General features: G+C 59.0%; 3 protein-coding genes and 2 long non-coding RNA genes across 12 annotated transcripts; 3 read left to right on the forward strand and 2 right to left on the reverse strand.

The window, feature by feature from the left end:
* The first annotated feature begins 1962 nt into the window (after nucleotides 1-1962).
* On the forward strand, nucleotides 1963-78859 carry RAB11FIP3 (RAB11 family interacting protein 3). 6 transcript variants are annotated; one of them, XM_047712949.1, is made up of 15 exons: nucleotides 1963-3107; nucleotides 39245-39338; nucleotides 47089-47180; nucleotides 54697-54908; nucleotides 58469-58618; nucleotides 60059-60193; nucleotides 64326-64361; nucleotides 68807-68900; nucleotides 69630-69733; nucleotides 73524-73664; nucleotides 75720-75801; nucleotides 76582-76719; nucleotides 76913-77068; nucleotides 77245-77385; nucleotides 77466-78859. In XM_047712949.1, the coding sequence occupies exons 1-15, from the start codon at nucleotides 2463-2465 to the stop codon at nucleotides 77577-77579; spliced, it is 2334 nt and encodes a 777-aa protein (XP_047568905.1). In that variant the 5' UTR covers nucleotides 1963-2462; the 3' UTR covers nucleotides 77580-78859. The 6 variants fall into 6 exon arrangements, with proteins under 6 accessions (XP_047568905.1, XP_047568906.1, XP_047568908.1 ...); XM_047712953.1 differs by lacking the exon at nucleotides 1963-3107 and adding an exon at nucleotides 25445-25460; XM_047712950.1 differs by lacking the exon at nucleotides 60059-60193 and having other exon boundaries at nucleotides 2017-3107.
* LOC125090357 (uncharacterized) lies at nucleotides 78323-81434 on the reverse strand. The gene is made up of 2 exons (XR_007124307.1): nucleotides 81286-81434; nucleotides 78323-79561 (listed from the first exon to the last, which is right to left on the reverse strand). It is a non-coding gene; the product is annotated as an uncharacterized LOC125090357 (long non-coding RNA).
* A 1662-nt stretch (nucleotides 81435-83096) lies between these two features.
* On the forward strand, nucleotides 83097-107857 carry CAPN15 (calpain 15). Of its 3 annotated transcripts, none has more exons than XM_047712946.1 (13): nucleotides 83097-83261; nucleotides 91695-91990; nucleotides 100499-101963; nucleotides 102834-103042; nucleotides 103114-103297; nucleotides 103376-103599; nucleotides 104352-104477; nucleotides 104549-104701; nucleotides 105102-105263; nucleotides 105546-105778; nucleotides 105876-106042; nucleotides 106125-106303; nucleotides 106385-106528. In XM_047712946.1, exons 2-13 carry the CDS (start codon nucleotides 91809-91811, stop codon nucleotides 106392-106394), a joined length of 3294 nt encoding a protein of 1097 aa, XP_047568902.1. In that variant the 5' UTR covers nucleotides 83097-83261; nucleotides 91695-91808; the 3' UTR covers nucleotides 106395-106528. The 3 variants fall into 3 exon arrangements, with proteins under 3 accessions (XP_047568902.1, XP_047568903.1, XP_047568901.1); XM_047712945.1 differs by having other exon boundaries at nucleotides 83106-83261; nucleotides 106381-107857; XM_047712947.1 differs by lacking the exon at nucleotides 91695-91990 and having other exon boundaries at nucleotides 83105-83261; nucleotides 106381-107857.
* LOC125090358 (uncharacterized) lies at nucleotides 87979-102387 on the reverse strand. The gene is made up of 3 exons (XR_007124308.1): nucleotides 102376-102387; nucleotides 99019-99020; nucleotides 87979-88102 (listed from the first exon to the last, which is right to left on the reverse strand). It is a non-coding gene; the product is annotated as an uncharacterized LOC125090358 (long non-coding RNA).
* A 4873-nt stretch (nucleotides 107858-112730) lies between the features above and the next one.
* PRR35 (proline rich 35) lies at nucleotides 112731-118807 on the forward strand. Its single transcript, XM_047712960.1, has 3 exons — nucleotides 112731-113636; nucleotides 116604-117737; nucleotides 117952-118807. Exons 2-3 carry the CDS (start codon nucleotides 116641-116643, stop codon nucleotides 118583-118585), a joined length of 1731 nt encoding a protein of 576 aa, XP_047568916.1. The 5' UTR covers nucleotides 112731-113636; nucleotides 116604-116640; the 3' UTR covers nucleotides 118586-118807.
* The last annotated feature ends 1591 nt before the right edge of the window (nucleotides 118808-120398 follow it).

Consider the following 120398-nt stretch of genomic DNA (forward strand, 5'->3'; position numbering starts at 1 on the left):
CTCTGCTGAGTCATCTCGCTCATCTTCACCTTCTATCTGTCTATCATCCGTCCGTCTATCTGTCTATCTATTGCTGGTCTTCATCTTCCCCCCTCTCCCTACAAGCCAAAGATCACCAGGAAGAGGGGTCAAGTAAATCCACCTGCTTGGCGAGTTCCTAAGATAAGCGGTTATCCAAGTACTTTTGAGAAGGAGAGTCACAGAGGTAGGAGTTCACAGACTTTCACCCAGACCCCAAACCCAACTGATGGGAGGTGAACCCCACCTTCCCTTCCTCTTCTGAGTAACAGTTACCAGGTTCAATTGGAACACGTATTGTGGGGCAGCTGGGTGGTACAGTTGGTTAAGCATCTCACTCTTGGTTTCGGCTCAGTTGAGATCACTCAGGGTCGTGGGATTGAGTCCACTGTTGGGCTCTGCAGTCAGTGTGGAGTCTGCTGTAAGATTCTCTCTCCCTCTGCCCCTCCCCCCTAAAATAAATAAATAAGTCCTCAAAAAATGTGCATAGGGTAGGTGTGGAGAAGCACATTGAAGCCGCAGCAAGGGCGGCTTCTACCCAGCTAATCCATTTCATCTGGAATTCTACCTACTGAACGCGTCCACAGGCCAAAGAGGGTATGCTGGGAGGGGATGCTGGGAGACGTTGGAGCGCCTGACCGGGAACTTGCAAGTTTTTTAGTAATGTCTGCACACAATGTGGGACTCCAGCGCCAGGCCCCAAGATCAAGAGTCAGACACTCTGCTGACCGAGCCGGCCAGGTGCACTAGTTTCACAACCGGCTTGTGCATGCCACGCATGCTGGGGTTCCACGGGGACCTGTCAGCCACCTAGGCCATGCAGATTCTTCCCGTGGTGGCACAGCAGCAGCAGCAGCAGCAGCAGCAGGAGTCCTGCTTCCTCAGGGCTCCTGTCCTCCTTCCTCCGCCCACATTGACACTCCTGTGGAGCGAGGCTGACACGTCACTGCACCTACCTCTGAAAGTCACGTCCGGCCAAGCGCATCGGCTAGATATCAGGCTGTCGCCAAAACTGGGGACGATTCTTTTTTTTTTTTTCCCTCTGGACTTAACATCTTCCTCAGGAGAGCACGCAGCGCCCAAAAGGAACTGATAAATTTGGGGAGGAGGATCCCTTGGCTCTGTGTTCCCAATGCCGACCTTACAAACTCTGGTCCTGCGAGCCCTGGGATTTTGTCGCGGGGGGTGACTCACGTAATTACCGCCTGTTCCACGGCACACTTGGAAACGGAGGTTCGGTTTCCTTCGGCTCTTGCCAGAGCTGCTTACGAAACGTATCTGGTGCCGGGGCCCACGGCCGGTAAAAATACCAGTTCACGCTTTCCCCCGACACACGTCGTTACAGGCTAAGTTTAGCCCCTCGCCCGCCTGCGGCTCGCGGCTCACCTGCTCCTAACCAGCAAGTCTCCTCTTTCGCGCCTCGGGCGCCCGGCGTCCCCGCGGGCAGCGGCGACCTCTAGAGAAGCGGACGTCAGCGGTCCGAGACCGTGTTGGGGAGGCCCGACGGCGGCCCGCGAGGACCCACGGAACGGAGCTTCGTGCTGGGTCCAAGACAGGCGCCGGCGCTTCGCGGGGCGCTCTTCGCGCTCGCAGGGCAGTAGCGCGCCGGCTGCGCCGCGGCCGCCGTCCACCCGACACCCGCCGGCGGTGCCCAGCGCCGCGCGCGCTTCCCCCGGGCCCAGCAGGGTCGCGCCCCGCGCTCCGGCGTCCGCGCAGGCGGGACCCGGCCATTGTCGGGACAGGTGCCCACCGGCGGTCCTCCCCGTGCCCGGCGCCGCGCGACCCACCGCGCCGCGCGCGCCCGGGCGGTGATACACACCCCCGGCCCCGGGTCCCGGGCCGGACCACACCCGACCCGCCCGCCGGAAGGACACCAACAACCGCGACCCCGCCACCAGCCGCGAGCCCCTGAGCCGCGCGGGACCCGCCTTTAAGGAAGGCCCGCGAGGGGCGGGGCCTGCGGGCGCCGCGACGCGCTGACGTCAGGCCCGACGGAAGGCGGGGCGCGTGCGGCGGCGGCGGCGGCGGCGGTGGCGGCGGCGTCCGCTCGGGTACCGCGGGCATCTCGGCCTCCTCTTCCGCGGCCTCCTCGCCGTCCTCCTCAGAGGCCTCCGCGGCGCCTGCCGGCTTGGCCCCCGCCGCCCCCGCCCCCGCCGCCGCCGCCGCCGCCTCAGCGCCCTCCCGCGCCCGCCGCGCCGCAGCCATGGGCCCGCGCCCGCCGCGCCGCCGGGCCGAGGGCAGCTGAGGCGCCGCGCGAAGATGGGCGAGGGCGGAGCAGGGCCCGAGCGCCAGCCCGAGCAGCCCGGGCGCCCCGCGCGCGCCCGCCCGCGCCGCCGCGGGGATGCCCGCGCCCGCCGCCGCGCCCTGAGCGCCTTTGTCTGCCGCCCGCGCCGCCCGCCGCACCACTGGCCTCGCGGGCCTGCGCCGCGGCCGGGGGCGCGCCCATGAAGATGGAGCCGGGCCGGCCGGCCTCCCCCGCGGGCGGCCCGTGCCCCGACGCCGAGCCTGGCGGGCCCGACCGGCCGGGGGCCGCCCCCGCCCCGCGCCCGGAGCCCGGCCCCCCGGAGGCCGCGGCCTGCGCCGATGCCCGGGCGGACCTGAGCGCCGGGCGAGCCCCGGGGCCGGACGCGCGCCCCGAGAGCGCCTGGGCGCCTGCCTCGGGCCCAGGCACCTCTTACCTGCTGCCGGCCCGGGCCGCCCGCGCGGACCCCGGCCGGCAGCTGCCGGAACTCGGCCCGCTTCTGTCCTGGACTGAGGAGCCAGCGGATCACGGAGCCCCGGTTCGCCCGGAGAGCCCCTCTCCCCGCGTGCAGGGTTCCAGGCACAGCCGGCACGTGAGGGGCGAGGCCGACTTCTTCCCCGGCTTCCCCTCGCCCGCGGTGGGCGAGCTGACGCTCGACGTGGGTCCCGGGCACCCGGACCGGCCCTCGGACTTGAGCCAGACCTGCCCGCTCCCGAGCGAGCCCGCGGCGTGTCCGGAGGACGGCCCCCGCCTTCGAGCCGTGTTCGACGCCCTGGACGGCGACGGGGACGGCTTCGTCCGCATCGAGGACTTCGTCCAGTTCGCCACGGTCTACGGGGCAGAGCAGGTAACCGGGCGGGCGCCCCCGGGCCCTGCGTCGGGCCGGGGCCTCCGCGGCCCGGCAGCGCGCGCTGTCTTCGCTTCTGTCGGCCGCTCGGCCCGGCTCGCTGACGTTCCGCTCGCGGGTTTGGGGAGACTCACTCTCTCTCCCTGCCCCTCCCCCCGCCCGGTCCTCCCGAGCCGCGCAGGCTGCGTGTTTGCCCGCGGGGGGAGCTCCCGGCCACGCGTAGAGGGGCCCGGGTCGAAGGGCCCCGCAGTGAAGCAGGGCCCAGCGAGTCCCCGAGCTGAGGGTCCTGGGCCGCTGGGTTGAAGGCACCGCAAAGGCCCGAGCGCGGCTGGCCGCTGGTTATCGTGCGAACCGACGCCTGCTGCTCTGAGCGCACTGGGCGGCGCGGCGGGCGCGCCTTTGGCCTCGGCTGCTCTTGAGCGAAGGCGGGAAGTTTCCGTGCTACCCCTGAGTGCGGGACGGAAGGAAACTGGCCGCGGAGGAAGGGGCGCGGGAGCAGGGCGCAGAGTACCAGGAGCCCAGCGCCGTCCGCGCGCCGCCTCCTGCGGGAGCCAGAGGTGCAGACAGGTGACGAGTGCACAGTGCGGTGTGTCATGGGTGGCGGGCGGCCGCTGAGGAGGGGTGTCAGGATCAGTCCTTGGCCTGGATCTAGCTCCTGGGGAAGTTTGCGTTGAGAGAAAGGTGCTCACGCAGGGTCGCGGGAGACACTGCAGGGCCCCTGGCACGCTGATTTGCTGGTGTTCGCGTTGCACTGACTGCAGACACTTGTAAGTGGGGGTTCGAGTGCACAGTGCCGTCCAGCCGCGAAGGCTTCAGGAGAGGAGGTGCAGTTCACCCCCTGGTATTGAGGGTGTGGTTTGTGACCTGCGGAAACCTCCGTGAGGGATCCTCGTACCAACGGGTATCCAGGGCGCCGAGCTGTCCGGGTGAAGATGTGGGCCCCCCCTCACGGCTCCTTGGGCTGAGTGGTCAGCCCGGGAGGATGGGCATGTCCCTGTCGGCCCGGCGGGGTCAGAGCTGCTTGTGTTTGGTCTGTGGGGAAGACATTGCTGCGACGGCCCCACCTCCCAGTCTGATGGGCACAGAGCTGTGTGCCTGACCGCGTGCCCTGTGGGCTGCACGGATTGCGACTGCTGGGCCAGTGTCTTTTCCTGCTTTTCCCTTGTGCCGCTGGCCTCCAGAGCACCGTGGGCATCCTCGTGCCTTCTCTCCAGACAGAGCCTTCCTCCGCACACCAGTCACAGCTGCTAGGGAGGTCGGCCACTTGTTCTTGTTTGCCCGGACCTGGCTCTGAGACCGCACTCTGTGGCTTACGTGAAGCTCAGGTGTGTTTTCTCCGGGTTGCCACTGTTTCTGGGGCGGTAGTAGGCAGGGTTTGTTTTTTGTTTTTTTTTTTTTTTAAAGATTTTGTTTATTTATTTGACAGACAGAGAGATCACAAGTAGGTGGAGAGGCAGGCGGAGAGAGAGAGAGGGGAGGAAGCAGGGTCCCTGCCAAGCAGAGAGCCCGATGCGGGGCTCGATCCCAGAACCCTGGGATCGTGACCTGAGCCGAAGGCAGAGGCTTAACCCACTGAGCCACCCAGACGCCCCAGGCAGGCGTTTTCCATCTCTCCCTGCAGGCAGGGACTGGAAGCCCGGGACGGATAAATAATTTCGCAAGCCCTCATGCATGGTCTGCGCTCGAGCAGGGATGAGCTCACAGCCTTGTGGTGGCTCCCAGGTTACTAGATTCGGTCTCTGAAAATACTTCCAGAGTTTCGTGTTACAGACTCCCATAAAGTCCTTTTCATTTGAGAAACACCTTTTGTAACTGTCCGTGTTCATCACAGTGGGAAAAAGCTTTCTTGTAATCACCAAGTAGAAATGAATCGGAATTCTTTGCTCTGATAGCTCCTGGTGGAATTTTGAGATTTTATTTATTTACTGTGGGAAGAGGGAGCGAGAGCGTGCACCGATGAGGGAAAGTAAGAGAGGGGGAGGGCAAGGGAGGGCACGGACCCTGGGATCATGACCTGAGCCGAAACCTGAGCCACCCAAGTACCCGTCTCCTGGTGGAATTTTATTTTATTTTATTTTATTTTTTTAAAGATTTTATTTATTTATTTGACAGAGATCACAAGTAGGCAGAGAGGCAGGCAGAGAGAGAGGAAAGGAAGTAGGCTCCCTGCTGGGCAGAGAGCCTGACATGGGCCCGATCCCAGGACCCCGGGATCATGACCCGAGCCGAAGTTAAAGGCTTTAACCCGCTGAGCCACCCAGGTGCCCCTCCTGGTGGAATTTTAAATTTGGGGGCAAAGCGCAGGTGACTTGGGGTTTGGGGGGATGGCTGTGTATGGGGAGATCTGTGGCATCCCCACCCTGCTGTCTGAGACTGCTCTGGAAGAGGCGGTCCTGGGCGTGATCGTCTCCGTACCTGGACTTGGACAAGCTTTCTGGGAAGGTGGAGGAGAGTTCTTGCTTTGGAACGGATATTTTACAGAGTGATGAGGGGTTGGTTTTTGGGCCCGTGTGTGAGCTTTGCTGGCCTTTATTATGACTCAGGATTGCTTTTTCCAAGTCTGATGTCAGAATGCATTATAGAGGAGCTAAGAGAAAAAATACTGTCCGATAGTGGAGTAGTTTGTTTATTTTTAAAGATTTTATTTATTAGAGAGAGCCCGTGTACATGTGCCGGAGCAGGGTGGAGGGCGAGGGAGAGGGAGAAGCAGACTCCCTGCGGAGCACAGAGCCCTTTACTGCCGCCTGAATCCTAGGAACCCCCCATCTTGACCTGATCCCAAGTCGAGGCTTAACCGACTGAGCCACCCAGGTGCCCCGATAGTGAAGTAGTTTTAAAGAAAACTGAGGAATTCTACCTCGTGATGAGTATTTTTAAACTTTTAAAACGAAAAGCCTTGAACACCCCAGAAGTAGAGGGAGCAGTTTAGTGACACGCCCATCCCAGGCCGCCGCACAGTCTCCGCTGTCTCCGTGCCTCTGCGCAGCCCCACCTGCGCGTGTGTGGGAAGCGTGAGCCTGACCGAGAACCTCGCGGTCTGCCCCAAAGTCCACGTCTGTAAGAGATAAGGGTTCTGCCTGAGACAGCCAGGGTTTTCAGAGGCCCTGGGAAGAGATAAGGTGGGTAACAGCAGCAACGACCCTAAGTCTCTGTACTCTCCGCTGTGAGATTTCAAAATACGGCATGCGTGAGGCTCCCAGGCTGGTCACGTTACCGTTCTTGATGACAGCAGCTAGATTGTTCTCGGTACGGTCAGGTACACAAAGGTAGCATGTTGAGTAACCTGTGTGTGAAGGAGGAATTTTAAATTATTGAGGCCGATTACCTGAATTTTTCATGGCAGCAGCTCCTACTTATAAAACAGACGGCTGCTGTGTCCGTCTTTCTTTAGCCGTGTCATGGTGTGTGGGGGTCCCCTTACATCATCTGGCGGTAGATCAGATGTGGGGTAATGGGACACGGGGCTGGCGGTAGTCAGCAGAGGGAAGGAGAGGAAGGACTGTGGGGCAGTTTTCTCGTTGCTCTTGCTGGGACAGGACTTTGTGGTCCTAGCCACCCAGGTGCTAGTTGCCAGGTTGGGATAGGTTATTTTTAAGACCTCAACCATTTCTGAAGAGTCTTCATCATATTACCCCTTCATACCGAGAGGGATGTAGGAAAGAATGTTAGGGTTCAAAGCCGATGGCCAAGAAAGAATTCTCGAGATGCCTTTGGCGCAAAAATGTGGTTTTGTTTATTAATTTATTTATTTTTAAAAAGATCTTATTTATTTATTTGACAGAGAGAGATATCACAAGTAGGCAGAGGCAGGCTGAGAGAGAGGAGGAAGCAGGCTCCCTGCTGAGCAGAGAGCCCAATGAGATGCGGGGCTCCATCCCAGGACCCTGAGATCATGACCTGAGCCGAAGGCAGAGACTTAACCCACTGAGCCACCCAGGCGCCCCCCCCAAAATGTGGTTTTGTTAAAGCAGGAGGCCAGGACCCGTGGGCAGAAAGCTGCACTGGGGTGGTGACGAGTGGCCCATTATATTACTTTCAAGTTGGGAGGGGGTTAAGAAAAGCTTAAGTCTCTGAGGAATTTTGGAAGCAAGGTTTCCAGGACCTTGAGGGGGCTAGCCTTGTTGGGTAAAGGTCATTTATTACCGTCTAATAAAACCTGAGTCATGAGACTCTTCAGGTGTGTGTCGCAGTGGGCCACGTGCTTGGGGGATGATTGCCAACATGTATCTCAGGGGTAGAGATAAAGGGAGTTTCCAAAGGAGTTTTTGTATGTTAGAGTAGACTTACAGGGTGGGTTGGGGGGTGGGGAGGAGGTAAGAGGGGTTGGGCTAGGATTGCCTTTGGCCCTCAGCAGTGTCAGCATCGAGGCCCTGGAGGAATGTCACTCTGCATGTTTCAAGGACTTGTCAGTGGGGTTCTAGGTAGTAAGGAAATTTTATAGTTTTTCTTCTGCCGTTGTTTCCCACGTCAAGAGGGCTGATGCTTTTGTAGCTGTGACCAGCTCATCCTAAAAGGATTTGTAAAGTCAAGTCGAGGAGCATTGTAGGAAAGGATTCGTTTCTTTTGGCTTTCTTTTTCTTTTTCTTTCTTTTTTTTTTTTTTTAAGATTTTTATTTATTTATTTATTTGACAGAGAGAGATCACAAGTAGACAGAGAGGCAGGCAGAGAGAGAGAGAGAGAGAGAGAGGGAAGTAGGCTCCCTGCTGAGCAGAGAGCCCGATGCGGGACTCGATCCCAGGACCCTGAGATCATGACCTGAGCCGAAGGCAGCGGCTTAACCCACTGAGCCACCCAGGCTCCCTGGCTTTATTTTTCAAAGGAATTAATAATCATAAAGATTATCTCCACATTTTGAGATTACGCACACATACATGTTTCCATCTTGATAGTCTCTGATCCTTTCCAGAGCACCTACACATTGAAATGCTGGACGCCCTCCAGTGACCTTGTAGGCATCGTCCCTTTCGGCGCTTGTGTAAGTAGGCTGCTGAGGGAAGTGTCGATGCTCAGGTCTCCCTGCTTCTGCATCCCGCACCCCTGCTGGTGAGCAGCTGGAAGTTCCTAGGGACAGGCAGTGTCCTTCCCGTTTCTCTCCTAGCCTTGAATTTGAGTGTGAGTGCATCTGCGTGAGAGAGGGAACGCACACAGGTGTGGGAGCCGGTGTGGGGTGTGTGCGCGGCTCTGGGTCTGCGTGTCGAAGGAACTGCTGAAAGGCACGTGACGTTCCTTTCCGTGCTTGGATCACACACAACTTTGTTAGTGTCTTAAAATGGCTTTTTTCATATTATAAAAGTAATACAGGCTTATTATTAAAAAATTGGAAAATGCAAAGTGATATAACATGTAAAACAAAAAAATAACCAATGAACCCACTGTTCTGAGAGAAACACTTTTAGCATTGTAGCGCGTCTCCTTCCAGACCTTTTTCTACACATCCCCACAGAGATTTGTACACAGCTGAGATCACTCTGGATAGAAGCGAAATTACATCACGGATGTTCATTGTTTACAAAGAGGAAACTGAATGATATCAGTAGCAAAGTGAGAGAAATCCTTTGTGATCTCACTTCCCAGAGATAGCTACAAAGTATTTAAATGTAAATTAATATATATGTCATAAATGCTTCATTGCACAAAAACGGTCCAAGTCCCATCTCTCCTGTTGGGAATCCACTTTTTGACCTGTCTTTTGAAATTGGAGATCTCTGATACCAGTTGCCTAAAGGAAACCTAAAGTTTAGTTTTTCCAGAAGGATTTAGAATTGCAAGGGGTTACTCCATCATAGGATCTGACATACAGGAGGAATTTAATTCCGTGTAGACCACCCAGATCAGGCTGTCAGTGGCACCAACCCGATGGATTGCTTACCTTACACTTACTTTAAGTTCTGGAAACAGGGTCTAAACATCTGTTAAAATTGAAATATTGGGGGCGCCTGGGTGGCTCAGTGCGTTAAGCGTCTGCCTTCGGCTCAGGTCATGATCTCAGGGTCCTGGGATTGAGTGCTGCATCAGGCTCTCTGCTTGGTGGGGAGCCTGGCCCCCACCACCTGCCTCTCTGCCTACTTGTGATCTCTCTCTCTCTCTGTCAAATAAATAAATAAAATCTTAAAAAAAAAATTGGCCAACTTGCTCTAGTAATGCAATAAAGACATTGCAATAAAAAAAAAATTGAAATATCGGGCAGAAGAATTAGGGATCCCCTGAACACTGTTATGTAGCCCTTAAAAGTGAGAATGACAGTCCCAGAAGTATTTCTGATTAGTGCTTCTGAGACGAGGAGAGTGGTATATGTACCACAGCTTTTTTTTTTTTTTTTAAAGATTTTATTTATTCACTTTGACGGAGAGAGATCACAAGTAGGCAGAGAGGCAGGCAGAGAGAGAAGCAGGCTCCTTGCTGAGCAGAGAGCCCAATACGGGCCTCAATCCTAGGACCTTGGGATCATGACCTGAGCTGAAGGCAGAGGCCCAACCCACTGAGCCACCCAGGCGCCCTGTATACCATGGTTTTAACTATGTAAAAATTACCCATGTGGAAGAGTCTTGAAGGAAACCCTAAAAATTAGTTCTAGTTGTTTGCATGTGTACATGTGTGTATTGGGAAGCTGTATTTGTGTGGCGCGAGAGGGTCTGTAGGAATGGGGTTGGTTTCATTTGAGGTACTGGCCAAATTTTGTTAATGTTAGTGATTTTTATTTTGTCTTGGAAAGTAGTGCCTATATATGTATTATAAATTTCAAACAGTATAAAAAGGAAATCTGGTAAAAAATTCCATTACAATCTTTAGAAATAAAAGTTACACTATTTTTTAAGAAAAAGATTTATTTGACATAGAGATCCCAAGTAGGCAGAGAGCCAGGCAGAGAGACAGGGGGATGCAGGCTCACCGCTGAGCAGAGACACCCCCCCCCCCAGTGCGGGGCTCGATCCCAACCTGAGCCAAAGGCAGACGCTTATTAACACTGAACCACCCAGGTGTCCCCCCGGCCTTTTTTGAAGATTTTATTTATTTTATCTGACAGAGAGCAAGAGAGGGAGCACAAGCAGGGGGAGTGGGAGAGGGAGAAGTAGGCTTCCCGATGAGCAGAGAACCCGGTGTGGGACTCAGTGCCAGGACTCTGGGATCGTGACCCAAGCCAAAGGCTGACGCTTCACCTACTGAGCCACCCAGGTGCCCCAAAAATTACACTCTAAAGATAAGATACTTGGGGTGCCTGGGTGGCTCAGTCATTAAGTGTATGCCTTCAGTTCAGGTCATGATCCCAGAGTCCTGGGATCAAGCTCTGCATCAGGCTCCCTGCTTCATGGGGAGCCTGCTTCTCCCTCTCCCTCTGTCGCTCCCCCTGTTTGTGTTCCCTCTCACTGTCTCCATTTCTCTCTCTGTCAAATCTTAAAAAAAAAAAAATAAAGATAAGATACTTATATGTTTTAGATCAATTTACAGAATACATCTAAAGAAACTCAGGTTTTCCAGTTAATTTTTTTAAAAGATTTATTTATTTATTTCAGAGAGAAAGGGAGCCAAGGGAAGGAGCAGAGAGAGAGACAAGCCGACTGACTCCCTGATAAGCAGGGAGCCCGACGTGGGGCTCATTCCCAGGACCACGAGATCATGACCTGAGCTGAAACCCAAGTTGGATGCTTAACCCACTGAGCCACCCAGGCGCTCCTTTAATGTACTGTCACAGAACATTGAATTGACATATTCAGATGCTTATCAAAGACAGACTGTCGATCCGTGTTGGTGTTTGGTGAAATGCATAGTCTAAGAGTGTGATTCTTGACGGCTGCCTACGAGGTGGGCGTTGTGCTTTCCTCAGTGTCTCCTAACACAAGTAACTCTGAGAACTTCTGGGGAAAAGCACGGCCCTGCAGTTGCAGGAGTGGAGACCAGTAGATAAATGATTCAGTGTCGTGGTTGGGGAGGAAAAGAAGTTTTTCCAGAAGGTACAGTTTTGTGTTTCTGTCGAAATATATATTTTTTAAGATTTTTATTTATTAATTTATTGGGCAGAGAGGGAGACAGTGAGAGAGGGAACACAAGCAGTGGGGAGTGGAAGAGGGAGAAGCAAGCTTCCTGCTGAGCAGAGAGCCTGATGTGGGGCTCGATCCCAGGACCCTGGGATTATGACCTGAGCCAAAGGTGGATGCCCAACCATCTGAACCACCCAGGTGCCCCTTCCATCCAAATATTTAGGCAATTTTAGGCAAGTTGGTATTACTCTGGTTGTGATTTTGTGGTGGTCTTGGGTTTGTCATAAGTTTCAAAACCAGAGCGAGTGTTGAGTTAACATCGAACGTTCTGTCTGTGCCGCTCGGACAGGTGTTCTGGCTCCTTGTCTCTAAGCCTCTCTTTGGGCAAGCTCAGTCTTGGGCTCACAGTGGCAGGATTTGAACGGGTGCCACCCCCTCCTCTGCAGGGACATATGTGGGCATCTGGTAGTGTGGATGACACTCAGTGTGAGACAGACTGAAGGGCCAAGTAACATTTTAGCATTATTGGCTTGAATAGAGCATGATGACCAGTGTCACAGTAGGGCAGAAGCCCCTTATGCACATAGTGTCTGTATGTTGATGACTTGAAACTCTAGATACTTCTAAAATTGTAAAATCTTAGCTGTTTCTAGTTTTTTTTTTAAATGCTAGCTAATTTTTAAGAAATATTTATTTGTCTATTTTAGAGAGGGAGGGAGAGAGAGCACGTGTGTGTTGGTGCGTGTGAGCATGAGTGGGGGGAGGGGCAGAGGCAGAGGGAATCTCAAGCAGGTTTGCCGCTGAGTGTGGAGCCCAGCGTGGGGCTCCATCCCAGAAGCCTGAGATCATGATCTGAGCCGAAATCAGGAGTCGGGTGCTGAGCCAAATGAGCCACCCAGGCACCCCCCCCTTTTCTTTTGAATGCTGAAATCTGAGAACAAAGCCTAAGTAATTTTGTTTTTCTTTTCTTTTTTAGATTTTATTTATTTGACAGAATGAGAGAGAGAGAGTACGCACAAGCAGGGGGAGTGGGAGAGGGAGAGGCAGGCCCCACTTTGACCAGGTGGGGAGCCTGATGCGGGACTCGTTCCCAGGACCCCAGGATCACGACCTGAGCTGAAGGCAGATGCTTCCCTGACTGAGCTCCCCAGGCTCCCCCTGCTAAGTAATTTTCTAAAGACCTGTGCCTTCGAAGGATTTAAGAATATACAGCTCTTGGGATTCTAGTTTGTTAAATAATCTATTTTACTTTTTCTTTTGTTGGATGATTAAAAAATTTTTTACCAAAGTTTTAGAGCCTTCTGTGCCCACAGCTAAATCTTCATGCTGTAGTCAGAAGTGAGCTCAGTGCCAATAGCCCTGTTTGCGCTGGGGCGACGCGGCATTGGGAGCTCGTCACTGATGTCAGTGTCAGAGGCTTCACGGAGTCATTGTTCTTTTTCATTTCACATCATTTGTTCTGGTTTCTCTTTAAGCAAGTTTAATCATTTTAGGCTGTGCATGATGGGTGGCACCTGTTTGGCAAGTCTGTTTATAGGTAGGTGGTTTATGTGTTTGGACAAGAGGAATTGTTCGGCACTGTAAAGACCGTTATTGCACTAAACCGTGGGGTAACAAAATAATGTGCTTGGCATTTTACTGCCATGAGCAAGCTAGGGGCGTTTGTAAACCTTTTGTTTTGATTAAGCTGCCTGCCAGCGAACTGATTAATCGTACACGCACACACACGTATACATACATACATATATGCACACACATATATTTTTGCTTAATGATTATATTGTAATATTAAATTTCTTATCTGTATTTATTTAGAAGACTGTTTTAGAGAGTGTGTATGTGTGAGTGTGCACGAGCAGGAGGGGCAGGGGAGGAAGAGAACCCCACATTGGGCTCCCTGCTCAGTGGGGAGTCTGCTTCTCCCTCTCTCTCTGCTGTATGCCCTGCTTGTGCTAGCTTTGTGTCAAATAAATGAATAAAGTCTTAAAATCAGAAGAAAAAAGACAAAAACCTGGTAGAAAAATGGATAAAAAATATGAAGACGTCCCACAGGAAGAGATACACAAGTGGCCAGTAAACATGTGAAAATACGCTCACGCTCATTCACGATGAGAAAGACGGATGCAAATTACATCACTTAGATGCACTTCTCCCTCATCATGTTGGCAACAGTGGAAACGCTTGAACACATTCTGTCGGTGAGGCTGTTGGGAAGCCGACGTGCCCTCATGTTGCTGGTGCGGGTGCAGAGTGGTACAGGCCTCATTATCAAGGGGGGTTTGCAGTATCTGCACACACACTGACCCTTTGGCTTGACTGTCCTACTTCCAGTGATTTACCCTGAGGATGTCCCTCCACAAGTAAAACGTACCAGATACACAGGTGTTCACTGCAGCATTGTCTGTGAATGAAATATGGAAACTGTCAGTGTCTGTCCAAGAAGAGCGAGGTCTGTTCACGGGATAGGGTGCAGCTGCAGAGCTAAAGGGGAAGGTTTGTGCACACTGGCAGGGAGGGAGGCCCAAGATGCAGTAAGTGGGAAGAGCAGACAAGTCCGTGTGCAGAATCGTGGTGAGAAAGAGTGGGTGTGTGACCCTCTGCTGGGGGGCTCCTAGAGGAGTCAGACCAGAGAGTGAGAAAGGGGAGGGGAGGTCAGGGGAAGGGCTGGAGGGGAGGTCACGCTTAGTGGGAAGTTGGAAAAGTCCCGGAGATGGAGGACGGTGACAGTCGTCCAACACTGTGGACGTACTTCATATCGCAGGCTGTAATCTTTAAAATGGTTGGTTTATCACAATTAAAAAAGAAAGAAAGAAAAAGAAAAGAGGGATCTGAGGTGCAGAGCCCTAAGTGTGGGACTTGGCTCAAATGAAGAGATTTGATAAGCATAATTAAGAAACCACACCTTATGGGTTGCCTGCGGGGCTCAGCCAGTTAAGCATCTGACTCCTGATGTCTGCTCAGGTCATGATGTCGGGGTTGCTCACTTGCTCTCTCAAAGAAATAAATCTTAAAAATAAAAAAAAAAACAAAACAAAACAGAAAGGAAAGAAACCACACCTCAGGGGACCTGATTGGCTCAGTCAGAAGAGTGTACAATTCTTGATCTCAGGGTCGTGAGTTCGAGCCCCATGCTGGGTGTAGAGATTACTAAAAATAAATAAACTGTAAAGAAGAAAAAAGAAGGAAAGAAACAAACCACACCTGATGGCCCCCAGACCGGGCTTTTCCTCCTCACCTGTCTTCCTGGTTCGGTGATCCTCAGCTCATCAAGGTTTAAGAGTCACTGGCTCCAGGACAGGGCTGGGCCGGCGGGAGCTGGCTGTAAGGAGGTGAGGTGGAGGGAGGAAAGGGAGAAAGCAAAATTACAAAGAAGAGGAAATGAATGCAGGAAGGATAGACAAGGAACTAATTTAAGTAATTTACCCAAGTGGGTGGGGACAGGGTTTATGGTATATGGGAGGGAGAAACTTGTCTGAGTCTGTGTATCTTTGCCTTTTTTTTTTTTTTTTTTTAAGATTTTATTCATTTGAGAGAGAGTGTGTGCGTGTGCATGGGACAGGGGGAGGGTCATAAGGAGAAGCAGACTCCCTGCTAAGCAGGGAGCCCGATGCAGGGCTGACCCTGGGATCCTGGGACTCCGGAATCTTGGCCTGACCTGAAGGCAGACGTTCAACCCACTGAGCTGCTCAGATGCCTCTGTGTCTTTGACCTTGGGTCATCCAGATACTCCATGTATTCAAAAACAAATTAAGATAACGATGATAGAAAGAAAACCAAATTGAATGAACCTGGAAGTATATCGAATTAATAACATAACCACATGGGAAGGATTAATTCAAGTCCCATGAACACAGTACTCTGTATACCTTTAGCGAGTTGTATTCAGAAGAAAAAAAGAGCTGCAAAGAAACTTATCATGAAGTAGGCTCGTTAATAGATCAACACTAGTTCTGAAGTCACTTTGGGTGTGTGTCGGATAGAACAAATGCGTGTGCAGGTGCTGGGAACCAGGCTTCTCCAGCAGAAAGGGTCTAAGTGGTATGGAGAAGGTGAAGGAGAACCCTGTTGTCTTGGGATTTAAACTGAGGGTATCAGTAGGAAGACATGATGTAAAATAATCAAATAATCTAGCTCTGTTCTCAGAGAGGGTCTAGGAGCAGTGACATTAGTAGCAGTGGGTACACCTAACCCCCAGATCATGGTTGCAGACACCATTCCCCACTAAAGGAACCAGGGATCCTCAGAGAAATGCCTTATTTCAGGTTTGAGGTGGGCAAAATTTAATGTGAGCCTGGATTATCTTGTACCAGAAAGCAAGGAAGTGTTCAGAAATTGATGGGGACATGTCAGAAATGGAGCAGCTTGAATGGGTTCCCAGTGGGCAAATCTGGGACATTGGGAGTACCAAAAGAGAGTAATGATGATAAGGGTACATTGAGTTTAAAGTCTGTGGCACACACAGTCCTGGTGACGGCCCAAAGGCGCGTGGCTCCTTACAGACCTTACTGACAAATGGGCTCCAGGGTAGGAGGCGAGAGACGTGGAGGTTCGTGTATTGTTTTCCTGCATCGGTGTTCTGTGAGACCAAGGTAATCATTGATTCGAGGGAGGATGGCCAGTGGTTGTCAGAAACCACGGTGTAAACATTTGAGGGAGGAGACAGAGGGAGCTGCGTTCCAGAGTGTCATTCCACAGATGACGGAGCCAAACGGAAAAGGAGAACTCGACAACAGACGGGTCTGCCCAAGTCCGCTTGACCGCGCGTGATCTGCGCTGACTTCCCAGTGATGGAGGGTAGGGGTGTGGTGGGGCGGGCGGCATTGTTTCTGACGTCGGGTAGTGAGAGAGAACGTGACAACCCGGACCGCCAGGCACTCGACAGTGCTCTGGACGCTTGAAAATGCGCGTTGTAGAAAGGGCTGGGGACTCTTCCAGACAGAGGAGGGGAATTGTGACAAGTAATACCTGGTTCTCAGTTAGAAACTGGATTAAAAGGAAGCAGAACTGCTGTGAAGGCCGCTATTGGGGTAATTGGGGAAATTTGAAGACAGATGATTACCTGAGGTCAGGGGTGTCATAATGGTTTTATGTAGGACGATGGTCCTCATTCCTTGGAAGTACATGCTGGGAGCGTTTAGGGAGGCACGGCGATGTCTGAAGCTTAGTTATGTTTGAAAAAGATCTCATTTTTAAGTGATCTCTGTATGCGTTGTGGGGCTCGAACTCACAACCCTGAGATCGAGAGTTGCACCATATACCGCTTGAGCGGGCCAGGCCCCCCACTGCAGCTTAGTTGTAACAGTTCTGCACAGAAGTGCAGGCGTGTAGAAGGCGATGGGAAGCAAACGTGGAAGGACATTAGTGATTGGTACGTGTAGAGGAGGGATAGCAAATGTCCTTCGAATTACTCATTTTTGAAAATTTTTTAAATTTTATTATTTTTTTTATTTTTAAAGATTCTATTTATTTATTTGGCAGACAGAGATCACAAGTAGGCAGAGAGGCAGGCAGAGAGAGAGGAGGAAGCATGCTCCCCGCTGAGCAGAGAGCCCGATGCAGGGGCTCGATCCCAGGACCCTGAGATCGTGACCCGAGTCGCAGGCAGAGGCTTAACCCACTGAGCCACCCAGGCACCCCTCAAATTATTCTTTAAATTTTACAGTGGATTTCACATATTTCAAAATAAAAAGAACTAACAATGTGGGAAGTGCATTGATGCTAACGTGTACTTTGTCTTGTAGTGTATGTTAGATCGTGCGGCTTTTATGGATCTTAAAAGTAACCAACAGAAAGCAAACACCCTCCGTTCCCACACAAGTGACAGGCGTGTTCCGCGTGGACACAGGCTCCCGGGTTAGTCACGCAGCACCCAGCGTGGTGCTTGCTGGTTCATGGATCGCACAGGGTCGAGAGTACCCTTCCCTTCGACACAGGGGTTGAGACGGGAAGTTAAGAACAGCTATAAGGTGAGACCATATTCTTATTTATCAAGGGATGTAAGTATCCTGTTCAGTGTACAGATTCTCTCAAAAGGAAGTTGATAAAGAGCTCTCTTTCCCTTCTCTATGGATAGGGTTCGAACCGATAAATAAATGTTTGAATAAATACATGATGGGAACTTAGAAAGACTTAGGGCGCCTAAAAATTAATTTCCTATTTGTGACTGGTCCTGTTATCACTGCCACTGAGGTAGGACGTGTTTTCCATACAGTCAAGTATGTGTTCTGACCTTCTAGTGATGGTCAGTCCTCGCTGACCTGTCGAAACCCTGGTGATGGTCAGTCCTCGCTGACCTGTCGAAACCTTGGGCTGCTGGTCCGTAAACTCTGAGACCCTACCCACCGTTCAGTGTTATCGGGACCCGAAAGCGCTTCTGTTTATGTGAGTTATATCTGTTGATCTGGACTCTCTTAGGAAGTGAAGCTGAAAAAATACACGAAATACGTTTTTATTAGTCGATTAAAGATAATAGCTTACAGGGCACCTGGGTGGCTCAGTGGGTTAAGCTTCCGCCTTCAGCTCAGGTCATGGTCTCAGGGTCCTGGGATCGAGCCCCACATCGGGCTCTCTGCTCAGCGGGGAGCCTGCTTCCTCCTCTCTCTCTGCCTGACTCTCTGCCTACTTGTGATCCGTGTCTGTCAAATAAATAAATAAATAAATAAATAAATAAATAAATAAAATCATTTAAAAAAATCCCTTACATGTTTATGTTGATGACATTTTAAATTTATTATTTATTTATTTTAAAAAGATTATTTATTTATTTATTTGACAGAGAGAGAGAGATCACAAGAGGGACCCTGGGATCATGACCTGAGCCGAAGGCAGTCCAACCAACTGAGCCACCCAGGCGTCCCCAGATGACATTTTTCAAAGAAAGATGCTAGTATCTGAAATAGTGAGAAGGGTGGCATTGTTTTACATTTTTGCAAGTGTCTTAAATATCTGACTGCATCGAAGTGAACGGGACTCCTGCATCTTCTGCAAGCAGTCTGTGGAGTCACACAGCCTGGGGAAGCCTCCGCTGTGCATTCATGAGGGGCGATCAAAGAAAGCAGAATGTCTGGGAATGTCCTAAGTCTCATCTGGTCTTGCAGAACACCTGGGACATGAGGGTCGCTGGGACCCTGAGCACTGGTTGAGAACAGCGGTCTTAACTGCTGAGGTGTCCAGCTTGTCGCCTGATGGCACGAGCTAGCACACATCAGAATCCCCTGGAAACCCTGTCAGAAGTGACTGCTGGGCACACCGCGCAGTGCCTGGTTTGTGTTGTCTGAGTGGGGTCTGGTGAGAGATGTGTCTCTAACCAGTTCCAGGCGATGCTGCTGCTCCTGGTCCTGGGGTCTCGGCCAGAGAGCTGCCGTTCTTGAGAGTTTAGAAAACGTTTGCATCTCTTTAAAGACCCAGTCACGTCTCCGTGTCACTATGTCCCTCACTCTGCTGTGTTTGTTCTGACAGTTTCACAAGTGCTTCCTTGGGGCCGCCCCTGCTGGCCCCTCGGGAGGCCGGCCTCAGGGCTGCCCTCTGTCCTCACTGCCGTCTGTCTGGTAGGAACACAGAGAAGATGCCGGGACCACATACCTTGGTCCATTCTTCCTTTTTTTTTTTAAAGATTTTATTTATTTATTTGAGAGAAAGAGAAAGAGTAGGCCCGAATAGTGGGGAGCGGGAGGGGGAGAGGCAGACTCCCCGCTGAGCAGGGAGCCCGATGTGGGGCTCAGTCCCAGGACCCCAGGACCACGGCCTGAGCGGAAGGCGGACGCCTCACTGACTGAGCCCCTAGGTGCCCTGGCCCGTTCTTCCTGACACAGCCCTGCTACTCGGTAGCCTCAGCTGGCTCCGCTGTCTTTTGGTACTTCAATTTTATCTTTCAGTTTAGTTTTACTGTTGCTGTGTGTAGAGCCTCAGCCGTCCGATGGTGTAGTGCCTGCCGCAGTCCCCTCACAGCCCTTTCTCCCCGTCCTGGCTCTTGCCTTCTCTGGCTGTTTTCTCCAGCTTTAGGGACTTCCTCTGGACTCTCTCCTGTGGAAGGTGCACCCACGTGCTTTCCTTCCGCCTCCTTCATTCTCCCACGTAGCTAGCTAGCCCCGGTCTGGCTGAGACAGGCCTTCTGCGTCGGTCCTGAGTGCAGACAGCCTGCCTAGCTGACGCTGGGAGCTGGGAGCGCGCTGCGGTTGCCTTTGCTCTCTAACGCAGCCTCGGGCTTTTCCTGGAGTCACTGGACCTTTTCACTGGTTTAGTCTTCTACGCACCTGCCAATAGTTCTCTCTGTCCACGAGCTCGGGGACTTCCCTGGTTGTGTCCTGGCTCCGGTTCTCGTGACGGGGCTCATCTCCCCACCGCTGGGCCGCTGTCCTGCTTCGGGAGCAGCTCTGCGGGTCTGCCCTGACTCGGCCTCCTGCCTCAGGTCCACGTCAGATCCTCACCCAGGCCTTTCGGTCCAGGTATGACACTGCTGCCCCTCTCACTTCCTGGGCCGGTCATCTGGCATTCCCTTGGCGGCCGTCACATCCTCTGTCCTTTACTCTGAGTGAGGGTCTAATGCGCCCCGTGCCTCTCCGGATTGTCAGGGCCTTGCCTCGAGCAGAGCAGTGTTCTTCCCGTGGACTTCCAGGACGGGGTGGAGAGCAGCTGGGTCCTCAGCGCACTGGGCTCTGTTGGAGCCCCTCCCTGTCCCCCACGTCCGGCACAGGCGTCTGTCAGAACAGACTTGGTGCTTCTCTCACTGGCCTCGCTGTTGTCCTGTGTGGTGAGTGGAGCAGGACTTGTTAGCATCACACAGTTGGGGGCCAGGTCTGGACACAGACTGCCACCCCCTTCCCTTCTCCCCCAAATACTGACTGTGGGAAATCTGTGCCAACACATGATTTGGTTTAGCTTGCCTTATCTTGCATTTTGTTGTGTAACTTTCCGTATTTTGACAACGTCCATGTAGATTAGGTTTTTGTAATCCTGGAATCTTCCGCCACATGGCCGTACGAGGCATCTGTTTTTCGTTTTTCTCTGCTAGGAGTAGTGCCATTATACCTCTGGCTCTACAGGTTACTTTCCACATACCTAACTTCCGGCCAGGCTTAATTTTTGTGCTGGGAAATGTGAGGTTATTGTCTTGGGCTTTGGAATTGTAGATATTTAGGAGTCGAGTCAGGGTTTCTTAGCATTTCAGAGCTTTTCCGTGGCACCCCAAGTAGGTAATAGAGGGACAAGGCAGAGTGTCCTTGGCTGGGCTTCTGGAAATCACTCACCTGTTGTGGCAGAAGCTTCCAGTTACTCCTCTAGAGGGCGGTCCCTGAAAGCTGAGAGGCGGCCGTGTGGCCTGCGTCTCCTGCCACTGTGCCTGCCAGTGTGGCCCCAGGTGGTCGCACTCATCACACTCAAGGTGCTGGGGAGCTGGGTGCCTGCGAGCCGCTCTGAGGAGTACGGTCTGCGGCCCGTGGTGTGCTGGCCATGTATTGCCGGCCGCGTGCTCTGCTGTGCTCGGCTTCGGACGGGTCGTTGTCCCTCCCTCGGCTGCATGTGGTCGGAGCCTTGGAGTGACACAGAACTGGGCTTCACTTCTGGCTCAGCCTCTCGCCACCTGGCCAGTGTGCATTTGAGTATCTTCCACGGGCCAGCCCTTGTCCTCGGTGCTGGGGACAGATGATAAGCAAGACTGGCACATTTTCTGCCCTTTCTTAAGGTATTAAACAGGTATTTGCCAGCACTGCCAGCCGATACAAATGCCGTGAACAAAAGCAGAGATTATTTGAGGTTGTGTAACAGGGAACCCGACCTAGTTAGGGAAGTTTCCCTCAGGGAAGGTTCTTCCCTCCTCTTTTCTCCTCTTCTGTAACTTCTCAGCCCACATTCTGAAGCGGAGTGGGCTTAGTGAAGCAAGGGCTGGGAGAGGAGGGAGGGTCCCAGGCGGAGGTGCCGTGGGGAGAGTCTTGAGTGGGAGGAGAGAGGGCACTGAACTGGAGGGGCAGGGGTCTGCAGTCCCAGAGTCTCTGGAAGGCCTTAAAGGGGTTAAGTCGAGGGGTAGGTGATACGGTCTCTTGTTTAGAAAGAGGGCCCCTGGGGAGAGGGCAGGAGTGGATGGGGAGAGCAGTCAGGAGGCAGGAGGCTAGCGCAGGGGTTGGCAGAGGCTGGAGGAGGTGGAGTACAGGCGCTAGAGACACAGGCCCTGAGGGGGCAGAGCTGGAGTGACCTCTAGGGCTGAATGTAGGTGTGGGAGAGGCAGGAGGGCCTGGGCCTTGGGACAGGAGGAAGCGGTGGGGAGGCAGGAGCCCTTTTTCTGAACACAGCATGGGATGCGCAGTGCCCTCTGGGGCTGGGGCTGGAGATACAGCCTGAGTTCAGCAGTGAGAGGGGAACGGTCTGTGGCTCCAGGAATAAAGGACATGTGTCATCTCACACAGACACGCCCTCGGTGGGTGCCTCCCGACAGCATGGTTCAGGTCTGGCTCCATCTATTCTGCTCTGCACGATGCCGTTCTCTTCATGGTCCTGGCTGTGGCAGCCAGTGTCCCCATGTCCCTGTTTAAGAAGAGCCCTTTGTTAGCGGTGTTTGTGTGGGGTGCCGGGCTTGGGCAAGCGGAGGCATCACAGGTGGCTTGAGTCGGCTGCATTGCGGGGGGCTGTTGGAGACACTGCACTCACCTTGAGTGTGAGGACATGCAGCCTTCCCTGTGGGGGTCTCAGTTCCCCTTGCCCCGTTTTACTCTTTTCCTTAGCACTTAGCCTAACAGCTTCCGTATTTTACTTATTCTCCTATTTGTCGTCTCTGTCTCCATTCCTACCCACGTGGGGAAGGTGCCCAGCAGGCCTGGCATGTAGTGGCGCGCCTAGATGCTTGCTGAATTAAAGGAGTAAAGGAAGGGTTGAGGTCTGTCTTCAAGGGAAAAGAGGGGAGTGGCGCTGGGAACCAGCCAGCAGTGACCAGTGGTGCAGACCTGGGGAGAACAGCAGTGTCAAGTCCAGTGGGAGGCATGGGGCGTGCAGTGGAGAATGAGGGGCGGAAGGCTGAAGGACAGAGGGTGGTGGTTATTTTAAGATAGGCCAGGGCCCCTTTGGGCCTCTCTCTAAATGAGGACCCTAGGGGAGCCTGCTTCACAGGTGGTTTTGAGCAGTAAACCCTTCCTGACATCTGAGGACTGCTGTTTATTTATTTACTTATTTACATACACGTACATGTACATGTATATTTAAGTTTACTGACCATTGTTTTTATTCTATTTTTATTTTTATATTTTAAAGATTTTATTTATTCATTTGGCAGACAGAGGTCACAAGCAGGCAGAGAGAGAGGAAGGGAAGCAGGCTCCCCACTGAGCAGAGCCGGATGCGGAGCTCGATCCCAGGACCCTGAGATCATGACCCGAGCCCAAGGCAGAGGCTTAACCCACTGAGCCACCCGGGCGCCCCGACCATTGTTTCTTTAGTCCTCTCTGCGGCCAACATGGGGCTCGGAGGTGTAACCTGAGATCAGGAGTTGCGTGCTCCCGGACTGAGCATATGTCCCTGGGAGAGTGCTCTTTGAAGACTAAGTCAGTGCGATTGAGGGCTCACTGTCTGCAGAGCCATGCTCCTTGGACTTTAACCCCCTTTCGGACACCCCAGGGGAACTTTAGAATGGACTGCACATGTGTCTGTGGCTCGTGACCCCAGGACTTGGCCCTAGGGTGATGTGGGGTTCCTGGAAGCCGTGGGCCCTGCAGGTTGCCCACTCTGTCCTCAGTTCTGTGCTGGCCTTGTGTGGAGTTGCCAGAAGAAATGAGGAAATACATTTCCTTGTTCCTAGGAGGCGATGGTTTGTGGGCTGTTGGAATTGGGGTAGGAGGAGTCAATACTTCTGTCTTTTAAAGGGGGCTCTGTTCCTTATCTGTGGTTTTGCATGTTCGTTTTTGCCATGTCTGGTTATCTAGGACCCTCTGAACAGATCAGACTCTATTTTCCTTTTGGTTGTTGTCTATGTGATTGTTACTGTGTGAAAGTCATTTATTCTACTTCGCAGGAATCTCGTGTTCCTGTTTCTGTAGGTGTGAGTAGCACGCTCACTGTTACCCTCTGATTCCCTAAAGAGAGGCACGTTGTGAAAACACGGTACGTTTCCTTGGTTGTGTGTTGCACGTCGTTCTCGTGTGTTGTTCCTGTGTATTATTACAGGACATGGTGAGCTCGTAGATGGTTTCCAAAATTGGAAAACATCTTTAGACCGTAAGTTTCTGTGTAGGTTTTCTGCTTACGGAAGACTGACTAAGTGCCTTAAAACCCTTGGGCCGGTTGCCACCTTGGGGGGTGAAGTGCCATCTGTGAGAATCAGAAGTACAGAGGCGGGCGCCTGGGGGGCTCAGGGGGTTGAGCCTCTGCCTTCGGCTCAGGTCATGACCTCAGGATCCTGGGATCGAGCCCCGCATCGGGCTCTCTGCTCAGCGGGAGCCTGCTTTCCCCCCTCTCTCTGCCTGCCTCTCGGCCTCCTTGTGATCTCTCTGTGTCAAATAAGTAAAATCTTAAAAAAAAAAAAAAAAAGAAGTACGGGGAGGTTGGGTCAGGGCAGCTTCCTCCCCCTCCTCCCCCTTCCCTCCCTCTTCCCTCCCCCTTCCCTCCTCCTTCCCTCCTCCTTTCCTCCCCCTTTCTTCCTCATCCTCCCCTTTTCTTCCTCCTTCCTCCCTTCTTCCTCCCTTTCTTCCTCCTCCTTCCTTTTTCTTCCTCTTACTTCCTTCTTTTTCTTCCTCTCCCTTCCTCCCTCCTTTTTCCTCCTTCCCCCTCCTTCCCTTCTTTGTCCCCCTTCCTTCCCCTTCCTCCTCTCTTTCTCCTTCCCCCCCTTCTTCCTCCCTCTTCCTCCTCCTCCTTCTTTTCTCTTCCTCTCCCTTCTTCACTTTCCTCCCTTCTTTCTTCTTCTTACCCCCTCCCTCCCTGCCTTCTTCTTCCTCCTTTCTCCCTCTTCCTCCCCTTCCTCTTCCTTCCTCCCCCTTCCTCCCTTCTTCCCCAGGACCACATAACGTTGCTGTTCTCTGTAGGCCTGGCTGGCATCATGATGGCTCTCTGCCCACAGAGAGCATCTTGCTTTGCCTCCAGGATCCTGCCCGTTGTCTGTCGGGTCAAAGATGTGCCTTCCTCACCAAGACTTTCAGAAGACCCTTCTCTTCTAATGGAAGAAAGACTGCCTTCTGCAAAGGAGATGTGCTGAATCTGGGGATGTCAGGGCCGGAGACCAGCCACCCAGGGGAAGCTATCTATTGATGGGGAAGGAGGCTCTCTTGTGTCCCTTGGTGGCACAGCTGGAGAGCTGCCAGGTGAGGCAGGGCCAGAGGAGGCAAGAGCGGGCACTCCGCCCATGCCCAGCCACTGTCTTCCTGGTCCAGGCTCCTTTAGAGCAGAGGAAGACCCTCTTGGGTCAGTGTTCCTCAGAGCTAAAGTCGTATTTGTTCGTCCATTATTAAAAAACAAATGTTCTAGAATGCCTGCCACAGGACATGAGATCTTCCCCAGTCTCAACAGGCGCTGGGAGTGTGTTCTCAGTTGGGATGAATCTAACTGTCCGCCTGTCCACCCCCCAGTAAGATGCTGCTGATTAAAGGCCCATGTGTAGGCAAGTGACAGAATAAATGACGTATGTGAAATGTCTGGTGGTAGTAATAAAACAGTCCCTACTCCCGACACTCTGCTTTCCGCTACTGATTGAGTTCAGGTACAGGAGCCCCAGTGTGAGCTGGGACTTGGTCGGTGCCCAGCCTGGAGCACTTGGCCCTGTGCGGCTCCGACGTCCTGCTGTTGGACAGACAGGCACCTACCTGCGCACACCCAGGCCCCATCCCCTCTTCCCGGTGGAGTAACACCGTCCTTGGTCAGCAGGCATGTGGTTCTGACGTGTGTGCTCGGAGAGGAAGGAATGCAGGCTCCAGTGCACGGTCTGGAAGAGCAGGCTCCCCGCGTGACCCTGCTGTGTGGAAATGGGTTCGTATTCCTGCTGCTCTGTCGGCGGGACAGTTCGGGGACGGCGGGGGGAGCTGCAGAGGTAAGCCAGGCTTCGGCTCCTTTAGCCCTATGCCCTGTCTCACCCGACGAAGCCCTCCCGGACTGGGCCTCCGCCCCTCTCTCAAGCTCCAGAGGCCCGGGCTGTCCGGAGTACTTGTTAAAAGGCAGGGCTAGGTCTCATCCGCAGGCTTGCGTCCCAGCAAGTCCTGGGTGGGCCAGGACCCCCGGTAGGGCTGCAGTGTCACTCCTGGAGTTTCCAACCTTGGCCAAACTCAGGATTGCCCAAGATGCTGTAGACTGAGGGGCCCAGCTGTGTGGCAGATGTGCTTTCTGGGGGGTGGGAATCAGAGGAGCGCTCGGAGCCTCCCCTCTGTGAGCTTGAGAACTTGGCTGTGAAGGAGCGTCTGTCCTCCCGAGCAGGTGGGAGCACCGGAACTCGGAGCAGGAGTGGGGGCCTCTCTTTGGCAGGTCTCGGGGAATGCTGTGTCGTGGGTGAGGACTGTAACCTCAGACCAGGAGGCTTGTTTGACCAACGGCTCGGTGGAGGCCAGAGACGGCTCGGGGGGAGGCTGAGTTTGGACCTGAAACGTCTCTGTAGAGGGCGCCTCACTGGGTCCTGTGCCCTGTCTAGCTTTTCTCAAGGAGAAACGGGGACAGGATGGGTGCGGGTACACATGCTTTGAATAAAGAAAGTGTTTTCTCTCTTCTCATTCTGGAGCCTTTGCTCGTGCTCCAGAAGGCTGGGCTCTGTGTAGGAGCTGGTGTCTTCTGCTCGGCTCTGCGCGCTCGGCTCTGCGCGCTCGGCTCTGCGCGCTCGGCTCTGCGCGCTCGGCTCTGCGCGCTCGGCTCTGCGCGCTCGGCTCTGCGCGCTCGGCTACGCGCGCTCGGCTACGCGCGCTCGGCTACGCGCGCTCGGCTACGCGCGCTCGGCTACGCGCGCTCGGCTACGCGCGCTCGGCTACGCGCGCTCGGCTACGCGCGCTCGGCTCTGCGCGCTCGGCTCTGCGCGCTCGACGTGTTTGGACGCCCCCCGGATTCCCGCTGCGGGAGCAGCCCTTTCTGCCGAGCTGCTGGAAGGCACACGCATGTGCTGGTGGAAGGCATTTTCATCTGTGCTTGGGTTCCCAGGGCAGCCCCCTCGGGCTACCCTCTGCTCTGCCTGGCTGCTTCGTCGGGTGGCTTTCTGGACCAGGGGACAGGGGCACAGTCTCTTGTGGGTGTGATTCTGAGATGAGCTGTGCAAGCGTCGGCCTCCCATTCTCGCCAGGCTCCCTCTGCTTGTTGCAGTGTCATTTCATTCCCGCACGCTGTGTTGGTTTATGCTGCTGGACCCCGGGAGAAACAAGGCTGGAGTTTTTTGCTGTAGGGAACAGAAAGCCCTTTTGTGAGAGTTCTTCCTTATCAACGTGGTTCACTCTGGCTGGTGAGGAGAAAAAGGCCACTTTCCTCTTGGTGATTTTATTTTTAAAAACCCCCTTGAAGGAGCCCACTTATGCATTTCACAAGACGACTACCATTTAGTGAGGCTTAATCAGCACTTAGAGAGTGTTTGACTTTCTCTTTTACCAAAGAACTTTCTAATAGGAGGAATCTTAGCATTTGTAATATGTGAATCAAGACCGTGTTCTCAACAAGGGCACCAAGATGGCTTGGTCAGAAGAGTGTGCAACTCCTGATCTGGAGGTTGTAAGGTGGAGCCCCATGCTGGGCGTCGAGATTACTTAAATAAATACAATCTTTTTTTTTTCTTTTAAGATTTTATTATTTTGTTGACACAGAGAGAATTGCATTTATTTATTTAGAGTTATTTATTTATTTGACACAGAGCATGAGAGGGGAGAAGGTCAGAGGGAGAAGCAGACTCCCTGTGGGGCTGGAAGCCCTATGTGGACTTGATCCAAGGACCCCGGGGTCATGGCATGAGCCGAAGTCAGTTGCTTAACCGACTGAGCCACCCAGGCACCCCTAAATAAATAAAATCTTAAAAAAGAAAAAAGAACCTGTTCTCATTGGTTGGTATTGCCCTTAAAGCAATAATAAGAAATTTGAAAAGAAAAAAATGGCAGATAACGTTCATTTAAATAAAAACATGCAAATGAGAAAACAAAAATCTCATTTAACACTGAACCTTCATACTTTTAGACTCTTAATTATTATTATTATTTATTTTATTTAATTTTATAATATTTGAGAGAGCAGGGAGCAAGGGGGTGCACAGGAGAGGTGGGGAGAGGCAGGGGGGGGTTGGGGAGAAGCAGGCTCCCCGCTGGGCAGGGATTCCCAACATGGGTCTCAATCCTAGGACCCTGAGATCATGACCTGAGCCCAAGGCAGATGCTTAACCTACTGAGCCACCTGAAGCACCCCCTTCAGTTATTGTTTATATGAGAGATGAACAAAACCAGAGCCCTAATTAACTTACAGTTCTAACCCAGTCCGAATCAGTATGCTCTCAGCAACCCTCAGTGGTCACGTATCTACTAGGTGATTTTAGCGGCTAGTCCCACCCTGCCAGGAACGTGGGCCGGGCCTCTTCCTCTCACCTTACATCTGATCCTCAGGAAACCCCGATGGCCCTCCATCAGGGCGCATCAGAATCTGAGCATTCCTCGGGCCTCCTCTGTTAACTGCCTGCTGTGGGCGTGCCCTTACGCTCCTGCTGCCACCAGCCCACCCTCCAGCCTTTCCTTAACAGGCAGCTAAGTAGCACTGTTCTGGTTAAGCCAGTAGCAGCTGTGCACAGGGCTTTCCCAGGACACTCTGACCTCACTTCCTCCTGCTGACTCCCTCACCTGTTCTGCCACAGCCCCCCGGGCCCCTCGAGGATCCCTGCATACCGTGGGCACACCAGTTCCTCGGCCCTTTCCGCTGGCTGTATGCTCTGCCTGGGACCCCGTCCCGTTTCTTCTGCTGGGGTCTCCGCCTCTGTCTACCTGAAGCTCAGGGTTCTCTACCACACTGGCCCAGGTGGTTGGCAGGGCTCCGTTTCTTGTGGTTATGGGGCTGAGATCCCTGGCTTCTCACGGCTTGTTGGCAGGCAACAGCCCTTGAGTCCTCGTGGCTCCTCTCAGGTCCAGCCACCTGTGCCTGGCCCTGTCCCACACCACAACAGCTCCACCCCTCCACAGCCAGCCGTCCACTCCAGCTAACATGTGCACAAACTGATGGGCCCACCACGCTGGCCATACACAGCTCTCCTGACACACTCAAAAGCCTTCCCAGGGTCATGCCGCCAAGGTAGGCGTCCAGGGCTGACCCAGCTGGCAACACAGCCACACTGCGGCCTGCAGCGCCTGCGGTACGGCCTCCGGTCCCCGAGCCCACCATGCGGATCAGGCTAAGGCTCCTGTCTGCTTTTCAGGGACCACTTTTAAGTACAATGGGACGGGCAGGGACCTCAGGTAGTTGAGGAAAGCTTCTAACAAGAAAGGGAGAGATCGTAACCAAAAATAAAGAAGAAAGAAAAGCAAAGCAGAAGGCACCTGAAGGGCACAGAGTCAGTGCAGAGCGCAGGAGAGAACTTGGAAAATAAAACTGGATTTATGTTGTCAGGTTAAAGAAGACATCACATTCAGAGAACTAAAGTGTACCCTGAAAAGTTAAAGATAAAATCATCCAGTTGAAAGGTTGAGAGATCAAGTCAAGAATATATCCCAGAGGGGCGCCTGGGTTTCTCAGTCATTAAGCCTCTGCCTTCAGCTCAGGTCGTGATCCCAGTGTCCTGGAATCGAGCCCCCCATCGGGCTCCCTACTCAGTGGGAAGCCTGCTACTTCCTCTCTCCTTCTGCCTGCTGCTCCCCCTGCTTATGCTCTCTCTCTCTGTCAAATAAATCAGTGGAATCCTTAAAAAAAAAAAAATACAGGGGCGCCTGGGTGGCTCAGTGGGTTAAGCCGCTGCCTTCGGCTCGGGTCATGATCTCAGGGTCCTGGGATCGAGCCCCGCATCGGGCTCTCTGCTCAGCGGGGAGCCTGCTTCCTCCTCTCTCTCTGCCTGCCTCTCTGCCTGCTTGTGATCTCTGTCTGTCAAATAAATAAATAAAATCTTTAAAAAAAAAACCACACATATATATCCCCAAAAGTTCCTTTTTTCCTGAAGTTTATTTATTTATTTCAGTAACCTCTACACCCAGTGTGTAGACCCCCTGAGATCAAGAGTCCAATGCTCTTTCCACTGAGTTAGCCAGGTGCCTCCCCACCCTGAAAGTTCTTTAAAAGTCAGAGAGACAGGGCGCCTGTGTGGCTCAGTGGGTTAAATCCTCTGCCTTCAGCTCAGGTCATGATCCCAGAGTCCTGGGCTTGAGCCCCGCATGGGGCTCTGCTCAGCAGGGAGCCTGCTTCTTCCTCTCTCTCTGCCTACTTGTGATCTCTGTCAAATAAATAAATAAAATCTAAAAAAAAAAAAAAAAAAGTCAGAGAGAAAAAGAGACAAAAGGAAAGTACAGGAGTAATGATGAATGAGGCCTAGCACCTGACAGATGTACCGGGGACGGGGACAGAGATGGTATCAAAGGCTCCTTCCTGAGGACGTCCAGAGCCTGGGGACCGTATCTCTCGTTGAGGGGCTCTTCCTGTGGTCAGGACAGTGAGGAGAGAGTACCCCCTGCACACAGGCCATTCCTGCACGAAGAAGTGCCCAGCAGGTCCCAGAGATGAGCACAGACCCTCCGCAGAGCCCTAGGACAGGTGCGGTTGGCTCTGCGGCCCGAGCGTCCCCTGCACGCAGGACCCGTTTCCCACCTCCAGCTGCACGTGTCTGGGAGAGGGAAGAGCACAGGCGTGAAGGCACTCGGTGCACACCCCACGCCCTTTCTCAGGAAGGTTCCGAGGTTGCTCTGAGCAAGGAAGATGAAGGGGAGGTAGTAGAGGCATGAGGTTCCTGGGTCCCTCGTGGGGACACAGCTAGGAGTTAGATCCTGGGGGGAATGCTGTGAAGGAGGTGCGCGGACCTGTGGAGGGTAGAGCAGTCGAATGCTGAAAACAAAGGCAACAAAAGCAAGGGAATTGCTAAGTCGAAGAAAGAATCCCGTAGGAGGTGTTCCTGTGGCTTCAGTGTGGGTCAGCAGCGAGGCATATTTATGCAGTTGGTGACGTGAGTACCGAAGACCTAGTCGGACCTGGCAGCGGGAGTGCTGAATTCTCCTGTTTCTCCACAGAAGCTAAAACACAGCAGGTGCATTTGAAGAGCCAAGAAGTAGCACCGGGAGCCCGTTCGTTAGACGCGGAGGCAGGGATCCCTCCCAGACCACTGGCAGATGAGGAGCGGACGGAGGGGCTTCTGTGCGGGGCACCTGGGTGACTGTTGGTTAAGCGTCTGCCTTCAGTTCAGGACATGATCCTGGGGTCCTGGGATTGGGTCCCACATTGGGCTTCCTGCCCGGCGGGCAGTCTGCTTCTCCCTCTCCTGCTGCCCCTTTCCCTGCTCGTTCTCTCTCTCTCTCAAATAAATAAAATCTTAAAAAAAAAAAAAAGAAGAAGAAGAAGAAGTAAATATGCCTAGCCTTTTAAGTTGCCCCAAATTAGACATTAGGTTTATTCAAATGACATCGTTTCTCCCCAGCAGGACCCAGTAATTCCAAAGTGGCTTAGGTGATAGGGAGACAGTGAGTCTTTACCTCATGTTCACACAGCTGGCCAGTTTTTTTTTTTTTTTTAAGTATTTCTACTCATAGGGAGGAATCTATGAACAGGGTCTTTAAGCATAAATTGCCGGGCGTTATCCCTGAAAAAGTTACTTGCCATGGTAGTTGGTGCAAAGCAGACCTACGAGGGGTAAAAAGTTCTCTCTGGTGCTCTGTGTCCAAGGTCCCAGAGCCGTGGTGTGACACTGTTCTGCAGGCTTAGGAATGTAACACCCAGGAAGCCCCTGGTCGGGTTTGTCTCCACTGGTACAGATACGGTACCATCGGTACCATTGCTGTTTCAGAGGACCCTCGAATCACCTGCCCTGTGTGTCTACAACAAAGTCACTGAGTTGTTATTTTTCTTGTTTTTCTTTTTGCTGTTACTTTTTTGTTTTTTGTTTGCAAATCCAAGAACTCAAACCAGTGCCCATTGCCGTGAGCACACAACTTTTCCAACTTCTATGTGTTCGGCGTATCCCTAAAATAGTTTCTCAAGCATCCTTTGTTTCTAAGAATCCCTCAGTATAGCTGTTGAAATCTTAGAACCAACTAGCAAAAGCCCCCGTCTCAAGTACATATCCGTATCTTTATAATTACTATTGTTATTTTAAGATTTTATTTGACAGAGAGAAACACAGGGAGAAAGGGAACACATGCTGGGGGAGTGGGAGAGGGAGAAGCAGGCTTCCCGCCGAGCAGGGAGCCAGACTCAGGACTCTCGATCCCAGGACCCCGGGATCATGACCTGAGCTGATGGGAGATGCTCACTGACTGAACCACCCAGGCGTCTATCTTTATAATTATTAATATCAAGGGTTCAGCTTCTTCAGAGTTTAACCTTTAATAATTGGCTTGTTGCTTCCTGCTGCTTATGGGATTTGCAACGTATTTTCAGGGGAATATCAGGGAAAGAATTTTTACTGGGAATTCAGCTTTGTGTGGAGTACCTGTGTCTGATAGTGTAGGTCGCTTTCCGTGATGGAGGGGGCAGCGCCCCTGCCTTGGGCACAGTTCGCACCAGGAAAGACGCACGCCTCTGTCGTCTGCTTGTCCCTCCTCCGTGCATCTGTGTTCGCACCTCTTGCTTCTGATGGGTCTGTCTTACTGCATCACATGAATTCTAAACCCACACTTGGATTTTTCTTTGACATTCCGGTAAGTACTGTGTGATCAGTAAGATTCCTGTAGGAAATACTACTTGATAAGGAAGATCAACATAGTGCTGAAATTTTGGATTATGGTCCCACTGCCTCCCCCAAACATGGGATTCTCACGGTCTTTCTTCTGTTCAGTGCGTAAGAGATGCAGTTCCTTTGACCTGTACCTATCCGGTCTGCTCCCGCAGGTGTGGAGACAGACGTGTGGTGAGGAGTGCCAGGGGTCCTGAGGAGCCCGGGACAGGCTTGGGAGTAAACCTTGGGGTGGCAGATTGTCTCTAGCTGGGCCCTTAGAATGGGAGTGATTCCTGGAAAAGGGATGCTGGGAAGCAGAAATGGCCCGTCCACTTCTCTTTCCTGCTGCTCGCCTGAATTGAATAAAAGGTTTCTCTGCCACATCAGAAGCGGTTTCCCTCCTTGGATGACGTTTTTCCTCTCCTGAAAAGCTGACTATTAATACGTTACACAATAGCAGGGAGACCTCAAAGTAACATGGACCTGGGATTTTAGGATAATCAAAAGGCTTTATTTATTTATTTTTTCAAGATGTATTTATTTACTTGAGTGAGAGAGTGCCCACGCACATGCGTGGTGGGAGGGGCAGAGGGAGAGGCTGTTCAGGCCCGCCCCCAGCAGAGCCTGGAGCTCCATGCAGGGCTGGATCCCAGGACCCTGAGAGCATGACCTGAGCCACCCAGGCGCCCAAAAGGGCTTTAGATTTATATACCTAAAGCTGTTTTCAAACCATTTAGTCCATTCAAATGTTCTGTCAGCCAGGAGCGCTTGTGTTTTGGAGCACTGGATCGGTCGTTGGTTGAGCGTCCAGCTCTTGATCTCAGCTCAGGCCTTGATCATGAGTTCAAGCCCCGAGTTAGGCCCCATGCAGGACCTGGAGCCTGCTTTAGACGAGATCACAGGCGTTCAGGATGGTGTGGCCGTAGACCGGAGCCTACTTTAAACACTGATTTGCAAGAAAGAGCTTATGTGACATGCACATTTCCATCATTTCAGTAATCTGATGGAAAAGGGCAGACGTGTGGCACATTGGAACTTGCACACCCGTTTTTTGCTTTTTTGTGCCCATATATTTTGCTTTATTAAGGCATATAATTCTACACTTAAAAAATCTTATCATTATGGAAAATTTCGAGCATATATGAAAATAGAGACAGGAAGGTAGTAAGCCTAAGGGTGCCCCTTGCTCTGCTAAAGTGTCAGCTCCCAGCAGCCTTGTTGCCTCGCCAGTGTTTCCAAGGAAATCCCAGACTTGGTATCTCTTTATTCATAAATATAAGTATTTCAGTACTGTTTTTTTTTTTTTTAAGATTAATCTATTTGAGAGGGAGAGAGTGAGTGAGAGAGAGCACAAACAGGGAGGGGGAGAGGGAGAAGCAGACTCCCCGCTGAGCAGGGAGCCCTCTCCTCCATCCGGGGATCCCAGGATCATGACGGGAGCCGAAGGCAGACACTCAAGGACTGAGCCCCTGGGCGCCCTTTGGCCAGTCTTTTTAACTTACGGCCGCTCGAAGAGGTAGGCCTCTCGTTGAAGGGTTAGTTGGCTCTTTCCTAATGACTGATGATGTTGACTTGAGTCCCCTCATACCTCTTGGGACTCGTTTCATGTTTCGGAATGTGGTCTCTTGGTAGATGCGCGTATGCACGGACGAGGATGGTGTCCTCTGCTTTCATTGGCTGGGGTGTCCTGTAAACGTGTTTGAGGGGCCTGATGGGGTCACCCTGACCTGTGACAAGACAAGCTTTGTTGAGAATGTCACAGTTCGTGTGTGGCGGTAACGTAAGATCCACAGACGGGCAGCTTCTCCTTGTGAAGGGCTGGGCTCGGTTTCTCTGAGAGCTGCCTCTTCAGTGGCCTGCACTGTGGTTAGCAGGCTTGCTCTGCTTTCCTCCCTTCCCCTTTATGTCTCCACATCTGTAGCAGAGACAGGGTAATGTGTTAGTAATTGTCTAATTATGAAGAATGCCATAGGTGCCCGCTCTGCCTGTGGCTGCCGGCAGTCCGGAGAGGGTGCTGGCTGGCTTGGACCATTCTGGTCTGTGTCCCTTAACTCGTTGCTCTTCTGGCTCTGCTGGATTGTGCAAGGAAGGGCAGGTCCTTATTTTTCACAGTCTCCTTGTTTTTTTGTTTTGTTTTGTTTTTTTTGAAATCCTCTGAATGGAGTCCTTTGAGCTTAGAGAATTAGAATCATCCCCAGTCATCAGCTATATGGAAGTCGGTGTACTCTCCAGACTACAAAGAAGGTATAGTTAGGGGTGCCTGGGTGGCTCAGTGGGTTAAGCCTCTGCATTTGGCTCAGGTCATGGTCTCAGGGTCCTGGGATCGAGCCCCGCATCGGGCTCTCTGCTCAGCAGGGAGCCTGCTTCCTCCTCTCTCTCTGCCTGCCTCTCTGCCTACTTGTGATCTGTCTGTCAAATAAATAAATCTTTTTTTTTAAAATAATTTTATTTTTTTAAGTTTATTTATTTTTTTTTAAATTTTATTTATCTATTTGACAGACAGAGATCACAAGTAGGCAGAGAGGCAGGCAGAGAGAGAGAAGGAAGCAGGCTCCCTGTCGAGCAGAAAGCCCGATGCGGGGCTCGATCCCAGGACCCTGGGATCACGACCTGAGCCGAAGGCAGAGGCTTTAACCCACTGAGCCACCCAGGCGCCCCAATAAATAAATCTTTTAAAAAAATTAAAAAAAAAAGAAGGTATAGTTAAAGTGCACTTTAAAAAAATGTATGTACTTTAATTCATCTTCTAACATGGTAACTTGCATAAAGGCCTACTAGTTAATGATTTGTTTAAAAAGCTTTGGGTTAATGTTTCAGAATGGACAACTTGGTACTTTGTGTTCAATCAGTAGCTTCATTGTTGAAATTCTTAGAAATCTTTCTTTCTTTTTTTTTTTTTTTTTTTTTTTTTTTTTGTGAAGTAAAACTTATGCCCACTGTAGGGCTTAAACTCGTGACTCTGAGATCAAGAGTCACATGCTCTGCTGTGGGAGCCAGACAGGTGCCCCAGAATTCTCAGGCATCTTCAGGACAGAGTGGCCCGTGGGGATTCCAGGTTGGGTGGCCGTTCAGGTTTCCAGTGAGCCTCTCACTAGAGATCGTGTGCTTTAGGAAGGAGAATTTTTGTGAGATATGGAAGGAGGCATTTTATCAATGATTCCAAGTCAGTTGTCTCAAGAAGTCAGCGGATGAATGGACGCCCAGGCCCTGTATCTCAGCAGCATGTAGGGCCCTGGGATGGAAGGACAGTGGCCACCATCTTCTCCACATAGTGGACGGAGAAGAGGGAGACGCAGTCTGTGGCTTGAGGGCCCTGGACTGTTAGGGTCAGTCAGCTTGAGCTGGTCCTATTCCAGTCTGGCTTTATGTTACCCAAATAGTGGTGTGAGGGCTGGACGTGGCAGCCTGCCCACTGCCCACTGCAGAGGACGCCCTGACAGACGCTGTGGGTGGTATGGATTAACGGATTTGGCCAGCTCGGCCAGGGGCTCATGCACACAGTAGCCTGAGCCCTGGTTCTCTGCCTTTAAAATACCTTATCTACACCTCATCCCCAAGTATTTGCATGGCCTCCCCCTCCTGTCCTCTGGCTTTCCTGGATGGTTCTGGCCTCCTTCTGTGGTCAGAGGTGAGCTGTCTTCGGGCCAAGTGCCTTACCCCTTTTCCTTGCCGCCCCTCCGGCATGGTCCTCTCTTGCTTGCTTGCTTTGCTCTTTTGTCTTCTCTCTCTTTAAGATTTTCGTTACGGAAAAGTCCAAGCCTATACGAAAGTAGCTAGAGTGGTGCAGTGTCTCCCCAGTACCCCGCCCCCGCCTCAGCGACGGCCAGTCATGGCCAGTCAGCCACATGTGTGTAGCTGTGGATGTCCTTTAGTCCCCAGCGTTCGAAGTATCTCCACATACTTCAGTGAGTATATGAAAAAATTACTAAAATACCATTATCACACCTGTAAAAGTTGTCTTAGTATCATATAGTATTCAGTATCTAGGATCAGTATTCACATTTCTAATTATTTTGTAAATAGGATTTAAAACAACAGCTTATTTGAATCAGGATCCTAAAACCCCTTACATGGTCCCAGATTGGTACGTCTTCCAAGTCTCGTAGTGAGGGCTTCCTCTCCATTTTTCTTCCCTTGGAAACAGCAGCTCGCTTCTCTGTCAGGGTCCTCACGGAGTGGGCTTGCTGGTTACAGCCACGTGATGCCGTCAAGCGTGTCGCTCTGATCGCCGTATTTCTGTACGTTGGTAGTTAGGTGCAGGCTGGATTTAGGCGGTGGTGCGTGCTTTCTTCAGGAGATGCGTGGCGTCGCGTGGTCTGTCCTCGTGGTTTTAGGCAGCGCGGAGTGTCCCTGGTTCTGCGCACTGCTGCGTTGAGCATTGCAGGGGTGGCTTTTTGGTCCTTTGTCCCTCCCCTGTTCGTTCGCAGAGATGCTCTGGTTTTCTTCTTTTAAGATGTTACTTTTAAGATGTATTTATTTGACAGAGACGCAGTGAGAGAGGGAACACAAGCAGGGGCAGAGGGCAGGGAGGCCGATGCGGGGTCGACCCAGGACCCTGGGACCACGACCCGAGCCGAAGGCAGACGCCCAACGACTGAGCCGCCCGAGGCGCCCCGCTGACGTGCTGTATAGAGAGAAACTGAGTTAAACAGTTTGTAGAGGAGAGACGGGCGAACCGTCTGATTCTTTCCCTTTGTTTCTACTTGCACTAGTGTCCTCCAGTGACGCCGCTTCCTTTGCTTTCCCCTAGTGCGCCTTCGCGGGTTACAGCGCATTTGGGGGGTCTCCGTCCCCTGAGTTGCCCTTCTCATCGTGCTCGTGCTTCCCTTCTGGCTGTGAAGGCTGAGGGCTGGCTCCTGAGTCACTGGCTGTGACTTAAGGGGACTTGGACAGCTTCTTTGTTTTCAGGTGTGACGGGGAGTCTGGGCTCCACGTGTCCGCTTCCTGGCCAGCCTCCAAGGCTCCCGGTTCCTCTTCGTGGGAAGTGGGGCTTAAATATCACAGCCTGGGTGCCAGGGTGCTTACTGTCGGTTGGTCAGAGTTAGAAGGTCTTTGTTTTCTTTAATACTCCACGAGCGATACTTCATCGTGACTCTTCTGGTCACATTTGGGATCACAGGTGTTCGCTTTGGGCCTTCAGTCTGTGTCTTTGTTCTCTCTTTCAGTGGCATAAAGGCGCCTGTCCTGAGCAACACCCAGATCATGGATTGGAACATTCCCTGTCACTGGGTATTGCTGCTCAACAGTTTAATGATGATCAGATTTTCTTTTGTAAAGTCAGTTGAAGTTTGCGTAGCTGTTCAGGTTTTTCCCTTTAATGTCCGGAAATTCACCAGAGTAAGTCCTGGAATAGGGTCTTCTGGGGTCCTGAGCTCTTGGTACCTGAGGTGGTAGTTCAGCACACGCTGAAGATTCTATCTTAGAGAAGTTTTCTTATATAGAGTTTTAATATTTGTTCTGGACCTTTGCTTTGATTTTTCTTCTCTGGGGCTTCTGTTACTCTTACATTAGATTGCCTTTGTTTCCAGTCCTTGTCGCTTTCTCTTCAGTCCTTTTTATCTCTTTATTCATTTATTTTTTTGTTAAATATTTTTTTAAAGATTTTATTTATTTGGGGCTCCTGGGTGGCTCAGTGGGTTAAAGCCTCTGCCTTCAGCTCAGGTCACGATCTCGGGTCCTGGGATGGAGCCCTGCATCGGGCTCTCTGCTCAGTGGGGAGCCTGCTTCCTCCTCTCTCTCTGCCTGCCTCTCTGCCTGCTTGTGATCTCTCTGTCAAATAAATAAATAAATAAATAAATAAAATCTTTTTTTTTTTTTTTTTTTTTTAAGATTTTACTTATTTATTTGACAGAGATCACAAGTACGCAGAGAGGCAGGCAGAGAGGCAGGCAGAGAGACAGGGAAGGAGGAGGTCCCTGCTGAGCAGAGAGCCTGACGTGGGGCTCGATCCCAGGACCCTGAGATCATGACCTGAGCTGAAGGCAGACTTAAACCACTGAGCCACCCAGGAGCCCCAAAGATTTTATTTATTTTTTGAGAGAAGTGAGAGAGAGAGCATGAGCCTGGGGGGAGGGCTGAGGGGGAAGCAGGCTCCCCGCTGAGCAGGGAGCGTGACATGGGGCCCATCCCAGGACCCCGGGATCGTGACCTGAGTGGGAGGCAGACCCCGACTGAGCCCCCCGGGTGCCCGAATTGTGGGTTGTTGTGAATACAGGTGTTCATAGTGCGTGATATCACTGTGGTTTTAATTTGCATTTCACTAATGACTCACGATCTTGAGCATCTTTTCATGTGCTTACCTGTGTCTGTCTTATTTGGTAGAATGTCTCTTTCCATGTCTTGCCCATTAAAGAAGAATGGTAGTTCATGTTACTGCACTGTAAGTGTTGTTTACACATTCTGGGTACAAGTCCTTTATCAGATATGTTATTTGCAAATATCTTTTTCCAGTCTGTGTCTTGACTTTCAGTTTTACTAATAGTGACTTTTTTTTTAAGATTTTATTTATTTATTAAAGAGTGAGAATAAGAGAGATCACAGAGAAAGAGGGAGAAGCAGACTCCCTGCTGAACAGGGGACCCTCCCCCGCATATGGGACTCGATCCCAGGACCCTAGGATCATGACCTGAGCTGAAGGCAGACGCTTCACTGACTGAGCCACGCAGGCGCCCTTGATTAATGGTGTCTTTTGAAACGCAAAAGTTTTAAATTTTGATGAAACCCACTTTATACTTGAAAATATAGGTGTGCCTGGGTGGCTCAGTGTTAAGCATCTGCCTTCGGCTCAGGTCATGATCCTGGGGTCCTGGGACCGAGCTCCGCATCGGGCTCCCCGCACGGCAGGATGCCTGCTTCCCCCCTCCCACTCCCGCTGCTTGTGTTCCCTCTCTCGCTGTGTCTCTGTCAAATAAATAAAATCTTTAAAAAAAAGGAAAGAAAAAATATAAATGTGTCTTCTTTCTGAAGAATTTCATTCTCTGTAAATTCCAAGTGTGACTCATCTTACTTTTATGATTTTTGGTATTTGGGGTCTCCTTGCCCATTTTTACTAAGGGTTCTGCACAACCTGCAAGGCCTCTGGGAGTGGATGGGAGGGTCTCTGCTACGTTAGTAACAGTCTCACAACGGCTCGACTGATACCTAAACCTTCAGCACTCCCGATCTTCTCCCTGGACAGCACGGCTGTCGACTCCGCAGGAGCTTATATCCATCACCGGCGGTCCTGGGTGCTGTTGGCCGGTCTACCCTGGGAGGCCTCCCGTCGTTGGCCGGAGCTTCTGGTCACTCTTGCATTCAGCACCGTACCTTGCAAGCAGGCTGCTCGTCTGGGCGTGGGGAGAGGGTCGAGGGCAGAGCGTACCGTCCTCTGATTTGTAAGGCTCGATAACGTCGTCTCTCTTGACAATTCCAGGTGAAGGACTTAACGAAATACCTGGACCCCGGTGGGCTTGGCGTGATCAGTTTTGAGGACTTCTGTCGAGGGATCACGGCGATCAGGAACGGAGGTCAGTCTCCCCCACCGTGTGTTCCCCTCTCCTTGCGTCCTCTGCTCCAGCCCTTGCCCTGGCTGTGCCCTCACCCACCCTCAGGAATGCCCTTTCGGCTGCATGTAACGTCTTCCTTTCCCCTCCAAGCCCCTATAAGACCCTGGGTTTCGGGCCCTCTCGTTGCCCTTCGCTCCTCACACACGCCGTCTTCCAGAGCGGGCTCAGCCTCCTGGCCACAGTGTCAGAAGGCGAGGGCCCTTCCCGCAGGCGCGCAGGAGGACCGCAAGGGCCCTGCGGCAGCACCGCGTGCGTGAGAGCTGCTGCGCCCCGCGGACCGCGTGCCGCTTCCCCTACGTGGTTGCGGGTCTGGCCGTGCTCCGCCTGGCCTCCCGCCCCATGGGCTGCGTGCCACCCCGACTGCCTCGGCCTGTGTGGCCGTGGCTACCTCGAGTTCGGTGTTTGTTTGCGGCCTTACTTTGAGTGAAAACTGCCTTACGGTAAGCGCACGGATGTTCAGTAAATCTTGTCACTCTGAATTTTGGCCGTTCTTCATGACTAGTAATGGAAACCCCGGCCGGTGTTACCGTCCCGTGGACCCGTCCCTCGGCCTGCAGTAGCCTCACTCCTCGCTCCACCCTGGGCTGGCGTTCGTCCCCTGGAGGCGCTTTTGCCCCTTGGGCTTGGCTCCCATGGAGGGAACTGTCTGGCGCGCTCTTCCGTGCGGCTGCTGCCTGCGTGTGGTGTCTCTGAGCTTCGTCCACGCTGCATGGACCAGGGTCTGCTTTTCGATGGCAGGACGGTGCCGCCGCAGCTGGTTTCCCACACGTAGCTCTGTAGCCCAGGGCGGACACTCGCGTTTGGGCCGTGTGTTTCCAGCTTAGGGCTGTGATGAGTACAGCCCCTCTGGACGTCTGTGTATGTCTCTGTGTGGGCACGTGTTTTCATGGCTTTGGGGCCTGTCCACAGGGGCGGTGGCTGGTTCTGCGGGTGTAAGCTTAGTTTCTTACACTCTCAAGTTGCCCATATGCCGCCCATTTTTGCTTCGAATTTCGGAGCCCTGGAGAGACCTCCTTTTCTTGTGGCCCGGCTTCAGCCTGGTGTGTTGGGGTGATGGTGGCAGAAAGGCTCTGGTGGCAGGCTCTTCCTTTCCTCCTGCACTTGTGAGAGGAGGAGGAGCAGACCTGAGCAGGACCGCTGTGGTCGGCTCAGAGGATGCCCTTGGACCTGAAGTCTGATCCGCAGTTGTTGATAGAGTTGCGTCTATGGTCGGTCCTCTGTCTGTCCACCGTATTGCCCAGTAGTGTCCCAAAGGGGCTGGGTTTCCTAAAACACTGAGGCCGGGTGGCTCCGAGATACCTCTGTGTATCGTGACCTGTATTTACCCTTTGCCCTTTTACCCAGTCAGTCCACGCACACGAGTGCCACCATTGCCTGGGAACCCTGTGGGCCTTTGGGTCCAGAGCACACCTAGTAATGAGAGGAGGGGTCCCAAGGGAGGGGGCTGTGGGTGTGGCGGGTGGGGGCCGCGGCACAGAGCCATGCAGGCTGGCTCCTGGCGGGAGCCCTCTGGGAGGAGAGCTGGAGAGCAGCCGGGGAAGGCCGGCTGGAGTGTGGTCTGGGCCAAGTGGTGGAGCTGCCCTGAGGCCTGTGAGATGAGCATGACTGAGCTTGTGCTTGGAGAGGCTGCGGGCCCTGGGCCTGAGGGTGAGGGTGGCAGATGGGGCCTGGTGGGGAGACATGGAGAGTGGGTGGGACAGGAAACCCTCTGGGCGGTGGTCCTGGCAGGGGATGGGCGGTGGGGGTGATGCTGTGTGGGCACGGGGATGAGGAAGAGAGTCCTTGGGGCTTAGCGTCACATGCCTGTGTCTGTAGCCATGTAGGCAGTATGTGGTAACCGTTGGGTGACCGTCTGAGGTCAGGTGTGCAGTTAGACATGACGTTGTTCAAGCCTTCATGCTTTTGCACAAAGATTTTAGTGGTGACTTCATGGAAACTTTGGCCTCTGCTCAAGCGCTGGTGTCCTTGGTGGCTTCCTAAATGGACCACATTCCCGTGCCCAGCCATGCGCCTCAGGACCTCCCTGGGCCACTGCAGCGGCCCCTGGGGCCCTTGGGATAGCTTTGTTTTTCTCCAAAAATTCCATCAGTTAACTTGTGGGAAACTCACTGTATATGCTTTTTTCTCTTAGTTTTAAAATCCACTGTGATTTCTGGCTAATCAATTATTTAAAAGTTCTTTCAACTTCTGAATGTCTTTTCAGATTTTGTCATTAATTTCACACCTACTTGTGTGTGATAGAGAGTGAGGTCTCTGTGTTCCCTGACATTGGTTGGGGGTGTGGTGTGCGAGCCTGACGGTGCACCCTCTGACGGAGGGGTCCCACCGCGGGTGTCTGTTTGAGCTCCATCCCCGGGGGCGGGGGGGGGTGGGCTCCCGCAGACATGGGGGCGGCCTCAGTGGCCGGCAGCTTTAATTCACCTTCGTGCCGACGTAACTGACTGGCCGAGTGTAGGCTTCTGGGTCGACGGGGACGGAAGCTGGAGGGCCCCAGAACTCAGGGGTCATCAGAGAAGCCTTTGCTGCTCGGCCTGATCGTTTAGGGCTAGGAAGGCAACGGGTGCGTAGAGGCCAGGCCCAAGACACCTGGCAGTCACCGTTGCCGGGAAAGCGAGCAGCTGAAGCACACGGAAAATGTGCTTCTAGAATCCCGGTCGGCTGGCAGTTGAGTGCCGTGTAGTCATGATAGTGAAAGCCGTTGATCGTTCCTGTTACCAGAGACTAGACGTAACCAGTCTGGAAGGTTGGCGCAGGCAGAGTGGGAAGGATATGCTACAATCCTCAGGTACTGTGCCAGGATGTCAGTAGAAAATTCTAGAATTCAGGAACTCAAGGGAACTATTTAGAAACACTATTTAATTTTTTTTTTTAAAGATTTCATTTATTTATTTGAGGCAGAGACAGTGAGAGAGAGCATGAGAGGCGAGAAGGTCAGAGGGAGAAGCAGACTCCCCATGGAGCTGGGACCCCGATGCGGGACTTGATCCCGGGATTCCAGGACCGTGACCTGAGCCGAAGGCAGTCGCTCAACCAACTGAGCCACCGAGGCGCCCTAATTTTTTTTTTTTAAGATTTTATTTATTTATTCGACAGAAAGAGAGATCACAAGGAGGCAGAGAGGCAGGCAGAGAGAGAGGGAAGCAGACTCCTGGCCAAGGAGAGAGCCCGATGCGGGGCTCGATCCCAGGACCCCGAGATCATGACCTGAGCTGAAGGCAGAGGCTCAACCCACTGAGCCACCCAGGAGAGCCCCTACAATTACATTTTATCTTTTCGTTGTGTTTAATCCTTTTTTTAAGATTTTGTTTATTTATTTGACAGGGAGAGAGACCGCGAGAAAGGGAACACAAGCAGGCGGAGTGGGAGAGGGAGAAGCAGGCTCCTGCTGAGCAGGGATCCCAATGCGGGGCACAGTCCCAGGACCCTGAGATCACAACCTGAGCTGAAGGCAGATGCCTAATGACTGAGCCACCCAGGCACCCCTCATTGTATTTAATTTTATATATATATATAAAGGTTTTTCTTTCTTTACAATTTAGTTTCTTATAACAAACCAAAATACACCCAGGATCTAGTGTGTCGCTCTGTTCTGTTCACCTGTCTGATTATATTCTCTCTCTCTCTCTCTCTCTTTTTTTTTTGGGCTTCTGGTCTCTTCTGATTTATTAACATATATTTCTCTGGGATCATTCTTGCCATTTTAGTGTTTGGTTCTCTCCTTCATGTATTTTCTGGGCAGAATACAAGATGAAAATGCTGTTTTATTCCTGTGGTGAGGACATTCTGGAATAGAAGCATCCCCTGAGGGTGAGGTTTGGTCTCAACATGATGCCATGTTGCAGGTGGTGTCCCCCCTCCCTGAAATTTAACCCGTGGGGGCAGACCCCTGCTCCTGAAGTGAGGTGGGAGGCCAGGGGCCCTGCGGGGTGGTCTGCTGCCGGGCTGCGCGACAGGGGTCCCTGTCCAGTGTCTGAGCAGAGGACGGCTGCTCTGACAGCTTGAAGCAGATGATGAGGGCCACAGCCCGGGGAGGGCATAGCTGACCCGTGAGGACTGTGGGCACAGACACCGTGCACCTGGACTGCTCCAGGCTCCAGGGACACAGCACCCCCCCGCCTTCAGGACAGCCCACAGATGATGAGGCAGGGCAGCTACAGGAGGGGACAGGAGTGTGGGAGGAGGGGGCGTCTGGGTGTGGCACCCTGGCATGTCTGGGCTGCAGGGAGGCCGATGGGTCCAGTTTGGACATAGGGTCTGACAGCAGAGGTGAGGGTGTGGGGGTACAACGCTGGCCGTGCTATGGGCAATGGGAGACTTGGATGTCTCCGCAGGGTGGGTAAATGAGTGGCCCCTGGCTCAGTGCCAGCGTGCCAGCACCAGATCCTGGCGCGGGCATGAAGGGCTGGGCCTCCAGGTGCCCACATTGGCTCGGGGGGCCGTGCTGGTGGGGGCACCCCAGCTGCACATCTGTCGGATGTCCTGCCGAGTGGGCTCAGGGAGTCAGATGTTTTCTTTTTTCTGTAGTTGGATTTCATCATTTAACTTTGGTTAGGACAAGAGGGTGAAAATAACACTATAATAAAAGGAAGTCAGAGCTGATTTTGCTGTTGTCGTTTGAGAGCATTTGGGAGAACGGAGTGTGTGCTTGCCAGAGCCGCCTTTCCCCCGGCGTGCCTCAGGTGCTCCTGTGGCCGTGGGCAGCCCGTCTGGGCTGGCGGGCTCGCTCCGCTCCCAGGAGCCACCCAGCGGGGGACTCAGTGTGTTGACCCAGTTGGCAGCCCCGTGCAGGCAGATCGTCACTGTCCTGCCACAGGCCCTATTGCAGGAATAGAACGAGCTGGGGGGGGGGGGGTTGCTGCAAATAGGCCATCGTGCCAGCTCACCCCCACGCTCTGGAAGAATAAGAACACACACATTAAAAATGGCCACTTAATGAGAATTGTTTTAGTTCACATAGAGAAGACTAACAGGAGAATCGTGTTTCGTTCCCGTCAGGAATATGACAGCACCAGCTTTGTTCACATCCCCTGGTCCACGATGTGCGACAAGACCCCCCGACCACTGTCCACCCCTCAGGGCCGAGCATACGTCCTCCGCGTCCAAAATGGTCAGCTGCATTTTGAGACCTTTGAATTCCGTGTTTCAGGTTTTTGAAGGACGAGGAAGACTGGGAACACCTGAGAGGAGAAAATAGGCCAAAGACAGTCTAGCTTTTTACAAAATCAACGTGCAGTCTCGAGCTGTACTGGGGTAATTGGCACCCCTGGACCCCCTTGCCTCCGAAACCAAAATCTTGTGTCCACAGCAACCCTGGCCCCTCACCTGCAGCAGAGACCCCGAGCTCTAGTGCAGGGCCCCCCTCAAGTGCTGGGGTCCTCTACCCGTGTGCCTGCAGGCTCCTTCTCACCGACTACAGTCTGTCCCACGCAGATACTTAGCCACAGTCCTGGGGAAACCGTGCAGCACAAGGACCTATGGTTTGTTTTTTGTTTTTGTTGTTGTTTAAATATTTTATTTATTTGAGAGAGAGCGAGAGCGCACAAGCAGAGGGGGGAGAAGAGGCAGAGGGAGAAACAGGCTCGCCACTGAGCCAGGGGCCGATGGGAGGCTCGATCCTGGGACCCTGGGATCATGACCCCAGCTGAAGGCAGAGGCTTTAACCCACTGAGCCACCCATGCGCCCCCCCGAAGGTACCCATGGTTCTTGAAAGCCACATGGCGGTTTTTGGTGTAAGAGCTTTAATCAGTATTGTGAAGTGGTTTTGAGTCGGCGTAGGTGTCTCAGAGTTCCTGACCATGGAGATGTTTGAGATCACTCAGTTGTTGAAGGAACGCGTTGTCATTCTGTTGAAGCTGAGAGGGTCCTTCAGAACCAGGACGGAATAGCCACGTGTCTTTCCGCTGCTTCATGGTGAAGGTCCTTCAGGACCCATTCTCCCTCCCCTAGCCAGCCGGCTTTCGTGGTGGCTTCAGAACCTGGCTGCGCACAGGAGATGAACAGCAGCATGTGCCCCAGGTGGCCAGCTGCCAAAGAAGGTCACGTGCCAGCTCAGAGGGGCGCGAGGCTCTCGATCTCGGCGTCACGAGTTTGAGCCCCACGCTGGGTGTAGAGCCCACTTCGAGAAAAGGAAAACAAGGAACTGATGTTAAAATGTTAGATTATTTGAGTAACTAATGTATTTTACATAAGTAATTCCTATTAATCGGTTTTTACTCGCAACATTGACACCCAGTGTGTGGGTTTTCATCACCAAGTGGTTCTCCGGTTCTCTGGGGACACCAACTGAGTGTCCTACAGTTTAATTTGCTCTGCCGCCAGCTGTCCGGAGTGCACAGAGACCCCACTTCAGGCGTCCAGGCCACCCACACTTCTATCTGACCTGACAGGGACTCCGGGGTCCCCGGGATCCCTCCTCCAGTTTGATAGTTTGCCACGGTCTCTGATAGAACCCAGGAAGAACTTCACTCACCAGTGAGCAGTTTATTTAAAAGGCTACAAGGGAACAGGCAGATGAAGAGGTGTACGGGGCGAGGTCTGCAAGTGTCTGGAGTGCAGGCCTTCCGCGCCCGTGGGGTTTGGGACACACCCCCTTCCTGCCGTGTTGCTGTTCACTAACCTGGAAGCTCTCACAGCCTCTTCGTTTTGGGTGTTTGGGGAGGACCCATTGGTCGTGGGTGACGGGCTCGGTCTCCAGCCTTCTAATCACACATCGGGGCCCTTGGCCACCAGCCCTCAAGCTGCACGAGTCCCCTGGGTGCTGTGAAGCCAGGAGAGGCCGACCGGGGCTGGTCAGGGGGCCCACAGCTGCTCCTCTCGGCCCTGCCGCTCAGCGAACTCCCAGGGGCAGGGACAAGGAGCGCAGAAACGGTTCTTCTTAGCCGGCGATATCACAGAGAAGCAGCAGGAAACTCAGGCGCCTTCCGTCGCTCACCTGCTCTCTGGAACGTGCTGGGCCCGGACCGCGTGCGAGAGACCCTGGAAGCAGTGCCCGTCCGGCCGGAGAAGGACCGCTGCCCTGGAGCACTGACTGTCGGAGGAGCGACAGTCAGCCCGTCGCGATGGGATAGCTTTTTCTCTAAAGTCTTCCTTATTACAAAATAAAACGTGCATTGCAGAAGATAAAGTTGAGCAAAAACAAGGGAAACAAGAAGTGCCAGTGAGCCCAGCACCAGGGTGACGCGCGGTTCTGGTCTGTCTCGTCATGGCCGCACCTCCCCAAACACACCCAAAGTCGGAGAAAACCGGGTGCTTCTGAAAGCCTGCGGACACGGTCACAGCCTTGAGAGCCCGCTCCTCCTCTTTACGATGCTGTTGGGTGTAATTAATGAAACGATTATATTTATCTTAGAGAAAGTGGGGGGTGATGGAGGGAGCAGAGAATCTCCAGCAGACCCCCCACTGAGCGGGGAGCCCGACATGGGACTCGATCCCAGGACCCTGAGGTCATGACCTGAGGCTGAAACCAAGAGTCGGACGCTTAACCAACCGACGGTGTCCCCCAGGTGCCCCAATGCTATCCGAGTTTTTAAGGAAGCAAACATTTTACCATTCAGCCTCCACACCACCCCTGGAGGGGAGACCTGCTTTCCTGTCCGAGCCACGCCGCTTCTCCTGGGCCGCCCGGGCCCCGGCTTTACCGCGGCGGGGCCTTCTCCCTCGGCCTCCGGGGGTGCCCTGAGTTCCCTGCTGAGTCTGTCTTCTCTCCCGCAGAGTCCGATAGCCAGCTGTGCACGGTCACACCCGCCCAGGACGAGGAGCCGCCCGCCTGCCCCGATGAGTTCGACGACTTCGTTACTTTCGAGGCAAGTGGTGCTCGCTGCGGGGCTGAGAGGGCTTCGACCTGACACGTCTTGCTTTTTGCCTTCTGAGTCCTGCTCTGCTTCGTGGTGCCCGGGCGGTTCTCTGGGAGGTGCCATGGAAGGCAGGACGGGGCTCACCTTGCAGCCCTGGGCCCATGCTGGGGACTCTGGGGGGCTCATGGTTGTGGCGGGAGGTCAGCAGCTGTCTGCCCCACAGCTGCTCACCCGAGGCCGTTGGCGGAGACCGTCTTAGGGCCTCTTGTCAGCAGAGGGACAGGCTGCACTGTTCAGGCTCTGCAGTGGTGTTGCTGTCACCTTTTCCCAGGCTGCCAAAGCCAGAGCAGGCAACATGCTGTGAAGTTCTGGTTTTATCAAATTTCAGATCATTTTCTGGGTTTAGGGACTTCCAACACCTTATGCCCCTTTGCCACCTGCCCCCACGGTTGCTATGGTTACATGGTGTCACCTGTAACTGTGGGTGTTTTGTTCTCTGCACGGCAGGGAGGTCTCTGAGCAGCCACAGAAGACAGACCACATGGTTGTGTCACACCAGTGGAGGGTGGTCAGATGCCAGGATAGCCCGTGTGGCTGGATGTGGCATTTTGTCTTAGGATGTACGTTAGAAACTCGGGAGCCCCTGGGGAGCTGTTGCCCAACAAAGGTGCAGGGAACAGCGCTGGGCTGTGGCGCGGTGGCTGTGAGCCTCGGTGGCTGTGAGCCTCGGTGGCTGGCTAAAGTGAGGTGGTGGCATGAGGCAGCTCCCCGGAGTCCACAGTTCACTGCTTTCCTCTGGAGTCTTGGGTCCTGGCTCTGAGGGGGCTGCTCCAGGCATGGGCCAGCCCACAGACAGCGTGGGTTCACTTTGGCTGTCACTTTTGATGCCGCAGACCTCTGGGCCCCTGGGGAGTATTCAGCACTCACAGCTTCGTCCTGAAGTACCAGCCGGGTCTGGGCCCCACAAGGGCAGGGACCACGCGGCATGGCACCCTGTTCGGTGTGGTTGGTGTGTTCATTCTGTGTGTGTGTGACCTGGGGTTCCCAGGTTGTGTCCGGCCATTGGCAGCTGCGAGCCTGTGTGGCTGGGTGGGGGCTGTAGGTGTGCGGGACTCTGACGCGTCACGTGTCCGTTGCATGGCCCGCCAGACCGTGTGATGGAGAGAGGCGCTTACCTCACCGGGGTGGGGCGGCTGGCTTGACAGCAGGGCGGCTCTGTGCACCTTGACTTACCTTGGGTTTCCCAGCAGTGCAGCTTAGGTCAGGGGAGTCCTTCTTGCCTTGTTTGGAGCAGCTGCGGGGGTTGCAACCCTTAGGCCAAGACGCTTGTGCAGGTCGCATCGGACCTTTATCCCCGTCCCAGCAGAGCCAGGCCCGAGCGTCGGTATCTTCCAGTCCATCCCTCTTCAGGGTTCTGCTAGGGCGTTCTGTCATTTTGCACGCTTTCTGTGGAGGTGGGTGTAGTGGGTTGAGTGGTAGTTTCCCAAAAGATAGGATCACTCGGGACTTGTGAACGTGACCTTATAATTTCGAGAAAGGATCCTTGTACATGTAATCAAGTTGAGGGTTTTGAGATGAGATCGTGCTGGGTAGTAAGTAGGCTGGACCCTGAGTCTAGTGACAGGTGTCCTTAGATGGGGAGACACACAGGAGCCCTGCGACGGAGCCGTGGGGGCTGGAGGGATGGAACCACGTGCCCAGGGCTGTCCGGGCCCACCAGGAACCCCCCCTGGGAGCCTTGCTGACGCCCCCAGAACCAAGAGGACACACTTCTGTTGTTTGAGACGCCCAGTTTGTGGTCACTCGTTGCGGCAGCCCAGGACACTGACACGGAGTCTGTGAGTCGGTGGTGAAAGGCGTCAATGCATTTTGTGCTTGAAGAGCCCGTGTGGCCCAAAAACTGTGGCAGCCTCTGCGGCTGGGACTGCCTCCTGAGCCCTGGACAGTGGGCAGGGGTCCTGTCCGACTCTGGCCCCCTCCTAGCCTCTGTGCTGGTGGACCGAGAGTGTGGTCCTTCCGCCTCTGTGTGCCCTCTGGGGACCAGCTCCCACCTCGCACGTGTCACCTTCGGAAGGTGTGGTAGGAATCTGATGTTTCAGAGAATGCAAAAGGGATGCTTCTGACTTTTTCTTTTCCAGAAAGGAGGAAACATTTATTTTTAAGGCTTTTGTTGTTGTTGTTACTTTTGCAAAACAGTTAATACTTTATATTTGAAAAGTTATAGCCTTTCAGAAAAGGGAGCAGATAGTGCAGAGTGCCCGTTCTTCCCACCGCACGCCGGTTCCCTGACACAGATGGTCACGAACACTGTGCTTCGATAGGTGTGCTACGTTTGTTAGACTTGATGACCCAGTATTGATGTCTTGTGGGTAACGGAAGCCCATAGTTGACATGAGGGGTCCCTCTTGGTATTAATGCATTCTGTGGGGGGAGTTATTATAATTTTTTTAAAGATTTTATTTATTTCTTTGAGAGAGAAAGACCACGAGCAGGGTGGGGTGGGGCGGAGAGGGGCAGAGGCAGAGGGAGATGCAGACTCGGCGCTGAGCAGGGAACCTGACGAGGTTCTTGACCCCAGGACCCGAGCCGAAGGCAGGCGCCCACCGACGGAGCCCCCTAGGCACCCTATGTGTTCTGTGGGTTTGAGCAAGTGTCCAAGGTCATGTGCTCACTGGGCGGCACCATACAGAGGAGTTTCGCTGCCTCCAACACCCTCTGCTCCCGGGATTCATCCCTCTTTCCCCACCGGAACCTGACAGCTGCTGATCTTCTGCTGTCTGCACAGTTGTGCCTTTTCCAGAGTGTCACAGAGTTGGAATCCAGTGTGTGGCTTTTGCTTACTGGGTTCTGTCACTTAGTTATATGCGTTGAAGGCTTTTCCATGTCTTCTTAATGCTTTTTTGGAACTTTAGATGTAACTTTCAGGGGATTGGAACCAAGTATTATGAAACTTACAGAAAGATGTTCTTTCTTTTCTTTTTTTAAAGATTTTATTTATTTACTTGACAGACACAGATCACAAGTAGGCAGAGGGGGGGTGTAAGCAGGCTCCCGCTGAGCAGAGAGCCCGATGCGGGGCTCGATCCCAGGACCCTGAGATCATGACCTGAGCTGAAGGCAGAGGTTTAACCCACTGAGCCACCCAGGCGCCCCAAAAGATGTTCTTTTTAGAAAATCTTGCACATCCTGTAATCCTTTTTTTTTTTTTTAAAGATTTTATTTATTTATTTGACAGAGAGAGAAATCACAAGTAGGCAGAGAGGCAGGCAGAGAGGGAAGCAGGCTCTCTGCTGAGGAGAGAGCCGGATGTGGGGCTCGATCCTAAGACCCTGAGATCATGACCTGAGCTGAAGGCAGAGGCTTAACCCACTGAGCCACCCAGGTGCCCCCACATCCTGTAATCTTAAAGTTCAGTAAAAATGTGGGTGGAGGTTATGTGCGTTAACACCCAGATATCCCATTTGGAGACCTTCTACTGGCGATCTCCAGCGCTAAGTCAGCCTTGTGCTAGCTTCCTGATGGAGCACACAGCAGTGTGGGTCAGGGGCGCCTGGGCAGTTCCCCGCTGGGCTGCTGCTGGACTCTCCTCTGCTTCTTGTTTGCCCCTTGCTTGAGATGCCTCCTAGGAGAGTGACTGATGTGGGCTTTCTGAGGAGAGGGGGATGGGGTGACGACTAAGTAAGATTTGTCACATTCACGGGAATGCAGAGGGGAGGGTGGCATGCCCAAGGCCCCTGCAGCCTTCCTGGGTGAGCTCATCACTCGGGGCAGTGGGGAGGGTCACAGAGAACAGACACAAACAGGGATGATAAGAGTTGTCCCTGCTGTGCCTCCCCTGTTCCTCCCTCCTTCTCCCACCGAGGCCTCTAGAGGAAAGAGCCATCTTGATAAAATGATGGAGACTGTGTCTTTTGTGCAAACTGTTACAACAAAGGTTTGAAAGTCAACAAAAGCCACTGTTCTGTAGTCTGTTAAAAACCCAACAGGGACACTTCCTGAACTTTGCCTCCCTTCCCTGGTCAGCACAGCAGGACGATTAATGGAGCATGTCTGGGAGCAGGTTAAACTTTGCCCACGGCTGCGGTGTCCCTTCAGGTGAGCACACAGGTTTTGCCGGACCTCAGCAGACTAGCAAATAGGAGGCCTCGAGGTTAGTCGCGAGAAGCTAGAGACAGGCGTCCCCAGTGTTTTCGAGCACGCCTTCCCAGAGCTGGTGTATGGAGCCAGGTGAGGCCTGTTGAGCTGCAGGGGCTGGCGCCTGAGGGTGCGAGGAGCAGTCGGTGTCCCTCAGAGGGACCATGACCTGGGCAGTGAGGATACCGGGCAGCGTTGGGCACGTGTGAGCTCCTCACCGCTGGCTCCGAACCCCGCGTCCATGTTCATCAGCAGACCCTTTGTCAACCAGGGAAGGTAGTAGTAGCATGCGGCAGAGTTTTCCAAATGCACTTGGATTTTCCAATGAGTTCATCTTAACATCTGTAATTTGTAAATATTTTAAAAGAAGATAGCATAGATTTGCCTACATTTGTGGGCTTCTGGGCAAAGTTGGGTCCTTTGTGGTGGCAGATACGAGCTGACAGGTGGGGTATGTGAGCTGGTCCTGCGTCTCATGTGCACTACGGGGAGGCAGGTGTAGCCAGCTGCTCCGGACCGCGGCCTGGTGGCTGACATGTATTTGGGGCAGGTGCTGGGGGTGAGCAGGGGAGGCAGCTCCCGCGGGCCGAGTGGGTCCTGACCCCCTCCGGCTGCGGGTGGGGAGGGGCCTCCAGGACGTGTTTACCATTTGGGCAGATAAGGTGTAAGCACAAGCTTGAAGCCTTCAGTAAAGCGGAAGCCGTGCTCTCTTGTTTGGTTCTCCTTCACGGTGGGAGGAATGGATCTGTGCTTCCATTCTGGGGGGGTTAGTATAATTTTTTAAAAGATTTTATTTATTTCTTTGAGAGAGAAGACCACGAGCAGGGTGGGGTGGGGTGGGGAGGGGCAGAGGCAGAGGGAGATGCAGACTCGGCGCTGAGCAGGGAACCTGACGAGGTTCTTGACCCCAGGACCCGAGCCGAAGGCAGGCGCCCACCGACGGAGCCCCCTGCTCCGTCAGTGGGTGCCTTCCTTCGGAGCCTCCGACTGCTCCTAGGAAGGAGCAATTGGAGGTTGAGGGGCGCTCGCCCCGCTCTGCCTGTTGGAGAGGAGGGCGAGTCGCCCGGAGCGGAGCGTGTGCCCGGCCTGCGGCAGTCAGGCTCGTCGTGCAGAGTCCGTCTCGCGCTTTCTGTGGCAGAGGAGACGGGCTTCCACCCTGAGCTGTCCTGTCCAAGCGCTGGGGGGCTTCGGGCTGCAGCCCTGGCCTCAGCGGCACAATTCCGGTGAGCTCCTTGCAGGCGAGATAACGAGGACCAAGAGCCTGCACCTCCGCCCCTTCCGGGGAAGAAAGGCTCCGCGCCGCGCTGAGCTGGCCCGCCCTGGCGCACACGAAGTGGCCTGTGGACGCCTGGGGCCCGTGCCGGCCGGGGTAAGCGCTGTGCTACTTCAGTGGTGCTGGTGGGTGGACTTTTTATGAAGCTGACCTCAAGAGTTAAGTGCTTTTCCCTATAGGACATCATCTCCGGGTCCACAGTCTATGACTTCGGGGCCCTCGCTGGGCCTGTCGACTGAGGACCGCCGTGTGCAGTCCTGCCTGCTTCCGGGGTCTGAGGACGGAGTGGGTGAGGAAGGGTGGGCTGCAGTGCACTGTCTTGCAGACAAAGAGCAGAGGGTTCGGGGGGTCTTCCTCCTGTTCTTGGGTGGTTCTCAGGCATCACCCCTCTGTGAGTGTGCAGTGCTGTCTGGGCAGCAAACCAGCAGCCAGCCCGCAGCAGACGTCGGGAACCGGCTGTGGACTTCGCGCCTGCTCTGTTGCGCTTCTTTGGCAGCTCAACCGCCGACGTGCGGGTGCCTGCCCAGCTCAGACGGCCTGTCCCTGCCCATGCTGCCCGAGTGCAGAGCCAGCCCTGAGCCCGGCCGGAGGCGATACCTGCTCGGTGACAACGACCCGCTGAGAGCGATTTCCCGGGTTCAGAATTGGAAGGAAGGGTTTTAGGGGCTCCTCGGTAGCCTTCGATTCCGAGGAAGATGGGTTCTTCCCTTGGAAACATGGGTGGCGCCCTCCCTCTCCTGTCATTCCATTGTACTCTGGCCGCACACACAGCTGGGACTCTGAGCCCACAGGGATGGTGAACCCTGCAGTCTCCCAGGTTTCTTTCCATACCGGCCTCTGTGGTCACTTAATCCCAGTCCTGTCTTGCAGATGAGGCAGCAGGGCTTGGAGTGGTTGGGACCCTTGTGTGGGGTCACTGGGCTGGCGGACGGTGGATGGAGGATGGACCCTGGCCTGTTATCGGTGCACTAGGGCACCACCAGCTCGGCCTGGGCCCTTGATGCCTCTTCAGTGGGGCGAGGAGCCGTGGGGTGCAGCCTTGAGAGGCCCTCAGAGTTAGTTGGGGACCGGTCTCTTCTTGTTAGCACAGCACCTCCGAGCACACTGTCCTCTGGTGACATCAGAATGACAGGACAGAGTGCACCTTTTCCAGTTCTCAAGGGTTTTTTTGTTTGTTTTTCCTTAGAGAGATCACAAGTAGGCAGAGAGGCAGAGAGAGAGGGAAGGGGGAAGCAGGCTCCCTGCGGAGCTGAGAGCCCGATGCGGGACTCGATCCCAGGACCCTGAGATAATGACCTGAGCCGAAAGCAGAGGCTTAACCCACTGAGCCACCCCGGCACCCCTGTTCTCAAGTTGTTAACCTCAGATTGTTTTGAGTATGAAGTGTTGGCTACTTTCCCTAACCAGTGCAGTTGCGTCGTAATTAAAGCTGAGATGATGAATTGAAAATGGCTCATGAAATGATTCTTTGAGTTGAAATCATTTACACTGTGCTAGACACTGGGCACTGGGTCCAGAAGAGAAAGCAAAGATAGCTTTTGTGGAAAGTAGACCTTTAACCAGTGAATGTAATGGGTTGGTTAATAATCGATGGGTTAGTATTTGAGGTTAGACCCCAGAGTTGAATTTCAAAGCAGCAGCCACATCGTACAGAACGGGCACTGACGGTGACTTTTTGATTAGCGTGTTCTTGCACGAGTCTTCGGATAGAAATCATCCCAGTGCTGCTAGGCACACGTGAGGGGCTGCACTGGGATTTGTCCCATGGTGTTGGGACCCTCCTGTCTGTTTTAGGTATGCTTACCCAGCTAACTTCCAGAATTGCTCTAGTGGGTTTTCTGCTGTGGAACATGGGTCTGTGTTTCAGTTTTGAAAACTGTTGGATACTCGCTCCCGGGTTTTGGCACCAAAAAAAAAAAAAAAAAAAAAAAAAAAAATCCCAAACCAAAAGAACCCGTTGGATTGTTTCGTTAAGCCGACATTTCTGCTGGGACCCTGCCTGAGGCTGTCTCTCCACGTGGTGTCTCGATGCCTGCAGTAGGGAACTGTGGGGCATTGAGGTTCACGGACACGGGGTCATTTCAGCGTATGGGACTGACTGCTGGCACTCTCTCCTAGGCCAACGAAGTGACAGACAGCGCATACATGGGGTCTGAGAGTACCTACAGCGAGTGTGAGACCTTCACCGACGAGGACACGAGCACCCTGGTGCACCCGGAGCTACAGGCCGAAGGGGACGCGGACAGTGCTGGGGGCTCAGCTGTGCCCTCCGAGTGCCTGGACGCCATGGAGGATCCTGGCCACGGTGCTCTGCTGCTGCTCCCAGGCAGGTCTGTACCCTGGCTGTTGCTTCTAGGACACCGAGGGGACGTGTCCTGTGGGCGCAGTGGGTTTGTGGAGGGGTTGGTGTCAGAGAGTGCTGCGGAGTCCCTGTGGGACCTGGGGAGAAAGTGGACCCTCCAGCGTGGCCTGGAGTCCCGCTGAGAGCCCTTGCCCACTGCCCAGCGTGTCCGCCGGCGACAGCCAACCGCCTAGGAAGGAGGCATTCCTGCCGACAGCAGACAACCCTGGTTGTACACGCTGCACGATGTTGAGAGAGACTTGACCCTGGGTTTCTCACTGAAGTTCTTAGGAACTAGGCAGGGCACCATGCTTAGGCCACATCTCCCAGCAGGCCGTTAGAACCTGCTTGTCTTCCCGCACCCCTCCCCAGATCTTCTGTTCCTATCCCCCCTTCTCCAGGCGTCCCCATGTGTTTGAAGACCAGCGAAGGGAGGGGGCAGTGTCCAGCATGTGCGGACCGGGAAGAGAACTTGCACCGGCCCTGTGCCGTGTGGGAAGCCATCATGCTTCCCAGCTTTGGAAGTGGTTAGGTTTTATCTTGTGTTGCTTGTGTTGATTTCGTTGCTCGTGCGGCCTCCCGGAGTTGTTGGTTTTTCCTCTTTAACGGAAGGACTGCGTAGTGGCGTGTGAGTGCAGGCAAGCCGGCAGCTCGCAGGTATCAGCTGCTGATGACGGCCGTGCTCGCCCCGGGCTTGCGCCTTCGTCACAGTGACCACACAGAACTGGAGCCTCTGTACACCCGGCTGCTTCCGCCTGATGCCGTGGCTGTTGACCTGCACCCCGGGTTCCGCGCTGGTGGTCCGTCGTCTTCAGTACTGTCACTCTGCGGTGGGAGCGTGCCGTAGCTTTGATTCACTGCTGGTGGCCGTCTGGGCCGTTCGCGGCTTTGGCTCTGCGAACGAAGCTGCTGGAAACCCCGCGTGTCTGGGTGGCCTGTTTGTCCCTAGGAGTGGGATGGCGCTGCATCCACAGTGTGCTTGTGGGTCTGTGGGACGGGCACGGACCGGACTTCTCGTAGGTGCTTGCCAGCCCGCCGCCTCTGGGCTTCTGGAGGCAGCCCGCTCCTTTTCTGGAGGGGTGCAATGTGGGTGCAGGGTTGTTCTGACTTGCATTTTCAGATGAGGGCCTTGTTTTGCGTCGATTGCCCCTTTGATCTTTTTTGCAAAGTGCCTGTTCCAGTCTCTTATACCCTGTTGATTGCAGGGTCTACAGACATTTTCTGCAAAAGGCCAGATAATAAATACTTTTGGCTTGCAGGTCATACGGTCTCAGTGACGACTCCTCAGGCTTCGCTGGCCAGGTGCGTTGTGGTTATGGTTCACTGCCGTGCCCCAGTCCGACCTTACAAACACAGGCCATGAGTGTGATTTGGTGTCTCCCATCTGTTGGGTTGTCTTCTTCTTTTGATTTGTAGGAGTTTGGGTTCTTCTTTAAGATGCTGTTTATTTGAGAGAGTGAACGAATGAGAGGGCGCACGAGCTGGGGGAGGACCTGGAGGGGGAAGAGGGAAAGGGGGAAGCTGACCCCCCACGGAGCAGGGAGCCCGGCACGGGGCTCGATCGCAGGACCCCCAGATCGTGGCCTGAGCAGACAGAACCAGCTGAGACACCCAGGCACCACCTCTGTACTGTTCTAGGAATTTGGCTTGCTTCATAGGACTCTGATGTTTACTTCCATTTTCTTTCAAAAGCTGTATTTTTGCACATCTCTATTCAGATCTGTCATCTCTCCATAACTCATTTTTGTATGGGGTGTGAGATTGGGGTCGTTTCCCAAATGAGTCTCCAGTCGACTCAGCCTCAGCTCTGAGTGGGTTCCTCCTTCCTTCACTGTCTGGTGTCCCCGTGGGCCTGGGAGGCCGCTGAGTGTGTGTGGGCCTGGGGCTGGGCTGCGCGGCCTCATCTGTCTGCCCATCCTCGGGTCAGTGCTACACAGGCTCTGACTCCAGCGCGTTGTAGGTTGGACTGCATGTACGTAACCCTCTAGTCCTCTTCTTCAAGGCTGTGTTGGTGCCTTTGGCCCTTTGCCTTTCCCTGGGGGCTTTAGAATGCACGTGTTGGTTTCTGGACAAAGAAGTCTGCAGGGACTCTGGTTAGGGTTGTCCCGATACAGTTCAGTGCGGGGGGAATCGGCGTCTTCTCCGTGCATCGGTCTTACAGTCTTGGAGCAGAGTATCTCCCTCCATTTATGTGTATTTTTTGTTTATTTTCATTTAATTTTTTTTTAGAGACAGAACGGGGAGGGGAGGGACAGAGGGAGAGAGAATCATGAGCAGGCTGTACACGCAGTGGGGAGCCTGATGTGGGGTCGATCTCCTGACCCCGAGATCAAGACCCGAGCTGAAGTTGGACGCTCAGCCACCTGAGCCACCAGACGCCCTCATTTATGTGTGTGTGAATGTATTTACGGGTGTGCTTTTAAGGATGGTAAGAAGAAAGGGCGCATCCCTACTTCAGCTCGCTCAGACTCCATTGCTTCTGAAAGCGGGTACGTGTAGGACTGTGGAAGTTGTCCTTGGTGGCTTCAGGACCGCTCCCTGGATGCGCGCATTTGTGGGTAGGAAATTGGAACTTGGTCCGTCAGCCGCGTTGGTCTGCAGTACACACACGGATCCAGTTCCCATCCCTCACTGCCTGCGTGACAGTCACTGGGCTCTCTGAGGCCCCCTTTCCCCTTCTGAGAGGGGCAGCTCTCAGATTCTCAGCACCGGCGGAGTTGCTGATGGTAGCATGGCTGTTTTCTGTTGCCCCTGGTGGAGCCCTGAGCCCCCGCCTTTGGCTCAGCCTCTGCCAGTTCCAGGCGTGCCCAGGCATCTCCCTGGCCCCGTGACCCTGTGCCCCGGAAGCTGGGTGTAGAGGAGTGCGTGATCTCCCTCTCAGAAGGAGGACAGGTGCTAGCAAGCCCTTGACGTTCCCTGGTTGGAGTCTGCTCTTCTGAATTTTACATCCTAGCGGAAGTCTCACACCCACACTGGCCGGCAGCTCCAGGAAGAAGCATGGGGTGCACTCGCAGGAGACAGGGGCCTGTGTCTGCTGTGAATGCCTGATGTGTGGAGTTGCTGAGCAAATTGGGATGTGCTGGAAGTGTACAATGAACCCCAGATTTCAAAGACTTGTTATGAAATAAAGAATATCGAATATGTGCCTGGGTGGCTCAGTCCGGGAGGCGTCTGCCTTCAGCTCAGGTCATAATCCCAGGATCCTAGGATTGAGCCTCACATTGGGCTCCTGGCTCAGTGGGGAGCCTGCTTCTCCCTCTGCCCCTCCCCCATGCTCATGCTCTCTGTCAAATAAATAAATAAAAATCTTTAAAAAACAAAATAGGGAATATAAAATTGTGCCTCTGAAGTGATATTTTGGATACACTGGAGTAAGTTAAAATACATTATTAAAATCCATTTCACCTATTCATTTACTGCTTTCAAACATGGCTGCTAGAACATTTGAACTCGGACATGTGGCCAGTGGCGCATTCTGCCAGAAGGTACCGTCACACCCTCGGTTCTGCGGCCACAAGTCACCGTGTCACTTGTGTTTTGCCTTTGCAGATCGCAGCTGCACAGCCAGTCTGTCGTCACGGTGATAGGTGGTGAGGAGCATTTTGAGGATTATGGCGAGGGCAGCGAGGCGGAGCTGTCCCTGGAGACCCTCTGCAACGGGGAGCATGGCTGCAGAGACCCCGCTTTCCCTACCCCCAGGTAATGCAGCCCTGCACCGCTGGGGGTATGTGCATGTATGGACACGTGTGTGTGTGTGTGTGTGTGTGTGTGTGTGTGTGTGGGAGGGAGAGAACACAGCATGGTTGCCACGTTTTACATTCAGTCTCTTGTAGATGCAAGTGTGTGCCCTCTGGTCAGCCTCTGCGGGCGGCGTTAGCATCAGAAATGATATCTTTCAATTCATTTCCTTCTAATGGTCTGGGGAGTTCTGGCTGCCTGAGCTGAAGGGTGAGGCCTTCACTCATGGGGCTGGGTCCTCCCAGCTCGCCTTCCTCGTAGGGCTTCGCTCGTGTCCACACGAGGGGCCGTGCACCTGGCCACCTGTCGCTGGTGACTGGCCCGTCTGAGGCCGTTCCCGCCCCTACAGGCGAAACTCCTGCCCGTCTCAGCAGCCGGTGCGGGTCAGTCACCTCTCCCCTCGGTGGCCTGCTCTTGAAACCCTCCCCCTTGCTGACAGCAGAAGCTGAGTATCTCTGAACCCGCATCTGCGAGACCCTTCCTTTGCCCAGACGGTTGCCTGCCCCAGAGGACCCACCGGCCTGGGAGAGGGCCTCTGTGGCATGTCTCTGGGAGTTGGCGTGAGTGACACGCGTGAGTGCTTTTAGCAGCTCTCCTTCTTGGTGGCGTCGACACGGAGGCGAGGCCTGGGAGCTGCTGCACGGTGTCTGTCCAGCTTGGTGGTCTTTCTTGTCTGCTTAGTCTGTGCCTCTCACGCGGTCTCTCACGTTTTCTGTCTCAGGTGGGACTTCCACACCACCAGTGACATTTCCCCTCAGCCTGTCCTTCCGTGGAACCTCCACACGGGCTTGCAAAAGCCACCAGGCCCTAACGCCCCAGGGACACGGCTGCCTCTCTGCCTTCATCTTCCTGTAGGCGCCCACCAGTGCCCTGAAAGTCCACTGAGACTAGGTCACAGGGAGGCAAATAGAACCCCGAGTTTCTAACGAAGGTCTGAGCGACGACAGAGTTAACGCTGACGCCTCACGCGCGCACCGTGTCTGAGGCTGCCGGGCTTCGGAGCGGATACGGAAGTAGCTCCAGTCCCGGAACCGAGACCCCCCTCGTGCTTTGCCCTCCCGTTGATGTGTTTTGGACAAAGGAGAAAGTAGTGTGTCCGGCCATTTACTTGTTAGAGAAGCTTTTTTGTTTTACGATGAAGCCCAGGGGCCCCACCTGTTTCCTCTAAGCACCTGACCAGGAAGGAGCAGGTGTGTGGCCAGGTCCCCTGCTGCTCGAGCTGGTGCGTGTCACCGGGCCTGGAGGTGATGTTGAGGGAGGTGGGCTCCCGGCAGTCGAAGGAAAGAGCCAAATCCCGCACAGCCGGGCAGCTGACAGCATGCTTCTCTCCGGCCCCTCCGTGGAGTGGCCGACAGCCTGGGGGTGCGCACGTGTCCTGAGCGGACACTTCTGTCTCTCTAGCACCGACCCGCTGGCCGCGAAGCTGCACTGCATCCTCACTGACGAGGCTTTTGAGTTTTACTGTAGCCAGTGCCACAAGCAGATCAACCGCCTCGAGGACCTTTCTGCTCGCCTCAGTGATCTCGAACAGAATAGGTAACGGTCTGGTGCCTGGCCGTGCTCTTCGTGCACGCGGAGGGAGAGTCTGGGTCGCCGCACTCCGGCCGGTGGCTCTGGCCACAGGTGCCACTGCCACCGAAAGACGAGTGTGCCGATGGCAGGACTCTTCCTCCGCTCTGCTCCCCGGCCCCGCATGAGCTGAGCCTGTGTCCAGTGCACTCTGCCCTCCTCGCCCTGTGTGCATGCCTCTGTCCGAGCCTCCGCTTCTGGTCCCACGGGAGCAAACTGGCTTCACGCACTGTGTGTCCCTCGTGAGGAAATCGAGGGTGTGAAAGTGTCTGCACCTGGAAGGAGGTACTCTCCTCGTTTTACTGCAAGATTTCCTTAACTGAGAGTCACATGAAAGGGCTTTGTGAAATTTAAAGTAACATTTGGTCCTTAGAAGCTAATTTGTTGAGGTCCCTGGGTGGCTTCGTTTGTTCAGCATCTGACTCCTGAATTTGGAGAGGGTCATGATCTCAGGATTGGGAGATCAAGCCCCATGTCAGGCTCCACACTCTGCATGGGGTCTGCTTGGGATTCTCTCTCTCCCTCTCTCTGCCCCTTCCACAGCTCATGCCCTCTGGCTCTCCAAAAAACAGATTTGTAAACAGCTTTCAGGAGTGTATGTTTAAATCACGTGAGCCTTTCCATGAGCCTTTTGGTTTTTCTTTTTTAAGATTTTTTATTTTTACGGCCTCTCTACAGCCAACTTGGGGCTCAAACTCCTAACCCCAAGATCAAGAGTCACATGCTCTGCTGACTGAGCCAGCCACGTGTCCCCTGGACCCTTTTCTGTAAGGCTGCCTCAGACTCTGTTACCAGAATACCCAGCTTTGCTACCCTGTTCTTCGATGGGTACCCAGGAGCCAGCATGTGCCTGCTGCCCCCGGCCTTGGTCGGTCCCCATTCTGTCCCTCTTCCCCGTCTACCAGTTCTGGGTTGTGTCTGAGTGTTTGCCTGCCTCTCCATCCTCCATCCCCAACCCTACTCAGGTCAGCGCTCCAGAAGGAGACGGTTCCTTTTGCTGGCTCCCCACAGCTTGACACACTCCAGTTAAAGAGACTGGGTCCGAGGGGTGTGTCCGTGTTCATGTGTCTGAGCTTGTCGGTGATGTAGCTTCCTGTGTGGCAGGCCCTGTGCCTCGCAGCGCCAGCCCAGCAGAGGGGGTGCAGGGCCCACGGAGAGCTCGCACGCTGGCCAGGCCAGGATGCTAGGTGTCGATCAGGGCTGTGTGCTCCTGGGTGGCAGTCTGGAGTGGCTTCCTGGAAGAGGGGCCCAGTGCTGCTGCAGATTACAGAACGTGTGGCAGAAAGGCCAGCCATCCTGACGGTTGCAGTGTGTTTGGAGGAGTTGTCTTCCGCAGACTGTCCCCTGTCTTGAGGAGCCTACGGCCAAGACCAGCTCAGTCTTCCTGGCGGGTCGCTGAGGCCGGCAGTCCAGCTGTACCCGTGGACCTGCCTGTTGTCCGGTGGAGCCCCTTTGGTGTCTTCAGCCCCTTTCTCAGGTTCTGGGCGACACCCGCAGCACAGGCTGCAGCCCAGCACACGCCCAGTCGGGGGGCGAAGATTCTGTGTGGCCAGTCGGCAGCTTCCTGAGGGGGTGTGGGGGGTCCCAGTGGCACTGGCAGCACCTAGCCTTCTGGGGGGCGTCAGAGACCTGCCGGCCTCTGTCGTAGGGAAAACCATTCTTTCATTCACTCCGCGCGCATTTAGCCGGACGCGCTCCGAGACGGCCCCTCCACCTGGCCTCCCACACGGAGACCTGCTGTCCTGCTGTTCGGGGTTCGAGTACAGGAATGCCTTGTCTCTGTTTGAGAGTAAGCACAAAGACGTGGGGCTGATCTCTCATTTCTGGAGTGGACTTTACTGTGCTGAGAACCTGCCTCAGCACGGCCACGGTCGCCTCTGTCGGGCCTTTTGAGGGGGAGCCTGAGCTGCGGCCCCGTGTAGCTGGCAAGTTCTGTGGGGCCTTGTGCCCAGTCTCAGCCATTCCCTGAGGAAGACCCAGTCAAGGTGGGTTCATGTGCCATTAAAGTCGTCACTGGAACCACAACACAGCTGTGGGGAAATTTATCCAAACACTGAAGCGAAGAAGACCTAAATCTTGCTTGTTGGTTTCCTTGGGATTGTCATGAAATAAATGTATTTGGTTTTGGTTTGTGGCTGGTAAAAGGTGATTCAGTCCCAACTGTGTCTGGAAGCTCTGAAGTCAAACGTATTTTTCTTTCTTTCTTTCCTTCCTTCCTTTCTTTTTAAGATTTTATTTATTTGAGAGAGAATGAGAGTAAGCACAAGCAAGGGGAACAGCAGAGGGAGAAGCAGGCTCCCCGCTGAGCAGAGAGCCCGATGTGAGGCTGGATCCCAGGACCCTGAGATCGTGACCTGAGCTGAAGGCAGAGGCCTAACCACCGAGCTGCCCAGGCATCCCTGTCAAATAGATTTTCTACCCAGTGAACCTCAGAACATGCCTATAGTGGTGATTCTGTTTTCCAGATACCTGGGAGCCTCTATAAAAAGATTTGCTTCGTAAAAATTAGTAAGAATATTAAGAAATCAAGAGTATAAAGCCTATTTTCAAATTACAAACCTCAAAACCGACTGGCGGTGCAGTCTGTGCGAGGTCGCTATGTACCCTGACTCCCGTGACACTCGGAGGAAGTCGGCCAGGAGAGGGGAGCACACAGTGGTTCACATGAGGAGGTTTAACGAAGAGCAACCGCACGTGGGGACTGTGACGAGATGCCGGCCGCTGAGAGTGAAGGGGGCTCGCCCCAACAGCGGTTCTGAGGGGCAGTCGCCGCTGGCGGGGGGCTCGCCTGCTCCCCACACTGGGGGACTTGGTGGGAGCCTACCTTCTAGAACACGGTGGAAGTCTGCCCTCTGGCTGCCAGAAAGCCTCACTAGGAAGGGCCTCAGTAGAGGCGCTCTGAGAGAGAACTCCCGGTGGAGCTGTGAGGACGCCGCCGCACGGGATCTGGGCCCCGATGGACCAGATGTCCCCAGGACAAGAGGACAGGTAGACACGTGGACACGTGGGAGCCCTCCAGCACCCTCTACTGGTAGAAACTGCAGAGGAGGAATTGGAAAGGGGCCCGGATCCATTTCTACGGAACAAGTAGGAAGGAGTCGAGGTGGGAGGCGGCGTAACTGACTCCGCTGCTCCTACCCTGGCCTGAGCCTCGAGGGAGTCGCAGTGTGTCGGAGAGGTCCGGCTGAAGGGAGGCGCGCCGCGGCCGGTTCCGGTGCTGGAGACGGGGCTGCTGCTCGTGGGCGGGGCCCGTGGCTTAGCCGTCGCATTGGAAAATAAAACTAGGGGACGCCTGGCTGGCTCAGTCGGCGAGGTGTCTGCCTTCGGCTCAGGTCACCATCTCAGGTCCTGGATGAGCCCCGCTCGGGGCTCCCTGCTCAGCAGAGTCTGGTTCTCCCTCTCCCTCTGCCCTGTGCTGTCTCACCCACGCTCGCCATCTGTCTCTCCTGCAAATAAGTAAATAAAATCTTAAAACAACAACAACTCTGGACTTCAGAAGTGAGCGATAAGGTAAGTTCGGCCCTTTTGGCCACGGCAGATGTTCTGTTAGCCAGACGACATGTGGTTGACCGTACTTACTGCCCGGAAGTGGCCGCAGAAAGGGCCTCCAGGTCGCCGCCGGGGCAGGACTTTGGACCCTGTGGTTTCAGTGCCCAAGTCAAAGCTTGATGACAGAACTTTCCTGTCACCAACAGGCCTGTGTCCCATTTTGTGTGGAGGCCGCTGATGGCCAAGTGGGAGGGGGTGCGTTTGGGGCGTGGCAGCTGCCGGCAGCTCAGACCCTGCGCGGCGGACTGGTGGGTGCGGTGCTGGACTCGGCCTCTGAGCTGAGGTCTGGTAGTGGCTCCGTCCGGGATTTCTGTGGGAGTAGAGTAATGTGACTTGCCTTGACCTTGGCAAGTCCCCGAGATTGCTCCCGTGCCCCCGAGTGCTTTGCTGAGCAGGCCTTTCTGTGCATGGTGCTGGCCTTGGGGGCAGGCGCTGCCTGCCTGTGAACGTGCCCCCCACCCCGTATCGCTTCAGCCTGTTTCCTGTTTCCTCCCATTCCTCCCTGTCTGTTCTCTGACATGATTTTCCTGTTTATTTTGATTTTGCACAGTCCAGCGAAGCGGCTCTCCAGCAGGAAGGTGGCAAGGTAGGAGACCTTCGTTACTCACTGAGCTGTCCTTCAGGGCGTGTCACTGACCACAGCTCTTTACAAACGTGTTTGAAAATACCATTCTCCAAAGTACTTTCTGACCCCTTTGGAAGTCACTTGTCTCAGTCGGGACTGAAAATAATTCTTAGGGGTGAGTTCGGGAAGTAATCGGTGCTGCTGTGGGCAGGCCCGGGCCTGCGGTGGGGAGGTCTGTGCTGAAGGCTTCCGGCGCGGCTCCCTTCTTACTGCGCCTGCGCCGTGAGGTCCGGGCCGGGCTGGCGGCGTCCCCGGGCGTCTGCTGTCCGGTAGCCCACGGTAGCATCTGAAGGGTCATGGCGGAGCCCGGGTCTGGGTTCTGGGTCGGCCTCCAGCGGCTCTGCTCCTCCCCGGCTCTCCAAGTTGAGGAGGAGGGGAGGACGCATGCCTAACGCTGCGTTTCTGAAGAACATGCTTTTGTGGCCATTTCTGCACTTTCCAGCTCGGGGTCCACCTGTTGGTTTCCTGCAGGGAGAGACGGTGGCACGCGGGTACCCGCCCCGCCAGGCTGGCTCTGGGCACGGTTTCCGCAGGGCTTGTCCGGTGAGCGCGTCCTTGACAGGATGCCGCGCGACGCTCATTCATGTCCTTTCTCAGACACGTCTTCTTCCGGAGGCAGTGACGGCCGCGGTAGCGCTGCTGCCTCGCCTTCTCACCGCGCCCCTGCACACAGCACCCCGGCCCTGCGGCCCCCGCGTGCGCCAGGACTTGTGTCCCCGCTTGCCGCTTTGCTCCCGGATCCTTAGCGTTTCTCGTCTATGGTTCTTGTCCGCTCGCCTTCTTACTCCTCCTCAAGAAAAGAGGTGCCCCTGAGATAATGTTTTTTAAATTTTTATTTTTTAAAGATTTTATTTGAGAGAGAGAGAGAGAGAGAGAACATGAGCAGGGTGAGGGACAGAGAGAAGCAGGCTCTCCACCGAGCAGGGAGCCCAACACGGGGCTCGACCCCGGCACTCCAGGATTGTGATGGAGCCAAAGGCAGACGCCTAACCGACCGAGCCGCCCGGGCGCCCTGGAGATACATTTCTTGTTTTTTTTTGTTCTTTTGGTTTTTGTTTTTAATATTTATTTGACAGGGAGAGAGAGAGAGAGATCACAAGCAGGCAGAGAGGCAGGCAGAGAGGGGGAAGCAGGCTCCTCCTGAGCAGGGAACCCGATGTGGGGCTCCATCCCAGGACCCCGAGATCATGTCCTGAGCCGAAGGCAGAGGCTTAAGCCACTGAGCCACCAGGCGCCCTGGATATACATTTCTGAGACCTTGCTGGGTGCTTTCCTCCCATCTTTTGGCTTGGTGTGGAATTCTAGCTTGGGAACCCCTCCCGTTCCCAAGCTTTGCAGGAGCCACTCAGCACCTTCCAGCACTAGGGCTGCTGCCTGGACCCTGAGGTTTGCTGGTTGTCTTTGTGACCTTTTCTCCAGAAGCTTTCACATGTCTTCTCTGCCCCTGAAGTTCACACTCTCCACGATGAGTCTGGTGAGTCCTTCTTCCCATTAATTATGGTGGACAGAGTGACAGATTGTTTCCACCCTTTGTCCCAGGGACCTTTCTCGGGCTGTTGACAGGGTTGTCTGTCCCCCATCCTCCCTCTGGAACTCCTGGCTGTGGCCTTGACCACCTCATCCTTGCTGCCCCCACACCGGTCCACTCTGGCCCCTCCTTTGACGAGCCACAAGCTTGTTCTCCCCATCTCTTCCCTGTGTCCTTGTCTGTCTTGTTCAAGTTCTCCCTCACAGCCAGGCTGCCGCCGCCGCTCACAGCTAAGTGGTTGCTCGCGGCTGCTGGTGGGTGTGTGGTGTAGACAGCCTCGCTGCCTTCTGGTTTCCCAGAGAGGAATCGGGCCTGGCTGTCGGCCTTCAGGGATCCGTGCTGGGCTGTGGGTGGGTGTGCGTGCTGTGTGGGCCCCCCTCTGTGAGCTGTGGTCTCGAACCCTCCTGCGCAGTCTCAGGTGGCGGCTGCAGCCCTCCTGCCCCTTCCCTACACCTCCTCTCTTGTGTGTGGCATGTGAGCCTCCTGCTGTTCTCTGTAGTCCTAGGGGCGTAGGACCCGGCAGAAGTGAGGGTCGCCCACCCTCCTCTGCACTCATTCTCACCGTCCCCCTTGTAGAGGGCATCGGAGTCCAGGGAACATGATGTTTGTTCCCGACCCCACGGGGATTGCACGTTTGGCATTGTTGCCTCCTCCCCCCACCCGTGTTCCACCCCACAGACGCTCCAGGGGCTGAGATGAGGGAAAGTAAGAACCTCTGCCCATCCCCCCACTCGAGGATGTGGCCGGGCTCTGTGGCCCCGGGGCCGTGCTGCCTCCGCCGTTGCCCGCTCCTTGGAAACAGCCTCTGAGAATGTGAGCTCCCCTTCGCAGATACACTTGGGCGTGAAAAAGCCCGGTCCGTAGGTGTCTGTAGTCACGGTTCACACACAGCCTGTTTTCCAGACTGTACGCGCACACGCGCGCGCACACGCACACACGGTTGTGATCTGCTGCCGTGTTGCACTTAAAACCAGCACTAGAATTCTAAGGAAACTCCAAATCCGTGGTCCTTTACTCTTCACGGTGACTCAGGCCTTTGCACATGGCCCTGTCCTGACCGTGGGGTTCGCAACCACCAGCTCTGGCCTCTGTGACCTGGCTGTGTGCTTCCTGCACGTGGGCGTGGCTGTGGGGTCAGCCTGCGTGTGAGGATCTGGAGGCCGCGCACAGAGCTGGCCTCAGGCTGGGCGGGGTAAGGGCAGTGCCAGCGGGACTGCCACAGGGCAGAGGGCATTCTTGGTGCATCAGACGTCTCCCATGGCACCTTCTCCTGCTGGGTCTCCTGAGGGAGGATGGGTTGACATGAAAGAGGCACTCCCCCCCAGCATGTGCCTGAAGTGGCCACACGCTAGCTGCCCCCTTCCTGTCCCGTGTCCAGCCCTTGGGAGGCCATGAGCTTCTGGAAGGAGCTCAGGGTGGGGTGACGGGTCAGACTGTGGCTCCTCTGCAGGGTGGTCTTTGGTGCCCCAGCACTGACGTCAGGAGCTCTTGGTGGGGCCTAGGTCATGGGTGTTTGAAACAGCAACTTGACAGAAAGAGGATGACCTTTTGGGTTCAGTCCACCCAGGATACATTCAGGGGTAAAGACGGCCGCCTTTTTTTCCCCCTTCGAACATTTCTGGAAGAAATTTGAGGAATGCACAAGCTCAGTCAATACTAAAAAGAAGGGGCGCCTGGGTGGCTCAGTGGGTTAAGCCGCTGCCTTCGGCTCAGGTCATGATCCCAGGTCCTGGGTTCAAGCCCCACATCGGGCTCTCTGCTCAGCAGGGAGCCTGCTTCCTCCTCTCTCTTTCTCTGCCTGCCTCTCTGCCTACTTGTGATCTCTGTCTGTCAAATAAATAAATAAAATCTTTAAAAAAAAATACTAAAAAGAAAACAGAACTTCATACGTTTAATAACAGATTTTCATGTGATGGACATCTTCTGTGTAATTTTAATAGTGTTTTACTGAATTCTTACCCTGCATTACGTCTTTCACAGGAGCTGTTTCTGTGTATAATCTCGTCGACTCCTCCTCCTAGCTTGTGACCCCCGTCTTGTGGGGCTCAGGAGGGGGCTCAGGAGGAGGAGCGGCTGTGTCAGGGACACACAGCTCTGAACAGAGGCTGCTCAGTTTGGAGCCTTGGTCGGCACAGGGGACACGCTGCTGGCGCTCCCGGCCAGTGCTCTGAGAGCTTTAGGTGCAGCTGGTGAGAGCTGCTGGAGTGTCCGCCAATAAGACTCTCTAGGGGGACGGCACACATGTGTTTGCTGAGCACCTGCTAGGGGGCCTGGGGCTGAGGAGCCAAGGCAGGAGTTCTGAGGGCGTCGAGGGGGCTTTCACAGGCCCGTGGGAGCTCCCAATGTGGCTCAGGGGGATAGGGGCCCTGTGGCCCGTGGGGCTGGGCCTTTGGAGCTGTTGCCTCAGAGGACGCTTGGGTCTGTGCACCTTCCCAGGCTTGACCCCTGAGAAGCTCTGGGTGAGACCCTGGTCTCCCTGTCCCTGCCACGAGGAGTAGGTTTGCACATGTGGGTGGCCCTGCATCTGGAAGTCAGGATCCTGAAGTAATGTTGCATGGGCCTGTGGCAGAAGAGGAGATGATTTCCTATCACAGGGGAACGAAGTCGTGTTTCATTACTGAGGACAAAGTACCTTCACCCATTTGCTGCCAGGGAGGGAGGCCGAGAGGTCGGGTTCCAGAGAGCAGCAGGGACTTGTTCTGCCCCTTGGGCAGCAGTGTCCTGCCGGGACCCTGCTGGCAGAGACCTGGGCCCGCGCTGTGGGTTCTGGTTCTCAGATGGGCTTGGAAACCCCCATGTTCCCAGAACTCGTGATCGCGCCTCTCGCCGCTCTGCTGGAGGTCATTCTCTGGACCGGCCTCTTGTTTCTTCTCTTCAGGAACCTGCACCAGTCAGCGGCCCTGACCATGGACACCCTGCAGGACCCAGCCCCGGACCCAGTGGAGTGCATGGAGGAAGACATTGCGGACAAGGTGGGCCCCGGGGTGCAGGCTGGAGGGAGGCCCCTACTGAGAACAGCCAGGTCTCGAGGCGCTTGGGCTGCCGCATCAGGGTGCAGGCCACATGGGGTGCGGGCTTGGCTGAGGGGCAGTGGTGGTGCCATCAGGGGTGATTAGATCCTCCGCCAGTCCTGGCATTGTCCAGTGGCCAGGGGTGGAAGGGAACATTTCCTGCTGTGTGTGGAGAGGGAGCGGAGAGGTCAGATGTTGCCTGTATTTGCCTGTGGGCCCATCTGGGCGCACTGACGCTCAGAGATGCCCTTTACCTGGCCCGTGGAGGCAGGCTCTTAGGGTTTCGGGGTGGTGATCACAGAGCCAGACTACTGTGGCAGTTTCCAGAGAGGCCGTGTGGGCTGGGTTCCTAGGGGCAGGGCGACTTCACTGTGGAAGCAATCCCAAGCTTCCCGAGGGTCTGCTCAGCAGGAGATGAGAAGGGGTGGGAGTACACCCCTACCTCCTCCCATCCCCCCCATGCTCACCCCCTCCCATTCCCCACCCCGTGCTCACCTTCTCCCATCCCCCCTGTGCTCACCCCCTCCCATCCCCCCCATGCTCACCTTCTATTCCCACCCCACCCCCGTGCCCACCTCCTCCATGAACAAGGTGGACCCAGCTCTAGCCTAGTGGACACTGCCTTCTAAACAGTGGGCTGGGAATGCAGGACTTGCCTCTGGCCTCTGAGGCCACTGTGTCACTCCCAAGGTTGTCTTCCTGGAGAAGCGGGTGTCGGAGCTGGAGAAGGACACTGCTGCCAACGGGGAGCAGCACAGCCGGCTGAGGCAGGAGAACCTCCAGCTTGTGCACAGGTGAGGCAGGGGGGTCTCTATGGTCATGGTCACCTGTCTGTATGAGAGCCTGGCCCTCACGGCCCTCTGCACCTCCCACAGCAGGGTCTCCACTGCCACAGGTGTGGCTCCCAGCTGGAGCTGTCCCTCCACTGGCTGCTGGGAGCCAGCACGGGACACCTCCAAGTCAGCACGTTCCCCTGCATCTCGTCAGGCCGCAGAGGAAAGAGCAAGGGGAGGCGCCTCCTCAGCTCTCGGGCCAGTGAGGCCGGCAGCCACACCACCCGCACCGAGCACGTGGCAGAGGCCGCCTGGGGGGGGGCTGGGACCCTCTGATGGGGGCTCAGCTCTTGTCCCCGATCCTGAGAACCCGTCGTGCCTCCGACACGCCTGGAGACGGGCTTGTTGCTCCGTGCCGATGGCTGCGTTTGAGGCATGGCATCCTCCCCTTTCCCTCTACTGTGTCCTGCGGGCCACCACGCCCGCTGTTGGAGCCAGCAGGTGGGGACTGTGAGGGCGGGGCCTCCAGAGCCCCCTGCCCCTGGGCGTGGGCCCAGCCCTGGAAGCACACGGGTCCTTGCAAGCCCTTGAGGCAGAGGTGGAAGTAGAGTGGCAGCTGCTGGGCGACGGGACGCACAGCCTGGCCCAGTCGGGCCGCCGTGCTGCGGGGGGCAGTGCGTCACTGAGGGAGCGGCATGACCTGCCCCCCGCCCCCCTCCCGGCCATCTGTGTCCCGGACGGCTTGTGCCGCATATGCCCAGTTGAAGGCAGCACGTTTCCGGACGGTGTAGGGGCTTGGCTCGGGAGCTGTAGCTCTCTGGGCTGTGTGCGCAGGCAGCTGGGTGTGCGGGGACGCGGACCGAGGGTGGGGAGGCCCCAGGGGCGTGAAGGAGGATCAGTGCTGCGCTCGCTCGGTGACTTCAGGCAAGGGCCCTTCCCCTCGCAGCCTCCGCAGGCTTGCCCCTGACCTGGGCAGCAGGGCTGGTCACAGGTCCCATGCACTCACTTGACTCCTGCCGTGATGCTCCGTCCTGGATGGCACGCACTCCCTGACCCTGCTCTGGTGTTGAGCAGGCAGTCTGCTCTTCGGAGGCTGGGAGTTAGAGTGGGTCGTTCCTGCAGACGCCCCCCACATGCCACTAGCACGGTTGCATCAGGTCCTCTGTGCAGCCAAGAGCCTGGGCTGGACCCTGCACCGGGCCCAGGCTCCTCCAGTGGGGCTGGCCCGCGTGGTCCTGCTGCCCAGCTGAGGGCGGGCCCAGCGTGCTCACGGAGGGGCTCCGGGGATGTTTGTCCCCCTGCCTGTCCATGTCCAGGGAAACCTGGCTGGGCCAGCACTCATATTTCTCCAGCTGCCTGGTGAGGCTCCGTCTGATCTGACGGCCCTACCAGTTACCCACATATGGAGTGGAAAGTCCACGGCCTTTGCCCAACAGCCTGCCGTGTCCAAGCCTGTGGGTGTTTCTTGGGCTGTTTCCTGAGTTCTCCTAAAAACAACATGTTTCTGCTGCTTCTTGAGGGTTCCTCAGGTTCACGGTGTCTCTAGCCTGCTGCGTGGCTGCTGCCCCTCTACCGGCGTCCCAGCAGCCCCACACGGGTTCTCATGCTTGCGGTTTGTTCATCTGATTGTTTTAAGATGACTGATTTTAGAGGGAGGGAGAGAGCCCGAGTGTGCCTGAGCAGGGGTGCGGCCGAGGGAGAATCGTCAAGGCGGCTCCTCACCTACTGCAGAGCCCGACGTGGGGCTCCATCCCAGGACCCTGAGCTCACAACGGAGCCACAACCCAGAGTCCGACGCCTAACCAGCTGGGCCCCCAGGCGCCCCCCGTGCTTGGCTTCTTGCTTTCTGGATCCCGTGTTTTCCTCTTTTCTTGCTCGTTCGTCATCTGCGGAGGGCGTCCCCGGACGGTTGCCTGGGGTGGGTGCAGAGGAGCAGGCCCGGCGAGGCCGCGTGTGTCTGGAGTGTGTCTGCCCAGGGAGAGTGGGGCTGCGTCTGCAACCACAGCGGGAAATTGGCAGGTGGGCGCCAGTGCCCTCTGTGGGGTCTGGGCTCTCACCTGGGACACTGAGAAGGCCCCCCGTTTCCTGTGACGGCACAGGATTCCAACCTTTAAATCTCCGAGATGCCCCTCAGCTTCAGGAGGGTCTTTAGAATTATTTCTCTGTGCGTTTTGTTCTATCTCCTTATCTGTCTGAACGTCTGTTCATCAAATGTGTTAGACCTTATGGACGTTTCTTCTCGTTTTCTTTACTTTCCTGTTCTCTAATTCCACCATTTCCCTCTTTTTAAGCAGGTTCCACACCCAGTGTGGAGCCCAACATAGGGCTTGATCTCACAACCTGGGCTTAGCTCAAGGGTTGGATGCTGAACTGACTGAGCTGCCCAGGCACTGATTTTCCTCTTTTTATTTTTATTTTTTTTTAAGATTTTATTTGGGGCGCCTGGGTGGCTCAGTGGGTTAAAGCCTCTGCCTTAGGCTCAGGTCATGATCTCAGGGTCCTGGGATGGAGCCCCGCATCGGGCTCTCTCCTTGGCCGGGAGCCTGCTTCCCTCTCTCTCTGCCTGCCTCCCTGCCTACTTGTAATCTCTCTGTCTGTCGAATAAATAAATAAAATCTTAAAAAAAAAAAAGATTTTATTTATTTATTTGACAGACAGAGATCACAAGCAGGCAGAGAGGCAGGCAGAGAGAGAGGGAGAAGCAGGCTCCCCGCTGAGCAAGGAGCCCGATGCGGGACTCCATCCCAAGAGCCTGGGATCAGGACCTGAGCTGAAGGCAGACGCTTAACTGACTGAGCCCACCAGGTGTCCCCATTTTCCTCTTTGGAAAAATGTAATATCCTTGGTCTTCTCTTTCAACACTCTGAATTTCCTTATTTATTTATTGAAATGTGTGTTTGCTTCTCTCTTTCTCCACTTTGCAGATTTTTTTTCTCCCAAAGATTTCACTCACTGATCTGACACAGAGAGAGACAGCGAGAGAGGGAACACAAGCAGGGGGGAGCGGGAGAGGGAGAAGCAGACTCTCCAATGAGCAGGGAGCCCGATGCGGGGCTCCATCCCAGGACCCTGGGGTCATGACCTGACTTAAAGGCAAACGCCCGACAACTGAGCCCCCCAGGCACCCCTCTCTTACTGAATTTTTTTTTACTTCAGATGTTCTGCTCCTGTTCCCTGTGGGGCAGGTCACACACTCTGAGTGTGAATTATAGGGCTTTCTCCTGCGTGAGGTGTGTTCTCTCTGATGGTTTCAGCCGCTTTTGTGTCGACACCTTTCCCATGGAGTCTGTTCACTCTTGGTGTGAGGCACCAGAAAGAGGTGGAGAAGCCCTGTGTGCATGGACAGTTTGAAGGCGTGGGCGCTGTGCGCAGGGCCTGGAGCCCTTCTCTTTGGGGTGGTCAGTCCCTGTGTCCTGCAGCTGCCTGTGGGGGTCTGGTAGGCACCAGGGTCAGGGCCCCCACAAGAACATTCCCTTTGTCCTCATGTTCTCGCTGACACATCCCCTTGCCTCTGCCATGGGTGACCTGGGCGTGCGGCCCGCAGGGTCATTGCGGGGTCCTCCCGGGACCTGGTAGCACCTGGTGGGCTTGCGCCACTGGGATGGGGGATGCGCTGCCCAAAAGCGACGGAGACTCTGGTTCTGAGGCCCTGGGTGCAGGTGTGGGAAGCAGAGGCTGTCTCGGCAGGCACGTCCTCTGCTTCAGAACCGCCCTTGGCCAGACCTGCGGGGGAGTCTCAGCGGCCCTCCTGCAGGGAGGCCCTGGTGCAGGGAGCAGAAGGCCTCTTACCTTCGTCCCTTCGCCTTCGCAGAGCCAATGCCCTCGAGGAGCAGCTGAAGGAGCAGGAGCTGCGAGCCTGCGAGGTGGCGCTGGAGGAGGCACGGCGGCACCGGGAGCTCCTGTGCAAGATGGAGCGGGAGCGGAGCATCGAGGTGGAGAGCCTGCAGGCCAGGTGGGCCGCCGCCCGGGGAGGGAGCGGACTGCGGAGGCCGGGGAGGAGCCACGCGAGGAACGCTGTGAACCGCGCTCAGGCTCAGAATTCGCGGACAGACCCCACCCAGTGTCCCGTGGAGTCTGTCCCCCATCCTTTTTGAGGCTGGCGGGGTCCCCTTCTGCTTATCTGGAGGTGGGAGCCTTCAAGAGTCCAGAGAAATGGGGGGAGCACGCCCCGCGGGGAGCACGCAGGGAGAGCGCGAGATCGCCAGCTGCCCCCACGCAGGTCGGACCCCCCATGCAGGGCTTCCTCCTGTCGTGGGACGGTCCTTCACGGGCTCCCAGCCAGGAGTGGTTGAAGAGGCTGCCCGAGGGCTTCCGGAGCGCCTCCGAGGGCCTGAGGGGTTTTGGTCGCTGAGCCAGAGCCAGAACTCAAAGGACCCCAGGGCTTGTGGCCTGCGGTCCTCTCCAGCGCCTCGGCTGGGGGTGCGGCCGACTGAGTGGAAGAGGAGCTCCTGTGAGGGCTTTCCAAGAGCGGGCCTCCCGGCGGGCTGCGGGAAAGGCTGCACCCCGAGCGGCACCAGCCATCCGGACGCGAGGCCTCCTTGCTGGCAGACACAGCCAGGCCCGGGCAGCTGGGGGACCTTCTTTCCTGGGCCTCGGCACAGCGTGGCTGTGTGTTCCTCGTCTGTGTGTGCGGGTAGCCTCTCCCCTGGGGTTCTGAGCAGGGCAGCAGCTCGTGGGGAGTGAGGTATACCAGGTATCGCAAAGCCCTCAGGGACTGGGCGGGACTCCATGTCACTGCTTCTGAGCAGACCTGCTGCCTGCTCTGTGTGGCTGGATCCCGTCAGCCTCCTGCAGTTACCTGGGGGTGGGGGCGGTGGGAGGGGTCAGCACCCCGAGGTCAGCCCAGCACAAGGGCCTCTCTGGTGTGGCCCCAGTCTAGTGTGGTGCCCAAGAAGAACGTCCGCAGTGCAGACGGCCATGGAAGGCGACACGATGGACAGGACTGTGGAGCAGAGAAGAGGCTCCTTGGAGAAGGGACTAAGTCTGTGGCTGGGATGGCAGTGAGGCCAGCACGGCTTCTCATCGTGTCAGAAAGTAGGGAGGTGCTCAGAGAAGCATGGATCTGCACATGGTGATGGGGCAGCTGATGAGGGCTCCCAGAGGTCAAAGCTGGACCACTTTGAGTAACACACTAATACTACTACCGGACCATAATCTGGAGCCCCACTCGACGTGAGCCCTGGTGAAGACGTGGGGAGCAGATATGAACCTTCCTCACAGAGGGATTCCCAGTGATGCGAGGAGATGCCCCCTGGGGCTGGAGCAGAGTCCTCCCTCCCCTGGGGAATGGGCAGGGCCCAGTGACCGGCTTCCAGGGGACAGGGAACCGGCGGGAAGAGACACCTGGAAACACACCTTCACCAGGTGATCCAGGCCCGCGGCGAGTCATGTGGACTCCGGCACCTGATCGGTGACAAGGGTACCTCGCCTCTGTGACCCGTCTCGTCCCAGAAACACCAGACAAACCCAGTGTGGGGGCATCGGAGCAATATGGGACGAGAACTGCCCAGAATGACCAAGCTCACGAAGAGCCAAGGAGGTCCTACAGACTGCCACAGACCAGAGGGGCCCAAGGAGACGCGGCGACAGAGTGCAGTGTGGCCCCGGGATGGGCCCCAGGGCAGGAAGGGGCACCGGTGGGAAATCAAGTGAAGTGGGTGGTTTGGGGACTAGTGTATCCCAGTGTGGCTGTGTGGGCGGCAGAGCCACCACATCAATGAGCACATGGCCTGCAGGAAGGGGGCCTGAGCCCACAGGGACCCTGCACTGTGTCTGCAGCTTTTGTGTAAACCCACAAGTGTTCCTAGACCCAAAGTATATTTAATGACCATCCTAGCTTAACGAAAAGTTGGGGCCTAGAGTACTTGAGTGAGGTCTGGGGCCTCTTGGGGAGCCTCTGTGGGTCCCTGGGTGACTCGCGGGGTGGCTGTCAGGATAGGGGGCCTCCCTTGCCTCAGGGAGGCACATTTCCTGGGCACGAGGTCCCAGCCTTGTTCTCGTGTCTCAGGCTGCAGCAGCTGGACGAGGAGAATGGGGAGCTGAGGTCCTGCACGCCCTGTCTGAAGGCCAACATTGAGCGCCTGGAGGAGGTGAGCGGTCAGCTGGGAGCGTTGAGCGTGTGGGGCCCGGCCCCGTGACAGGTGGGCACGCCATCGGCCCGGCTAGCGTCAGGGCGCTCCTCCGCCCTCTGCCACTGACAGGTTCTTAGAGTGGGACGGCCACACAGCCAGCGCAGGGTGGAACCACTCCAGAGAGCATGCCGATGGCCCTGGGCCCACGGGCCCCGGGGATGGGGACAAGGACAGCTTGGGTCTGGCCATCACTTTGTTGGAGGTTGTTGGTCCCTGCCTTACGTCCCAGCATCCCCACAGACATGGGTCCTTGGGTTCAGAGGTTCAGCTGAGATGGACGTGTGGTTGAATTCAGGGCGGACTTCAGCTAGACCCCCCCATGCCTGGTCCTGCGGGTGTTCCCTCGAGAGGCCTCTGCCCCCTTCCTCCCCTCCTTGCCAAGGTCCCCTGGGAAGCTGTGAACCCTGAGGACGTCCAAGACCACATGGGCTCTGGCTCCTGTGAGCACTTCCTGCAGAGCCGCTGTGGTCCTGCTCTTGCCTCGGTCCTTCCTGCCCCGCCTCCCTTGGAAACCGTCCCTGTGGCCCTTGCAGCCACGCGCACCAGGTGCTCTCCGGGCCCACCTGTGCGCATGGTGCTCAGGGTCAGCGTGCCCCCAGAGGTGTGTGCACCTTGGTCATGATGGGGTGGCTCAGGGGCCGCCTTTATGATGGAGCCCAAGGGGCTGAGCGCGCTCAGGAGAGCTATGTGATCGGGGCAGCCGGCGGGCACGCCGCAACGGACATCCTCCCGCCGCAGGAGAGGCAGAAGTTGCTGGATGAGATCGAAGAGCTGTCCCTGCGGCTCAGTGATGAGCAGGAGAACAGGAGGAAGCTGGGGGACAGGCTGAGTCACGAGAGGCACCAGTTCCAGAGGGACAAGGAGGCAACCCAGGAGGTGAGCCTGGCACCCTCTGTGTCCGGAGACCGGAGGCCGGTAACCGGGTCGTGCCGGGCGGGAGGGGTTTGGGAAGCGTGGCATCGTCCTCCTGCTTGGAGATGGCGCTGGATGCAGCCAGAGGTCAGGACGCGGAGGGCTGGCACTTGCTGCCTCGGTGCCTGGAACCTGGCTCACCCGCGCTTGCCTGCAGCTGATCGAGGACCTGCGGAAGCAGCTGGAGCACCTGCAGCTCTTCAAGCTGGAGGCCGAGCAGCGGAGGGGCCGCGGCAGCAGTGTGGGCCTGCAGGAGTACAACAGCCGCACCCGCGAGAGCGAGCTGGAGCAGGAGGTCCGCAGGCTGAAGCAGGTGCGGCAGACACGCCCCTGGAGCGCCTCGGAAACTTCCGGGCCCAGCACGGGGCAGGGTCACGCGGGGGGCTGGGACGCTGAGTGGGAAGCCCCTCTGGCCGGTCCCTGTGCCGGTTCAGCCACCAGTGGGGTCCCGGCCGCAGGGGTGAGGCTCCCGCGCGCTCCCCCACCCAGGATAACCGTAACCTGAAGGAGCAGAATGACGAGCTCAATGGGCAGATCATCAATCTGAGCATCCAGGGCGCCAAGAACCTCTTCTCCACGTCCTTCTCGGAGTCCCTGGCTGCGGAGATCAGCTCCGTCTCCCGAGATGAGGTAAGGCCTGGCCAGGCCCGGCCACCCATGTGTGCCACGGTCTGTGCACCAGGCCGGTGCTGACACCGCTCTTCCCGCAGCTCATGGACGCGATTCAGAAGCAGGAGGAGATCAACTTCCGGCTGCAGGATTACATTGACCGGATCATCGTGGCCATCATGGAGACCAACCCATCCATCCTGGAGGTCAAATAGAGGCAGGAAGGCCCAGCCTGGTGGGCCCAGGACCCCACGCACACTCGGGAGATGGCCACGGCACGCGCGCGCCTGAGACCAGTGGCTGGGGGTGCAGTGACGGGTCTGCAGAAGGAGAAGGAACAGGAGCCCAGGGCTGGGGCCCACACAGGAGAGGGTGGGGCCAGGCTGCTCTCGGCAGAGATGCGGAGACTATGTCTCCAGCTCAGGTGAGCCCTTCTGGGAGCTCCCTCCCATGTGGCAGACCCCGCTGCTGCCTACCCATCAGGGAAGGAAGGATGTGTCCCCACTAGGGTGCTTCTGCATGATCTGCTCCGAGGCCGTCATGCGACGGCACGGCAGCCCCAGGACCCTCTCGCTAGACGCGGTGGCATGGGGACTACAGGCAGCCGAGGCGTGCACGTCAGGGTTTGGCTGGGAGCTGCGGGGGTCCCAGCTTTCCCGGGGCCGGCTCCCGTCCAGAGGATCACTTCGGTCCAGCGCCAGACCCTCCCGTGGAGGCTGGGGCAGGAGCCTCCCTTTTGAAATCAGGACTTGAGAGTCTCACCATGCGGAGCATGCTCTCCGGACAGGGTGGGTGTCACTGGCCTTTGTGACCCCAGGTGCAGGCAGCGTCCTGGTGAGAAACTGCCTCCCGGTTGGGGTGGCCTCCCTGGCTTCCTGGAGCAGCCCCTCCCCCGGCAGGTCTCAGCTGCCCCAGGGGAGTCCCGGTTTCCTAAGCAGAGTGCACGTTTCCCCTGGGATTTGGAAGTCGAAGTGGCCGTCCTTCCCCAAGCTGGGTTTTGCAGGCGGCCAAGCTCTGCTGGTTCTCCCAGTACATGATCAAGAACGGAGAATAGGGCCCTCCCAGCAGCCTGGGGGCTCCGTTAAGGAAATCATTGCCTGGCTCTGTGCCCCCACTGCCAGGCACCGCATCACCATGGGGGCCGCTGGGCCTGCACACAGACGGGCCACTGCTGTGTGCACGTGTGCGTGAGAGGGCATGTGTGTGTGTGCGTGCGTCTGCGTGCGCGTGTGTGTGTGTTGCCCTGCGTCCCCCCGTCCTCCATGTGGCCCACCTTCTACACTAAGATTTAAGACGTTGCCTCGTATTGTACATTTTGGGGAAAGCCTTGGGTGTAAATCAGTGTAAACTTGGAGGAGAGATTTTTCTATCATGTAGAGTAGGTATTTTTTATAGATTGAAGGTTGATCAATTTTTTAATACTTCCAAGAGAGAAAAACTATCTGTGTATACACATAAAATATATATATGTATGATAATAAATACTGGAACTCTGCTTTCCGTGCCCAGCCCTGCCCCGGTGACACAGATGTGGGTCTGTCTCTGTCCATCACTCAGCGGTCCCGTAACTGTAAACGGGGACTGCTGGGAGAGGCTTCACACAGACACCCAGACGTCGACATGCACAGTGACCCTGTTGCCTTCCCCTTGAGAAAGACTCTTCAGGCAGTGCCGTGGTGGCCTGGATGCTGAAGGGCAAGGCCAGGACAGTCTCGCTGAAGATTAAAGCTGTCTATACACGCAGAGACCGGCTTCTTCCTCCATGGGGTCTGCGGGCTGGGTGGGGTTCCCTGGGCCTGGCCTGGCCCTCCAAGGTATCCGGGGGGCTCTGTACCATGTGAGCTCTGTAGGAGAGCTTCTGTTCAAGCTGACGCCTCCCACAGGTCCCAGGCTTGTACCTCCAGTCTGGACCCCCAGCAGAGCTCAGCCAGGGGGCCCTCCTGGGGTGAAGCCGTGTGATGGGGCCTTTGGGGCCGTCGGTGTTCGTGGCAGACACAGCGAGTGCAGGCTGGGTTGAGGGGCTGCATCCCAGATCTGGGGCTTGGTGATGTCCCCAGGACGTCATGCACGGTACCCAAACTGAAGGCATAGGCTCAACACAGGGATTGGCTCAAAGATGAGGATGGTCAGTCTGGGTGGTCAGGCTCGGGGGAGAGCGCAGGTACCACCGTCGTCAAGGGCATGCAGTGAGAAGATTCTGTGGGTAAGTGAGCAAATGTAATTTGAAGTGGAAGTTAGCCAAAGCTCCCAAACTCAGTTCCCCAGCCCAGGCGTCCACAAAGCAGCAAACCGTGCGTCTAACACCTCCCTCGCACGGAGCTAGCTGCCTGCATGTCAGAGACAAATGGACCACCTGAGGTTCAGGGAAGGCCAAGGACCCCAACCTCAGCCATCCGGCAGGGCACTGAAGGGGCGTGAGCCCAGGTATGCTGGCCCATGGGGCCGACAACCTGACGCCAATGGTGAGTGGACACAGCGTGACTTGTGAGCAGGGGCCGCCAAGGTCAGGCCTGGGAGTCCTGGATGCTGTGTGGGATTGCAGTGAGGAGTGAACCTGGGGGGCTGTTGGTGTGTGGACATGCCCAAGGCCAACTTCCTGCCCACAGCCACCTCCCCGTTAGTTTCCCAGGGTCTGGAGAGTGTGTGAAGCTCCAGGCTCTGTCCTGTGCTCCTGGCGCTCAGAGCAGGTAGTTCCCTAGACAGGCCAGTGCGCTCTCATTAGCAAGTCCATTAGCGGGACTTGGGCCCCGGTGCCCACAGGTGGGACCAACAGAACTTATGGCCCGGGAGGGATGGCATTGTGCTGTGGCCTGGGGTGCAGGCTTCAACCACACACTCCCGCTGGAGCTCTGCACAGAGGGCCTGCTCAGCATTGGGGTGCCCAAGTGCTGCGGTGGCAAGTTCGGGTCAGGGAGGGTCCAGGACACACTTGTCCCCAGCCTGGGCGCACTGGGTGATACCTGCCCTCCCCCTACCCGTCTGTCTGGAGCCTGCCGGGCCCACCCCTGCCTAGGAGAAGCTGCAGGTGGGGAGGGGGTCTAGCTCCATCAGGTGTTTCATTTATGCTCTTAAACATCTGGGGGCCCATCCATGGTCTGGCCCCCCCAGCAGCCAGTTCTGAGATCCCTGCCCTGGCCCTCCCAGGGTCCCCAGCCCGATGGGGAGACTGTTATCCACTGGAACAGGGTCGGGCTGGAGAACACTTGGAAATCCACCATAAATGGAAACAGCAGTGCCCACTGCCAGCCAGGAAGGGCCCCCCCAGACCCAAGTGCGCCCCTTCCATGTGGGGACCCTCCACCCTAAGCCTGAAGTGACCTGGCCACAAGCCCCCCAGGCTGACCCTGTCTGAAGTCAGCTCATGTCTGTTGAGGACTGCTTGAACCCTCCAAGTCGGTCAGTCCTGCATGATAGAGGAGCACAAAGCAAGGAAGACGACATCTGGTGGGTGGGGGGCATGGCTGTCTGGTCCCTCCAGCTGTCCCTTGAGCACTGCCCACGCCCTGCCTTGGCCCTGCCCCAACCCAGCCATGCTGAAGGATGCCCCAGCACCTGCCCTTCCACCTGCTGGCAGTTCAGAGACCTGGAGGTGGTGGCCCTGGGAAGGGCCCTTACTTTTTTTCTTATATGGGGTCTGTTCTCCTATTTAAGCCAGGCACAGGGGGCAAGGGGCAGTTCACAAAGCAGGCAATGATGAGTCATTCCTTAAAACTGGCCAGAACACGGGTTGCGTGTCTCAGCACAGAGTGTCCTGCATTTGGCCCACCTTGCCTCCAGCATGTACGTCCCACCCCTGAGGGTCCCTGAGCCCCAGTCCCACTAGAATCTCCAGTCTATGATTGGGCCATTTGGGTCCCAAAGCAGAGAACTCCATAGGCACAGGGATGCTTGAACCATTGCCTCCCACCAACGCCAATAGACACTGTTCCCAACCCTTGTTCAGGAGGCTCCTCTCCAACACGGAGCAACTCCAGTCCCGAAGACTGTTCCTGACCCCTGTTGGGATGACTGGGCTTTCTCCCCGCCCCTCCAACAAGAGGCCTTGGCCCCTCCCCGGGGAAGGCAATGCTCCTACATCCACCCACCGCCCCTAGACCATGACTCTGAAACCTGCAGTGAGTGGGCAGGGATCTCCCTTCAGTTTCAGCTGTTCTCCTTAGGAGGTTAGGGGCTGAGGACCACCAGTCCAACAGCCACCCCAGCCAGTGTCCATGGTGGGTGGGGGGGGGAGCTGTGGTTACTGAGGCCCCCCCACCAGGTGATTGCCCTTGACTTTGTCCACTCGTGTGATTCCACAGCCACACAAGGTCAGAGGCTACCTTTCACCATTCAGGTGAGGAAGCTGGGGCAGGCCAAGACACTGTACAGCTCTGTCCCCAGAAGCTTGCTGCTTAGAGGGCTCAGGAAGCAACTCCGCTCCTGTGCAGCTACTGGAGAGTGAGAGGGGGTTGCCTGGGAGCACTGAGCCCTGTCCCTGTAGGTCCTACTGAGGTCAGCTGACTTTCTGGGTACTTAGAACAAACGTGACCCAATTTTCCACTTGGGAAATTCGGCCTAATCTGGAGGCACTACCACTCTCCCTGAATCCCTCTTAGCAGACATGCCTTGCTTCCGTGTCTCTCTCACGACCAGGGCCCCCGAGCGCCCAAATCCTCCGGGCTCTGCCCTCAGCGTCCCGTCTTCCCGCCCTACAGCCTCCCCGCGCTGCGCTGGCATCCGACGAGCCGTCTCGCTGCAGGTCTGGCTGTCTCCCAAACACACAGGCTGCGCGGGGCCTCCGGTTCCGTGAGTGCCGGTTGTGAGCGACCTCAAGCTGCCCAGGGGGACCTCGAGGCGAGGGTTTGCCCTAGGAGGCTCTTGTCAACGCGGCGTTGGGCGGGTGGGTCCGGTTCAGAGGCCCCCGCAGAGCGACACCGGCCTCCCAGGGTTAGGGGTCTTCCCGCCAGGCACCGGGCCGAGCGCTCCGCGGATGCCGGCACGTTCCGCCGTCTTTTACCGAGGAGGAAACCGAGGCCCACGGAAGTAATGTGACCGGGTCACGCTGGAAGCGCCAAGGCCGCGTCTCCACCCAGGTAGGTCCCACCAAACGGGCGCGGTGGACCCCGGAGCCTGGAGGGGAACGGAGCAGGGGGTCTGGGGCAGCTAGAGGGCGGAGGGGTAGGGGGTGTCGGGAGACCCCGGGAGGGCGCTACGCAGCTGTGCGGACCCCGTGGACACGTGGGGGCCAGGGCAGAGCTTGCTGCTCGCCCAGGCGGCCGGAAGAAGCGGCCAGAGACCCGCGTCTCGGCCTGCGAGTCGCAGCCGGAAGCGAAGGGACTGGGGCTGGGTGGAGGCCCCGCCCCTTCCTCCCGCGCAGGACGTTCTGGGAGTAGTAGTCGCAGTTCTGTCCTCGAAGCATCCCTTCCGCCGCTCCGAGCCAGACCCGACAGGCAGCGCCGCCCGGAGCCCTGGGCTCGGCCGTCTCCAGCGGGACCGGTGGGCGGAGCGGCCCGGGAAGTCGGCGGGCCTGGGGAGGGAGCCGATCGTCGCGTCTGTTGGCGGACATCCGAGGACTACAACTCCCGATCCGCATCGCGTCGAGCCCCGCCCCGAGCTTCCGGCCTGGCGGCGTCGCGCGGCCCTGTGGGAGCGGTAGTCCGCGCGCGCGATTCACAGCGCGGTGTGCGCCTCAGGCGCGCCGTAGCCGCGGGGCCCCGGCCGGGCGCTACGCTACGGAGGCGGCGTAGAGCGGGCGCCGGACGCGGGCCGGATCGGGGCCGGGCCGGGCGCGCGGCTGCTCCGCCACTCTGCGCGGGAGGCCGGCGGCAGAAGTTGTGGAGCGGCCGGCGCAGGCGAGCAGGCCCGGGGCCGCGCCGCCCGGGCCGCGGGGACTGAGGAGGCGCCGCCTGGTTGCGGAGGTGAGTCCGGCCGGCAGTGCCAGGCTGGGCCGGGAGTGCGGCCTGGACCCGCGCCGGAGCCTCGCCACCGGGGGGCTGCCCCCACCGCACCCCAGCGGCGCGCCCCGAGCTCGGGCCGGAGCCCGGGCCGGGCTGGGGGCGCAGCCCGAGAGGGGAGCGGGCGCGGACCCGGGTCGTCTGGGTCGCCGGGAGGCCAGCCCCGGGGTGCCGCGGACGCGGGAGGCGGCCCCGGCCCCGGCCTGTCCTTGAGTGCCCTTACGGTCCAGGCGCGTTCTGCCCCCGCCGGCGTTGCGGGGAGTGTCCCCCCCCCCCCGTGCCCCCGCGGAGGGACCGCGGGCACTTCCCGGGGGCGGCGCCCGTCGGCCGCCCCACACTTCCCTGTTCCCTGTTTCTCTGGGGGCGGCGCTCCGGCCGCGGCGGAGTTCGAGGGGCCGGGGGTTCCGGGGAAGGTTGGCCGGGCGGCTGGGCGGCCCCTGCCTCTCCCTGCGGGCCTCCCTTCGCTCCTGACCAGGGGACCCTTGTGAGCCCCAGTGGCCCTGACCGCGAGGCTGTAGGGGCGGCCCCCTGACTGCGCGCGCGAGCTGGTGAGCAGGACCCCTGCGAGCCCAGGCCCGGAGTTTGGGGTCCTGCGGAGGAGCGCGGTGCCGCTGGGTGGGGGGTGGGCTGCGCTGGGGCCAGCGGGGAGGGCTGTGAGGGTCGTCTGGGTCATGTCCCGGCTCCCCCGGGTCAGCAGAGACAGGCCGGGGCAGGAGGCAGGGGTCACCCATCCCTCCGCAGACCTGGCGACAGAGAGAACTGAAAGATGGGGCCTGTGGCAGGCCGGGGAGCTGCGGGGCAGTGCCGGGCAGTGCCGGGCGCGGACTCGTCCTGCAGGAAGCCGGCTCTGCCTGGCCTTGGGCTGGGCACCTCTGACGTCCTCTCAGGTCATCCTGCTCCCACAAGGGCACTTCTGTCCCTTCCTTCTGCCTCTGACCTCTCTGGAGCTGCTCCCCAGCGGACTGGTTGGCGACCTCGTGACCTCCTGAGAGCCCAGTTTGAGCCCTGCTGGGCGGAGGCTCAGGGACAGCACCGCGAGGCAGGCTCCCACAGGCCATGGGCGCTGAGGGCCGCGGCGGCGGGTCCCGAGTCCGCCGCCCTCCGCCAGAGGGGCCCGCTCGGCCGGCTGGATGGTGGTGCCCTTGGCGGACGCGCCCCGTGCTCCGGCCTGTGCGCGGCTCTCCCGGCCCCTGTCGCGGCTAGCGCGGGGCTCAGCCGGGCTTTCGGACAAGCGGGCGGAGGCCAGGGGCGGCGGGGGCTGCACCTGCCCGCATCTGACCCGCGGGGCTGCCTCCGGACCGCCCTCGGCTCCCTCGGCCTCCCGGGTGGGTCCTGCACGGGGTACGGGAAGGACGCGCCCCTGCACTAAAATCCCTGTCCCTCGGGGACCGCGGAGCGACAGGGTGTGACGGCCCACGGCGGGCAGAGCCCGAGGGGCAGGCCCGCAGTCTTGCAGTCTGGGCGCAGAGCCGGCCGCCCTCCCTGCGTGCTGCCTCCGGCACAGAAGGTGCTGGGAGCACGGGGGCCTGGTCTCGGAACCGCTTGGACGCTGGCAGGCACCTGGCCCCAGGTGACCGGTCACACGCACCCGCGGAGCGCAGCCCCGAGCCGCGTGGGGACGCGCGGGCTGGCTTGGCTGGCTGCTTCATCACACTTCCAGAGCCGCGGCCCAGTCGCCGAGCAAGGGCTCTCGGGCCCTGGGGTGCGGGACGAGCTCTGGGGTCAGGCCTGCTCCCACTCTCCCTCCCACCAGCGCTGCTCCTGACGCCTGCTGGCCGCATGTCCCTTGGGTCCCGCCCCGCCCCCGCTTCCTCAGCACCAGTGCCCCAGAAGTGCCCCAGAGCAGGACTGTGATTGTGTCTGTGCCTTGATCTCTCCGGCCAAGCTGCTCGGCGTGGACCCAGGCTCCCCCACCTTGCTGCCTTCCTGCTCTGCTGAGGAGGGCCAGGCGGCCTGTGCCGAGCTTGGACCCCGTCTTGGGCCGCGGTGCACACAGACCCTCGGTGCTCAGCATCGTCCCGTCCACAGGGAGTGGGTGGGCAGGGAACGGCCTCGGCCGGCCTCGTGCGGCCGGCGGCTCCAGTCATCGCGGGGCCGTCTGGAATGGCGCCCCACAGCCCTTCTGGGTTGAGGAGTGGACTTACTGGCTTCTGCCCTCGGAATGAGCTGGAGGGAGGCTGTGGGGTGAGGCTGGGCTGCCTCCGCTGCTTGAGCTTGGAGACCTGCCCAGCCGTACCCTGTCACTCGGTGGGTCCTGGCAGCGGCCCAGGGAAGGGTCCGAGCAGGGCTCAGCAGACAGCCATGTCGGTGCCACCAGCACGAGAAGGGCCAGGTGCGGGGGCCGGGAGCTGTGGGAGGACCGAGGGGTGTCCCGGCCCAGTGTGCACCGCCCAGGAGGGGCCGGTGGGGAGGGCCGCGACTCGCTCCCTCCTGCAGGGACTTGTCTGGGCACCAGGCGAGGATCCGCAGGAGGCCGAGCGGAGCACAAGCGCGTCTCGGCCTCTCTGCCCCCGTGCGGGTGCCCCGCATCACGCTTCGGCCGCCGTTCCACGCCCTGCTCGCACTTTTCCCCACGACGGAGGGGAGCTCCGTGGCCGCCTGCCCCGTGGCCAGGCGGGGGGATGGGCCCAGACAGTGCGCAGGAGCACAGTAGGAGAGCAGGTGGGTGGCTGCAGCTCAGCAGTGTCACGTGTGCCTGTGTCCGGAGGAGGCCTGGGCTGTGGCTGCTGCTCCTCCCCTGCCGTCACAGCCCAGCCCGAAGCAGAGCGAGTCCCTCCCTGCACTCCGTCCCCTCCACATCCGCCCGTGCCCTGTGGAACTCAGCGCACCTCGAACCCCAGGACCTTCCAGCCCCACCTGATACTCCCCTCCAGTCAGCAGGAGCGGCGGTATGTTCTAGAGCCCCGCCGATCTGGAAGGGTGGCTGCAGAGAGCCCCGAGCTCATGGGGCCCGGTCCCCTCGGCTCCCCGGCTCCCCGTCGTCCTCCCTTGGGGTGAGCTGATGACCCCGGGAGCCCGTGCTGCCCGTGAGGCTGAGGTCGCCAGGCCGCCCGGGCCGAGGCTGCTTCCGCTGCCGGCTGGCGAGCAGAGGCACCGGAGCGCCCAGAGTGAGGGAGCGTGTCTGGAGCCCGTGTCTGGAGCCGGTCCCCTCTGCGCAGAAGACGGTCCGGTGTCGCGCGGTGTCAGACTCGCAAACTAGGGAATCCCGAGGCCGTGCCTGTTCCTCCGAAAACGCTGTTGTGGGACACGTAGTTCGTTTCCTTGCTTGTGCGCGGCAGGTGCTGTAGGACACCGACACAGAAGGGTGTGCGGCCACCCTGTCCCCTCTGTGTGGGCAGCCCTGGCCCCCGGGCCTGCGTGTGCGTCTGCTTTGAGAGACCCATCCCCTCCCCCCCACCTTGGTGCCCCGATGTGCCCAGGACGCCGGCGGGGGATGGGGGTTAGCTGCATGGCAAGGAGCCCCGACGGCGGCCAGAACCTGTGGGCGCTGCAGGGCCTGAGACACGGGGGAGTCCAGAAGTGCCAAGAGTGACCGCCGTCCTGTAGCGTGCTTGGAGGGCAAGGGTTTGGGACAGAGCCCCGTCCATCCCTCTCGGGTTTGCTCACAGGAAGGGCTGGGTACCCTCCCAGAGCCCACGGCCTTAACCCGGACACCTGGCTCTCTGAGGTCAGCAGGCTGGTGACGTCACCGATGGGGCACAGGCTCTGGGGCCAGCAGGAGGGGGTGGCTGGCCTCGGTGTTCGCCAGAGGGCCACGGTGAGCCTGTGGCGGAGGCCACAGTGAGGTGGAACCTGGGCCCTTGTTCGGCCTGAAGGACATGCCCCTCCCCACCAGGGTCCTCGAATGCGAAGGAGAGCAGAGCTGCTGGGCTTGGGGCGGGGTTGCCTCACTGGTGGGCAGAGTAGCCACTGATGCGGGGAGCTGAGCCTCCAGAATCTCAGCTGCCTGGCTGCTCCCCGGAGCCCTGTCCCCTTGGGTAACTTTCCCTGGCAACCCCCACCGCAGGCAGGCCCAGGCTGAAGGAGGCCCCATCCCCGTGCCCCAGGATCCCGAACAGCCCCGTCTGCCACTCTGGCTGGCCCACGGCGGTCAGGGGTTTTGCACTAGGCAGCGAGGAGCTGGCTGAGCAACGCGGCTGCTCCAGAGCCTCCAGCCTCCTCCGGGTAAGGGACAGATGCAGCTTCTAAAGGGACACAGCCCTCGGGCCACCAGCCATGGGAGCGCGCTCAGGGTGACTGAGGTTCGCTCCTTGTTCAGGCCCACGTGTCCGGAGGTGGAGACAGAGCCTGGACCAAGTTGGCACTCACTCCGGTGACCTCTGGCTCAGTGCTGATAAACCTGGGAGTGGGACTGCGCCGGGCCAGAGTCCAGAACCTTCCAGGAAAGGGAGTGGTATCCAGGTGCCTGTGCCTGGGGAGGGTCTGGCGTCTGCCGCACCAGGAGAGCTCCTTCCCCAGGGCTGTGTGTGCATCTGGGCTGTAGGTCGCTCACGGAGTGGCGGGGCGTGAGCCGTGCGGGCAGCCCCTCTCCCTGTGGCAGTTCCCTGGCCTCCGTCTAGAACCTCCCAGACCCGCTTCCTGGACCCCTGCCCTGACGGCATCTGGGGCATGAGACTGTGGTCCTGTCTTTGCAGGGCGAGCTGCAAAGCACACGTGTCTCGCCGGGCCACGTCTGCGACGCCTTTGGTGTTTCCTCCACAGAGGACCCTCCACACGCCTGGTCCTGTGCCTGAGGGAGGGTGTTGTCCTACCAGTCCAGGGCCGCAGGGAGGTTGAGGTCTGGACCTCCCTGGGTGGGTCGCGCCCTCGGGCTACAGGGCGAGCACCAGGCCACTCGCACTCGGCCTCGTGTCTGGTGGGTGCGATTCTGGGCTTTGGCGGGGTGGCCCTTCAGGCACACGGTGCCCTCCCCGCAGACTGCTGTCCCCTGTCCCTCCCTGTGCCCATCCTGCGGCTGGGCTCAGGCTGCCCAGCAGGGTTGCTGCAGTGTGTGCAGGCCGCTTATCTCAGACGGGAGATGCATGCCCATGAGACCTCAGGGTGTTGTGTTGTGGAATTGGGACACGGCGTGGGGAGCGCGCAGAGCGCGGACGTGTCTGGGGGGGTTGGGCGGGGCGTGTGCGCACAGGAAGAGGCATCACCAAGCGCCGTGTGCCCGCCCAGAGCCCAGACCATTGTCACACAGGACTCAGGGGCCCCAGCACCATGGGACGGACTGTGCCCCCCCCAGGCGTGGGACAGAGTGGGACCTGGGGTGAGGCCCACACTGTGTTCCCCTCTCTGGCCTTCACTTGCCCGGTGAGTTCTCACTTGGCGGAAACAACGTGCCTGTGTCCTTGCGGCTCAGCGCCCGACCCTCCCGGGGCCCGCAGGGGCAGGGACGCGCAGGTGGGCTAGGGTGAGGGCTGGGGGTGCTTGCCGTGACCAGCATAGGTGCTCCCCACGTGGGGCTTAAGGAGGGGTCGTCCCCATTGGGCCCTTGTGCTCCTCACTCTGCAGGATCGTCCCCGGCTATCCCCTTGGAGGGCCGTGCCAGGCATCTGCTCTCCCCAGGCGGGGGGACCCGCCAGTCCTCCCAGTGGGGAACACCTTCGGGAGCTGGGACTGCAGCCCCACCCCGCGGTTCCCTGAGGCCGATCTAGGCCACCGCCCCCATTTAAATCTAGGGCAGCGGCTCCCAAATGAGGGCATGGAGGACTGGGGTGGCCGGTCGGGCCGCAGACAGGAGCATTGCCCGTGGCGCCGTGTTGCCCGGCACCCTGCTCTGTTCCCCGACAGGAGGCTGGCGTCCGCTCCGGCTTCTGCCCAGAGACCTGTGAAGGCACAGCAGCAAGAAAGCGCACCCTAAGTACGCAGGGTTCAGGCGTTGCTGGGGGCCTGGCACCCCACGAGGCCGGACGGGTGTTCGTGAGATGAACAGAGACACACAGAGCGACAGATGGCGAGTCCCCAGTGTCCATGGGGCTGGCCTACGGCCCGTGCGCCCACCTCGGGGGGCTTTGTCCGCCCAGCAGGCCCTGCAGGGGAAGAGGGCTGCATGACATTGGTCCCCGGAGATCGGGTTTGCTCTGCCCTGCAGGAAGCCCTCACCTAGCTTTGTCTCAAATTGCAAGGCCCGGGGAGCAGGGTGTGCAAGTGTCTCCGTGCCGGGTCGTTCTGACACGGAGCCAGGATGTGAGCCAGGGCGGGCTGCCCTGCCTGGCAAGAGCTCCTCACACACTGCCCTGTGCAGGTGGGCCTCTCGGGGTAGCACGAGGGTTGGCCCCTGGGGAGCCCTGCTCAGCCAGGGCACACTGTCATGGGGTTTACTCCCAGGTCCTCTCACCACCTCCAGATGAAAGATCCCCAGATGGGCCCTCCTGAGCCGGCTGCTCCCTAGGGAGCATTTGCCCTTCCAGCCCGCAGGAACAGGGACCTGTGTTGCCTCTGCCCTCTCTAAAGGGACTGGGCTGCCACCATATGGCCCACCCCTGGACGGGCCTCCCACCTGCCCCAGACAGGGCCTGTAAGGTCGGGAAGCTGGGGCACAGGGTGCAGCTGCTGCAGGGCTTGGGGGTTCCGGGCGGGGATGGGGGGCCGGCATTCTCCCCAAGTCCTCACTGCCCCAGGTTAGGGCATTCGGGAGGAATAGGGGAGTCCTTGGTGTGCTGCAGGCGGCCTGGTAGCAGCCCTGGGAAGCCTGGGGCCACGTCCTCACTAAGCCTCAGGGCCGATTTGCCCTCGGCTCTGCCTGCGTGGGACGGATGTGGTGCCGGCACCATTTACCTCCCACCTCACCCTCCCGGGGACACGGGCAGAGCTTTGTCAGGACTGTGATGGCCCTGGAGCCAAGTGCCAGCTGTTGTGTCCCACGACACCTCCTGTGGGCCTGGCGCCCCCTCCGGCCTCCTCTGCCCTCACGTACCCTCCATCTGCCCAGGGTTTGGCTGTGAAAGGAGCATCGGAAATGCTCAGGCTCTTCCCACGAGGGGCTCCCACGTGGGCGAGCTCAGGCATCCGAGGGGCTGTTGGGGTGTGACCTGGAACCCCAGGAGAGGCCGGTGTCTGCAGTGACCCTGGCTGAGGAGGAACCGACCACTGGTGAGCGTGCCCTGCGCGCTGCCCGGTGTGGAAGGTGCTGCCGGCACGCGTGGCTGCTGGCTCGAGCGTGGCTCCCCCACGAGGAGAGGAGCGTGACCACAGCGGAGTCCAAACATCTCACTGAGCGCAGTGCCACGTAGCTCACACGTGGTTTCACCTAAATCTCAGGCCGGCACGGAGGTATTTTGGATGTGCTGGGTTACGTAAGATGCGTCTTGTAGATTCCTTTTATCTGTCTGACCTTCCTCACGTGGCTGCTAGACGGCTGGGAAAGGCACCCGTGGCTCCCGTGACGCTCCCGTGCGTCGGCGCCGACAGACGTTCCTTCAGGTGCTGTGGGGACGGTGTCAGCTTCACAGGCCACGGGGCCTCTGCCTCCTCTGTTCGGCCCTGCTGGGGCCCCCCTGGGGAGGCCTGAGGGGCAGGGGACCAACGAGGCCACCGGGCTGGTTAGGGTGGGCGCCACCCTGTCGCACACACGTCCCCATTCCTCAGAGTAAAGGCCGTCTGAGCGAATTCTGTCGCTGCACAGGGGACTTGGCTGATCCGGCCAGAGCTCCTCTGGGTCAGGGGCCCAGGCTTCTCCGACCCCGGCCCCCTCCTCCTGTGTCACTGGCCCCCCAGCCCCCAGAGCCGCGCGGGCTGCCGGTTCTGCTTGGCCCTGAGCCTGACTGGGACTTGCCTTGTCTGGATCGAGCGGAGGGGCCTCCTGCTCAACCCATGGGCGTCAGATGGTCTCCCCTGAACACAGGCCATCCCCGGGTCCTTCCTGAGTCTCCCATCTCTCCCCAGGGCTGGGGAGGCTTTCCCTCTGGAAGGGATGTGGTAGCCACTCTCTGCCGGCCTCGGAGCCCTGGGGGTCTCCTCTGGGCTACGTGGACACTCGGCACCCCCCACCGGCCGTCCCAGCTCTGCTGCACGCGCTTCCTTGTTTCTCCGTTAGGTTTGGCCAAATGCTCCCGGGTCCTTTTTTCTGCAGTAAAGCATGACCGTGTGGTGTTTTCTCAGTAGGGGTGTGACTCCCTTTGAAGCCCGGCAAGTGGACACATGGCCGGCCCTTCTGGGCGGTTGAGGGGTTGGGGTCGGACCTCAGGAGCGGAGCAGGGGCGCTGGTGGCGGGGCGGGCCTTGGGCTAGCCGCTGCAGCCCTGCACCTCCGCTCTGCCGGGACCCCGGCTGTGGGGCCTGGGTCCCCGAGGCCGCTAGCGCACTGGGGAGCCCCCCCAGGCTCTGGGGCCTTCTTTCCTGTGAGTCATGCTGTTTCTCCTGTTTCTCTTTATTCTCTCTCTGTGTTTATCTCTGTCGTGTGATGGAGCAGCCCGGCCGCCCTGTCTCCGGCGTGGGCGCCGTCCTCCCTCCATGCTCCAGCTCGCCCACTGTGGGCCGCGTGTGACCAGGCCCGGGTCTCCGCGCGGCCGCCACCGCGGGGGCCATGGGGAGCTCCGCCTCCTCGCTGGCCACGGAGACCGAGTCGGACCACGGCTTCCCCGGGGGACCGCCTTACCCCGGCCCCCCTGCAGCAGCTGGCTGGTGTAGGAGCGGCCCTGGGGGGCCTGTCTGGGGTGGTGCCCTGGTCACCCGGCAGCACCAGCCCCCACGTCCCCGGGCCCGAAGGTAAGAAAGGGGTCGGGGGTCCGGGGGGCAGGGGTGCTGTTCTGTCAGGGCGGCCCCTTCCCGGCCGGAGGAGAGGGGCTTGCAGAGATGGGGTCCCGTTTCCGAGAATCCTTTGGCAAGTTGCTTTCCCGGAAAGGCCCACAGCTCGAGAGGCTCTGGGGTTGCAGCAGCTGTCCCCGGGAAGCCATGTGAGCCTTGGCCTGGCTGGCGGCTGCTGCTGGGACAGGGACAGGGTGGCCTTCCTGCGGGGCGTGTGGCTCGCTCAGGAAGCTGCGCCTGCTGACACTGCTTCTGGACCTTTGTGCTTGGAGTGGGGATGCAGGGGAGGCCACCAGCCCCCTGCCCCTCACTGGTGCGGGGTGCCGCTGCGCCAGCGGACCCTCCTGTGCCGGCTTCAACCGCGGCCGTGGCCAGGCTCCGCACGGGTCTCTCAGCCTACGCTGCTCTACGGATCAGCTGGCGAGCCTCCCCTCGGCAGTTCTGGGATGACTGGTGTGGGGCAGCCCCAGCACCGAGCCCACTGCTCAGGCCTGGGGGTGCTGGGCCCTGACATTCCACCCCTGCCTTGAGCCCCTCCCATGGCCTTGCTGCAGAGGGGCCCCCGCCACGCAGCACATACTCAGGGTTCCTCTGGCCCCAGGGAGAGGCAGTGGCGACGGGCTCGCCTCCCTCGAAGGCACCTGCTGTGGTGTGCTTGGCCGCCACTTCCCGTAGACCAAGCGTCCTCATGTAGCACAGTTTCCCTGGTGTCTGGACAGCAGGCGGGGTCCTAATGGGGGTCTCTTCTGGGATGGCATGGGCCCCAAGGCCTGAGCCCCAGCAGGTAAGACGCCTGGGAGGCGCCAGAGGAGTCAGCAGGAGGCACCGGGGGCATCATGGCCGGTGAGTGGCTGGAGCCGGCAACGCGGGTTGTTGGGCGTTTGCTCTGGTGCCTCGTGCCGGCGTCGGCACACTCGTGGACGTCTGTGTCTTTCTGAAACAGCTGGCGTGAGGTGGGACTTGGGTGCTCTCGTCCCCTGCCCCTGAGCGCGCGGCTCTGCGGCTTGGTTGTGGCCACTTCTAGAGTTGCTCACCCACGTCTCCTCGGGCCCTGCTGTTTGCCTCCCTTCCCCAGGCAGCCACCCTGCCTCTTGCCTGTAGATGTGCCTTTTCTGGAAACGTCCTACAAGGGGAACCCTAGAATACCTTGAGTGCTTGGCCTCTCACCAGGCGTAATACCGTCAGGCCCCAGCCCCGGGGGCGGGCGCCTGAGCCTCGTTCCTTCCGTGGCCAAATCGTAAATGCCTGTTGTATGGACAGACCCCGGCCTGTCGCAGCCGTCCCCCAGTTCACGGGCATTTGGTTGTTTCCACTGGACTTGATGACCTGTGCTGCTGTGAGAGCGCTCACGTGTAGGATTTTGTGCGGACGCGTTTCCCCTGGGGCGGGGACCCGGCATGCGGCTGCTGCAGCAGAAGCCTTCGAACTTTGTAAGACCCTGCCAGGCTGTGTCTGCCGCGGTGCACCCCTTCCCGTCCCCACCAGTGCTATAGGGGAGAGCTCTCGTTCCTCCCCATCCTGGCCAGCACTCAGGACCATCTGCCTGTTTGATTCTAGACACCCTGGCGGGTGGGGGCCAGCGTCCCCACGTGGTCTGACTTGCAGCTTCCCATGCCTTCCTCTGTCCACATGCTTTTTATAAATTCTCATCATCTCCTTAGGATGAATCGCTAGGAGTAGAATTCCTGGGTCCCGGGAGGGGCTCCTCTGCCCCGGGGAGCAGCAGGCAGGGTGTAGACCCTGTGGGGTTGGCCAGGCAGCTCCTTCTGCCCCGCGCCCGAGGATGCCGAGGGGCACACGTGCGTGTCACTTTGGATCCTGGGATCCTGGCACACACTGCGGAACCCAGTCGAACTTTCTCATTCTCCTGGCCTCCTGCCACGCTCCTACCCCCCGGGCTGGCGGACGAGCGGCCCCTTCCCATCACCCTCTGCAGCCGGCCAGACCCAGGGTCGGTCCACGTCAGCCACTGGGAGCAGCAGGCGAAGCCGGAGGAGACACCGCGAACGACCTTGAGAAAGTCACACATGTCCAGACTGGGGCTGAGAAGACGGCCGGCCGGTGCAGGGAGCTGGGGGGGCTGGGCAAGGCAGATGGCAGGATGGGGGGCAGAAAGGCCAGGGCCCCACACAGCCACTGCGACAGGACCCCTCCCCACACGCACACCGGGGCACGTGGTCACAGGCGTACATGTGTGTGGTGCTCTGCCCGGCACAGGGGGCCAGGAGGCCCTGTGAAGAAGCCAGCAGCACCGCGTCTCCTGCCCCACGTCTGGGCTTGCTGCCTCCTTGGCTGGAACCACGCCACTGCTCCGAGGAAGCTGGGAGAGCCACGTGTGGGCGTGTCCCTGTAACCCACCGCCAGGCCCGGGGAGCTGCTCACCCTGATCCCTAAGCAATGGACGTGGCCGGCGTCGCTGCAACCCGTGGGGACACAGCAGTGGGGAGCATGACGCAAGGCTGGCTGAGGGGCCCCAGAGGGAGACGCCCCTCACAGCTGCAGGGGTCAGAGGTCAGGCGGCCCCAGCCATCAGGGCAGCTGGACCTTCGGGCGTGGCAGCTTCACTGAGGTCCTTGTGTTCAGACGCTGCTCACTGCTCGCCGCTGTCTCCGGGGAGGAGAGGCATCGCCCTGGGACTGGGCTGCCCCAACCGTGGTGACCGGGAGCTTCTGTGTTCCTGCAGGCCTGTGTCCCGGGTGCTAGGGAGGCCTGACGTTGCCCCGGGAGGGACTCCAGAGCAGTCCCCAGATGATGGAGGGCACGGCGGGAATTTGGTGTCGGGGTTTTCTGGACGGCTGCCTCAGTTTCCCGTAGACGTGGCCTCTCTTTCCCTGGGCAGCTGGTTTCTCCCAGCCGTGACTCAGTCTGTGTCTTGGAGTAGGTGGTGTCACAGGGTTTGGACTTGCTTTTCATTGGAGTTGGCCTTGGCTCAGGGTTCCCCACGCTGCTCTTTCCTCCCAGGCTGGTGGGGTGCTCTGGCCTCTCTGCGCGTCTCCCGAGCCCTCAGCTCCTGCCCCGCATCCTGTTGGCTGGACCCCGGGGTTGTGGAGTCAGAGAAGGGATGCCAAGGGAGGTGAAGGTCAGGCTCCTCTGGTCATCCATTCACTGACCCTGGAGCCACGTCGCCGTGGGCTGCAGGGTCGGAAAGGGAGCGTAGCGCCACCGCCGCCGCCTGTCCTGGGAACCCCTGCGCCCCTGCGGCCAGCGCTGGAAGCCTTACCCTAACCAGGGGTCCCTCTCCTTGCCCTCTGTGTCCCCTTGGCGAAATTTGAGTTGTAGGCACTGTTCCTGTGAAAGCCTTTCTGAACCCCAGGCAGAATCTTCCTGATGTGCTTTTATCCACTGTGATGGTTGTGACACCGGCCCTGTCCCACCAGTGTCCCCTGGCCAGCACCCGGGGACATGTGCCTCCTGTGCAGCTGCACCCAGGCCATGGACCGGGCAGCTGGTGGGTTAGGAGGGTAGACGGGCGTTGGGCCCCCTCCCTCCCCAGCCTGGCCTTGCTCAGTGCGTCCGGGGCCCCTAGAGCCCTGGAGCCAAGGGCAGGTGTGTCCTAGGAGGGCTCTCCTCCCGCCTCTCCTGCGTGGAGGACGGGCCCTGAGTCTGTTCTCTGGACGCCCCTCCCATGGGCAGATGGCCTGCAGAGTGTCAGACTCTCTCTGCTGGGCCCTGCGACCAGGCCGGGCGGGGGGTGGAAGCCGTGTGCAGGGTGAGTGAGCATGCCCCGGGCCTGGAACTGGGGTGGAAGCCACTTGTGGGCGCCTGCTGTGACCCACACCTTGACTCTGGGCCCTTCCCTGAGTGGGGAGCGCCCTGGTCTCCAGGAAGATTTCTTAGGCTTTTCACAGTACAGAAGCGAAGGCCAAAGCTGGCCTGCCCCCCCAGCTGGTGCCACGCGCCCCTGTGGCACAGCCTGGCACAGCCCCACCCACTTACCATGGCCCATCTGTGGGCAAGGCTGTGGGATCTCATGACCCTCAGCCACACAGGCTGGGAAGGGCCCTGGGAAGTAATCTTGTTGGTCAGGGAGGTTTTTGAAAAAAAAAATTTTTTTTTTAATAAACATATATTTTTATCCCCAGGGGTACAGGTCTGCGAATCGCCAGGTTTACACACTTCACAGCACTCACCATAGCACATACCCTCCCCAATATCCATAACCCCACCCCCCCCTCCCAACCCCCCTCCCCCCAGCAACCCTCAGTTTGTTTTGTGAGATTAAGAGTCACTTATGGTTTGTCTCCCTCCCAATCCCATCTTGTTTCATTTACTCTTCTCCTACCCCCTTAACCCCCCACGTTGCATCTCCTCTCCCTCGTATCAGGGGGATCATATGATAGTTGTCTTTCTCCGATTGACTTATTTCGCTAAGCATGATACCCTCTAGTTCCATCCACGTTGTCGCAAATGGCAAGATTTCATTTCTTTTGATGGCTGCATAGTATTCCATTGTGTATAGACCACATCTTCTTTATCCATTCGTCTGCGGGTGGACATGTAGCCACATGTAGTCCAGTGTGGCTGTTGTGCACATTGCTGCTGTAAACATTCAGGTGCACGTGCCCCTTCGGATCACTACATTTGTATCTTTAGGGTAAATATCAGGGAGGTTTTTTATTTTTTTTGTTTTGAAGAGGCAAGTTTTCTTCCTGAGCCGAAAGGGTTTGGTGTAAACCCGGCGTCAGAAGCCGAGGCTTCATGCCTTGTTAAGAAATTGGTATCTCTGCCAGGGAGAGCAGCTGCAGTCCGCGGAGACTCTGTCCTGCTGTGGAGACCCCTCCTCGCGTCCGGATTAGTCCGTGCAGGTCAAGGGGCTGGCACCGCCCCCAGACATGGACCCACATCAGGCTGGAGGAGCCAGGAGCACCCCCCAGCTGCCCTCCAGCTGCTCTAGACGCGTCCACACACGCACGCACGCACGCACCCATGCATGTACACACACGCACACACACACGTGCCACAGGCCTAGACAGCCACTTGGGGAGGACCATGTCCCTGTCCTCACCTGGCACGTGTGGGGTGCATGGCCATCCCTTGGGACAAGGGCATGAGGGTCTGAAGCACAGCTCTGATCTGGGACGGGGCACTCTCCCCAGTGTCACACGCCCCGCAGCCTCCCAGCCCAGGAGACACTCGCTCTCCCAGGCTTGGGTGTTGCCAGCACTTTGGGACAGGTTCCCAGCAGAGGGGGCCCTGCCCTTTCTCCCACCTAGTTTGCCTTTGGACATCCCCCTGCCCCACGTCCCCAGTGATCTCCCTGGGGCACAGCTCCCTGCTACAGCCACCTGGGGCTGCTGGGTGCAAAGCAAGCCTCCCCGCTGAGGCCCCACAGTGCTGGCACGTGCTGCTGCAGGACCAGGCACGTGGGGCTCAGCGGTCTGGGTTGGCAGCGGACAGGTGAGTGGAGAGGACCCGCCCCTCCACGGACAGCCTGGCCCTCCACGACCCACGTGTGGCCTGGGCTCGGCAGGGATGTGCCCAGTGCGTGGGTCTCCAGCGCTGCTGGATTGCTTTTTTGTGGTCAGACGCCTGCCCGGAGGCCCCCAGAAAGACCTGACAGGCAGCTGGTTAGGGGATCCACCAGGCAGCCCTGAGTTAGGGCACCCCCCCGCATTTTGTGCCTTGGCCTCCCTTCCAGCCCTCACTTTGGTTTTGTTTTTGGTTTTTTTGAGCTGAAATTCATGTGACATGAAGTAACCGTTTCAGAGGGCATGAGGCACATTCAGTGTGTGTCCATCCCTCTACCCCGTCCCCACACGTCTGCATCGCCCGTGTTCCTTACAGAACTTCCGGGCCTGGGGCCCCCTGGGCTTCGCACCGCCTCGGACCTGCTGCCGTAAGGATTCTGTGTACATGGACTCCCGGAACGTGCGGTCTTTTGTGTCTGGCTTCTCTCACTGAACGTGTATCAGAATCCCGTTATGTGGCTGAATAACATTCCACATCTCCTTTATGTGTGTGTTTGCCGTCGTGCGTGGACCTGCTCTGAGTGTGTGTGTGCACACGAGGGCACCAGTTTCCGGTCGGTCGGGGCGTGTGCCCAGGAGTGGGACTGCAGGGTTGGGTGGTGACTGTTTATCGGGAGAGGCCGCCAGGCCGCTGGCGCAGAGGCGGGGCGGGGGGAGCTCTTGTGGTCCCTGCCGTCCCCTGCCGTCCCCTGCGACGTGGTTGCTCCCCAGCCGCAGCAGCTGTGAAGTGGGGTCCTCCACATCGGGTTTGCGTTGTCCTTGTGGCCGGCGATGCTGAGCATGTTTCCGTCTGCCCACGTGCTTCCACGGCCACTTGTGTGTCCTCTGGAGACATGACTGCTCCGGCCCTTTGCCCGTTTTTCTGAAAAGCGTTCTTGTTGCTCAGTTGCGAGGGTTCTTTTTGTTTTCTGGAGCCAGACCTGATTCGTAAATATTTTCTCTTACGAGTTCTCGTATTTTTTCCGCTGGGCCCTTTGAAGCACGGAAGTTCCTCACTTGGATGAAGTCCAGTTTTTTCCTTTATCTGCCTGTCCTTTTGGTGTCACGTCCAGTTATCCATCGTCAAATTCAAGGTCACAGAAACTTTTTTTTTAAGATTTTACTTATTTTGAGAGAGAGAAAGAGAGCGTGTGTGAGCTGGGGCTGGGCAGAGGCGCAGGAGGAGAGAACGCCCAGCAGGCGCCCCCTGAGCACAGAGCCCCGCGTCGGCCTCCATCCCAGGACCTGAGCTGAAGGCAGAGGCTTCACCGACGGAGCCACCCAGGCACCCCAGAATTTTTTCTTTTAAGGGTTTCATTTTCAAGTAATTTCCACACCCAGTGCAGGGCTCGAACTCACGACCCCAAGTCAAGAGTCTCACACTCCCCCGACTAACCCAGCAGGCGCCCCTTGGGGTCACAAAATTTCCTTAGTTTATCGCCTAAGAGTGTTCTGGTTTTTACGTCTACATTTAGGTTATTGATCCCTTCTGAGGTAATTTTTGCATACAGTGTGAGGTAAGGGCCCAGCTGCATTCTTTACTGCTTGAGGTCCTGAGTTCCCGCACCGTCTGTGGAGAAGACTGCCCTTTCCCCACAGAGTGGTCTGCCTAAAATGACTGGACCACAGGTGCCTGGCTGCCTCAGTCAGTGGAGCGCAAGGATCTTAATCTGGGGGCTGTGAGTTCGAGCCCCATGTTGGGCATGGAACCTACTTAAAAAAGTAAAAACATAAAACGACTTGACCGTATGTGAGGGTGTGTTTCTGGGCTCTCCAGTTCTGTCCTGGCTGCCCGGACCATACGCAGACTTGCAGTCTGTCCTTGTGCTGGGACCCCTGTCTCCATTTTCCCTCTTTTGAGACTAGTTTGGCTACTTGGGGCGGGGTGGGGCAAGTCCTTGCAATTCGATATGAATTTCAAAATCAGCTTTTTCCATTCCTGGGGGGGCAGGCCATTGGATTTTGAGGGGACTGCATTGCACCTGTGAATTTGTAGGCCGCTTGGATGGACTGTCGTCTCGACCGTGTTAAGTCTTCATTCTGTGAACACTGGGTGTTTGTCTGGTCATTGAGGTGTTCTGTGATTTCTCTGAGTCATGTTTTGTAGCGGTCAGAGTGCAGGTTTTCCCTTTCTTATTTTTTTATTTTTTTTTAAAGATTTTATTTATTTATTGGACAGACAGAGATCACAAGTAGGCAGAGAGGCAGGCAGAGGGGGCAGGGGGAAGCGGGCTCCCCGCTGAGCAGAGAGCCCGACGCGGGGCTCGATCCCAGGACCCCGAGATCATGACCTGAGCCTAAGGCAGAGGCTTTAATCCACTGAGCCAACCAGGTGCCCCAAGTTTTCTCCTTTTTAAAACGTATCCCTTGGTTATTTTAGATGAAGTGATGCTGTTCTTCTAACTTGCCTTCTCCGGGCTGCTGAGCTCTTCGTTGCTGGCACGGAAAGCCCACTGACTGATGGTCACATGTCAGTCTCATGCCGTACAATGTCACTGGATTCATGTATTAGTTCTAGTAGTTTTGGGGAATTCTGTGTGTAGGATCACGCCATGTGCAAACAGAGCTAGTTTTACTTCTTTCTTTCCAGTTGGGTGCCTTTCATCTCTTTTTCCCACCGAGTTGCTCTGGCTGGGTCTCTGGTACAGTGCTGACTGGCAGCGCTGAGCTCCTGGTCTTGGGAAGGAAGCCCACAGTGTCCACGCTGGTGTGATGTTTGCTGTGGGTATCTGAGGGCGCCCTTTACCTGTCGAAGCTCACGTGGGCGCTTTGCTGGGACTGATCAAAGACCACCTCCCCAGCAGGGCCCCATGGCCACTAGGACCATGTGGTTCCGCCCCATCCCTCTGCCTCCAGGAGGGGTCTAAGGACAGACCTGTGAGGTCCCCTGGGGGCCCCCCAACTCCTCATGTCCTCAAACCGCTCAGAGCATGCTTCTTGGGCCTGATCCTGGGGCCCCTGGTCCCAGGTGGAGACTTGGGCCCCTTCCTGGGCCTCCGCTGACTGGGACCTTCCCTTGCAGCCACACACACTCGCCCGGGTCCATGGCCACAGTTGGGGAGTGGTCATGTGCGCGCTGTACCTTCCTGAACCCGGCTGGCCAGCGCCAGTGCTCCATCTGCGAGGCCCCGCGGCACAAGCCTGACCTCGACCACATCCTCAGGCTCAGCGTGGAGGAGCAGAAATGGCCCTGCGCCCGCTGCACATTCCGGAACTTCCTGGGCAAGGAGACTTGTGAGGTGTGTGGCTTTGCCCCAGAGCCTGTGCCTCATGCCTCCCTGCTGCCTGTCATCAACGGGGTCCTGGTGGAGCCCAGGGGCAGCTGCAAGGAGGAAGCCGGTCCCGGGAGGACAGTGGGGCTGGTGTCTGCAGAGCCGGCCCGGGGGCAGCCCGAAGAGGAGGAGGAGGAGGAGAAGGAGAAGGAGGAGCAGGAGGGGGCGGCTGAGCCCGGGAGCGGCTGGGCCTGCCAGCGCTGCACCCTGCACAACACGCCTGTGGCCAGCTCCTGCTCCGCCTGCGGGGGCCCCCGGAAACTCTCGCTGCCCAGGATCCCTCCTGAGGCCCTGGTGGTCCCCGAGGTCGTGGCCCCCGCTGGCTTCCACGTTATAGCTGCCCCAGCCCAGCCCGGGGAAGGCACCGAAGCTGACCCTCCCTCTGCCACCGACCAGGAGCCCCCCCGAGCACCCTCCTTCAGCCCCTTCTCGCCTACCCTGCAGAACAACCCAGTGCCTCGTAGCCGCCGTGAGGTACCCCCCCAGCTGCAGCCACTGGTGCCTGAGGCTCCCCAGCCTTCTTCCTCTGCCGGCTCCAAGGGGCTCCCCCAGGGCCCGGGGCGGACTGCGGCCGGAGCCTCCCGCCTGGCGGAGCTGTTGTCCAGCAAGCGGCTGGGCATGCTGGAGGAGGAGGCCACCGAGGGCAGCCCGGCACGGCCCCGGTGTGGCTCCTGCTCTGCGCCCGGGCATTCCAGCCCGGCCCGCTGCGAGGCCTGTGGTGCCGCGCCCAGCAGCGACGTCATCGACCTGGCCGGGGACACAGTGCGCTACAAGCCGGCCAGTCCCTCCAGCCCTGACTTCACCACCTGGTCGTGCGCCAAGTGCACGCTCAGGAACCCCACTGCGGCCCCCAGGTGCACAGCCTGTGGCTGCTCTAAGCTGCACGGCTTCCAAGAGCACGGCGAGCCCCCCAGCCGCTGCCCCGACTGCAGCGCCGACAGGTCTGGGCCCTGCTCCGCCCACAGGCCTGGCGGTCCCCTCCCCGCGCTGCCCACCGAGCGCCCGAGCCAGTGGGCCTGCCCTGCCTGCACTCTGATCAACACGCCGCGGGCCAAGCACTGCGCCGCCTGTCACACACCCCAGCTCCTGGTGGCCCAGCGCCGGGGCGTGGCGCCCCTGAGGCGCAGGGAGAGCATACACGTGGAGAAGCGGCGGCAGACGGACGAGGGGGAGGCCAAGGCCCTCTGGGAAAACATCGTGGCCTTCTGCCGAGAGGTGAGTGCCCCCAGGACAGTGTCGACGCCCCAAGGCTAGCTCTCCCCTTCCCGTGGGCTCCTCTCTGGGCACGTCCCCGGTCCCCCGGTCAGGGCATTCACGTTCTCTGTCCTTCCCCAGTGTCCCTTCTGTAGGGAGGAGGCCGGGGAGAGGGAGGAACCTGCCCCAGAGGGCCGGCACCTCTGTCCCCGGGCTTGGAGCAGCGGCCCAGTCCCAGTCCCCCACATCTTGCCCCTTCCTTCTCTGTACCCACGAGGGTCCATGACCCCATGGTCTGCGCTCCTGACCCTTCTCAGGCGATGTCGCACAGATGGTGAAGCCCCAGGAGGGGAGGATGTGGGTGGAGGCTCTGCCCCAGCAGGTGGCCCTGTGCTTCCTCCGGCCACAGAACCCTGCTGGAATGGGACGCGACACTCCCTCATGCTCTTCTGCCCTTGTGGGTGTTGGGGAGGCCAGAGTCCAGGGCAGCACTGCCCCCAGGGTCAGTTGGAGGGGCTGTCTGTCCCCACCGTCACCGTCAGCCACCCAGCCGGACACTGGGATCTCAGGTCCCGGCTTCGCATCCAAGCCACGTCCCCGCTTCTCTCACTGGGGCATCCACGGCTGGGGGAGCCACCCAGGTTCCCTGTGGCCCATGCACACCGCCCCGTGGCCTCCAGGCTGGGGCTGTGCGGTGTCCCAGGGGCTGCGGTTCCCCAGGCCCACACGGGGTGGTGTGGCCCACACAAGCCCCGGCCGAGCCCCCCACAGCCCTTGGGCTGGCTGCACACCCCCACCCTCTCCCTTCTGGAGCATTTTCCGGGCCGGTCTCCCGGGTAGTGGGTCTGGCGCAGCTGGGGGAGCCTCAATGTGAGGTCACGGCCCCTGCAGAACAGCGTGAACTTCGTGGACGACAGCTTCCCCCCTGGGCCCGCATCCGTGGGCTTCCCTGCGGGTGACAGTGTCCAACAACGTGTGCGGCAGTGGCTGCGTCCCCACGAGATCAACTGCTCCGTGTCCAGGGACCAGAGCACCTCGTGGTCTGTGTTCCACACCCTCCGGCCCTCGGACATCCTGCAGGGGCTGCTGGGGAACTGCTGGTGAGCCGGGTGCCCGCGGAGGGGCTGGGCGGCGCGCAGGCCCCGGTGCTCACCGCCCCGGCTCTGTGCAGGTTCCTGAGTGCGCTGGCCGTGCTGGCCGAGCGGCCCGACCTGGTGGAGCGGGTGATGGTCACGCGCAGCCTGTGTGCCGAGGGCGCCTACCAAGTGCGGCTGTGCAAGGACGGCACGTGGACGACGGTGCTGGTGGACGACATGCTGCCCTGTGACGAGGCCGGCTTCCTCCTCTTCTCCCAGGTGGCGGGGCGGGCGGGCAGGGGAGGGACGTCGCGCGGCGACAACCGTCAGGCCTCGCGACTCCAGCCTCTCCCGTAGGCTCAGCGGAAGCAGCTGTGGGTGGCCCTCATCGAGAAGGCGCTGGCCAAGCTGCACGGCTCCTACTTTGCCCTCCAGGCAGGGCGTGCCATCGAAGGCCTGGCCACGCTCACCGGCGCCCCCTGTGAGAGCCTGGCGCTGCAGGTCAGCTCCACTAACCCCCGCGAGGAGCCCGTTGACACTGACCTCATCTGGGCCAAAATGCTGAGTTCTAAGGAGGCTGGGTAAGAGGGGCGGGCGCTGTGGCGGTCAGCGGCGTTGGGAGGAGAGGCGAGGCGAGGGGACAGCCGGGCCGGGGCCTGAGCGGTGGGACAAGCAGGGCGAGCGGCCTCTGACTCACAGCCTGCGTCTCCGGTGTCGCCGGCACCCCTCGCTGCCCGGCCGGGGGTCTGGCCTGCCCAGGTGGTGCGGGGGGCAGGCAAGACGCTGCCCGTTGGCCTCTGCCTCAGCTGGGCCTGTGATGACTGCCAGCTCCCGCTTGGGACCGCGTGGAGAGAGCCCCACAGAGGCACCTGGTGGGAGTGGGGTCTGCCCTCTGAGACCTGCCACACGCTGGCCAGTTTGTCTGTGGGGAGAGTCCGGAAGCTTACGCCTAGGAGAGACGGCTCCTCAGTGCCAAGACCTTGTGCTTTTGGCTGGTACTGGGCGCCATCGCTGCCCTTGGGGGCTGCAGCCCTGCACTGGCAGGACCAGCCAACCTCGAGGCTTCCAAGGGACCGGGCCTGCCCGACCCCCAGCCCAAGGCCTCTGAGCTTCGGGACCACAGTGGAGGGGGCTGGGCCAGCACTTCCTGGGTCCCACGTGTCTCACAGGGGCCCCCACAGACAGAGAAGGGCCCCCTACCTTCCACTCCCCTACTCCCCACCTCCCACCCCCCCACCCGGGAGCAGCACCTCCCCGCTGGGGGGGGCAGGGCAAGCAGAGGCCGCTGGGTACTGAGGGGCCCCCAGTCAGTGAGGCTGCTCTGCCCACACAGGTTCCTCATGGGTGCGTCCTGTGGGGGGGGCAACATGAAGGTGGACGATGCTGCCTACGAGAGCCTGGGCCTGCGTCCCCGCCACGCCTACTCCATCCTGGACGTCCGCGATGTCCAGGGCTCCAGGTAGGGGCCGGGTGGATGTGTGGTGAAACCGTGGCAGGCATGGTCGTGGCCCTGAGCCCTGTGGTCCACAGGCTCCTGCGCCTCCGGAACCCGTGGGGCCGCTTCTCCTGGAATGGCAGCTGGTCAGACGAGTGGCCGCACTGGCCGGGGCACCTGCGCAGCGAGCTCATGCCGCACGGCAGCAGCGAGGGCGTCTTCTGGATGGAGTACAGTGACTTCATCAGGTAGCTGGACGTGCTGGCAGCGGGTGTGCGGTGCCTGCCCTGGGGCTCCTGCCACCTTCCCCTTGGCTGCTCCCTTCGTCCCAGCATGTGGTGCCCTGGCCTGGGGAGCCCACCTGTACCTCTCCGAATCCAGCTCAGCACAGGGTCAGTGGGGTGGGGAGGAGGCGTGGAGGGCTTGGACCCCCGGGACTCACCATCCTCACCAGCGCTCCCCATCAGACTTGGAACCCGGTGCCCCCTGGTGGTGTCCTCGGGCAAGAGCCAGCACCGGGGCTTCCCAGACACAGGTCCCTGGAGATGCGGAGGGTGCCCTGGGGCAGGGAGTGGAGCGGGGACAGGAAGTACCTGTGCCTGAGCCGGGATGAGAGCTGCCCAGTGGGGCTGCCCTCTCGCTGTCTAGGTACTTCGACTCCGTGGACATCTGCAAGGTGCACTCGGACTGGCAGGAGGCGCGTGTGCAGGGCTGCTTTCCCAGCTCTGCCAGCGGGCCGGTGGGGGTAACTGCTCTCACGGTGCTGGAGCGCGCGTCCCTGGAGTTCGCCCTCTTCCAGGAGGGCAGCAGGTGGGCGGGGCGGGGCGGGGCGGGGTGGGGTTAGGCTGGTGAGCGGGGCGGGGCGGGGCGGGGCGGGGTGGGGTTAGGCTGGTGAGCGGGGCGGGGCGGGGCGGGGTGGGGTTAGGCTGGTGAGCGGGGCGGGGCGGGGCGGGGGCGGGGTGGGGTTAGGCTGGTGAGCGGGGCGGGGCGGGGCGGGGCTGCGCAGGGAGCGGCCCGGATGGTGAGCTCCAGCGGGCGCGCGGCCCAGCTGCCCGGCCCCTGCGCTGACCGCCGCCGTCCCCGGGGCCACAGGCGCGCAGACTCGGTGGACAGCCACCTCCTGGACCTGTGCGTCCTGGTGTTCCGCGCGTCGTTCGGCAGCGGGGGCCGCCTGAGCCTGGGCCGCCTGCTCGCCCACAGCAAGCGCGCCGTCAAGAAGTTCGTCAACTGCGACGTGATGCTGGAGCCCGGCGAGTACGCCGTGGTGTGCTGTGCCTTCAACCACTGGAGCCCCGCCGCGCCGGGCCCCCCGGCCAGCACGCAGGGTAACCGCGCACCCGCGCACCCCGCCCCGCCGCACGGAGCGCTGCGCGCACCCGCGCTCACACGCCCGCCCCCCGCCTCCCCCGCCCCTCCCCGCAGCCTCCAGCCCCTCGGCGGGGGTCCCGCGCTGCAGCCCGCAGCCGCCCGGCCACGTGCTGGCCGTGTACAGCTCGAGGCTGGTCATGGTGGAGCCCGTGGAGGCCCAGCCGACCACGCTGGCCGACGCCATCATCCTGCTCACCGAGAGCCGGGGCGAGCGGCACGAGGTGGGCGGCCGGCGGGGTCCCGGGGGAGGGGGACGGGGAAGGAGCCGCCGCCCCAGCCCACTCCTGCACGGTCTGTGGCCAGGGCCGTGAGGGCATGACCTGCTACTACCTGACGCACGGCTGGGCGGGCCTCATCGTGGTGGTGGAGAACCGGCACCCCAAGTCCTACTTGCACGTGCAGTGTGACTGCTCCGACAGCTTCAACGTGGTGTCCACGCGCGGCAGCCTGCGCACGCAGGACAGCGTGCCCCCGCTGCACAGGTGGGCCCCGCCCCGCCCGGCCCCTGCCCGGCCCCCTCACGTGGCTTCCGCTGGCCCTCACCGGCCCCCTCCCCCAGGCAGGTCCTGGTGATCCTGTCCCAGCTGGAGGGCAACGCGGGCTTCTCCATCACCCACCGCCTGGCGCACCGCAAGGCTGCGCAGGCCTTCCTCAGTGACTGGACAACCTCCAGGGGCACCCACAGCCCCCCTCTCACGCCCGAAGTCGCTGGCCTGCATGGCCCCCGGCCTCTGTGACCACCCCACCTTCCCAGCCCCCCACGCGCACTTTATGAGGGAGACCCCAACAGAGGACGCTTGAATCAGAATCTCAGGACCCCGCCCAGGGAGCCACTAGCTGTAGTAGCTTCCCTTAGGCCTTCCACCCCACCCCTCCCTCCTGCCCAGAGCCTCCCAGCCGCAGAGCAGAATACCTCGAACCCGCCTGGAGCGGCCGGGCCTGTGCTCCCGCCTCTGGGACCACCCGCCTGCAGGCAGGGTTCAGACGGCCCCGGCCACAGTGAGGCTTCTCTTTCCCTAGGGGCCGGGGGCCTCCTACCTGGAGGAGGCTGCTCAGAGCCTTGCTCCTAGAACCAAATCTGGGCAGGTCAGAGGCCGGGACCCCAGAGTGGGAGCAGGGGTCACTCCCTTGCAGGGGTCAGGCTGGACCCCCATGGTGAACAGCAGCCATCTCCTCTGGGATGGAGGCTGGAACCCCAGAGTGAGCAGGGACCACCCTCTCATGAGACATGACAACAGGAGCCTTCTGTCCCCAGCTTGTCCCCAGAGCACATTTCCCTGCCCCCTGGCCTCCTCAAGGCAAGCAGGGGTCCCCGGAGTCCCAGCAGCGTGTCCCGGGAGGCAGGTGGCTGGCGGCCACGGGCTCAGGGCTGGGATGGGGAAGGTCCCAGCTGCCCCTCTGACGACACTATGCAATTCCTGGACCGCCTGCCAGGAGTGAAGAAGCCATGCCCCGGGGGCTGGAGGCCAGGGGCTGTGGGGCAGGGTCCAGCCAGGCCTGGCCCCAGCCTGCTGTGACGCGAGGTGGTTTGTCCTCACACCACCTGACCTCTGCCGGAAGGACCAGGGTCCGACAGCAATCCTGGGCCTCGTTGTCCGGGCAGAGGTCGGCCCCAGCTCCTCTCCCACCTCAGAAGCCGAGGGAGTCGAGCAGCTCCGTGGCTGCTCGGGCGTCCTCCGTGGAGGCTGCTGTCAGGCCGGAGTCCTGCGTCTGCCCTTGGACATCGGAGGCCAGCTTCCTGGGGGCCCGCCTGGCCTCAGTGTCCTGCTGTGCCCAGGCAGTGGGCAGCCCTGGAGCGCTTGGGGGCCTTTTACACCTGGAGAAGCATCAGGACGCTTGCCACTCCTTTTCGGGCCTCCTTTGTGCCCCTCCTGTTACTCGGAGCTGTGAATATTTTTAACCCTGTACATACGGCCAGCTCTTCTGACCCAGAGGCTATTTTATCACTTGTCAGTCCCCATCCCTGCAGGATGGTTCTCCTTGGGTGTTTCCAGACTCAGGCTCCAACGGACCAAATAAAAACGTTTTGTTTTGTACTGATGCCTCCCGATCTGTCTGCCGCCCCTCCCGGGGTCCCTGGATTCCCGCCTCCCCTGCACAGGCAGGGGCTGTCCCGAGGGCCACCCAAGCCTGCCCTGGGGGGAGCGGGGAGTACCTTGGCGGGCAAGGCTCACCAGCACCCGAGGTGCTCACAGGCGGCCTTCGGGACACCCTGCTTGCGCCTCACGTGCGTCCCTAAAGGCCTGGGTGTCTGGGCAGGGCAGAGGCTCCGGCCAGGCCGTGCCATGGTCAGCAGGCTGGTCCCCGTGCAGACAGAACAGCACCCGTGCGCGGCTGCTCCCTGTGTGACATCTGCTTTCAGGGGGACGGGGGGCCTGTCAATCTCTCAGCTCTATAGGCAGGAGCAGATGGAGCAAGGGGGTGCACAGGAGAGAAGTGGCATGGTGGCTGTCCTGCTCCCACTCGGTCCCGTCCTGCTCGCTCTGGGGGGTGCCGTCCCCATCCCACGGGTGGCAGGCCTGATGAGCGCTTCCTGGGCTGCAATTTGCACAGCGCTGCTCACCCCCACCCCACGGAGGCTGCAGAGTAGAGGGGGTGCGGAGGCTGGCGCTCGGGCGGGTGTAAGAGTCCTGTCACAGGCCAGCCTATCGAATGTGAAAGCAATTAAAGCCACCAGCAGTGTTCGCTCCGGGCGGGCCTCGGGCAGCGGGGCAGCTGCCACAACACATCTCACGGGCGCCCTGCTCCATCGCGGCTGCGCCGGCCTCACTGGGCCTTGTCCGGTGGGGCAGGGGCAAATCCACCTGGAGTGGGCAAAGAGCTGGCCCTGTCACCCCTGGGCGTCCCAGCAGCCTAGACCCATGTCCTTACCCAGAAGCCTCTGGAAGCAAGATGTGGGAATTATAGGTTCCCAGGGTCCTTGTGGTGCCAGGCCAGGCAGGGGACTCCACTGGGGGAGGGGGCTGTGTGCCCACCCCCTCCCCTTGAACCCTAGCCTGCAGGAGAGGAGGCTCTAGCAGGTAGACGGGAATGGAACGGGGGACCAGGTGTCCCCAGCCCCAAAGGGCACACAGCGTCCGAGGAGGAGTTGGGGGACCCCCATAGTCCAGAGCCTTCGTTGTGACTTGGGAGCTCATGGAGGGTCCTGGCAAGGGGTGAGGTGGGGCTTGGCCTGGGTCAGGACCTGGGCCCCCGGGGAGGCAGCTGGTGGGGTGGAGAGAGGACGGGGGACCAGCCAGGCTGGCCGGGGCGCGGACTCACCCTCCAAGCCCTTGGCCGTGGCTGGAGGCACTCGGATCCCAGTGCTACCAAAATGGGGAGCAGGCCCAAGGCCAGGGGCCGTCCCCCGCCTCGCTGTGGGGCCCCAGCTCCCCACCTCAGCCTGCTCGGTCTCCCACCTTCTGGCTCCTGGGCCTGGGCCCTCCTCCCCGTCTCGGCCCGCTGGCCTGGCCTCTCGTTCGGGCCGCCTCACTGCCCACTCGGCCTCGGCGGCCTTCTCCAGGCGGGCGGTGCTGTGTTCTCACTTGTGAGGGGTCCCTGTCAGAAGCACTTAGTGTACAAATTAGCCGCGGCCTCCTCCCGGCTGTGGGCGCCCGGCTGACAGGGCCGAGGCTCCCGGCGCTCTCCCGCCTGCCCCGGGCACCCACACAGCCCGCGTGCACCCCTGGCCGTCCGCCCACCACCGAGCGGCAGGGCTGTTCCTCGCCTGCCCGCCAACCAGGGCTCCTCTCTGGGCCCCCGACCCCGACCTGGCCGGGGGCTGACCACACCAAGGCCAAGCGCTCAGCCAGATGGCGGGGGGCCAGAGCTCAAGGCCCGGCGCTTGGGTCTACCCCAGAGTCTCAGGCCCAGTGTCAAGAGAGCCGTGGGGGGACCTGGAGCTGGCACGGCGGCTGGGCGGCCCCCCTGCCCCGCCCGCTGGCTGGCCTGCCACTCAGGCAGGGAAAATCGTCTGTGACAGGCCCAGCAAGGCCGGGCCCCCGGGGCCAAGCAGCCGGGCACACAGCTCCTCTCCCAACATATGGCTGCTGTCGGCCCCAGGCGCTGCTCGGCCCACACTGGCTCGCAAGCGGGTGGGGGTTCGGGTGGCCTCAGCCCCGCATTCCACCCGTCTGACCACTCCGCTGCCAGAGCTCGCATGCCTCCCATGACAGGGAGCTCGCTCCCGCTGCACCCAGCTCTCCCCGGTCCCTCCAGGGAGCAGCCCGAGGCACACGGAGAGTCTCCCCACAGACCTCACCCCAGAGTGGCCAGGGGCTGGCATGTCCGGGACAGAGCCGTGGGAGGGGCCGTGGGGGCCTCCAGAGGGCGGAGCCTGCAGCCGGTTGGGGGAGAGCATGGCAAAGCACGCATGGGCAGATGGAGAGTCACCATCGCAGGTCCGGGGGAGGGCTTCTCCTGGGGTCCCCTGCCCCGGGCCGGCGCTTCCCAGCAGGGTCTCCTCCCTTGGGGTGGCCTGCTCCACCCCACGTCCCTGGGCCTGTTTGGGCCGCCGCACAGATTCCCTGAGAATTCCCCATGCTCTGCATGTGCCTGGCCCTCTCTAGCCCGCAGTGGGGACCCACAGGCCCGTGCCCGTCCTTGCCGGTTGCTGCCACCACGGCTTCCCGCCCAAGCCAGCCGGGAATCTCCCATGATCCGCATACGGCTGGCAGATCCGCCAGCCTCAGGCAGCCTCAGGCCAGCCTCCGGGTCCCTCGGGTGGGACCCTGCCTCCTTTGGCCCAAGCCCTGGGCCCAGCCCTTGGAGCCAGGACTCCCTGATGCCCCGCCAAGGAGCAGAGAAGGAAGAAGTACACAGGCTGTCTCGTGTCCTGGGCGTAGGGGGCCCCGTGCGGCGCTCACCTCTCCTGGGGGCTCCTCGACCCTGCCTGGGGGCTCCAGCCCCTCCAGGCGTCTGCCCCGCACTGCCCCGGGGAGTGTCCCCAGCCATTGTGCCTGTCCTAGAGAGAGCTGCGCGTGGACACTGAGGAGGTGAGACAGGGCCTCTGCGGGCCTGCTCCCCGGCCCCCCGCCTCCCCTGCCGCCCGCCTGCACGGACGCAGCAGCCTGAATGGAGGTGACAGGTGGACTGCCGTGGGTAAGCCCGGCAGAGGAGGTAAACGGCCAAAGCGAGGCTCTGGCAGGGGTCAGAAGGAGGGTCGGGGATCCCTACCACACCCTGCACCAGGACCCACTGAAGAGACGCTGCTGCCCTAAGCCCGCTGGTACCCGAAGCCCCTGGAGACCAAGTGCCCTCCCAGCCCTCTGCCGGTGAGGGGATGAGGCAGGGCCTCAGAGCTCGGAGCCACACGTGACCAAGCCCCAGAGCCATGGGCGGCCCTGTCCTGCTTCAGGGGTCCAGACCCAAGCTCCTCCCAATGTGTGGAGTGGGTCTCCACCGGGGGTCATGACCCACCCCCACCCCTGCTCCTGAGTGGAAAGATGCCCTAGTGGTGAGGGAGCAGATGGGCCTTGGGCTGAGGGCACAGGGGGCAAGGGGCTGGCATTGACGTCCCAGCCTTGCCCAGCTCCAGGGCGTGGGGACAGTCACCGGTGCCCCTGGGGGCTGGCCAGACTCACACTCCCATGGAAAGGCCATTGGGCTGCCACCACCCAGTTGGGCTCTGGGGCCCAGCCCCACGCAGACCCTCCTGGAAGCCCAGAAACGCATAAAGGTCACGCCCCCGGGTGCTGAGCCCCTGGAGGTGCCACCACCTCTCCTCTTCCTCAAACTCAGACTCAAAAGGCCACGCACGGGGGTGGCCTCCTCCGTGTCCCGTCACCTGGAGTTCCAGCTTCCTCCCTCCTCTCTGGGCTCACGCGGGTGGGCGTCCCTGGCTGTCCTCTCTGCACTTGAAAAGGAAGGGTTCCAGCACCCGGGACTCTCTGGCCCATCACCTTCCTTCCCTAAGTGATGGGCACAGCCTCCAGCGAGCCTATCCCCTGGGCTGGCGGCTGCATCCCCTCCCAGACTCAGAGGGCTCGGCCGGAGGGGGTAGGGGAGCAAGGAAGTGTCCCTGGGGCCCAGTGGCCAAAGCTTGGGAGCCTGCATCCCATGCCATCTCTGGGTGGCCTTTGCCCTTGACCCCCTCTGGTTCTGGCCTGTGATGAGGGACCCGGGCCCAACTGAGCACATCCAGGGGCCCGTGTGCAGAAGGAACAGGCCTCCTGGCCTCTACTCTCCACGGGGCTGCTGGCGTGACGGCCACTCAAGCTGTCTCCCGGCCTAGGGCTGCCTGCACGGTCAGCTGGTCAGCTGGGCCAGGCCAGGCGAGCGGAGAGGAGAAGGCTGGCGTGCTGTGCCACCCAGCCCCCAGCCCTACCCTTCGGACTTGACAAGGAGAAGAATCGAGTCCCTTCAGGTGGCGTCAGGGAAGGTGGCCCTGGGCCAGGATGGAGACGCTCACCCTCCAACCAGCCTCTTTGCCCTGGGCACCCCCAGAACCGCAGGGTCCTGCTCGTGATGCCTGTCACAGGTGACCAGAGCCCCAGGGGACCCGTGCCGACATCTGAGCCACGGCCTGTCAACCCCCTGCACAGATGGGGAAATGGAGGCCAGGTTCATGGGGCCTGGGGGTGTTGGACTCTGCATCCAGGGCCCTCCTCTGGGCGCCCCACTTGAGATGTAATACTAAGAGCCCCTAGAGGATACTTCTCCCTTCCCCCCAAACTGAGTGGAGAGTACCCTGGAGCCTGAACCTCCGCCCACAGGGAGGGTGAAGGAGACCCTCACGGGCCTTCCTTAGCCATCTCTGGGTGAAGGTACCCTCCCCCCAAACAAAGGCAAGACTCCACCAGAGACATCGAGTCTGGTCCTGCCCCTGGCATGTCTGTGTTCACGTCTGGAACAGAACTTGCAGGGCAGATGAATTTCTACCAGGATCTAGCTGAGAAGTGGGACCCGGGACCATTAGATTTCGGCAGCTTGAGGAGCAACATGGAATCCGCGTCCTTGGGGAGGTGGTCTGGAAACAGGTCTGGCCGTGAGGACAGGAGCAGCAGGGGCTTCTATGGGGGGTCCCGGACACCCGAGGCTGTCTCTGCCCCTGCCCCTCCTCCACCACAGGTCCTCCCAGAGGCAACGCAGGCCCTTTGCAGGACCGGCAGGCAGAGAGCTGCGCCCCTGTCAGCGTGGTGAGGTAGTGTTTCCAGAGAAGGGAACGTGAGTCCACGAGTCCACGGTGACCATCCTTTCCTGAGCCTGGAGCCATCAGTGGGCAGGGCAGGGGCTTAGGGAGTGTAGATCCGTTCAGCCTTCTGTTTGGAGGCGAGCTTGGCTGGGGAGCGCTGGTGGGGGAAGGAGACTGGCTCCACCGTGGGTGCCCTGGGCTCCTCCAGCCCTCCTGGGCTCTGTCTCCTGGCCAGGCTGGGCTCCTGCCCCACCCGAGGAGGCTGGGCTGCAGCCCTCCCCGGGCTGGCTCTGTGCCCCACAGCTCCCCTGTCCCAGGGCTCAGCCCCCAGGCCTTGGCTCGGGAGGGCGGCTGTCAGGGGCCAGAGCCCTGCCCTGACGGATGAGTGCTGACGGCGCCTCTCCCTGCGCCCTCGGCCGCTGACACCCCGTCACACCGCTGCGGGGACCCGGGAGACCTGGCCGCCTCCGTGCACCCCCGCAGCAGCCTGCAGGCAACGGGGGGGGGGGGGGGGGGGGGGCGGGGACGGTGCCGGGTGCCCCTCATTCGGCCGCACACCTGCGCCTCCACTCCCCGCTGGTCCACAGAGCTCCCCGTCCGTCCCTGCCCGCTCGGGCGGTGCCACCGGTGTCACCGGCCACCGTTCCACCCAGGACTCGCCGGCGCCGCGGAGAGGGCTGAGCAAGCGGGTCCTGGCGCGCGAGGTGAGTGCGGGCGAGGGGGCGGCTGTGGGCGGGGGGCACGGGGGAGACCGCTCCCTGCGCTCCCGAGTCCCCTCCCCCATGAGCCCGGGTCGGAGGTCGCAGAGCCCCCGAGCCCCCGCGCGCTGTGGCGCACGCGCGGCATCCCGCCGCCAACTTCGGTGGGCGCGAGTCGGCGTCGGGGGGACGCGCGCGGTCGGCGGAGGGCGCTTCGGGGACTCGCTGCCCAGTGAGTGACCGCAGACCGCTCGGGGGCCGCTCCCAACGCCGGGCCTCAGTTTCCCTGTGGGAGTCCGTGTTGCTGCCCCGAGGGCCCGAGCCGGTCCCGCGGGCTCGGGGCTCGCGGCTGGCACCCAGCGGGGCTGGGGCGGGAACTTCCCGCCGCGTCTTGGGGCGTCTTGGGGGCCACGCGCAGACTTCGCCGGGCGCCGCGGGCTCCGATCGGCCAGCGCGCAGGTAGGGCGGGCTCGGGCGGCGGCGCGAAGTTTGGGGGCCGCGCGGAGCCGGGCTGGGCTCGAAGGGCGCGGAGGCGGCGGGACCGCGGGAGTGTCCAGGTGTGGCCGGCGCAGCCCCAACCCCCATGTCCCCCTAACTTCTGCTCAGGGGACCCCCTGGGCGCAGCCCTGTTCCTGTAGGAGGGCACCCTCCCTCCAGGGGTGCGGTGTGCTGGGGAGGAGGAAGGAGTTGGGGTCTCCACCTCAGCCAAGGAGGAGCCTGGTCACCCGCTCTCTACCAAGCCCTGTGGGGCTCTGGCCAAGTCTCTGGGGGGGCATGGGGGATGGGTGAGCTCCAATCTCCCTGCTGGCCCACGGTGGCTGCAGGCACAGGGCACCTTCTCTCCTCCCTGGGGTAGGGCCTCCTTCTCCTGCCTGGACACCAGTTCTCTCCTGGGCAGGGAAGGGCTAGTGGGCTCAGGTGTCTGGGCCAGCAGGCTGCCCAAGGACCCTGCACCCAGTCACGCGCAGGGACACGTGTGCAAACGAACGTGCTTTTGTGTGGGGGGGGTGCTTGCTGGTGTCTGGGGGTGTCTTCTGCTTGTGCACAAGCATACTGGGAGAGTGCCAGGCGTCCTCTGGGTCCCCATGGGGTCAGTAGCTGCTAAGATGTTCCCTGAACAAGCCCCCCCGCCCAGCACAACGCACACCCAGGTGACTGATATGAAGAGGGAGCACAGGAAGAGCCCTCCACCTCCTGAGTCCAGGGGCCTGACTGGGAGGTGGGCTGGGTGGTGGCACCAGGCGGCACAGCTGTGTGGCTCCCAGGGCTGGGTGATCGATGGCCCCAGTGCAGCCGTCTCTGTCTCCCAAGCACACATGCCCATTTGTCATCTGTATCTTGGGGAGGGTTCGGGAGACAGGGATGGGGCCCACCTCTGCTCCCACCACCAAGTCCAAGAGGGTCTGCTGCCCCTCAGGGAGCCCCTGAGACCACCCCCCTGCTCCCAACCCCCATGCCCTTCTCCAAGCCCCGTGCCCTACAAGACATGGAACACCCACAAACCAGTCAGTTCTCGTCTGTCTGCTTTCTCCACCCACCCCCCGTGCCCTAGTGGTTGCCAGGCTGATCCCCCTTTCAAGGGCTCCATCAGAAGCTCTCTCCACCCGTGGGGGGGGGCACCCGGTGTTGTGGGGCAGCAGACGTGACTGCCCGCTGTGTGCAGAGCCTGAAGGCCAGCAGGGAGGACAGCCTGTGCCCCATGGCTGTGCTGCACCCTACCCCTGCCCTGCTGAAACCCCTGGCCAGCACTGGGTCCTGGGGAACAGGGCAAGTGTGTGTGTATGCACATCTGAAGCGCGTCTGTTCCCATGTATGTGCCCAGGTGTGTGTGCACGTTCCCGTGCATGTGTCCAGGTGCCTACTCGCCGCCCCGGCTGAGCTCTGAGTCCTCTCATGGGCACCGCCACCATGTCCACTCTGAGCAGGGTGTATGTGTGTGTGTGCGTGTGTGCACGAGTGCCTGGGCCCCGTGCGTTTTGGCAGCTGACTCTCTACCAAGGCAGCCCAGCCATGCAGAGGCTGCCCCTCCAGGCGCCGGGTAAGGGTTCATCTGGAGCCTTGTAACGCTCGTGTGCACACACCCGAAGCCGGTGTGCACACACTCACCATGTGCCCCACGCAGGCGCACACAGGGGCGGTGGATGGCCCAGGTGGCGGCCCAGATGGAGTGTGGAGCGGCTTCCGAGTGAGTGTGTGGGGTGTGGGGAGAGGAGGGTCTTGGCTGAGCCTGGCCGCTGCGGGCTGGGCCGCTGACCTGCCTGAAGCCACCCAGATGGCTAGGCTGAGCAGGTGGCTGTGCCGTGGGGCCGTGCCGGGACGTCCCCGCCCCCCCCCCCCCCGCCTGGCCCCACACGAGGCTGACCCCCTCCAGTGCCCACCCAGCAGCCTGCCGGAGCAGGGACACACGCACGTGCACACACATGCACGCGCACACCGTGCTAGTGAGGCTTGGAGCTGGTCTGGTCTCTCCCCGGGGCCGTGTTCATCTTGGCTTCTCTGAATAGAGGAGGGCTCTGGAGGGGAGGAAGACTGGGAAGGGCTGGTGGCCCCAGGAACCGGCCTTGCCACACCTGGCCTAGAGTCACTCAGCCGGTTGGCACAGATGGAATCAGCACAGAATGGGGCCTGCTGGGGGCTGGCGGCTGGGGGCGGGCGTGAGCACAGATAAAACACAGGATGCCTCGTCGCCCTGGGTTTCGGAGAAGCAGCAGCTTAAGCAGCCATTCCCAGCGCGCGCTGCGACATCCCCCCTGCAGAAGCACTCGCTGTTCCCCCAAGTCACACTGAGCTGGGGTCTTTGGTGCTCATCCGCCGTCGGGGCCCACCAGCGAGCGCGCGCGAAGGAGGAGGTGGGGGAGGGGGCGCGCGGGTGCGGCGCAGGCCCCAGGGTGGAGGTGGCGCCCGGAGCGGCTCGCGGAGGGCGGTGGGGAGCCGGTCCGGGGCGGCCGCTGACCAAGGCCCCCATGTGCGCAGGTGGCCATGGGGCCCGGGCCCGCCCACTAGCGGTGCCATGTCCCGCGAGGCGGGCTCCTGCCGCCTGGGCGCCGGGGCGCGGGCGCGGGCGCGGAAGCCCAAGAAGCCGCACTACATCCCGCGGCCGTGGGGCAAACCCTACAACTACAAGTGCTTCCAGTGCCCGTTCACCTGCCTGGAGAAGTCGCACCTGTACAACCACATGAAGTACAGCCTCTGCAAGGACTCCCTCTCGCTCCTGCTCGACTCCCCAGACTGGGCCTGCCGCCGCGCCCCCACCGCGCCCCGGCCCCACGCGCCCAGCCCCGACGGCCCCGCGGGCCCGACACATCCAGGCCGCCAGCCCCAGCCCCGGGGACCCCCGCTCCCAGACACGCCCCCCACGCCTGACCCGGCCCCTCAGGGTCTCTCCCTGCAACGCTGCATGGGGGGCCCAAAGCTGGGGGCTGACGGGTCCCGGGGGCCCCCCTCCCCAGGGGCCCGGGATGTGCAGAAGGACGTGGGCCCTGGGGGGCTTCTGGCTGAGGCGTGGAAGCGGGGGCCGGGTGGGGGCCGAAGGGGCATAGCCGTGGTGGACGGGGCTGCAGCTGGCCCTGAGAGCGGGGGCGTCCCCTGCTACCCCCCACCCACCCCCAGCGAGTTCCCTGAGGCCCAGAGCCTCCATCTGTCCCTGCTAGGTGTCAACTGTCCTCTGGGCCCTGGTCTCTTCTCCTACCTGGGACCCTCCCTGGCCGCTGCAGCCCACATGCCCTTTCTGGCCTCTGCCAGCCCCCTGTTGCCCCCCACCTCTGCTTTCCCCTCCCCACAGACCCCTGAGCGCCCTGCCCTGGTCCCCCGCTTGTACTACCCCCTGCTGCTGGAGCATACGCTGGGGCTGCCAGCCAGCAAGGCTGCCCCTGCCAAGCCCTTAGCCACCCCAAAGGGGCCCCCTGGGACCCTGCCCCCAGGGCTCCTGAAGGTCCCAGTACCCGGGCTGGGCAGGCCCTGGCCCGGTGGAGCCCCCAGGGACTCAGGGCAGGAGGCGGAGCTGGACCAGGTTGCCCAGAGTGACCCCAAGAGGAAGCTGCCCCCGGGAAGCAGGTTGGAGCCCCTGAAGGGCCCCTCCGGCACAGTGAAAGTCAGCGCCCAGAGCAGGTAGGTGTCTGGGCTCCTGGCCACGGGGGTGGGGAGGGGAGGGAGGAAAGCTGGCCTGGGGGGCTGGGCCCCATTCTTCAGTCCACAGTCCACAGCCACACTCTACCGTTCTGGGATCCCAAGGCCCTCGGGCAGGCAGCAAAGAGGTTCCCAGTGGAGGGGGGCAGGGATGGGGGGCACGGGTACAGCCTCTTGACTGGCTTCTACCCCCTAGCCTTCGGACGGGCCCCTCCATGATGCTCTGGCCTGAGGACAAGGAGCCAGGCAACACCGAGACCCCGAGCCCTGCAGCTCCCCTGCACCAGCAACCCCTGGGCCTGGTGCCAGGCGGCCCCGGGCATGTGGGTGAGGACCTGACCCAGGCCCTCGGGGACTACGCCAGGGTGGAGCAGCGCCTAGGGCAGCTGGTACCTGCAGGGGGCCTGGCCCCTCGGCCTCTGCGGGAGCAGCTGGGCAAGATTCGCCAGGAGCTGCTCACCATCCATCAGGCCTTGGAGCGGGCTGTGCGGCCCCCAGACGCCCCCCTCGACCTCTCTGTGAAGCGGGCGCCCAGCAAGGGGCCCAAGGGGCCTGTGGGGGTCTGGCCGCAGCTGGAGCTGGGCCCCACGCTGGCCCGGGGGACCCCTGAGCCCCCGCGCATGCTGGGCCCCACAATAGCTGAGCCTTTCTCTAGCCACACCACCAAATGCGAGGCTGACTCCAGCATCCCACCCCCAGGCCTGCCCCTTCAGGCCCCAGAGGACCCTGTCGTTCCTGGCAGCAGCTGGGGGGCCCGTGGCGGCCCTGGGGGCTCCTGGCCCCCTGAGGCTGTCCCCAGCCTCCAGAGCCCCCCTGGTGCGGAGGTGTGACCACAGCGTCTGCTGCTTCCTCTGTTTTTAGCAGATAGGGCCCCTCCACCCCGTGTCCGACGCCCGGCCCCCCACCTGCCCCAGCCCCAGGGGTGTGGCCCAGAGCCTGTCCAGCATGCCCATGGACTGACCTCCGGGCCGCAGCCGTGACCTGTCTTTGGGGCCCCAAGAGACAGCAGAGAGTCATAGCTCCTTATCGATCACTGTTGTGAGTGTTTGAATAGAAACCATCTTCACATACCCAGTCTGGGTCTCCTTCTTCTCCTGCCGTTCCAGCATCAGCCCCGGGACGGCCCCGCCAAAGAAGTGTCCCCGGTCTCAGCATCTGAGTGGGCAGCATCCCGGCCCAGCCTGCTGGGTATCCACCACTGGGCCCCCCTGGGTAGGGGAATAGAATGGGGGGCCTTCCCTCAAGGGGGTTGAGCTGGGAGAGGTGGGGGGTGGGCAGGTGTGTCTGGTCTGGGAGCTGGTCCAGCCTGTGTGTGGGCACCTTGCTGGGGGACTCGGACCCCTGGGCCTGCCTCCAGCCCGCGGGTCTGGCCAGGGCAGCTCGGATGTCAGAGCCTGGCTGCAGGCTGCTCCCTCTGCGGTTAAGCGGTGCCCCCACATTCTGTGGCCCAGGGCTGTTTGCCCGGCGTGGACTTAGCTGGGCCCCAGCCAGCCCCTGCAGCCACGATAGGCATCGGGCGGCCTTCACAGCTCACTGCCTCCCTCCCTGCTAGGCCACCTTGGGCTCTTCCCACAGGCAGGGGCAGCCAGGGAGGGGAGCCTGGGGGACCCTTGTACCTAGCTAATAGCTCCTGTCCCCGGGAGCTGGCCATACCTCTGTACCCACCTGGGAATGGCCCCAGGGAGGGCAGTCCCTGCCTGTGCCTGGCTCCCCAAGCTGGACCAGCCGGGCTGGGGCCAGTCGGAGCAGGACCGAGGGCTGCCCCATTAATTGTGCTAGGTGGCCGATAGCATCGGCCGCCCACCCCACCATGGGGCATTGAGAGGCCAATTCCAGAGCTGGGGTGTGGGCCAGCCCGGTGGGAAGTGCTCTGGGTCACCGACGGGGGCTGACCCCCTCCCTTTTTGGAGATTCCCAGAGAGTCCAAGGGAGACCTGCTCCGCCTTGGCCCTCCACTGACACCCCCTGTGTCTCTGCTCCCAGATTTCTCACCACCCGCCAGGCAGATGTGAGCCTGAGGGCATCAACCCAGTTTCACAGGTGTAGAAGCAGGACCCAACCCTGCCCGTTTGGGGGAGGGAGGATGAAACCCTGGAGACTCCCCACCCCAGACCCTGGTGAGTGACCCAGCCCACATGCAAGGGGTACAGCCCCTTTCCCCACTTTCCAGAGGGTCTGACCCTGCAGTCCTACTGGGGGAGTGTGGGTGAGGCTGCCTCACACGAATGTTTGCTCGGGGCCTCCAGGCAGGAGCCCCCCCACCCCACCTCTCTGAGCGGGAGCACATAGAGAGGCCTCGGAAAGCCCCGCAGCCTCACCCTGCAGGGGTTGGAAGTCTCCGGGGCCTCGTGGGGGCGATGGCCAGAGCCTCGGGCTGCCCCCGAGAAGAGTTACTTTCCTTGCCTGAAGGAAGGTAGGGTTCCCTGGGCAGAGGAGTTTGAGAAACACGGCCCCTCTGTCACTGTCCCCTGACCCCCAGCCTCTCCCCCACCCACACACACCTTGAGACCTCCCAATCCCCGGGGGCTCATGGAGGCCTCAGAGCAAAACCTGCAGCAGCCTTCACTGGTCCCATGTCCCCCAGAATTGTGTTCCAGGGGCCACATCTGGAAAAAGGAGACCTGGACCCATGGCTGGTTGCTG

This window comes from Lutra lutra, chromosome 18 (genome assembly GCF_902655055.1).
Source record: "Lutra lutra chromosome 18, mLutLut1.2, whole genome shotgun sequence".
NCBI lineage: Eukaryota > Metazoa > Chordata > Mammalia > Carnivora > Mustelidae > Lutra > Lutra lutra.

What these genes read in the sequence shown, in the direction of transcription:
- RAB11FIP3 (XM_047712949.1), top strand. Translation starts at nt 2,463, where the DNA reads ATGAAGATGGAGCCGGGCCGGCCGGCCTCCCCCGCGGGCGGCCCGTGC. An exon ending in CTGCTGCTGCTCCCAGGCAG is followed by an intron (nt 54,909 to 58,468) that starts GTCTGTACCCTG and finishes TTGCCTTTGCAG; the next exon opens with ATCGCAGCTGCACAGCCAGT. An exon ending in GTGGAGAGCCTGCAGGCCAG is followed by an intron (nt 73,665 to 75,719) that starts GTGGGCCGCCGC and finishes CTCGTGTCTCAG; the next exon opens with GCTGCAGCAGCTGGACGAGG.
- PRR35 (XM_047712960.1), top strand. Translation starts at nt 116,641, where the DNA reads ATGTCCCGCGAGGCGGGCTCCTGCCGCCTGGGCGCCGGGGCGCGGGCG. An exon ending in AAAGTCAGCGCCCAGAGCAG is followed by an intron (nt 117,738 to 117,951) that starts GTAGGTGTCTGG and finishes TCTACCCCCTAG; the next exon opens with CCTTCGGACGGGCCCCTCCA.
- CAPN15 (XM_047712945.1), top strand. Translation starts at nt 91,809, where the DNA reads ATGGGGAGCTCCGCCTCCTCGCTGGCCACGGAGACCGAGTCGGACCAC. An exon ending in GCTTCCTCCTCTTCTCCCAG is followed by an intron (nt 103,298 to 103,375) that starts GTGGCGGGGCGG and finishes CCTCTCCCGTAG; the next exon opens with GCTCAGCGGAAGCAGCTGTG. An exon ending in CTGAGTTCTAAGGAGGCTGG is followed by an intron (nt 103,600 to 104,351) that starts GTAAGAGGGGCG and finishes CTGCCCACACAG; the next exon opens with GTTCCTCATGGGTGCGTCCT.